This window comes from Mytilus edulis, chromosome 1, assembly GCF_963676685.1.
Source record: "Mytilus edulis chromosome 1, xbMytEdul2.2, whole genome shotgun sequence".
NCBI lineage: Eukaryota > Metazoa > Mollusca > Bivalvia > Mytilida > Mytilidae > Mytilus > Mytilus edulis.
The window spans coordinates 2383468-2527646 of record NC_092344.1 but is presented as its reverse complement, the minus strand read 5'-3'; the positions used below and the strand labels follow the sequence as shown (position 1 = coordinate 2527646).

Genomic DNA, 144179 nt, shown 5'->3' with positions numbered 1-144179 from the left:
AAGGTGTTTCTCAGATACTATCAGCAATAGGTTAACTACTCTTACTGTATGGTCTGATTGTAAGGTGTACAGATACTATCAGCAACAGGCTAACTACTCTTACTGAATGGTCTGATTGTAAGGTGTACAGATACTATCAGCAATAGGCTAACTACTCTTACTGAATGGTCTGATTGTAAGGTGTTTCTCAGATACTATCAGCAATAGGTTAACTACTCTTACTGAATGGTCTGATTGTAAGGTGTTTCTCAGATACTATCAGCAATAGGTTAACTACTCTTACTGTATGGTCTGATTGTAAGGTGTACAGATACTATCAGCAACAGGCTAACTACTCTTACTGAATGGTCTGATTGTAAGGTGTACAGATACTATCAGCAATAGGCTAACTACTCTTACTGAATGGTCTGATTGTAAGGTGTTTCTCAGATACTATCAGCAATAGGCTAACTACTCTTACTGAATGGTCTGATTGTATGGTGTTTCTCAGATACTATCAGCAATAGGCTAACTACTCTTACTGAATGGTCTGATTGTAAGGTGTTTCTCAGATACTATCAGCAATAGGCTAACTACTCTTACTGAATGGTCTGATTGTAAGGTGTTTCTCAGATACTATCAGCAATAGGCTAACTACTCTTACTGAATGGTCTGATTGTAAGGTGTTTCTCAGATACTATCAGCAACAGGCTAACTACTCTTACTGTATGGTCTGATTGTAAGGTGTTTCTCAGATACTATCAGCAATAGGCTAACTACTCTTACTGAATGGTCTGATTGTAAGGTGTTTCTCAGATACTATCAGCAATAGGCTAACTACTCTTACTGAATGGTCTGATTGTATGGTGTTTCTCAGATACTATCAGCAATAGGCTAACTACTCTTACTGAATGGTCTGATTGTAAGGTGTTTCTCAGATACTATCAGCAACAGGCTAACTACTCTTACTGAATGGTCTGATTGTAAGGTGTTTCTCAGATACTATCAGCAATAGGCTAACTACTCTTACTGAATGGTCTGATTGTAAGGTGTACAGATACTATCAGCAATAGGCTAACTACTCTTACTGTATGGTCTGATTGTAAGGTGTTTCTCAGATACTATCAGCAATAGGCTAACTACTCTTGATGAATGGTCTGATTGTAAGGTGTACAGATACTATCAGCAATAGGCTAACTACTCTTACTGAATGGTCTGATTGTAAGGTGTTTCTCAGATACTATCAGCAATAGGCTAACTACTCTTACTGAATGGTCTGATTGTATGGTGTTTCTCAGATACTATCAGCAATAGGCTAACTACTCTTACTGAATGGTCTGATTGTAAGGTGTACAGATACTATCAGCAATAGGCTAACTACTCTTACTGAATGGTCTGATTGTAAGGTGTTTCTCAGATACTATCAGCAACAGGCTAACTACTCTTACTGAATGGTCTGATTGTAAGGTGTTTCTCAGATACTATCAGCAATAGGCTAACTACTCTTACTGAATGGTCTGATTGTATGGTGTTTCTCAGATACTATCAGCTATAGGCTAACTACTCTTACTGAATGGTCTGATTGTAAGGTGTACAGATACTATCAGCAATAGGCTAACTACTCTTACTGAATGGTCTGATTGTAAGGTCTACAGATACTATCAGCTATAGGCTAACTACTCTTACTGAATGGTCTGATTGTAAGGTGTTTCTCAGATACTATCAGCAATAGGCTAACTACTCTTACTGAATGGTCTGATTGTAAGGTGTTTCTCAGATACTATCAGCTATAGGCTAACTACTCTTACTGAATGGTCTGATTGTATGGTGTTTCTCAGATACTATCAGCAATAGGCTAACTACTCTTACTGAATGGTCTGATTGTAAGGTGTTTATCAGATACTATCAGCAATAGGCTAACTACTCTTACTGAATGGTCTGATTGTAAGGTGTTTCTCAGATACTATCAGCAATAGGCTAACTACTCTTACTGAATGGTCTGATTGTATGGTGTTTCTCAGATACTATCAGCTATAGGCTAACTACTCTTACTGAATGGTCTGATTGTAAGGTGTACAGATACTATCAGCAATAGGCTAACTACTCTTACTGAATGGTCTGATTGTAAGGTCTACAGATACTATCAGCTATAGGCTAACTACTCTTACTGAATGGTCTGATTGTAAGGTGTTTCTCAGATACTATCAGCAATAGGCTAACTACTCTTACTGAATGGTCTGATTGTAAGGTGTTTCTCAGATACTATCAGCTATAGGCTAACTACTCTTACTGAATGGTCTGATTGTAAGGTGTTTGTCAGATACTATCAGCAATAGGCTAACTACTCTTACTGAATGGTCTGATTGTAAGGTGTTTCTCAGATACTATCAGCAATAGGCTAACTACTCTTACTGAATGGTCTGATTGTAAGGTGTTTCTCAGATACTATCAGCAATAGACTAACTACTCTTACTGAATGGTCTGATTGTAAGGTGTACAGATACTATCAGCAATAGGCTAACTACTCTTACTGAATGGTCTGATTGTAAGGTGTTTCTCAGATACTATCAGCAATAGGCTAACTACTCTTACTGAATGGTCTGATTGTAAGGTGTTTCTCAGATACTATCAGCTACAGGCTAACTACTCTTACTGAATGGTCTGATTGTATGGTGTTTCTCAGATACTATCAGCAATAGGCTAACTACTCTTACTGAATGGTCTGATTGTAAGGTGTACAGATACTATCAGCAATAGGCTAACTACTCTTACTAAATGGTCTGATTGTAAGGTGTTTCTCAGATACTATCAGCAATAGGCTAACTACTCTTACTGAATGGTCTGATTGTAAGGCGTTTCTCAGATACTATCAGCAATAGGCTAACTACTCTTACTGAATGGTCTGATTGTAAGGTGTTTCTCAGATACTATCAGCAATAGGCTAACTACTCTTACTGAATGGTCTGATTGTAAGGTGTTTCTCAGATACTATCAGCAATAGGCTAACTACTCTTGATGAATGGTCTGATTGTAAGGTGTTTCTCAGATACTATCAGCAATAGGCTAACTACTCTTACTGAATGGTCTGATTGTCAGGTGTACAGATACTATCAGCAATAGGCTAACTACTCTTACTGAATGGTCTGATTGTAAGGTGTACAGATACTATCAGCAACAGGCTAACTACTCTTACTGAATGGTCTGATTGTAAGGTGTTTCTCAGATACTATCAGCAACAGGCTAACTACTCTTACTGAATGGTCTGATTGTAAGGTGTTTCTCAGATACTATCAGCAATAGGCTAACTACTCTTACTGAATGGTCTGATTGTAAGGTGTTTCTCAGATACTATCAGCAATAGGCTAACTACTCTTGATGAATGGTCTGATTGTAAGGTGTACAGATACTATCAGCAATAGGCTAACTACTCTTACTGAATGGTCTGATTGTAATGTGTTTCTCAGATACTATCAGCTATAGGCTAACTACTCTTACTGTATGGTCTGATTGTAAGGTGTTTCTCAGATACTATCAGCAACAGGCTAACTACTCTTACTGAATGGTCTGATTGTAAGGTGTACAGATACTATCAGCAATAGGCTAACTACTCTTACTGAATGGTCTGATTGTAAGGTGTTTCTCAGATACTATCAGCAATAGGCTAACTACTCTTGATGAATGGTCTGATTGTAAGGTGTACAGATACTATCAGCAATAGGCTAACTACTCTTACTGAATGGTCTGATTGTAAGGTGTTTCTCAAATACTATCAGCAATAGGCTAACTACTCTTACTGAATGGTCTGATTGTAAGGTGTTTCTCAGATACTATCAGCAACAGGCTAACTACTCTTACTGAATGGTCTGATTGTAAGGTGTTTCTCAGATACTATCAGCAACAGGCTAACTACTCTTACTGAATGGTCTGATTGTAAGGTGTTTCTCAGATACTATCAGCTATAGGCTAACTACTCTTACTGAATGGTCTGATTGTAAGGTGTACAGATACTATCAGCAATAGGCTAACTACTCTTACTGAATGGTCTGATTGTAAGGTGTTTCTCAAATACTATCAGCAATAGGCTAACTACTCTTACTGAATGGTCTGATTGTAAGGTGTTTCTCAGATACTATCAGCAACAGGCTAACTACTCTTACTGAATGGTCTGATTGTAAGGTGTTTCTCAGATACTATCAGCAACAGGCTAACTACTCTTACTGAATGGTCTGATTGTAAGGTGTTTCTCAGATACTATCAGCAACAGGCTAACTACTCTTACTGAATGGTCTGATTGTAATGTGTTTCTCAGATACTATCAGCTATAGGTTAACTACTCTTACTGAATGGTCTGATTGTAAGGTGTTTCTCAGATACTATCAGCTATAGGCTAACTACTCTTACTGAATGGTCTGATTGTAAGGTGTACAGATACTATCAGCAATAGGCTTAACTACTCTTACTGAATGGTCTGATTGTAAGGTCTACAGATACTATCAGCTATAGGCTAACTACTCTTACTGAATGGTCTGATTGTAAGGTGTTTCTCAGATACTATCAGCAATAGGCTAACTACTCTTACTGAATGGTCTGATTGTAAGGTGTACAGATACTATCAGCAATAGGCTAACTACTCTTACTGAATGGTCTGATTGTAAGGTGTTTCTCAGATACTATCAGCTATAGGCTAACTACTCTTACTGAATGGTCTGATTGTAAGGTGTACAGATACTATCAGCAATAGGCTAACTACTCTTACTGAATGGTCTGATTGTAAGGTGTACAGATACTATCAGCAACAGGCTAACTACTCTTACTGAATGGTCTGATTGTAAGGTGTTTCTCAGATACTATCAGCAATAGGCTAACTACTCTTACTGTATGGTCTGATTGTAAGGTGTTTCTCAGATACTATCAGCAATAGGCTAACTACTCTTGATGAATGGTCTGATTGTAAGGTGTACAGATACTATCAGCAATAGGCTAACTACTCTTACTGAATGGTCTGATTGTAAGGTGTTTCTCAGATACTATCAGCAATAGGCTAACTACTCTTACTGAATGGTCTGATTGTAAGGTGTACAGATACTATCAGCAATAGGCTAACTACTCTTACTGAATGGTCTGATTGTAAGGTGTTTCTCAGATACTATCAGCAATAGGCTAACTACTCTTGATGAATGGTCTGATTGTAAGGTGTACAGATACTATCAGCAATAGGCTAACTACTCTTACTGAATGGTCTGATTGTAAGGTGTTTCTCAGATACTATCAGCAATAGGCTAACTACTCTTACTGAATGGTCTGATTGTAAGGTGTTTCTCAAATACTATCAGCAATAGGCTAACTACTCTTACTGAATGGTCTGATTGTAAGGTGTACAGATACTATCAGCAATAGGCTAACTACTCTTACTGAATGGTCTGATTGTAAGGTGTACAGATACTATCAGCAATAGGCTAACTACTCTTACTGAATGGTCTGATTGTAAGGTGTACAGATACTATCAGCAATAGGCTAACTACTCTTAATGAATGGTCTGATTGTAAGGTGTTTCTCAGATACTATCAGCTATAGGCTAACTACTCTTACTGAATGGTCTGATTGTAAGGTGTAGTTTCTCAGATACTATCAGCAACAGGCTAACTACTCTTACTGAATGGTCTGATTGTAAGGTGTTTCTCAGATACTATCAGCAATAGGCTAACTACTCTTACTGAATGGTCTGATTGTAAGGTGTTTCTCAGATACTATCAGCAATAGGTTAACTACTCTTACTGAATGGTCTGATTGTAAGGTGTACAGATACTATCAGCAATAGGCTAACTACTCTTACTGAATGGTCTGATTGTAAGGTGTTTCTCAGATACTATCAGCAATAGGCTAACTACTCTTACTGAATGGTCTGATTGTAAGGTGTACAGATACTATCAGCAATAGGCTAACTACTCTTACTGAATGGTCTGATTGTAAGGTGTTTATCAGATACTATCAGCAATAGGCTAACTACTCTTACTGAATGGTCTGATTGTAAGGTGTACAGATACTATCAGCAATAGGCTAACTACTCTTACTGAATGGTCTGATTGTAAGGTGTTTCTCAGATACTATCAGCAACAGGCTAACTACTCTTGATGAATGGTCTGATTGTAAGGTGTACAGATACTATCAGCAATAGGCTAACTACTCTTACTGAATGGTCTGATTGTAAGGTGTTTCTCAGATACTATCAGCAATAGGCTAACTACTCTTACTGAATGGTCTGATTGTAAGGTCTACAGATACTATCAGCAATAGGCTAACTACTCTTACTGAATGGTCTGATTGTAAGGTGTTTCTCAAATACTATCAGCAATAGGCTAACTACTCTTACTGAATGGTCTGATTGTAAGGTGTACAGATACTATCAGCAATAGGCTAACTACTCTTACTGAATGGTCTGATTGTAAGGTGTTTCTCAGATACTATCAGCTATAGGCTAACTACTCTTACTGAATGGTCTGATTGTAAGGTGTAGTTTCTCAGATACTATCAGCAACAGGCTAACTACTCTTACTGAATGGTCTGATTGTAAGGTGTTTCTCAGATACTATCAGCAATAGGCTAACTACTCTTGCTGAATGGTCTAAAGAAGATAACTATATATTGAATCAAGTATGTAATTTGATTAATAATTTAAATACTGTAAGAAAACAAATTCTAGAAACTTAATTAGAATTGCTAATATTGTTAATATTTTATTTTACTTTTATATATCCATGTTTACTATGTGTACACTACTGCCAAAGGTTTGTCTGTTATTTGCAGCTAGATTGGATCTTATTTAATATGAACTTCAGGGCTAACTGTATTTGTCAATCTCATTGATAATAATAATAATTATTAACATACTATATAGTAAAAAATCATTTCTGTAGATCACCGAAAGGGGAAGTGGTCTAGAACACAGTATTATTTTATTTAGGGGGTTCACTATACACGAAAATTTTTATTAGTCTTCACTTCAAGGTAAATCGAGCAAATTTTATTAAATAAGGCTTTTTACAGTTTTTTTACTTTACTACGGGCTCATAAGGATCTTAAATCTGATTTTATTGCTGTGTCCACAATAGACACAGCAATATTATTCTACGTATTTCACCTGTATCGGTTTGGACAATTCCATGGACTATTCCATACACACACCATTATGCTTAAGGGGTTTTCATATGTCATGTCAAGATGATATAGGCTATTTACCGTTGTTTGCCACAAAAAAAAAATCTGGTAAAGTCACTTTTCTGAAAAACCAATATAAATATAGTTAACATATTTATATATTTAATCTAACTGCGTTCATTGACCCGAATGTTTTAATGACAACACACACCGAAAATTCGTTTTGGTCTATTCCATGACATTTGCGCGGGAAATATTCATCAGAGACTTAATTTTAATGGACGTTCATTTGGAAAATTTTACTATCTATTTTATGTGAACAATTGTCATATGTGTTTGTGTTTCGTACATTTAAAGGATCAACGTTATTTAAATTCCGTATATCTTCATTTGACATCAGGTTGGTACGTATTTAGTCTCTTCTCTAGTCTACAATCTAAACTGAAGGCCGCGAAGAAACACATGTCATGATGACACGTGCTGCACAATCCCACACATTTCAACGAACAAAAAATTACTATTGAATAGACTTTATCAGCTGTTTATAGTCATCTATATGCATTTCATCCCCTACTGTCAGTCATGATAACACTGGCATTAACAGCGGAAACCGTGTATTCGCGAATTCTGTCTTTTGCCTGGACGATTCCATACAACATGTATATTAGGGGTTTACATTATGGACGATTCCATATAACATTGTAGTTCAGGGGTTGTTTCCATGTTTAGTTGTATCTGGTATCTTATGAAAACGATGTACATTATTTCTACATATTTGTATATGTTTAAGGAAACAGCTCAATTTCATGATAATTTGGTATACAGAAACATGACATAAGTTTTTTGTACAATTTTGGTTTGTATAAATGTCCTACATTACAGCCCTGAAATTATTGGTGCATTTAATGAGGGGGGATAGGAGGGGTTTACTCTTTAACGGATTTACTGTACGCATGTAAATACTGGTGGAGGATATTCAGTGTATTTTTATACACCGTACTCAGTTGGGTTTGCCTTGATTGGAAGAATATATTTACAGACAGCTACAAATGTATTGTATAGATGAAGCAGCTGTATTTAGACTTGGCATTTTAATACCTGGGAATTCCCAAAATACAATGCTGACATGGAATTTACCATCAATTTGGAATAAGCATGATATAGTCATACTGTCATACACATCAATATTTCTTTATTTTAACCAATATTTATTTATAAATGCAGTAGCGGATCCAGGAATTTCCATAAGTGGGGGCCCACTGACTGACATAAGAGGGGGCCCGCTCCAGTCACGCTTCAGTGATTCCCAATATAAGCAACCAAATTTTTTCCCAAAAAGGGGGGGCCCCCTGGCCCCCCCTTAATCCGCCTCTGAAATGCAAAGAGTATGAAATGTATAGTTTAGCAATGATTGTGTATATCCCTCCTGTAAATGTGCTTTAAATTTTGATGTATCTATTTGGTATTATTCATTTATTTAAAAACATGATTTTATCATATTTTACAGAAACGTATCCTACAATTGTCATTTTTGTTTTGTTTATCTGTCTGTTTTGGTGTGATAAAATGGCAGCTCATAAATTGCCATGTTCAGTCATGCAGTGGACTAACTGAAATTTTTAGTAAAAAAATCAATTTGCAAGGTTTAGTCACAAATTGGGATTTTGTAGTTTTTCAAAACTTAAAACAAATAGATTTAAATGATATTTTTTATTTAGTACATGTACATTTAAAAAAAAACAACACTTTTTGCTACTTACATATAAGTAGCGGGGTGTATGCCTTTGATGCTATCATTTAGCTAAAAATTCTATTTTAGTTGAAAAAATGCTATAATAATGGCTTTACATATTGAACTGATACTTTTTTAAATGATTTTTCCCAGCAATGGGAGTATTTTTCCTGTGAAGTTCAAGGCTTCATCTTTCAGATTTTGTAATAAAATTTTACTGTTTGCGATAAAAATATTCACTGTTTAGGGTTGTTGAAATTAGGTCTGACATAGTTGATGCGTATCCGATCTGTGATTTGTATATATTTCAATGGTGCTCTCGGTAAGGCCAAAAAAATATATGTTTGTTTACGGGTACCTGACCGATCCTATTTTGAGAACCCACCCTAAGCCATTTTATTGCCGTCGTAAGAAATAATCCAATCATTATAAATAGGGGAGCTCTCGCCCCATGGACAACTCGGACCATGCAAGACGGACCACACAATTCAAAATTATGGCGCAAAAAATAATAAAAAGAAAATACTGACCTACATGTACCTACCTACCCTACATATTTTGATGATGTAACGTTAAACAGACATGTTAGTTTTCTCGTTTGAATTGTTTTACAATTTGTCTTATCAGGGCCTATTATAGCTGACTGGGGTATGGGCTTTGCTCATTGTAACATGTACAACAATCAAACATCAACCCACACTAAACTGAATGTAATTGAAAGACATCTAGAGGTTGATATCAGAGACGGATTTAGGGGGGGCGGGCCCCTGCTATTTGAGAAAAAATTTGGTTGCTTATATAGGGAATCACTGAATCGTGACTGGAGCGAACCCCCTCTTAGGTCAGTCAGTGGGCCCCCACTTTAGAAAATTTCTGGATCCGCTACTGGATATACAGTATCGAACAGAAGATAAAAAAGGGAACAATATGGTGAATTTTAAAGATTAATATTATTTCATGTACATGCATTTGAAATATTTAAGATATATTGTTTCTATTTTTTTAGTTCTAGGTTCCACGTTGACCTAGCTTCCATTTTAGAAAACTGTGATTTAAATGCTAGTCTATTAGAGGGATATTTCCTTTTCATTGGTTGTAGATATGGAATCTTATTTTACCATGAAGTCAGATTTGAAAATGACTTTGGGAATGAAGATATCGTAAAGACTGAATGTCAGTTTTAGTCATATATGTACTTTATAATTTTAGTCTTGCATGTACATAATTATGTGTACATATATCACTGATTCAGTGGCAATGGTAAATAGACACTGACAAGTCTTAGATAATATTTTATAGTTTTGAATGTTTTGTCTGTTGACTAAAATTAGGTGGAGGTTTGTGTGTTCTTATTTCCAACAGAGGTAAACTCAACACATATCAATATGTGCATGAAGCAAATTGATAGTTGCTAGATACAAAATGATTTTACCACAAGAAAGTTTTAACCTGTGTATATATACTTAAAATATGATAAAAAAAATCATGTCTTTTTCAGGACTTCTGAATCCAACCATGTAGTTAAAATATGATAAAAAAAAATCATGTCTTTTTCAGGACTTCTGAATCCAACCATGTAGTATGGAATGTATTTGAGATGTGGTTTTGGTCGATGGATGTTAATGAAGGACCTGTAGTACAAAGTATATCACTGAATTTAGCTCTTTGTCTAAGTGTATTATTGAATACTTTGCTTTGAGCTCAGTTCATTGTTATGCAAATCATTCTTTGTGAAATAAAGATTTGACAGAAAACTCTCATGTACAAGGATTTTTCAAAGTAGTATCACCTCTATTTACAATGTAAGTATTAGGGAGATAAAAGCATTCTATTTTGATTTGAACCAAACATATTATAAAAAAAAGAACAAATTTACCCGAGAATGCTACTACCACTACTAGCAATATGATGCTAGGTTGTTTTAATACATCTGTACTAGCTGCCTACTGATGACTCGGTTCTGAGTGTAAATGGTCCTTCAACTATGCGGGGAAAAATTATAAGGCATATCTAGGCTTATCAATTTCTAAAACAATATTTCATTGTACATGTTTGAAATTTTTAAACAACCACAGAAATTTTTGCAGTTGAAATATATGTAGGTATCCTGTCTTTGTCGTCCCAAGACGGATGGTTTCCAGATAATAATTTCAGTATAAGTAAAAAGGAAGCCTTAAAATTATAACATACTGTGGATTCATTTATTTTCGTGGGTACCAATTTTCGTGGATTAAAGAAAATTTGCATTTTCGTGGATATTTAATTTCGTGGTTTGCCGAAGTCTGCATACTAGCCTATAGAAAATTTGTTAATCGTTGAACATTTAATTTCGTGGTAAGACTCTACCCACGAAAGCCACGAAAATTGGTATCCAAAGAATAATTATGAATCCACAGTAATATTTATAATCATAAAAGGAAGCTTGGGATTGTTTTGGGGGGGGGGGGTTATATATATAGTCCCTAAGGTTTAGGAATAAGGGTTTCAAAGGTGACCAAAACAAGCATTAATCTAGTGTCTGTACAAAAAGTCGTGTATAAGTATTTCAATTGTTCTGAAATTGTACCATAATATTGAATACCATAAGTAGAAGGTTGAGGTCTATTTTGTGGGTTATGGGGCAAACAGTCTAGGATTTAAGGGCTAAAAACAAACATTTTTGTAGATTCCAGACAATAAATTGGAGTTATTTCTTTGTCCAGAATGGTTGTTGAATTACCTAAGACCAATGCTTTATGAAATCTTCTTTAAAAATTGGAGTTTAGATTTCTCTGTCCAGAATAGTAGTTGAATCAACTTAAAAAAATGCTATACATGTATATACAATATACAATGCAAAATTCACTTTACTACCAACTGATAAATTTAAGCAGTCTTTAATAGCCATTTAGTGATTACAAGCACTATGATTAGCATTCTAGGGTTATGCCCTTTCACAAATGGAAAAATTTCTCAAGTTTGTCTCAACTAAATTTAGTGAAATATCTATAATACTAAAATTACGAGGTCCAATTTGTCAGCCGTCATCACGTAAAAACGATGAAACACAGAATTCAACTTTATATATAACTAATATAGTACAAAGGTATAGATTAAAAATTACACCACTCCATGCCCTTTTGTTTTCCACGTAATTAATATTGCCAATAATTAAGAAGTTCCGGGTCGAGTCCGCTACCGATACCAATAGTATATTCACCTGTTACCTATTACCTTATCTGTACGTTCCGCATCTGACAGGCGCACCACCAAACGTTGTATTCAGGATTAATATGCTATTTACACGGGTCATAACCACATGGTTGACACTACTAAATTGTCAAATTGTTACCTATTGTAGTATTTTAATCAGTAAGACTTTCTAAGATAACAATACGAATACTAAAAATCTGGACTAAAAATAAGGCGTATAGGTACAGTTTTCAATTTGTTAGTAGGCATGACGTAAAACAGCAAAGCAAAGAATTCAACTTTATTTATAACTTATATAGGACAATGCTGTTGATTAAAAAATACTCCATTCCAGGACCTTTTGTTTTCCAAATAATTAATATTATCAATAACTGATAAGTTCCAGTTCAACGGGTTCAAACAGAAAGATTTTGAAAGCAGAGAAAACTGTGTATCTTATAATCGACATGACTTTATCAGATGACAATACTAATACTAAAATAAGGCTTGCGCATAGTTATATACTTTAATTCAGTCACGGACCCGTGATATCACGGGTGTGTTCTAGTGTATATAATGCTTATTACCTCTAAACTCAGTTTAAGTTCAATTTTTGGCAGCTTCACTTTATGTACCTTTTTAACGTTATTATGCTAGCGGGGGCATCATCACCATGACTGTATGACATTTATATTTTAATACTTTATGTTTTATTAAAATGAGTAGTTGAATAATTATTGTTGCAAACTCCATTAGAAATTTGATTTGAGATCATTTTTATACGACCGCAAAAATTGAAAACTTTTTGGTTGTACATTGGTATCACGTTGGCGTCATCGTCTTCATCCAAAGACATTTGGTTTTCGCACTCTAACTTAAGTAAAAGTCAATAGAAATATATGAAATTTAGACACAAGGTTTATGACCATGAAAGGAAGGCTGGGATTGATTTTGGGTATTTTGGTCTCAACAGTTTAGGAATAAGGGCCCAAATTAGCATTGTTCATGGTTTTTGCTCTATAACTCAAGTATTAGTAAACAGAAATCTTTGATATTTTAACATACCCGTAAGGTCTATGGCCACACAAGGAGGGTTGGAATAGATTTTGGTTGTTTAAGTCCCAACAGTATAGGATTTAGGAACCAAAAACAGGTCCCAAATAAGCATTTTTCTTGGGTTTTTTAACAATACCTTTAGCATAAGTTAATAGAAATCTTTAAAGGTTTATGACCACAAAAGGAAGGTTTGGATTATTTTTGGGAGTTTTGGTCCCAAGGAATAAGGGGCCAAAATTAAACTTTGTTTGCTTTCATCAAAAAAATGAATTATTGTGCTTCTTTGATATGCCAAATCTAACCGTGTAAAGATTCTTAATTTTTGGTCCTGTTTTTAAATTGATCTACATTAAGGTCCAGAGGGTCCAAAATTAAACTTAGTTTGATTTTAACAAAATTGAATTTTTGGGGTTCTTTGATATGGTGAGTCTTAACATGTACTTAGATTTTTGATTATGGGCCCAGTTTTCAAGTTGGTCCCAATCGGGGTCAAAAATTATTATACCAAGTATTGTGCAATAGCAAGAAATTTTCAATTGCACAGTATTCTGCAATAGCAAGAAATCTTTAATTGCACAGAATTGTTCAATAGCAAGAAATTTCAATTGCACAGTATTGCACAATAGCATGAAATCTTCAATTGCACAGTATTGTGCAATAGCAAGAAATTTTTAATTGCATTGTATTGCACAATAGCAAGAAATATCTAATTGCACAATAGCAAGAAATATCTAATTGCACAATAGCAAGAAATATCTAATTGCACAATAGCAAGAAATTTTCAATTGCACAGTATTGCCAATAACCAGGAATATTCAATTGCACAGTATTGTCCCGTTTTCAAATTGGTCTACATTAAGATCCAAAGGGACAAAAATTGAACTTTGTTTCATTTCAACAAAAATTGAATATATGGGGTTCTTCAATATGCCGAATCTAACCGTGTATTTAGATTTTTAATATTTGGGCCCGGTTATCAAATTGGTCCACATGGAGGTCTAAAGGGTCTAAAATTAAACATTATTTGATTTCATCAAAAATTGAATTCTTCTGGTTCTATGATATTCTGAATTTAACCATGTATTTAGATTTTGGATATTGGACCAAAATAGGTAAATGTCCAATTTAAAATTTTTAAGTTGAAGTTTTTTAATAGACCACATTCAATCTGTGTCAGAAACCTATGTTGTGTCAACTATTTAACCACAATCTAAATTCAGAGCTGTATCCAGCTTGAATGTTGTGTCCATACTAGCCCCAACCGTTCAGGTTTCCACTTCTGCAGTCGTATAAAGCTGTGGAGTATCTGTCCCATTCATTTGTTATTTCTTAATTTGTGTGAATTAACATTGTTACAGTAAATGTTAATTACTACACTTGCATACCACAACAAATACTGTATTGGTACATGTATCACTTATATTTGTATCCATATAACAAAACAAAAAATGAAAAGGAATAATTTTGCAATACCTTTTGAGTACTAAATAGATTTTTAGGTATTTAGACATATTAAGACTTATTAAGTAGATGTTGATGGTATCTGCTTGACATGCTTCAAATTCGATCAGATTACTTTTGGAGCAGTTATGAGTCTTTGAAGCATGCTCACAAAGGTTCTTTTGGTGAAATCATTTTTATATTGGTCAAAATTTGTCTTTGCTTCGACCAGCTTTGGAGGAGATATAAAGAATTGATATAAATCAGCACAGAGGTTTACTTCCTATCTTATTTAGCCCCAATAATCATGTCAGACACAAGCCATTGTCATTACTTAAAACCAATAAATGTATTCTAATCTGAGGAAGAAATTCGACATTTTAACAAAAAAAAATTACTTATGATACTGACGATCCACCACAAAGTAATGTAAATAGAACCATACCAATAGTAAGCAAATACATATAAAAAAAGATGAGGTATGATTGCCAATGAGACAATTCTCCACAAGAGACCAAATCGACACAGAAATTAACAATTGCTCTCCCAGCTACAAAACGTATCCAAAACCAAAGATGTAGAACATGTTCTATCATAATCATTTGGTAACTAATGTAATTACTGTCTCCCCATGTCTGTATTGAACATTGAACATTGATCCTAATGCTCAGATCGGTTGTCACCGTGCAACACAGTTATTAACACCATATAGGAAAAACGTCATTAGACACTGTCAAACATCCAAACATACTATCCACACTCATCTGTGTCCACACTTGTAAATATATAAAAATAAAAAAATAAATGTATAGATATATATAACTATATATATATCACATATTGATGTTTTTGGTTTTTTTTTTTTTTTATGATTTTCTTTTGTTTAACATAATCATTGTAATCATTGTAATCAAATGTACATTTAAATTTATCTCGATTATTCTGCTTGTAATGGGCGTCTTTAATTGACAATAAAAATATTGAATTGAATTGAATTGAATTGAATGGTCTGATTGTAAGGTGTTTCTCAGATACTATCAGCAATAGGCTAACTACTCTTACTGAATGGTCTGATTGTAAGGTGTTTCTCAGATACTATCAGCAATAGGCTAACTACTCTTACTGAATGGTCTGATTGTAAGGTGTTTCTCAGATACTATCAGCAATAGGCTAACTACTCTTACTGAATGGTCTGATTGTAAGGTGTTTCTCAGATACTATCAGCAACAGGCTAACTACTCTTACTGAATGGTCTGATTGTATGGTGTTTCTCAGATACTATCAGCAACAGGTTAACTACTCTTACTGAATGGTCTGATTGTAAGGTGTTTCTCAGATACTATCAGCTACAGGCTAACTACTCTTACTGAATGGTCTGATTGTAAGGTGTTTCTCAGATACTATCAGCAATAGGCTAACTACTCTTACTGAATGGTCTGATTGTAAGGTGTACAGATACTATCAGCAATAGGCTAACTACTCTTACTGAATGGTCTGATTGTAAGGTGTTTCTCAGATACTATCAGCAATAGGCTAACTACTCTTACTGAATGGTCTGATTGTAAGGTGTTTCTCAGATACTATCAGCAATAGGTTAACTACTCTTACTGAATGGTCTGATTGTAAGGTGTACAGATACTATCAGCAATAGGCTAACTACTCTTACTGAATGGTCTGATTGTAAGGTGTTTCTCAGATACTATCAGCAACAGGCTAACTACTCTTACTGAATGGTCTGATTGTAAGGTGTACAGATACTATCAGCAATAGGCTAACTACTCTTACTGAATGGTCTGATTGTATGGTGTACAGATACTATCAGCAACAGGCTAACTACTCTTACTGAATGGTCTGATTGTAAGGTGTACAGATACTATCAGCAATAGGCTAACTACTCTTACTGAATGGTCTGATTGTAAGGTGTACAGATACTATCAGCAATAGGCTAACTACTCTTACTGAATGGTCTGATTGTAAGGTCTACAGATACTATCAGCAATAGGCTAACTACTCTTACTGAATGGTCTGATTGTAAGGTGTTTCTCAGATACTATCAGCAATAGGCTAACTACTCTTACTGAATGGTCTGATTGTAAGGTGTTTCTCAGATACTATCAGCAATAGGCTAACTACTCTTACTGAATGGTCTGATTGTAAGGTGTACAGATACTATCAGCAATAGGCTAACTACTCTTACTGAATGGTCTGATTGTAAGGTGTTTCTCAGATACTATCAGCAATAGGCTAACTACTCTTACTGAATGGTCTGATTGTAAGGTGTTTCTCAGATACTATCAGCTATAGGCTAACTACTCTTACTGAATGGTCTGATTGTAAGGTGTACAGATACTATCAGCAATAGGCTAACTACTCTTACTGAATGGTCTGATTGTAAGGTGTACAGATACTATCAGCAATAGGCTAACTACTCTTACTGAATGGTCTGATTGTAAGGTGTTTCTCAGATACTATCAGCTATAGGCTAACTACTCTTACTGAATGGTCTGATTGTAAGGTGTACAGATACTATCAGCAATAGGCTAACTACTCTTACTGAATGGTCTGATTGTAAGGTGTACAGATACTATCAGCAATAGGCTAACTACTCTTACTGAATGGTCTGATTGTAAGGTGTTTCTCAGATACTATCAGCAACAGGCTAACTACTCTTACTGAATGGTCTGATTGTAAGGTGTACAGATACTATCAGCAATAGGTTAACTACTCTTACTGAATGGTCTGATTGTAAGGTGTTTCTCAGATACTATCAGCAATAGGCTAACTACTCTTACTGAATGGTCTGATTGTAAGGTGTACAGATACTATCAGCTATAGGCTAACTACTCTTACTGAATGGTCTGATTGTAAGGTGTTTCTCAGATACTATCAGCAATAGGCTAACTACTCTTACTGAATGGTCTGATTGTAAGGTGTTTCTCAGATACTATCAGCAATAGGCTAACTACTCTTACTGAATGGTCTGATTGTAAGGTGTTTCTCAGATACTATCAGCAATAGGCTAACTACTCTTACTGAATGGTCTGATTGTAAGGTGTTTCTCAGATACTATCAGCAACAGGCTAACTACTCTTACTGAATGGTCTGATTGTAAGGTGTTTCTCAGATACTATCAGCTATAGGCTAACTACTCTTACTGAATGGTCTGATTGTATGGTGTTTCTCAGATACTATCAGCAATAGGCTAACTACTCTTACTGAATGGTCTGATTGTAAGGTGTACAGATACTATCAGCAATAGGCTAACTACTCTTACTGAATGGTCTGATTGTAAGGTGTACAGATACTATCAGCAATAGGCTAACTACTCTTACTGAATGGTCTGATTGTAAGGTGTTTCTCAGATACTATCAGCAATAGGCTAACTACTCTTACTGAATGGTCTGATTGTAAGGTGTACAGATACTATCAGCAATAGGTTAACTACTCTTACTGAATGGTCTGATTGTAAGGTGTTTCTCAGATACTATCAGCTACAGGCTAACTACTCTTACTGAATGGTCTGATTGTAAGGTGTTTCTCAGATACTATCAGCAATAGGCTAACTACTCTTACTGAATGGTCTGATTGTAAGGTGTACAGATACTATCAGCAATAGGCTAACTACTCTTACTGAATGGTCTGATTGTAAGGTGTTTCTCAGATACTATCAGCAATAGGCTAACTACTCTTACTGAATGGTCTGATTGTAAGGTGTTTCTCAGATACTATCAGCAATAGGCTAACTACTCTTACTGAATGGTCTGATTGTAAGGTGTTTCTCAGATACTATCAGCAATAGGCTAACTACTCTTACTGAATGGTCTGATTGTAAGGTGTTTCTCAGATACTATCAGCAATAGGCTAACTACTCTTACTGAATGGTCTGATTGTAAGGTGTTTCTCAGATACTATCAGCAATAGGTTAACTACTCTTACTGAATGGTCTGATTGTAAGGTGTACAGATACTATCAGCAATAGGCTAACTACTCTTACTGAATGGTCTGATTGTAAGGTGTTTCTCAGATACTATCAGCAACAGGCTAACTACTCTTACTGAATGGTCTGATTGTAAGGTGTACAGATACTATCAGCAATAGGCTAACTACTCTTACTGAATGGTCTGATTGTATGGTGTACAGATACTATCAGCAACAGGCTAACTACTCTTACTGAATGGTCTGATTGTAAGGTGTTTCTCAGATACTATCAGCAATAGGCTAACTACTCTTACTGAATGGTCTGATTGTAAGGTGTACAGATACTATCAGCAATAGGCTAACTACTCTTACTGAATGGTCTGATTGTAAGGTGTTTCTCAGATACTATCAGCAATAGGCTAACTACTCTTACTGAATGGTCTGATTGTAAGGTGTTTCTCAGATACTATCAGCTATAGGCTAACTACTCTTACTGAATGGTCTGATTGTAAGGTGTACAGATACTATCAGCAATAGGCTAACTACTCTTACTGAATGGTCTGATTGTAAGGTGTACAGATACTATCAGCAATAGGCTAACTACTCTTACTGAATGGTCTGATTGTAAGGTGTTTCTCAGATACTATCAGCTATAGGCTAACTACTCTTACTGAATGGTCTGATTGTAAGGTGTACAGATACTATCAGCAATAGGCTAACTACTCTTACTGAATGGTCTGATTGTAAGGTGTACAGATACTATCAGCAATAGGCTAACTACTCTTACTGAATGGTCTGATTGTAAGGTGTTTCTCAGATACTATCAGCAACAGGCTAACTACTCTTACTGAATGGTCTGATTGTAAGGTGTACAGATACTATCAGCAATAGGTTAACTACTCTTACTGAATGGTCTGATTGTAAGGTGTTTCTCAGATACTATCAGCAATAGGCTAACTACTCTTACTGAATGGTCTGATTGTAAGGTGTACAGATACTATCAGCTATAGGCTAACTACTCTTACTGAATGGTCTGATTGTAAGGTGTTTCTCAGATACTATCAGCAATAGGCTAACTACTCTTACTGAATGGTCTGATTGTAAGGTGTTTCTCAGATACTATCAGCAATAGGCTAACTACTCTTACTGAATGGTCTGATTGTAAGGTGTACAGATACTATCAGCAATAGGCTAACTACTCTTACTGAATGGTCTGATTGTAAGGTCTACAGATACTATCAGCTATAGGCTAACTACTCTTACTGAATGGTCTGATTGTAAGGTGTTTCTCAGATACTATCAGCAATAGGTTAACTACTCTTACTGAATGGTCTGATTGTAAGGTGTTTCTCAGATACTATCAGCAATAGGCTAACTACTCTTACTGAATGGTCTGATTGTAAGGTGTACAGATACTATCAGCAATAGGCTAACTACTCTTACTGAATGGTCTGATTGTAAGGTCTACAGATACTATCAGCTATAGGCTAACTACTCTTACTGAATGGTCTGATTGTAAGGTGTTTCTCAGATACTATCAGCAATAGGTTAACTACTCTTACTGAATGGTCTGATTGTAAGGTGTTTCTCAGATACTATCAGCTATAGGCTAACTACTCTTACTGAATGGTCTGATTGTAAGGTGTACAGATACTATCAGCAATAGGCTAACTACTCTTACTGAATGGTCTGATTGTAAGGTGTTTCTCAGATACTATCAGCAATAGGCTAACTACTCTTACTGAATGGTCTGATTGTAAGGTGTTTCTCAGATACTATCAGCAATAGGCTAACTACTCTTACTGAATGGTCTGATTGTAAGGTGTACAGATACTATCAGCAATAGGCTAACTACTCTTACTGAATGGTCTGATTGTAAGGTGTTTCTCAGATACTATCAGCAATAGGCTAACTACTCTTACTGAATGGTCTGATTGTAAGGTGTACAGATACTATCAGCAATAGGCTAACTACTCTTACTGGTCTTATTGTAAGGTGTTTCTCAGATACTATCAGCAATAGGCTAACTACTCTTACTGAATGGTCTGATTGTAAGGTGTACAGATACTATCAGCAATAGGCTAACTACTCTTACTGAATGGTCTGATTGTAAGGTGTACAGATACTATCAGCAATAGGCTAACTACTCTTACTGAATGGTCTGATTGTAAGGTGTACAGATACTATCAGCAATAGGCTAACTACTCTTACTGAATGGTCTGATTGTAAGGTGTTTCTCAGATACTATCAGCAATAGGCTAACTACTCTTACTGAATGGTCTGATTGTAAGGTGTACAGATACTATCAGCAATAGGCTAACTACTCTTACTGAATGGTCTGATTGTAAGGTGTACAGATACTATCAGCAATAGGCTAACTACTCTTACTGAATGGTCTGATTGTAAGGTGTTTCTCAGATACTATCAGCAATAGGCTAACTACTCTTACTGAATGGTCTGATTGTAAGGTGTACAGATACTATCAGCAATAGGCTAACTACTCTTACTGAATGGTCTGATTGTAAGGTGTTTCTCAGATACTATCAGCAATAGGCTAACTACTCTTACTGAATGGTCTGATTGTAAGGTGTTTCTCAGATACTATCAGCAATAGGCTAACTACTCTTACTGAATGGTCTGATTGTAAGGTGTACAGATACTATCAGCAATAGGCTAACTACTCTTACTGAATGGTCTGATTGTAAGGTGTTTCTCAGATACTATCAGCAATAGGCTAACTACTCTTACTGAATGGTCTGATTGTAAGGTGTACAGATACTATCAGCAATAGGCTAACTACTCTTACTGAATGGTCTGATTGTAAGGTGTTTCTCAGATACTATCAGCAATAGGCTAACTACTCTTACTGAATGGTCTGATTGTAAGGTGTACAGATACTATCAGCAATAGGCTAACTACTCTTACTGAATGGTCTGATTGTAAGGTGTACAGATACTATCAGCAATAGGCTAACTACTCTTACTGAATGGTCTGATTGTAAGGTGTTTCGCAGATACTATCAGCAACAGGCTAACTACTCTTACTGAATGGTCTGATTGTAAGGTGTACAGATACTATCAGCAATAGGCTAACTACTCTTACTGAATGGTCTGATTGTAAGGTGTTTCTCAGATACTATCAGCAATAGGCTAACTACTCTTACTGAATGGTCTGATTGTTAGGTGTTTCTCAGATACTATCAGCAACAGGCTAACTACTCTTACTGAATGGTCTGATTGTAAGGTGTACAGATACTATCAGCAATAGGCTAACTACTCTTACTGAATGGTCTGATTGTAAGGTGTTTCTCAGATACTATCAGCAATAGGCTAACTACTCTTACTGAATGGTCTGATTGTAAGGTGTACAGATACTATCAGCAATAGGCTAACTACTCTTACTGAATGGTCTGATTGTAAGGTGTACAGATACTATCAGCAATAGGCTAACTACTCTTACTGAATGGTCTGATTGTAAGGTGTTTCTCAGATACTATCAGCAATAGGCTAACTACTCTTACTGAATGGTCTGATTGTAAGGTGTACAGATACTATCAGCAATAGGCTAACTACTCTTACTGAATGGTCTGATTGTAAGGTGTACAGATACTATCAGCAATAGGCTAACTACTCTTACTGAATGGTCTGATTGTAAGGTGTTTCTCAGATACTATCAGCAATAGGCTAACTACTCTTACTGAATGGTCTGATTGTAAGGTGTTTCTCAGATACTATCAGCAATAGGCTAACTACTCTTACTGAATGGTCTGATTGTAAGGTGTACAGATACTATCAGCAATAGGCTAACTACTCTTACTGAATGGTCTGATTGTAAGGTGTTTCTCAGATACTATCAGCAATAGGCTAACTACTCTTACTGAATGGTCTGATTGTAAGGTGTTACTCAGATACTATCAGCAATAGGCTAACTACTCTTACTGAATGGTCTGATTGTAAGGTGTACAGATACTATCAGCAATAGGCTAACTACTCTTACTGAATGGTCTGATTGTAAGGTGTTTCTCAGATACTATCAGCAATAGGCTAACTACTCTTACTGAATGGTCTGATTGTAAGGTGTTTCTCAGATACTATCAGCAATAGGCTAACTACTCTTACTGAATGGTCTGATTGTAAGGTGTACAGATACTATCAGCAATAGGCTAACTACTCTTACTGAATGGTCTGATTGTAAGGTGTTTCTCAGATACTATCAGCAATAGGCTAACTACTCTTACTGAATGGTCTGATTGTAAGGTGTACAGATACTATCAGCAATAGGCTAACTACTCTTACTGAATGGTCTGATTGTAAGGTGTACAGATACTATCAGCAATAGGCTAACTACTCTTACTGAATGGTCTGATTGTAAGGTGTTTCTCAGATACTATCAGCTATAGGCTAACTACTCTTACTGAATGGTCTGATTGTAAGGTGTTTGTCAGATACTATCAGCAATAGGTTAACTACTCTTACTGAATGGTCTGATTGTAAGGTGTTTCTCAGATACTATCAGCAATAGGCTAACTACTCTTACTGAATGGTCTGATTGTAAGGTGTTTCTCAGATACTATCAGCAATAGGCTAACTACTCTTACTGAATGGTCTGATTGTATGGTGTTTCTCAAATACTATCAGCTATAGGCTAACTACTCTTACTGAATGGTCTGATTGTAAGGTGTTTCTCAGATACTATCAGCAATAGGCTAACTACTCTTACTGAATGGTCTGATTGTAAGGTGTTTCTCAGATACTATCAGCAATAGGCTAACTACTCTTACTGAATGGTCTGATTGTAAGGTGTTTCTCAGATACTATCAGCAATAGGCTAACTACTCTTACTGAATGGTCTGATTGTAAGGTGTTTCTCAGATACTATCAGCAATAGGCTAACTACTCTTACTGAATGGTCTGATTGTAAGGTGTACAGATACTATCAGCAACAGGCTAACTACTCTTACTGAATGGTCTGATTGTATGGTGTTTCTCAGATACTATCAGCTATAGGCTAACTACTCTTACTGAATGGTCTGATTGTAAGGTGTTTCTCAGATACTATCAGCAATAGGCTAACTACTCTTACTGAATGGTCTGATTGTAAGGTGTTTGTCAGATACTATCAGCAATAGGTTAACTACTCTTACTGAATGGTCTGATTGTAAGGTGTTTCTCAGATACTATCAGCAATAGGCTAACTACTCTTACTGAATGGTCTGATTGTAAGGTGTTTCTCAGATACTATCAGCAATAGGCTAACTACTCTTACTGAATGGTCTGATTGTAAGGTGTTTCTCAGATACTATCAGCTATAGGCTAACTACTCTTACTGAATGGTCTGATTGTAAGGTGTTTGTCAGATACTATCAGCAATAGGTTAACTACTCTTACTGAATGGTCTGATTGTAAGGTGTTTCTCAGATACTATCAGCAATAGGCTAACTACTCTTACTGAATGGTCTGATTGTAAGGTGTTTCTCAGATACTATCAGCAATAGGCTAACTACTCTTACTGAATGGTCTGATTGTAAGGTGTTTCTCAGATACTATCAGCTATAGGCTAACTACTCTTACTGAATGGTCTGATTGTAAGGTGTTTGTCAGATACTATCAGCAATAGGTTAACTACTCTTACTGAATGGTCTGATTGTAAGGTGTTTCTCAGATACTATCAGCAATAGGCTAACTACTCTTACTGAATGGTCTGATTGTAAGGTGTACAGATACTATCAGCAATAGGCTAACTACTCTTACTGAATGGTCTGATTGTAAGGTGTTTCTCAGATACTATCAGCTATAGGCTAACTACTCTTACTGAATGGTCTGATTGTATGGTGTTTCTCAGATACTATCAGCAATAGGCTAACTACTCTTACTGAATGGTCTGATTGTAAGGTGTTTCTCAGATACTATCAGCAATAGGCTAACTACTCTTACTGAATGGTCTGATTGTAAGGTGTTTCTCAGATACTATCAGCAATAGGCTAACTACTCTTACTGAATGGTCTGATTGTAAGGTGTTTCTCAGATACTATCAGCAATAGGCTAACTACTCTTACTAAATGGTCTGATTGTAAGGTGTTTCTCAGATACTATCAGCAATAGGCTAACTACTCTTACTGAATGGTCTGATTGTAAGGTGTACAGATACTATCAGCAATAGGCTAACTACTCTTACTGAATGGTCTGATTGTAAGGTGTACAGATACTATCAGCAATAGGCTAACTACTCTTACTGAATGGTCTGATTGTAAGGTGTACAGATACTATCAGCAATAGGCTAACTACTCTTACTGAATGGTCTGATTGTAAGGTGTACAGATACTATCAGCAATAGGCTAACTACTCTTACTGAATGGTCTGATTGTAAGGTGTACAGATACTATCAGCAATAGGCTAACTACTCTTACTGAATGGTCTGATTGTAAGGTGTACAGATACTATCAGCAATAGGCTAACTACTCTTACTGAATGGTCTGATTGTAAGGTGTACAGATACTATCAGCAATAGGCTAACTACTCTTACTGAATGGTCTGATTGTAAGGTGTTTCTCAGATACTATCAGCAATAGGCTAACTACTCTTACTGAATGGTCTGATTGTAAGGTGTACAGATACTATCAGCAATAGGCTAACTACTCTTACTGAATGGTCTGATTGTAAGGTGTACAGATACTATCAGCAATAGGCTAACTACTCTTACTGAATGGTCTGATTGTAAGGTGTTTCTCAGATACTATCAGCAATAGGCTAACTACTCTTACTGAATGGTCTGATTGTAAGGTGTACAGATACTATCAGCTATAGGCTAACTACTCTTACTGAATGGTCTGATTGTAAGGTGTTTCTCAGATACTATCAGCAATAGGCTAACTACTCTTACTGAATGGTCTGATTGTAAGGTGTTTCTCAGATACTATCAGCTATAGGCTAACTACTCTTACTGAATGGTCTGATTGTAAGGTGTACAGATACTATCAGCTATAGGCTAACTACTCTTACTGAATGGTCTGATTGTAAGGTGTACAGATACTATCAGCAATAGGTTAACTACTCTTACTGAATGGTCTGATTGTAAGGTGTTTCTCAGATACTATCAGCAATAGGCTAACTACTCTTACTGAATGGTCTGATTGTAAGGTGTACAGATACTATCAGCAATAGGCTAACTACTCTTACTGAATGGTCTGATTGTAAGGTGTTTCTCAGATACTATCAGCAATAGGCTAACTACTCTTACTGAATGGTCTGATTGTAAGGTGTACAGATACTATCAGCAATAGGCTAACTACTCTTACTGAATGGTCTGATTGTAAGGTGTTTCTCAGATACTATCAGCAATAGGCTAACTACTCTTACTGAATGGTCTGATTGTAAGGTGTACAGATACTATCAGCAATAGGTTAACTACTCTTACTGAATGGTCTGATTGTAAGGTGTACAGATACTATCAGCAATAGGCTAACTACTCTTACTGAATGGTCTGATTGTAAGGTGTACAGATACTATCAGCAATAGGCTAACTACTCTTACTGAATGGTCTGATTGTAAGGTGTTTCTCAGATACTATCAGCAATAGACTAACTACTCTTACTGAATGGTCTGATTGTAAGGTGTTTCTCAGATACTATCAGCAATAGGCTAACTACTCTTACTGAATGGTCTGATTGTAAGGTGTTTCTCAGATACTATCAGCAATAGACTAACTACTCTTACTGAATGGTCTGATTGTATGGTGTTTCTCAGATACTATCAGCAATAGGTTAACTACTCTTACTGAATGGTCTGATTGTAAGGTGTACAGATACTATCAGCAATAGGCTAACTACTCTTACTGAATGGTCTGATTGTAAGGTGTACAGATACTATCAGCAATAGGCTAACTACTCTTACTGAATGGTCTGATTGTAAGGTGTACAGATACTATCAGCAATAGGCTAACTACTCTTACTGAATGGTCTGATTGTAAGGTGTTTCTCAGATACTATCAGCAATAGGCTAACTACTCTTACTGAATGGTCTGATTGTAAGGTGTACAGATACTATCAGCAATAGGCTAACTACTCTTACTGAATGGTCTGATTGTAAGGTGTACAGATACTATCAGCAATAGGCTAACTACTCTTACTGAATGGTCTGATTGTAAGGTGTTTCTCAGATACTATCAGCAATAGGTTAACTACTCTTACTGAATGGTCTGATTGTAAGGTGTTTCTCAGATACTATCAGCTACAGGCTAACTACTCTTACTGAATGGTCTGATTGTAAGGTGTTTCTCAGATACTATCAGCAATAGGCTAACTACTCTTACTGAATGGTCTGATTGTAAGGTGTACAGATACTATCAGCAATAGGCTAACTACTCTTACTGAATGGTCTGATTGTAAGGTGTACAGATACTATCAGCAATAGGCTAACTACTCTTACTGAATGGTCTGATTGTAAGGTGTACAGATACTATCAGCAATAGGCTAACTACTCTTACTGAATGGTCTGATTGTAAGGTGTACAGATACTATCAGCAATAGGCTAACTACTCTTACTGAATGGTCTGATTGTAAGGTGTACAGATACTATCAGCAATAGGCTAACTACTCTTACTGAATGGTCTGATTGTAAGGTGTACAGATACTATCAGCTATAGGCTAACTACTCTTACTGAATGGTCTGATTGTAAGGTGTACAGATACTATCAGCAATAGGCTAACTACTCTTACTGAATGGTCTGATTGTAAGGTGTTTCTCAGATACTATCAGCAACAGGCTAACTACTCTTACTGAATGGTCTGATTGTAAGGTGTTTCTCAGATACTATCAGCAATAGGCTAACTACTCTTACTGAATGGTCTGATTGTAAGGTGTACAGATACTATCAGCAATAGGCTAACTACTCTTACTGAATGGTCTGATTGTAAGGTGTTTCTCAGATACTATCAGCAATAGGCTAACTACTCTTACTGAATGGTCTGATTGTAAGGTGTTTCTCAGATACTATCAGCAATAGGTTAACTACTCTTGATGAATGGTCTGATTGTAAGGTGTTTCTCAGATACTATCAGCAATAGGCTAACTACTCTTGATGAATGGTCTGATTGTAAGGTGTTTCTCAGATACTATCAGCAATAGGCTAACTACTCTTACTGAATGGTCTGATTGTAAGGTGTACAGATACTATCAGCAATAGGCTAACTACTCTTACTGAATGGTCTGATTGTAAGGTGTTTCTCAGATACTATCAGCAATAGGCTAACTACTCTTACTGAATGGTCTGATTGTAAGGTGTACAGATACTATCAGCAATAGGCTAACTACTCTTACTGAATGGTCTGATTGTAAGGTGTTTCTCAGATACTATCAGCTATAGGCTAACTACTCTTACTGAATGGTCTGATTGTAAGGTGTACAGATACTATCAGCAATAGGCTAACTACTCTTACTGAATGGTCTGATTGTAAGGTGTTTCTCAGATACTATCAGCTATAGGCTAACTACTCTTACTGAATGGTCTGATTGTAAGGTGTTTCTCAGATACTATCAGCAATAGGCTAACTACTCTTACTGAATGGTCTGATTGTAAGGTGTTTCTCAGATACTATCAGCAATAGGCTAACTACTCTTACTGAATGGTCTGATTGTAAGGTGTACAGATACTATCAGCAATAGGCTAACTACTCTTACTGAATGGTCTGATTGTAAGGTGTTTCTCAGATACTATCAGCAATAGGCTAACTACTAAATGGTCTGATTGTAAGGTGTACAAGTCTAGGCCAGACTTCATTTACATCTATAGTAGAACATTAATAAATTTATGTGATACTTGTAGCAAACCTTCATATTACAGGCATATTCCATTGTATGCACTCTTGTTTGTCCATAACTCTGCACCTAATCATCACACCAAAACAAATTCAAACATGGTCTGTAACTTGCCATGAAGAAACAACATAACAAATATTAAATCAATATCTCCAAGCAGGAAGAAACAGTGTGGAAAACTGATTTGCCTGACTGACTGATGGACAGATAGATAGACAGAGTGCAAACCTAAATTCCCATTCAACTTGGTTGGCAGGGGACTAATTAGGAGATGTAGTATGATTGCTAATGACACAATTATCCACCAAAGTTCAAATGAAGTGGATGTAAGCAATGATAGGCACTGTTTGGCCTTCAACAATGAGAAAAACCCATGCTGTTATAATTATAATAATAAATTCTTTATTTAAAGAGGGTAACTCAATTAGAACTAGTGTATAGTTGGCTATTGAAGGCCCCAGCATGACTAGTTAGCTAAGAGTGAGAATAATATGCTTTATTAAGGCAACTGGCATTTTTCCAGTGTACTGTTATCAGCTCAATAAGCACTTTCAAAATTCTAAGCAAATCAAGTGTAGTACATTCACATTTACATCATGAATATGCATATGGTACTCGTTGCTTGACATTAAACTGTTATCAATCCCTCATGCAATTTGATGGATTTTCAGTTCAAACAAGGAATTATTTGAATCTGGAATAATTTTGAATTCTGGAAAATTGATAAGAAATATATGATGAAAACATGGTTAGCCATGCATCTTTACCATGGCATAGGACATAGGGTTGTCAACTGAAACCAAAGTTTTTGACCTTGACCTTTGACCTAGTAAGTTATATATACCTTATAACACACCCTCTGGTGATGGTTAATATACATGTCAAAAAAATAAACTTTGAAACCTTTCTCTAGATATAGTGGACACAATTGTTACGGAAGGACAGACTGATCACTATAGGCGAAGCTGCCATTCAGCAGATTCCTAACTATTCACCGGAATATTTGTCTCATTGGCAATCAAACCACATCTTACTTTTATATATCAAATACATAAGACTCAGAAGATATCAAAGGAGTATTCAAACCGATGACAAACTAACATAGCCATGGCAAAAAACAAAACTTAAAGGCTAGTGAGAGCTACTGCCATCAATGGTATCTTTCCAAAGTCCACTTGGCTGCTTTTATAAATAATGAATAATGTGGTGGAAGTAGAGACAATATTGTCACAGGTCCAGGCAATATACACAATATCTTTATAACATTTATTGTAAAGTAAAGTCTTAAACAATATACAATGTTCTAAATTCTAAGAAATTCAACCTATTTTGTCTACACATTTTATTTTATTAAATGCACTATTTAACATTCACTGTAAATACAATCAACAGAATGTTTAAGTGGAGCTTGAATATTGACTTTTTTTTCATTTTACAGTAAAATGTTTGCAGTTGAATGCGTTTTTTTAGTGATGAAAATTCTATCTATGAATATATCAGCACTATAATATTTTTGTGACTTGTTCTGATAAAAAATACTTAGCGATAAGAAATCAAAGTTTAAAATAACGATATCTTCATTTTAATGTAATAGTTTAAGCCTTACAACAAGAAATATTTAATGTTTACATTCACATGTCCCTGAAGTTCATTTTTTCATTCAGATTTCCCACCCATGAAAAAGGGGGTACACAATTGATGTTTACATTCATTACAGTTATATAAATTTCAAGGAATGCTGAAATGATAGCTAGGAAACAACATAAATATTTATCAATGTTTGACACTAAAATCCTCAGCAAGTCTTTACATAGTTATAAAATCAAGTAAATGTGGTATAGTTGCCAATGAAACAACTATCCAACAGAGACCTAATTATGTAGATTAAAGGGATCTATAAGTCACTGTGCATTCTTCAACAATGAGTAAAACCCATCTAATTTAATCAACTATAAATGGCTGTAACATGAGGAAATATGAAAGGATTCAAAGAAAAAATAATAAAGGACTGATTTATGATTAAACAAATTAACAGATGTGGCATACAGTAACCAATGACAACCACTGAATTACAGCCTCATCCCTTGTTTGTTTATAAAGGATAAAACCGTAAATGTACCCTCATTAAAATTGACTTTCTCTATCTGTTTCTAAATGAAAATAATTTTCCTAGTACAATTTTTCTTACTTTAATTTGTCCAATAATCTGGAGATCTGGAGAATACTTTGAATATAACATTATCATACCAATATATCATTAATTCTTGTACCGTAGTTTTATGTTTATTTATATTACCCCTATTATATAAGTAGTTTCCTGGCAAGTGATATTTTTTGGATTGATGCTGCTGCTGACCGCTAATTAAATCAAAATTGGTCAGGTGGAATTTGGAAAATTAATGCTTTAATCATGAAAATAGGTGTTTCGTCGTGACAGTTTAAATGTTTAACTGCTTTTTTTTTCAAAAGCTCCTATCATCTTATCAAAAACCATAATATGCAAAAAAAGTGCATCATTCTAAATTCAATTTGCTAAAAAAATGAATTTGACCATCATACATGTTATGAGAATATATTCCTCAATCAAGTATAAAATTCATTTCATAATATTCTAAGACATGCAATACAACATTCATATCAAGACAAAAATATTAACAACATGTAAAACTATGTAAAAAAGGGTAATCACATGACATAAAGTAGATCAAGGTTCAATGACAAAATATTGTTTCTGGAAATACAGACTGTTTATATGATGAGATCTTCATCTCCTGTATGTTGGCAAAATATGAAGACGTTATTCCAGTGATTCAAAAATGTTGATGACATACAATAAAGTTGTTGGCTTTTGATAAACAAATAACATGTTTTATGCAGATTAACATTCTTACACAATGTACATGTATTTTATTATTACTACTACATCTAATTGGATACAATATTTCTCCTTCGAGGAATATAAATCTGGGTAATTATTCTATTTGTTACATTACTTTCCAGGGGAAAAAATCTGTGAAAAATTAAGACTACAGGAAATTTACATATCAATTACATATGGTACATAGTAATATATGAAGATGACTGTCTTGCGAAACAATTTTTGTCTTCATATTATTCAATACTAGGGCATACAAGATAGTGGCAATAGAAAGTACCCTGTTTATAATACATTACGTTTTTATATTTAATTACTATCTTTGGTAAAGTACTAGAAATATATTGTAAGTGTTAGAAAACATGACTGACAGTTTCAACATTTCTGTCTGTTTGTACTGATCTGCTATTAATCACCTCACAAATAACATGAACATAAGGAGCCTGATACAATATTTCAGGAAGCTCTCGTATAAGTTCCTGAGAAAAATATGACCGAAATTTCATGGGACAAATGGACCGACACTGGTAAAACAAATTACCCCTCCTTTGGAGCTGGGTAAAATTACAGCTGCATTTGATTATATATTCATAATATTACACAAACTTACACAACATTTTTAGACAAAATCTGTTTATCATTAATCATAGTTTAATGACCTTCAGCAAAGTAATATTAAAAGAGGGAGGTTGCACACATGTAAAGCTGTCTTAATGAGCCCACTAAGTTTTGTGTCTGCATCAAGGATAATGAACTATGGGCTTTTCTCATTGTTAAAGGCTGTACAGTGACATATAGCTGTTTATTTTTGTGTCATTTGGTCTCTAGTTAAGAGTTGTCTCATTTGCAATCATAGCACATCTTCTCTTTTCAATAAACTGATCAATAAAACTCCACTTTAAGTCTATAAGTGAAGGTAACTTCGGTCAATCCTTATAAGATAACTATGGAAAGATATGAGATTTGAATGATTTCCTTTCATACAAAAGATTTGTTAGTGCTTTGATTCAATGATACTGCTAACATATGCATAGCTTATCCTTTATACAGTATTGAGTAAATTGCTTATCTATATCTTTTCTTCATTCACTATAAAAAAAAACCAATAATACAGTGAAAAACTGAAAAATTAAGCCATACTAAAATAATTTGTTGTTTTAAAATCTATTTGCATTAAAAAATATTAAGTATTTTCTTAGAAAACAAATTCTGTAGCAAAAAAACAAAATGTATTATAAAAATAGATTTCATTTTTCTATCTTTCTAAAAAAAATAATCAATTACATTAAAAAAATATTGCTGAGGTTCCAAAAAATTGATGTATAACAAAAAGAGATTTTTATTATTTAAAAGACTTTTTTTTCAAATTTTTCAGAAAATCTGAAGAACAAAAAAATTTAATTTGGTACGGTATAAACCCATATTATGCATGTTTAACAAGCATTAAAATATTTAACAGTTGAGTCATTTTAATGTGTATGTTGTGTATACAAATTGATCGTATTTATATACATCAAAAACAAGCATCATGCTCATACAATAAAACTTACAGTAGTTGTATAAAACATTGCAGTAAAAATATATTTTCACTTCATTCCCAATCAAATACTTTAGGAAGGAATATCTTGTTTCCATTTTCTTGAACAAGTTTTTATATAATTTCACAAGTTCCTTTGCCCTTGTCATTGTTAACTATAACTTCAGTTTATTGTTATATGAAACTTACAAAAATCGACAATTAACATAAAATTTCTATCCTAGAATTGCTATCGAACAATTTTATTCAAAATAAAATAGCAGAAGAATTAAAACATTATCTTTGGTAGGTACTGTATTAGTCTACAGTTCTTCTTGCAAGAAATGAGTTGTCCACCTTTTTTACATTTTTTCTTCATATTTTGATTGCAGAGTTCCAAGAATATGATAGAAAACCCCATTGGCTGTGTAATGGTAAATAGACAATGATTAATGATCTGACACTGTGCAAATTGAGATCTAAAAAACATTTACATAAAATATCAAAAATGTCTAAAACATAAAGATCAACACATAAAATAGTATTCAAGTAGTTTTGTCCTGGGTTTGTTGTTGTTGCTGTTGTTGTTGTTGACCCACATTAGCACTATTAGGTGGTGGCATCATGCCACCTTGATGTCCATACGGGGATGGCATACCCATTGCCATGTAGGGATTAGGCATCCCTCCCATCATATAAGGTGCTGGCATTGGGAAGGAATAGGGGCTGAAGGGAAATCCCATCATCCCACTGGATCCCATCTGGGACATACTTTGTATAGGAGACATGTAATCACTCTGTGTTGTGTTGGTAACAGCTCCATTGTTAGTTGAGGTCGGCTGTGATTGATGGGAATTCTGAGGGAATAATACTGGATATGGCGTGTACATAGGATTGTATCCCATCTGCGGTGAACCTTGGTTAAATCCAGGCATTGGATTAAACATATGAGGCATAGGATTATTGTGTTGTGGATAATTGTTTCTTGTGTTAGGAGCGATCCGTGGGTAGCGTGACATGAACGAGTTGTCACTACCCTCCTCCTGATATTTGTCAGTGTCTTCTCGTAGGTCTATATGACCCATGTTTGATGATATAGATGCTGATGAGTCGACTCTACTCATGGATTGATTAGTGTCCTGTCGTGATGGCTGATAGGGAGTAATCTCTGACATGTCAAACAATGATTCCAGGAAACCTTGTTGACGATCACTTGGTCGGTTATCAAACTCAAAGATTTGACTGTTACTATTGCTATTGTCTGACTGATCAAATGTCCCCATGTCTGAGCCAAACTGACTGTCATTATTGTCAAAGTGAACCTGTCCTTCATCAGCAGAACTCATCTGACTACTGGAACTATTCTGTCTCTCTATACCTACCACACTATTCAAAATGTTTTCAGTAGTTGATTCTGTTTGGCTTTCCAGTCCTGGTTGACTGTTTGATTGAGGCAGGCTCTTAACAACCAAGTGTTTAGACCCTGGTAAACTGTCCATACTCATTTGACTATTTGACCTGGCTAGCATTTCAATACCGTCTTTGGGATCTAATCCAGCAATATTTGGCTCACTGCCAGATTTAGACAAAGTGTCTTTTTCATTGTCTAATGACAGCAAACTGCCAATAGCACTTACACTAGCAGATCTAGGATCCATATCCATTTCTGTAGGAATATTTACAGACGGGTCAATTTCTGGCCCAGAGCTTTTCATTATGTTCAGATTCATCATACTACTTGGTCCACTTTTGTTCAATTCAGATTTTATTTCAGAATTCAAATTCATTTTTATTTTCACTTCAGCTTTATTTTTTGATTGATTTGGTTTTATAGCTCTAGGTTGTCGTGAAGTTGGTTTCCTGTTGATAACAGCCGAACCAGTCTTGGGGTATACTATAATTGGCTGTGCTGTTCCAACCTTTGGTGCCACTGTAAAAGTATAAATATAATCCAATTAATACAATGTATTAATGTTTTGTCTATAAATCTTATTTAGTAAGTGCTGTATCAAATGGGTTTGACTGTTGAATTGCATGTATCATTCTCACATAATATCAGGAATAGCATTTAAATGTGTCATTGGTATGTTTTGTAATGTATGAAATAAAAGTATTTTTGTTGATGTTGAAGTTGTGACTATTCTTTTTAATTTGTGTAGTGATACTGAGCAGTTAAATGGTAGAAGTTTACAACTATAAATGACTGTACTGACTTTTTTGTTGGTAAGACATTAAATCAAAGCACAAAAGGGCTAGAAAAAAGTATTTGCCATATATTTAAAGAACATTTTAAAATCTTGATGGTTTTGTTAAACTGTTACCATATGTAATACCGGGCATCGTAATACTTATATCCTAATACAACAAAGAACCACATGAAAATATACACAACTTGCTTCAGATCTGTTAACACAGTATACAACACTCCTATTAAATTAACAAAGTATTTTGATATTTTGATATTAAAACAGGCCCCTATTATTCTTTTAAAACAGCAATTTATAATGAGTTAAAAAATAACTGTATTTGTACGCTTTAAACTGGTTATAAGACAGATCGAGATTAGCTGACAGAGTGGGCTGAATTTCATTTTATTAAATGATATGAGCAAATAAGCCCTAATACGGATAAATCAGCATGTGCAATACTAAAAACGTTCCACTGTCGATATAAATCAAGATTTAATATTGCTCTTCGAACAGGGCCAATACGGAAAAAAACAGGGCCAATACAGAAAAAAGCGGGAAAAAAGCCGTATTAGCCCTAGGGCTAATACAGGACGTTCACTTCCGGTTTTCAATTTTCTTACGCCATTACTTAACTCTGGAAGTATCGTTATGCATAAAAACATTGGTATAATATTTTTTAAATTAAAGTCATAAAATAAACAGGTTAAATGATGTGCAATGTTTTGTAATGTCTTAAAGTTTTGAAACGGAAAAAACAGGGCCAATACAGAAAAAAGCGGGAAAAAAGCTGTATTGGCCCATGGGCTAATACGGGACGTTCACTTCCGGTTTTTAATTCTCTTATAATCATTTAATAAAAGTGTTATGAACTGGCTGTTTCTGTATTGGCACTGGTATAGATTCTCGGTCAGCTGTATTGGCCCTCGACCCTACGGGTCTCGAGGCCAATACAGCAAACCTTGAATCTATACCAGTGCCAATACAGAAACAGCCAGTTAATAACACTATAGTATTACTGTGTTTTCGAAAATGAACTTTTTCCCGGATCAAAATTTCTAAGTAAGATGGTTAGCTATTAAACTTCGATTTAAATACTGCATTTCCATTTAAATTTTGCATTTGAGCAATGCTTAGTCAATTAACTAAATGTTCAATACAAAAATCAGGCAAATACATTTATAATTTTACTTGATCTTGCAAGAACTGTAGAATGAAAAACATGTGCACTCTTAATATTTTAAAGATAAACAAAATGGCCATACATGATGATAGTAAAAACAAATGCTTTTTAAAAACAAACTATACCTGTGGCTGTTGAGTTTTTGATAGTAACCGTAGTAACAGATGATGTTGATTCAGTAGATATACCACTAAGTAGTGGAGTCTTAGCTCTGACAGCAAATATCTTTCCTTCCTTTGTCCTTATATAAACTCCTTTTGGTGTCTTGATAACAAACACTTGCTGTCCTGCTGGTATCTTGTTTACCAGAGTACCACCACTGGCTGATACACCTGATTGGGTGTTGGTGGTCGTCCCTGGCAACGTAATGTCTGTTGTAGTTACTATTTTGTGGACAGTAACACCCGGTTTTGTTTGAGGTATAATAGAGACTCCATCTTTAGGTTTCATAGGAACAGGTGTCGTCATCATTGGTTTTACACTAGCTACTGGACGATTGAAAGGTGTTGGCTGATTCCTGGCAAATAGTGACAAAAACAGGTCAAAATCTAAGAAACTAAAATAAACTCACTCTCATACCCAATGTCCACAATATATAATGAAAGGCTGACCGTGTGTTCTTTTATTTATCTTGTATAAAAAAATATCCCCAATTTGGCTTTGCTGTAAGTTAATGTGTGCATGTTTTAAGTCAGAATCTTGTCAGTGGTTGTAACAAAAAACTGAAAATTTTTATATTTTTTTTAAGGTTGTGGCAATTGTCCATTTTCAATTAAGAATAGGAATACAAATAAATTTTACTCTATTGTTTCAAGGTTTGTGTTCACAATAGAGTTTTATGTAATAATTGTATCAGTGTACCAATCCTTTGCTTGAAATCAGGTGCATTTTCTAATTCAGAGTTTTCTTTCATTGATGTTCAAGGTAAAAACCAGAAAGAAAGGACAAACTGTATACAATACAATGATAATTGACGAATTAAAATATTTTACCAAGGTGGGTGATGTGTGGGTCTAGGAACTCCTCCTGCCTTAGGATAGAATGCAGCATAGGACGGTCTGGAGTAAGTCAAATTCAGCTTCTTCTCCATTACATAACTCTGTTTAGCCAGCCTCTTCTCCTTCTTACTTAATCTCAGCTCTTTCTTGTCTATCAGCAGTGATTCATGGGTGAATGGTTTCTGAAAGAGAAAAACTTGTCTATCAGCAGTGATTCATGGGTGAATGGTTTCTTAAAGAGAAAAACTTGTCTATCAGCAGTGATTCATGGGTGAATGGTTTCTGAAAGAGAAAAACCTGTCTATCGGCAGTGATTCATGGGTGAATGGTTTCTGAAAGAGAAAAACTTGTCTATCAGCAGTGACTCATGGGTGAATGGTTTCTGAAAGAGAAAAACTTGTCTATCAGCAGTGACTCATGGGTGAATGGTTTCTGAAAGAGAAAAACTTGTCTTTCAGCAGTGATTCATGGGTGAATGGTTTCTGAAAGAGAAAAACTTGTCTATCAGCAGTGACTCATGGGTGAATGGTTTCTGAAAGAAAACCCACAAAATTAATATTCTGTAGCCAAATGTCTCCCTCAGCTATATTCTGTGGAATAGCCACAATGTGTGAGTATGCTTCAATAATGAAAAGGATAGTCAATGTTAAATAACTTCAGTGAAATGCAAAAAAGAGAATATAGCAAGACTACTGTACATATATTTGACATACAATCCTACTGAGCCTGAAACAGTTGATAGGAATTTCATTCAAAGGTGGCATTGTGTTTCAAGAGTATAAGTCATGGTCAAAGTTACATGACTACCACAAAAACTGTCTAATCAAATCTTAACTGTAAGAATGCTACTATAGGTGTAATACCACCAAATCATTGTACATCAGATCCGGTTGTATACGAAAATAGGTTGAAAAAAATATTTCCTTGAATTTGACAGTTGTAGGTAATTAATCCTACATTTAATTGCAGTAAAACATTTCTGTTTCATAAGCATATGTCTTCGGTATTTCAAATCACTATTATTTTTTTATTTGGGGTTTCTATAGAATATTTTGTAAACTTGAGGTTACATGGTTCCTAAACCTTGTACACAGGTTAGATAAGGGGAGAAATTTGATTGGTTAACTTCCAGTGGTGGTTATTTTCTTGTATGCAATTAAATGTAATGTGAAATTTTTTCTATAGTACTGGACAGGACAAAACTTTACTCGTACCAAGTATTTCTTTATTTGAAACAAAGATAGCGTCTGCATATTTTTTTAAAAAGTGCAAATTTAACAAAATCAAATAGGGTTAAATCAATGGTGATATTACACCTATAGCCTGATGCATTGAAATTTTTACACTTTTTTTTAATCTACCCCATCTCACACTTTTCTTCAAAAAAACTATCAGTTAATGATATACAGATTTTGAAGCTTACCATTATCTATTTCCTTTTCATCAAACTAACTAAAATTCAGGAATTGATTTCTAACTTTCAAAATTTGAATTATAGGATTTACATGTATTATAATTCACATCGTAATCACCAAGAAAGCATCATTAGATATTTAATTCTCATTGTTGTTTCCCCAAATAATTTTACCTTAGTTAACCAATGACCTTGTCTTCTGAGGACATTATTTAATGCTTCGTCTCCATAGTTACAGTCAGAAAAATCCAAAGGATCTGTCTCTACATCCTGAAATAATAAATAGTCAGCATTCTAGAAGTCACATAGATTTAATAATAATCTTTAACTATTCCGGGTTTATAATGTACATGTATCCTGTTTTGAATAAATCTATATGTATGAGAAAAAAGAGCTAATAGTTTCCATTTCATCTTCAACTAGATTTGTATTTTTGCTGATTAAGGGGAAGTAATCCAAGAATATTTCTAGTTGACTAGATGTAAATAAGGTATGCATTTCTTGCTCTTCTTTATTGGCAGATATTTCTTTCATCATTGATTCATTAATTTTCTGTGATGTAATGTTAAAGATCAGCTATTTTTACATTGAAAAAAAGCACAGAAATCAAAATCTTCAACTGACTAGAAATCTCGCTATTTTGAAACTAACAAGCAAACTTCCAATATATCAGAGTCAAATTTTAACACCATACCTCATAATGGAGTAAATTATCAACATGTCTCTTGGAGAAATTATTCTGTGGCTGTAACTCATCAACTACTCGATCTGAAATACACAATTATATAATTCTTAGTTTTATATCATATTCTTAAAAAGGATAGTTATCAGTTAAACAACTTCTGATGATTTATCTTGCTATGTTTAAGATAGGTAATCTAAAATTTAAGAGTACATGTAATATTTTTTAACATCAAAGAAATTGTCTTAAATTTATCCTTAATTCATATTTTAAAACCATGGATCCTTTATGCTCAAATCATTTACACATACATATATATATATATAGACAGAGTAAACATGTATAAGATTATTTTACTTCTATGTCAGATATTGATGTAACTGATTGATTGAATTTTGATGGGAGGAGTTGAATGCATCTTTCCATAAATGGCTTCAAATTCACAACATATAATAATGTAAGAGAAGTCAAATATTACTTTTAAGAGATGTTTATTACATGTTTTCTTTCCTACCTGACATTCCCTGTTTATTGACTTGTCTGTCGTAGATCTTCTTTTCCATAGTATTATCTGTGACAAATCTGTATATGTAACTTGGCTTGACCTGTCCAAATCTATACACACGACACACAGCTTGACAATCGTGACAAGGATTCCAGGAGGCGTCCATCACAACAACTCTGTTGGCTCCTATCAAGTTTATACCAAGAGAACCAGCTCTGTGAAATAGAATTTTATATTAAAATACTACATACTAACTTTTACAAATATGTATTGCAAAAGCAAAACCTACTATTACAGTATAATGTGACTATTGTTTAGTATTCGGCAAATACCTAATAATAGGGAGCATCTTTGTAACTTGGACATAGATATCACTGAAATTTATTTTTGATTTGTTATGCATTAATCAGGCTTTTCTCATTTGAATTGTTTCACATTTTGTAATGTTAGGGCCTTTTATAGCTCACCATATGGTATGGGTTTTACTCATGGTTAAAGGTCACATGGTGACTATAGCTGCTTGCATCAACATCTCTGGTTAATAGTTAGCTGTCTCACTCACTGACAATCATTTTACATCTTCACATTTTTTTAAACTCGTACTAATTAAGTGGTTTAATATATATATATATATTATATCAAACCTACAATGATATTTTACTACTGAATTATCTTTACCTTGTTGAAAGTAGGAACAACCAGACTCTGTTATTATCAGGGGCATTAAACTGACCAATCAGCTTCTCTCTTTCTTGTGCCAAGGTACTACCATCAAGTCCTGTAAAAATAGTTAATTGGTTTAGAAGTTGATATTTGTTTTATGATTTCAGCACTATGAAAGAACTTCCATCTACAATTGTGAACTGTGAGAATTTTTATTATAAATTGATTCCTACACAAAACGACTATCATTTCAAATAAAGTGGATTATTTGATTAGTTCTTATCTTTTATATCATGAGGGCATGTCATTTTGATATTGAAAATTGACAAAAAAAATGATCACAATTTATGGTTAAATTATCACAACTAAATTGAGGTAGAATAATTATTAAATATCCTTTGATAGACATATTTTTCAGCATTGTTTTTATGCAAATTTACTTTGGGCATTGCACAAGAACTTGTTTTCCTGCACAGTTCATGTCATTGGTCCATGAAATCTATTTCAAAATACAGTCCTCATAATAAGTGTGTGAGACAGCATAATTTCATATTAACTGGTAAGTACTTTTTGCTTTACAGACACCATCATGAATTGGTTGGCTGTTATGGAATATCTGTGTAACCCTAACTCATCATCTTAGACACAACTCCACCCTTTTTTCTTTGATTGTGACATGAATGAATGATATTTCTTCTCACCAAATGTGCAGTTGCCATGAGTATCATGATAGGTTTCAAATGTAAAGAAGGATCTGCCTACCTTTCTGACACAGACATGTTTCAGTAAATTGTATGCAACATGCAAGCACAAAAGATCTATCCAGTTGATCTTTAAACAATATTCATCTTTTCATTAAGTGTTTGCTAAATCATAGCTTATAGACTGTCATATAAAAAACACAGAATTTTAGTAAAAATGGAATTTATTATTGTACACATTTATATATAATTTGATTATAAATACTCACTGAAATAACTCTTGTTTTTAGACCAATATTCGTCCATTTCTGGTCTGGGTACCTTCATTTTACACAACAGCTCTTCAAGTAAACTTAATGTGTACAAACTTTGACTGTAGGAAATAAAAATAAACAATTCACTTAATGTCTATTTCCATCTACTATCAATACTAGCTATTAGAAAATTGTATGAAATTATGGAAAAATTCAAGTAGGAGTGACTAACATGAATTTGGCAAAAAGTAAAAAAGTCTGCAGCTCATAGTTTGTCATCATTTAGTTTCTATATTGTACAATGTATATCAATATCGTACATATTCTTTAAGCCAGTTTAATATTTGAATAATTTTTGACTGAATAGTGATTTACTGTCTGTATTAAACATCTGAGTATTTGCATTATTATTTAATTTACTATTGGTCTCAAAGCAACCATTTTTGACAACATGCAGCAATTATGTAATTCTTTCCTTTAAATCAATATCATGATATAATATTGCTTATGATAAATTCAATAGTTAATACAAACATGAAACAAAAGGAAACATCCCAAAAATTAAAACTCTCATTTTTAATATTTTAATACATTTTTAATATTCTACTAAGAACTTATCTTTACCAGCTGGATACTAACCTAAATATCAACAATTTGTCTCCGACAGCCAGTGTTTCATTGATCAGCTCAAACAGTAGCATCATTTTCCCTCCCATCTCTAACAGACCTGGTGTGTAATTCTTCAGTAATTTCTCTGCCTGTGGAAATAATAATGCAAATAAATATTTTATATTTCTTAATGAAAGTTTTTTATCTTGTTTAATTGAAAGAATATATGAATGCCATATATTTTAAGTTTTAGTTTATGCATTTATGTATAAAGGTAACTTCTCACTTTGTTCTAAATATTCATTTGGTTGCTTTCTCAATGGAGCAGACCCCAAAATTACTTTTGAATTCTGACATATATAAGTACATGTATTATGATAGAATTATTATTTATTTTGTTAACAAATTTTGGTAGATTCCATAACCATATGTAAAATATTAGAAATGACAAATCCAAGAGTTTACATTACCATCAACAATTTTTTTCTCTAAAATCCCTGAGTTTTTTAAATTAAATATATTTACCCATTCATAAGTAATTGCTTGGTCATTTTTCTTGTCCATGAACGGTGAGATACCAGCTGGACTACCCGTTGCACCTTGTTTCTTCTTTTTCTTGACCCCAGATGAATCCGTTTCAATGTCAAGGTCATTATCCTCTAAATCAATCTTTTTCTGTCTTACTATTTTGTACAAGATATCTGGATGGTTCCAAATCTAGAATAAAGATTATCATTAATCTTTGGTTTATAAAGTATCGTAGGGTATGATATCACATAAAAATATATCAGCACAACCATTCCATTCAACTTTTTTCATTAGTCTTCCCCAATATTTTTAACCAAGTTTAATTTCTGTATGAGACATATTGTTTTAACAGAGCATTGATTACACAAATACACAATAGCCTCTATTTGCTAAAGCTGTATAAAGCCAACATCGAATCAATATGATTACAATTGTAGGAGGAGTTGATTACATAATATTTGTCTCTTTTATAAATAAATGAAGACGATATTCTCATCTAGAGAAATGGCAAAATATTCCTCAAACAATTCCATGAGCTGAGTGCACAACTTCAACATATGTGCAATTTTCATGTTAAGTTTCATGGAGGTGGGTTGAATAGTGTAGGAGTAGATTACACAAGTAAGGTTCCCATACATCTTATACTCCCCCTTTTCCTTACCTTACAACAGACAGAGAATGCTTTGATAGGATTGGTTGTTGCCCAAGTATTTAGACTTGTCTCTGCTAAGTTGTCCATGAATTTTCCCCCTTTTTTCTTACCTTACAACAGACAGAGAATGCGTTGATGGGATTGGTTGTTGCCCACGTATTTAGACTTGTCTCTGCTAAGTTGTCCATGAATTTTCCCCCTTTTTTCTTACCTTACAACAGACAGAGAATGCTTTGATAGGATTGGTTGTTGCCCAAGTATTTAGACTTGTCTCTGCTAAGTTGTCCATGAATTCTTTGTAAAGCATCTTTTGTATCTGAGACATAGTTATCAAGATGATGAATTCTTTTTTTGGAGGTAGAGCTGCTTGTAAAACTGTATGTCCTCTCCTGTAATTAAACATAAGATTTATTATTTTAGAATTGATCAACCCCTATTTTGTCTTGAAAATCCTTAAGAATCTACCATTAGAAAAGGTCTTGAAAACAGAATGTGGTAAAATTAATTTGTAATTCAAATGCAGATCTGTTAATCATTAAATGGTTGACTGTCTTTCTCAACGCCATTATGTTCACAATTTACTGTTTCATTTTCTTCTCAAAAATTATAAAGAAGGCAATTTTTCACCTTTGTACAAAACCCTCTAAAGGGTCATCCATAATTGTCAACCATTTTCCAAAGTGTACAAAACGTACACTTTTTCAGACCCCCCACCCTCCCTCAAAAAGTGTACATCAACCATTTTCAGATTTCAAGAGATGAATCAATCATTCTTAATAAAAAGAAGATCCTGTTTATTCATGTTATTATATTTTAGTTTAATATAGAAATTTGCATTGAAAATAAACTAAAACATATCTGACTGTTTTATTTGATGACATCTATCTGTGATGCTTGTGTTTTGTTAGAATAAAGAGTTCAAAGATTAGTGTTTCCCCTATCACACAGTGGGAACTCCAATGAAAACGGGAACCCAGAGCATGCAAAAGATTAACAAAAGGGCACATAAACTATGCTAAGAATCAAAGAAAGGGAAATGCATGGTTATATTGCATTGGTAAAGTGTGGACTGACAGTTGTTGATGGAATCAGAGCTAAAGACAGCAATCAATGAAAGTGTAATGTTTTAAAACATTTTAAGTTTTTAAATTTTCCGTCTGTATTTCTATTTAAAAGGTCCCTGTAAATATGCCATTCATGGCACTATTATCGTTTATGTATATATACTATAACATATACATATTTTGCATAATTTTTAAGGTTAAGGTTAAAATATGAAACAACACGTTTAATAATTTATTGCGTCCGAAGCGCTTTTCTGGATTTACCTTCATCAGGAACGCTCAAAGCCAAACATTTGAAATCCGAAGATGTATAAGTACCGAAAATCGTTGAAGAGCTATATGTTAAAACTACCTAAAATAAATAGCCAAATTCATCTAAAGCCAACTTTGCCTGAGGGAGTTGAAACCTTAGTTTCTTAATAATTTCAAAATTTATAAAACGGACAATTTTAGTAAAGTTTGTTTATTCATGTCAGTACCGAAGCACTGACTACTGAGCTGATGATACTCTCGGGGACTGATAGTCCAAAAGCAGAGGTATCGACCCAGTGATGTAAAAATATAAAACAACACGTTTAATAATTTATTGCGTCCGAAGCGCTTTTTCTGGATTTACCTTCATCAGGAACGCTCATAGCCAAACATTTGAAATCTGAAGATGTATAAGTACCAAAAATCGTTGGAGAGCTATATGTTAAAAATACCTAAAATAAATAGCCAAATTCATCTAAAGCCAACTTTGCCTGAGGGAGTTGAAACCTTAGTTTCATAATAATTTCAAAATTTATAAACGGACAATTTTAATAAAGTTTGGTTAAACTTCATATGGAGGTGCTCCTAATTAAAGGAGGCTTAGTTCCGGTTAACTGGTTTACTGTTTTGGAATACATTACAAGGAAAGTAATCGAAGGACCAGTTTAAAATCTTTTCACAAAATGGGGTCTTGTCAAAATCAAAACATTCAAAGAATTTAGTGTTTCCGTCAGTTATGTTTATTAAACAGAGTGAAACAATAACGATCTATAATAAAGCAGGTGAAATTGACAATCGGGGGTACTGAGAAATGCTTGCAAACTTTTTGTTTAAAACATTTTACAAGTTTACATTTTTGAAAGATTTAGTTTTCATATGATTTGATCTTTTAATCGTTCAATCCGGATTGAGGAGAATTATGATATCAAAATAAATATAATTAAGTGAAAATAATAAAGAAGAAATAAGAAGAGAAACACATCCAAGCTAATTCTCGATTTTATACATCGACCTTCCATACGGAAACGAAATAAATTCTGGAATTAAAAAAAAAAAGCGTACGGTAAAAATGTTGATTTTTTAACCCCCTCCCCCCAAGTGTACGTTTTGTACACTTTGGAAAATGGTTGACAATTATGGATGACCCCTAACAGACTATGTAACACATGGGCCCTGTATCTCACCTTTGTACAAAACCCTCTAACAGACTATGTAACACATTGGCCCTGTATCTCACCTTTGTACAAAACCCTCTAACAGACTATGTAACACATGGGCCCTGTATCTCACCTTTGTACAAAACCCTCTAACAGACTATGTAACACATGGGCCCTGTATCTCATCAGCTTGGTATCTGATTCAGTACTATCTGCACACTGTCCATTCATAATAGGTCTTTCAAACATATTACAGAATTCGGTTTTGTTGCCGAGGTAATTAGGTCGTACAAAGTCCACCATACACCAGTATTCTATCAGATTGTTTTGTAATGGATATCCAGTTAGAACAACTCTTCTCCTGAAATTGCATTCATATAACTGAGTAACATTTTATACATGTAGATATATCAGTAGTCATGGACAAATTATTGGAACACTTCATGGAAATTAATATCACTATAAACTTTTGAAGCAAACCAAATATTCTTGCATGATTTTTTGCATATGGTAATATTTTTAAAGGCATCCTTTTTATTTTTTAACATGTTCTCATTGTTGAAAGCAATTGAGATATTGAAGCATGATTTTTGTATGTGATGATATTTTAAACATGAACTTTTTTTTAAAGTTATGTTTATTTGTTTTAAGAAACTTAAATATTCAAGCATGGTCTTTTAAGATATATACAGTAATATTCTATAGCAGGCTTTTTCTAACCTTGTTCTAATAGTTTTAAGAAACTGTGATATTCAAGTACATGTATAATCTTCGTATATACGATGAAGTTTTAAGGCATAATGTTTTTTTTTTACCTTGTTCTAATTGTTTTAAGAGACTGTGATATTCCAGCGTGACTATTTTTGATCCTATGTCCTTCATCACATACAACCATGTCCGGTCCTGGATTCTGTAAAGCTTCATGGACATCTATCAACAGAAATTCAGTTAACAAGTACTCAAGACACAAAAACAATATCAATAAAACAAAATTAATACTGACACAACAAAAGAGTGGAGCTCACAAATGCAGTAACAAAATAAAATATAGTTATGTACTTATTACAGCTTCTGTTATACTGAAATCCAGTTTGTCATCTCATAACAATAACAGACATAAAATGCCTACATCTTTTTGCAGATAAGGCAAATGCTCATGTTTTACAATTGGTGAAAACCCCAAAATTATCAAGATAAGAAAATTGAAACATGTGATAAAAATTTCATTATTTTAGATTCTGTGAAATAATTTCCCCCTTGCCATTTGTTCACTATGCCTGTTTTGTAACACAAGATCTTTTGCAAATTTGGTCATCCTTAGAAAGTCAATAATTAAGACTTACCAACAAACAAATCTTTTGTTTTATCTTCTTCATCAACATCAATAATTGTCTCCCTTCCCGCTGCCTTCCTGCCAGGTTTCTTTGGCTGTGCTATATGACCTTTACGGGAGGTCATCAGTCGATACATCTCATAACCCATCAATAACACACCTCCTGTTTTGTGCCATTCAACTAGAAAAATAAAACTTAAGAAATTACCCTTACATTCCAGATTATACGATCATAACAATGTTCTTATCTATTTCACTGAATATCTTTCACGTACAGCATCTACCTTTATTGTCACAATTATATTACAATTACTCTCAATATTTTCAGTGGCGGATCCAGGTGGGGGGTTCCGGGGGTGCGCATCCCCCATTTATTTTTGCCGATCAATGCATTTGTATCGGGACATATGTTTTGCACCCCCCCTTTGCCCTGGGTGCCCTGGGTTAGCACCCCCCCTTTCGAAAATTCCTGCATCCGCCCCTGATTTTCATGACATTAGCTATACTGAACAACTATTAACAGGACCAAACTGATGCACTTCCACCCCTCTTCTCTTCTGTGTGTGCTTTCATTAGATCAGCTCTATTTTAGAACTCTTACATGGTCAAACTAAATGAATTTTCATGTCTGGGTATTTATTTGTTTTTTTATCTTTTAAACTTTGATAGCTATCCAGCATTGCCCAGTGTTTAAAATCACTATCCAGCATTGTCCAGTGTTTAAAATCACTAAGTTCACAATATTTGCCCATCACTTTTACATATTTTGTTTCATATAAGGATTGTGATGAATGCACAAAAATCTGAATATTAAGAAACACATAACAAAACTTGATGAAATTATGAACTTTAAAATTACCTATGACCTTGGCCCTGGAATATGGTGTCTTGAAGTTATCATTGAGAATATAAGTTTTGAAGTTTCGTAACTGTACATCTGGATAGCCCTCCGGTACAGATTCCGGACACCACATGTTGATTTCAGACATCCAGTTTTGTAAAGTGTTTATTGGAACAATAAGTAATACAGACTTGGCGGATGTATGTCTCAGTAAGACGTCAATGAGAGCTATCATCTGAATTGTTTTACCAAGACCCATACTGTGGGCCAGGATACAGCCAAAACCAGGACTACTTTTAAACCTGGACACAGATTCAATCAGATTGTCATAAAGAAATCTAACACCGCCAATCTGAAATAAAGGTCTCAGGATTATAAAAAAAATATAATCAAACAAAACAAAACAAATAAATGTGTTTCCTGTAAAATCATTCATTTAAACTGCATATGGAAGAAACAGCACAGCTTAGCCTCACTTTTAAAACATTGAAAGAAAAAGCTAGCAATGTGTTAACAATAAATATAAAACTTACTTTATGCACATATTGAAATATTAAGGATGTACACCTCTGAGAAGCCAAAATTTTCTAGAATTAAACTTTTTTTCTTAACCTGATTTTTGGGTTATTAAGACTGTAACAAAATAATTAGTGAAGAAAAAATCATATAGTGGTGCACTTCTTTTTTTGCGACAGACCTTTGAAAATGCCCAATTTTGATGATTTTTCCATTTTTCATAGATTTTTACTTATTTTTGGGTTTTTATCGTGAAAAAAATCACAGTTCCACAATTAAACTTTTTTTCTTACTTTCTATAAAGATGAAGTGGACCAATCTGAAAAAATTTTACTTACAAAAGCTATAGGTAGGTGTTAATATAAGAAAGTTTTATCATATTTTGACACTTTTTTGTGTAAAATTTACCATGCTGTCAATTTTGTATTTTTGTGATTTTTCTCAGTTTTAAGAACAAAATGCAAATTATTTCAACTTTTTTGTTATAAATAATTGAAAAAATACATATCTAAGAAATTTGAAAAGACCAAAATGATATGGGATGTACATGATTCTTGTAAAATCATTTTTGGTATCCCTCACCCATTTTCTCAAAATTTTGGCTAAAAGTACTGACTTGATTGGTTGTAAAATTTGAAAACTGGATTACTCAAAAACCATTCATTGTAAATGCACAATTTTTTCACAGATTTATGTTTGATTATAATATTTTTAAAATTCATTTGATATTTTCCACTTCTATCACATGTTTTGGAAATAATTCAAGAACGAGATTTCAACGAGACTGAACGAGACTGAAAAGTCAGAATACATCCTTAATATCCTATGAAATCTAGTTAAAGGTGAGGGGGAATTATGAGAAATATTGCAGCTGCCTTGACAGTTGGAAATGCAAGAGTATTAAGTTTGTATACAAAATTCTTTCTGACATTGTTTGAACAAGAAAACATGATTTTCAAATAGATTCTGTATAAATTGATTTCCCTCTTTTTTCATCTGGGTACAATTCATCAGTTCTGTTACCTGATGCCTTTTAATGTACTTTGCAATTTGTGGAACAAGAAAAATATCTTGTTCCTCTGGTGGGTGACCAATATTGACCAAAACTCTGCCTTGTTCATCTGGATGGTTCATTGAATCGTCAATATGACTACCGCTATTGTTTGGATCTTCTGACTCAAGGGAGTCGTCTTCCATGTCATTGGTGATCATTATATCATCTTCGTCACTACTTATGTCTATCACATCACCTAAACATTAACATAAATAATATCACTATCACATCACCTAAACATTAACATAAATAACATCACTATCACATCACCAAACAAACATATTAACATCACTATCACATCTCCATATATAAATATAAATAACATCACTATCACATCACCTAAACATTATTGGATTAATTATTGGGAATAGTTAATTGTACTGGTTTCAGTTCTAAGTTCAGGTATTTAACTTTGATGGATTAAATCAATGTTAGAAAGCATGAAAAAGTAGACGTACTACAAGTCCTAAAGAAAAGCACAGTCTTCTGTGTAGTGTGTCGTCAACTACTGTTTGATTATCTTATTTTTTTATGTATTCTTGCGGCAATCTTGCTTTTTTTTTTTAACTAAGTTAATCATTGCTTCTCATTATCTTCTCTTTTCATAGCATACAAGTTTACTATGGGGTTTGTTCATTGCTTAAGGTCGTACAGTGACCTGAAATTGTTCACATCCTTGTTCTTTGGTCTTAAGTGGACAGTTGTTTCATTGTCAGTCATACCATGTCTCATTACTTTTATGTTTGAGGATAGAGAAAAAGGACAAGGAAATACAAATGTATATATTCTTACCGTCTTTTTTCTTATTTTTTCCTTCATCACTGCTGTCTAGGAGTATCACGTCATTACTCTTTTCTTCTTCATTGTCTGAAATTATAACTCTTATATATAAGTATTTCAGTTTTAAATATTGGATTGTCTTTATTTTGATGAAATGTGAATACCAAATTGGATGAAGACAAGTCCAAATTCAAGTTTATATAAAACACATATGTATGGTCCAGCAAAAAAGTGAAATTAATGTAACTACAGTCCTTAAGAGTCTATTAAGGGTTCCCTGAAGTTTTTGGGTAGTTATTGACCGTTTGACAAAATGTTAGGTTAAATATTATAATTATTGTGAAGAAGTTGTTTAAGATTTGTATAAAAGATAAAATCCATGTTCCTGATTCAAACTAGTCATTTTTGAGACCCTTATAGCTTGCTGTTTGTTGTTTTGAGCCAAGGCTCCATTTTGAAGGCCGTACTTTGACCCATAATGGTTTACATTTACAAATTGTGACTTGGATGGAGAGTAGTCTCATTGGCACTCATTCCACAAATTCTTTTATCTATCTAATTTCTGCAATATGACCACCCCAATCCCATAAACAATTATTTGGATACAGCGCTTAAACCCAATTAGAAAATTTCAAAAGTTTTTTTTTATATATATATAACATTTCTCAGTTGGTATAAATTTAATCCCACATTTTTACAACAGAAAACTTCCCCAAAAAAACCAACCCTGATGCCAAAATCTAAATGTTTTACTAACTTTCTATTGGATTTGCATTAGGCAACTGAACTCTGGAAAAAAGCCCTGCAACTGAAGGTCTCTGTTTAAAAGAAACCCCTACAAATGTATGTCACAAGAAAAAACATTTTATTTTGATTCATATCCTGCACAAGTGATTCAAAGTTGTTTGGTTAATATGAAATTTATTTGGGCTATTTAAGTTCCTATATTGTTAACAGAAAGTTAGCTGTCTTTACTGCCAGTTTGCATCATTTAATAATAACAAAAAAAAAAACACACTACAGCTAATAATATGTAATAAAATTTAAAATATCTGAAAATACCCAGAAATCAGATTGATGATTGATTGATGGTGTTTAGCACCACTTTCAGCACTATTGGGTACTGTAAACCAATAAATTTTCGCGGATACTTTATTTCGTGTTTTACCCTTTTTAGACCACTTCGCGGCTACTTAATTTCGCGATTTTCTGATTAACTTGATGTAGTTTAATAAGGAAAGATTCAAGTTTTACATATTCGCGTTGTTTTTCTACTCGCGAAAGTCGCGAAACTAAATCGCTCGCGAAAATAAGTTGGTTTACAGTATATAGAGGCGATCGGTGGTGGAGGAAGTCAGAGTGTCTAGAAAGAACCACTGAACTATAGCAGGAAAGCTGACAATGCTAGTTAAGGTGGTACCTAACACTACAGGGAGTTAACTCTGTAAAGTCTGCTAAACGTTGTGTTGTAAAAGGAATATTAAGCTTCTCAATGATCAAAATTGGTGTTTGTCAAATTGCTATATAACCAGTGTAATTTTTCTGACAAAACGGTTGGTTCCAAATTTTTTTAATTTTTATATTTTTGTTAAAGTAAATACTTTGACAAAATTTTATGAAAATTAAACGAGCCAAATTAATTTTAGTGAAAGTGTTGGGTACCACCTTAATTGGATGGAAATACATCTGTTGGTTTAGAACTCACAACCTAAGCGTTAACAGGCTAGTAATACATAGATGCCAACCCCTCGGGGGGCCACTTGCTATATAATTAGTGGTAGGGATGAGCCGCTGGAATAGGTCACTTCTTGATCCTCTATGATATATGAAAAGGGTGAGAAATTCAGATTGAATATATCAATAGGTTCATATTATCACTTGCTTGATTATATCATAAGCAGGGTTTCCGCTGGCGGTCGCCATTTTCGCAATTTGCAAAAAAATCATAATTGTGGCAATTAAAATTCGTCATTGGCGAAAGAATTTGGCGAAAGAAATATATATAACGATTTATTTTCAGCCATCTTGTTTATTTACTTATTTCGGGTTTCTCGGACTTTACCAGATCAGACAATACTCGGAATTCACCTTGAACTCGTTAAGGGATTTGACAGAAAATCAATAATCAGCTGATTGCATATATAGCTATTGACATCAAAGGACTAATTAAGGTGTTAATTGTATTATATGACAAAATGATATCGTTAAATGGCGTCCATCACATGTCACAAAAGGGATTTATTATTACAACTTTGCAACGCATGTGTTTGAAGCAAAATTTTGACGCTTCCTCTTGATCCGTCTTTTAATTATAGTCCAGAAAAAAAACTGTTATTATGCCGAAAAAGGTTCAAAAGCAAGAAAGGTCTCTGATTTTGAACATTATTATTTAACTTTGATATAGATAATTGATTTGAGTGGGTACTTTAAAGTCGTTTCAGTGACACACGTGTTTCATGCATAGTTTTACTTGTTTATGATGGTTTAGAAAAGAAAAATGTGGTTATGAAGAAATCTATTCAAACGGTTGGCATGAGAGTAACCCTTCAATGTAATGACTACACCTTACACAAGGAATCAATTCCAAGTGATAAAATGTTTTTGTTTTGTTGTAAAAATCTCTTCTTATTGAGGGGGGGAGGGGGGGGGCTGGAAAAAAAGGAATATTTTAAAAGAAAAATATATTTGTGTTACTTGGCGAAAAAAATAATAAAGTGGCGAAAAATATACTGTTTTGGCGAAAGAGGTGGCGAAAAAAATAATTGACCCAGGGGAAACTCTGATCATAAGTATCTGAAACTAATCAGATGTCCGTATTTATTCTTGATGCGGTTAAACCACAGTCGAAAATGCATCAGTTATTTGTCAAACCAATTAAACTCTATTTAATCTGATGTGGTATTTCCACTGATGCCAGTGATAGATGCAATAAATCCAACTATTTTGACATTTGCACCTAATTAACAGTCAAGGGTTTGTACTATACATAATACATGATAACAACTATTTATAGAAGTTCCATTGTGACAGCGTACTTTACGAGGGAACGGCAATGAAACTTTTTATCGGTTTTTAATTAATATTTAAACATGTTAAAATCAGTGAAGGTGTTACACTCTGGGGTGATATTACATTTATCTGACCATACGTCTTTTATATGTATTGTATTTTGGAATTGAAATATCTTCATAATGAAAGATGTAAAATGGGCAATAAGAAAAAAGTGTTTAAGATGTGACGAATTTATTGGAAAAGAAGGTGATATTATTGCGACTATTTTGCTTCTTAACAAGAACGTGATGATGAGCGGGAAAAATATTAAAATATTTCTATAGGTCTGTTTTTTGTTAATTAATATGTGGCAAAGTATATATTTTTGATTAACAAAATATATGAAAAGGGTGGGGTACTTGATGTCTTAGCTGCTCACCCCTACCAAGTTTGAAGTGCCCCCCCCCCCCTCCCCCCCAGGCCAACCCCCTTTTGACACAATCAGTAACCATCTATCAAATTTTCTGTAATTTTGAAAGGCTTTCAGTGATCATTCAAAAACATGCATTTACCAAAAAAATTACTGACGAGTGATTGCAAAGTGATGTGCATTAACATGTTTCGTTAAACATGTTATCTGTAGTATGTATTCCATTCATTAATTGTTCAGATGTTCTCAACTCGTACATTTTCGTTTTGTCAAGGAGAAGTAGAGAAAGTGGCTACTTCATAAAATGCAAGTTTGCCTCTTCGGAAGTCAGTTAGTTACCTAACGATAGGTTGATAACTCCCGAGAAACCGGAAGCATTACATTGGCGTTTTCTAAATACCGGACCAGGCCGGAAAAGTAATGAAAAACACGTTTTAAAAAATTGAACGATGATGACTGAGAATCCATAATTATTTGACTTTGACTGTAATAGTGTAGTTTTGATAGCAAAATCAGAAAAATAACGGAAAATTGTAATGGTTGGCATCTATGGTAATACAGTAAATAAACTACTTTTTAACTTAATTAGACCACTAGGCCATCAAGGCAGCATTGCTCGTTTTTGTTACAACACTTTAACTTTTATTCAAAACTTACATATATATATATATAATGAATAAAGGTGTAAAACAAATAATGCAACAGTTAATTGGACAAGGATTTAATATGAGACAGGTGTTTAGTTTTTGACCTTTTATCTTAAAATTGAAAATTTTGTTTTTAAATCAAATGTCAAAAACTTTCATTCTCTGAAAATAATGGGTCAACAGATCTTTCATTAATGATATGAACCTTTTTTAAGCTGTTTGAAATCGTTCACATTAGAAATTAACTTTAAAACACCTGTTGTACTGTTAAATTTATACAAAGTTGACAATGAGAATGTAATAAATGTCAAATTCATTTTTATTTCAAAAAGATAGTTTTCATCTAGATGTCTTGTTATAGTGAACAGAAGAGCAATAAATAATTCTGTTCTGACTTAAAAAAAAATAAAATGAATCTGCATTTGTTGGACTGTACAATGTATAAAAGCTTTGAATAATATGTGGACACTTGGGTATGAACTCTAAAGAATTATAATTAATATATTATTTTATTAATCAGTGTGATTAATCATTTTCTCAGTTTAAAGTCCAATAGACGTTTTTTTTTTAAATTAATAGTCTTCATAGCAAAAACCAACCTTCTAAAAGTGATTTTAGTTGGGAATCCTTTTCTTTTTCTTTTTCCATCAGTTGTTTCTTTAGCTCCTGAAGTCTTTTCTTTCTTTCTAATTCTTCGGTCTGTGCTTCAATGGTGGTTGACTCCAGAGCTGTATTATCTATTAATTCTCTAAAATTACAAAAAGTGAAATCATTGGTTTTAGTCATGAGACATGTACTGTTTTGTTTCACTTTTCCTTTTAAATATTACTACCAGTAGAATGAAGGAGCAAAAGTGGCTAATTTTATTGAAAATGGAATCATGAGCTTATGGTGTTTCTACACCGGTATAACATATTGATTCTATAAGCATGATAAGATGTTGCGTGTGTACATGTTACAATTTCAATAAATTGTTTTTCTATGAACTACAAAATGTACTTATATCTTTTTATGGCCAGCAACGAAGTTGTCGGTGCCATATAGTTTTACCCTTGTCTGTCATTTCGTAATTCCATCATTCTGTCTTTCCGCAACAAACCATTATATGGAGGTTTTTTCTAAACGCCTTCAGATATTGAACTGATTTTTGGTATGTGAGTTAACCATGATAAGTTACAGATCAAGTTTAAGTTTCATTCCGCTCCGCTAATTTTTGCCGAAATTACGGACTTTGTGGACTTTGACAAATTGTTGAACATCACAGTTATACACATTTTTCCAAATGCTTTCAGATATTGGGATGATTTTTAACATGTGATTTAACAAAGATGAGTTACAGGTCAAATTTAAGTTTTGTTCCGCTCCTTTAATTTTTGCCAAAATTACAGGCTTTGGACTTGGATAAATTGTTGAAAATCACAGTTATACAGACTTTTTTTCTAAACAGTTTTAGATATTGGGATGATTTTTGGCATGTGACCAAGATGAGTTACAGATCAAGTCTAAGTTTCGTTCCGTTCGGCTATTTTTTGCTGTAATTTCGGGCTTTGGACTTTGATCAATTTTTGAAAATCACAGTTATACGGACATTTTTTCTAAATGCTTTCAGATATTGGGTTGTTTTTTGGTATGTGAGCTAACCATGATGAGTTACAGATCAAGTTTAAGTTTTGTTCTGCTCCACTAATTTTTGCCAAAAGTAAGGGTTTACAACTTTGAAAATTGTTGAAAATCTAGACCCCTCCAGATTTTGAGCTGATTTTTGATATGTGAAACTACCATCATGTTTGTGTCCACATGTGTTATTGAAATTGCAAATTTTTAAAACTTTTAGAGACAGGGCCATTCATGTCACTTTGACACATCTAGTTTATTATTGCCTTAAAATGTTACAACTTGTAGACATGATAGAATGAAGGACTAGGTGTAGTTTACTATATGATTTGGGTATTACCTACATGTACCTTTTATTAAGGTTTTACCATGGTGACCAGTATAATTTTATACTATATTTTTGAATTTCACAAACATGTTTAAATATTGATGTTACACTTAGTGTAAATGAAGCATTTTGTTGTACTAATTGGTTTTTACATATTTATACATACTCATCATTTGGTCGTTGGTGGATACCTATAGTTGTCCCATTGGCAGTCATACCACATATCTTTATTTTCATATTTTGAATTCTATCACTACTGATCATGACTGTGTTATTAATCATGTTAATAATAGAATATATAAGGACATAGAAATAAGGAATATGGAAGGAAAAAAAAACCCTAACATCTGTATCGATATCAGAACACTGCAAATAATTATATTACAATACCTGATATTTTTTCTCATATTAGTTGGTTTAACTTTTCTCTTTTTCTTTTCTTTTTTCTTATCATCAGAATTCTTTTTCCTTTTCCGAGTCTTCTTTGGTTTAGTTTCTCCTTCCTGCTGTAGAGGAGCACCTCCAAAGTCAACACTGCTTGTTACATTTTTTGCTACCTCATCTATAACACGGTTAACATTGTCCATAATTTTTTCTTTTTCTGTTTTTTCCGGTTCAATAACTTTTTCAATGATATTCTCCATTATATTTTCATCACTCTTCTCATCTGATTCATCTTCACTTCCTTCCTCATCATTGTCATCATCTACTTCATCTTCATCCTCATCATCTATTGCTTCATCATTTGAATCTACTTCTTCATTGCCATCTTCGTCATCATCAAAGTCTAGATCATCATCATTCTCTCCATCCAACACCATATTAATGGCGGCATTGTTTGGAATGTTTTGAAAACTACTTCCAGTGAAATTCATAGAATTATTTCCAGTAAATTGACTACTGTTCATTTGATTTACAAAATTGTTTGAATCTCCTTCCAGGAACTGACTTAAACTATTGTCCTGATAAATAGGATTATTGTCTTGATAAATGGGATTATTGTCCTGATAAATGGGATTAGGTTGAAAAGACTCCATGTTTTGACCATTCTGTACATCACTTGATATACTCCCTGATAAATATGCTTCTAGAGACATTTTTGATGCAAAGAAAACGGGTTTAATTTCCTGGTTTCAGCCCTGAAAAGGACAGAAAGAAAAATTTCAATTGAAATTAAATATAAACATTTTTTTTTTATATACATGCAGATTAGACCGTTGGTTTTCCAGTTTGAATGGTTTTATACTAGTAATTTTGAGGCCCTTTATTATTTATAGCTTGTTGTTCTGTGTGAGCCAAGGCTCCGTGTTGAAGGCCGTACATTGACCTATAATGGTTTATTTTTATAAATTGTTATTTGGATGGAGAGTTGTCTCATTGGTACTCATAACACATCTTCCTATATCTATGATAAACAACATTTAAACCTCTAAAAAGAATTTATACATTTAACACTAGGCATGCTAAGAGAAACATGAAACTTCACCATGTAAGCAGAGCAATAGAGCAAAACCTTTAATCTCAATATTGCTAAAAAGGTCTGTTATGTCTGTAAGGAAACTATAACATGTACATGACATTTGTAATAATAATCAGTTGTTTGGGCAAAATTATACATGTACATAAGCATGCCACAATCCTGTTTTAAAAATACTTTAAGCTAAAAAAATTATTTGCCTTGGAGACAAGACTATTAAATTATTTCATGCTGAAATTTGAGTTTAAATGTAAGAATTTAGCACTTAACCAGTATTTTTTTTCTTTTAGTAATATCATTTCCCAAAACTGATTTGGGTGACCAGTCCACTCTTTTGTTTTGTTTGTGTAGTGGCACAATGTAAAAGTAATTTAAGTCTTAAATCAAGATGTATGTTTTTCTCAATGATTAAAATGTCATCTCATCTTGGTCAATGTATTTAAACTTATCAGTTCTGTTGCCTAAACCTCATTCATCAATTATTTGTCAATAATCAATTTTATTAAGTGTAAAAAACAGTGATCAATTGGAACAATCTAGAAAACATGGTAGTGCATGAACCAAGCGATGAGAGCTTAAACACTGCTCTCACAAAAGACTAACAAGTCTAAAATTCTCTTTCGACCATTGTTATAAAGCCAATATTGGTACCAACAACCTACTCATAGAGATATTTAAGAGACCAACCCAAATCATTGCAGAACTAAGCTACAAATATAGTCAATATGTATTTCTATTGAGATTATTGATATTTACCTTTATTCATCAAAACATTGTCAGTATTGATAACCTATTGTTTAAGTATGTTGATATCAATAGGTTTTCTATTACAATGCATCATTATATAAACTGATAAATTATTCATTTTCAGACTGTCCGAGTAAAATAATGTCACAAAATTCATCATAATTTATGACCCATGAATGGAAAGATGGGAACTCTACTTACCATGACGTAAAGTGATTATGACGGTTCCATTATTTCCTAAGTTAAAGACTGTTTTAACATGATTCAGTAGTCTTAAAATTGTATGGATGCAATTTGTTCTTTTCGGGGTATGGGATTCCCCTTGTTGTAGGCCTTATTTGGGGTCATTTCCGGTCATTGTGTCTAAACAATAAAACAGGAAAAATCAATACTCATAGAAGATTTCATAACTTAACAAAATATCACATCACTATTAATTATTGTATTTTATTTGATCGAAAGCCATAATTTACGAAAAGAAATAAATTCCACTAAATTTATAAAATTGAAATTTCCTGCAAGTGCCCTTTACAAATTGATACGAAAACAACAGTTTATTTTTTATATTTTGGAACAAATAGAGTTTTAAAACAATTAGAAAAATTATTAATCAATTTTGATGTGTAAAAATTGGGAAATTTCAATTAATATATATTTTTCTAATTTACGAAAATACGATACTACCGGAAGTGTTTGTACGCATGCACCGCTTCATTGCCCACCGACAAATTCCAAAACATAAGCGATCCGCACAATAAGAAATCAAAGATTTTGCACTTAAAGAAAGATGAGAGCTATTCCAACTTGGGTAGATAAAGTGCACGACAGGGATAAAGTAGAACAATGGTGAATTCCTACACTTATCTACCCTAACAATTTTAATGATAAATGATTATTTTTTTTAGGAAAACTCAGTTTTAAAATAAATTTCCCACATAAACTAGCAATAGCATGGTAGTTCAGTAAATCTTTTTTCACTGATAGTCATAAGTGTGAAAAAAAGATCCCATTCAACTGAGACAGTGGTGAAGCAAATAAAAGTTGAGGTAGATTAATGAAGTTTTAAAGTCTTCTGTGCAATAACAAGCCAATAATATGAGCACAGGCACTTGTCTCAGAATTTTTTTCCCTATATACCTTAATATAACACAAGGTACTTAACTTGCATTTTAGAAAAATATCAGGTGGTGACGAAATTTGGTTACAACTATGCTGTTTTCTAGGCTGTCAACCCCACTAAAACTTGTTATATCGTAAATCTAAATTGATTTATCTTTACAATGGTGTATAACACGCCTACATTTGATGTCGAAATCATCTCTTGACTTTGCGTATAAAAATGAAACAAGGTCAGATAACTCTGAGAATCATTTAGACTTTCCCATAAAAATGACCAATCGGAAACTGAGATATATAAGGAGACGTGACACGTTTATTTTCAATTCATCGGTGGTTGGCAAGGTATATATTAAGGTATATAAGAAAAAAAAATCTGAGACAAGTGCCTGTGAATATGAGGCAGGCATTACCTGTACTGGGGACGAAGTCTGTGATCGTATACATTATTTTTTTTATAGTCAACTATTTGAAATCTTAAAAAAGAGGCGGATAGATAGAAACTTTTCTGACGTTGGTCCTGTTGTTAGGGATTTTAGTTGTAACGTCATTTTCAAATGAATGTAAACAAAGAAACGCTATGCTGAACATATAATGTTTTTCTGTATTCTCAGGGCTCACGTTACCAGGCGACTTGGGCGAAGAAGTCGCCTTCCCGACCGTCACTTCGCTTTCCCCAACCCCAAAAAGCGAAAAACAAGTCGCCCTGTTCTTGACGATAGTTGCTTTCAGTCGCTTACGTCATCGGACATTTTCAATTTTTACCAAGTTGATGAAACATCAATTTTTTACTGATAATTAAAGAAATTCAGACATAAACGATTCATTATCTATAGAAAAGAGGCTGAAGCATTGTCTTCGCAGTGTGTATCAGGTTATTTGATAAAAATACAACTATTTATCACTTCGTGCATTTCCGCAAGGACGTATAACTATAGCTAACATACGTCCTTGGTTTCCGCAAGTTCCGGTGCTTGGTACTCGAAAACGTACATCAACCTAAATTTCGGCGGCAAAATAATAAAATTGAGAAAGGAAATGGTGAATATGTCAAAGCGACAACCACCCGACCATAGAAGTTTGTTACTTCATTTAAACGTGATAAAAGTTGCCTGCAGTAAATGTTTAATCCATTTATTGCATTAAAACCGTCATGTTCCTTTCCAAATAACTTGTCAAACATCGTTTATTTTTGTAAATTTTCTTGCATTCGTCCGCCATTGACCGATTTCTAAACTACAGGTCTGAACCGGACCAGCTATGACCGAAATCCGTACTTTTACAATAATTACTACGGACACACGGATGGAACAGCTGACAGAAGAATGTTGATCCCAAAGGGAAAAATTACGCATCCCACACGCATTAAGAGACTTTTGGTTACATCTAATTGATTGGTGTATATAATTCCCTATATTTTTTATGGATTGTTTCAAACTATTGATTAAAGTTGCTTAACTCTGAGACTATTATACTAATATCAATATTTTATGGCCCAACTTAATAACTTTTATATTTTTTTATGAGAAACACTGAATTTCATACACAATATAATTTTTTAATTAAATTGTAATTGATATAATTTCTTTACATTTTTTAAAATAAATTTTTTTTTTTAGTGCTAGATATTTAGTTGGTAGTTTCTCACAAGAACCTTAGTAAAACTTAAACAACTTTTAATTTCAAATGTTACTTTAATTGTAATTTTTTACTCATATGAATTGAACAACATAAAAAGAACATTAAAATTGAGAATTGAAATGGGGAATGTGCCAAAGAGACAACAACCCGACCATAGAAAAAAACACAACAGCAGAAGGTCACCAACAGGTCTTCAATGTAGCGAGAAATTCCTGCACCCAGTTTTTACATTTACATATGGCCCTTTATACTGTTGTAAAATCCAAACATTGTAGCGCACCGCGCGAATGAGCACTTCTCTTTCAAATCTCACCACTTCTCCCTATCAGTTTCAAAAAGAGAAGTCACTTCTCCCTATAATTCTGAAGTAGTGTGAGCCCTGATTCTGTAGGTGTCGCTGTTTCCCTTGTAAATATTAAAGTCTCTCGTGTACAATTTCCACTCTGGTAAACAACTCTCTAGTACTTTAAATATTTACTTATAGGTGGCAACTGAACTTTTTTAGACAAAAAGTGAAAAATAAACATTTAGCAATTAACAAGAAAAATGGAAAAATAATAATAATGTTTCTTAATCAGAATGCGCGACTCACAAATAAAGTCCCCCACAATAACGTTTTTTCATATTAAAACTTCGTCCAAAACAACAAATTTATGGGAAACATTATGATGTTCCTTTTTTAGCTCACCTGGCCCGAAGGGCCAAGTGAGCTTTTCTCATCACTTGGCGTCCGGCGTCCGTCGTCCGTCGTCCGTCGTCCGTCGTCCGTCGTCCGTCGTCGTCGTCGTCGTTAACTTTTACAAAAATCTTCTCCTCTGAAACTACTGGGCCAAATTAAACCAAACTTGGCCACAATCATTATTGGGGTATCTAGTTTAAAAAATGTGTGGCGTGACCCGCCAAACCAACCAAGATGGCCGCCATGGCTAAAAATAGAACATAGGGGTAAAATGCAGTTTTTGGCTTATAACTCGAAAACCAAAGCATTTAGAGCAAATCTGACATGGGGTAAAATTGTTTATCAGGTCAAAATCTATCTGCCCTGATATTTTCAGATGAATCGGACAACCGGTTGTTGGGTTGCTGCCCCTGAATTGGTAATTTTAGGGAAATTTTGCTGTTTTTGGTAATTATCTTGAATATTATTATAGATAGAGATAAACTGTAAACAGCAATAATGTTCAGCAAAGTAAGATTTACAAATAAGTCAACATGACCAAAATGGTCAGATGACCCCTTTAGGAGTTATTGCCCTTTAAAGTCAATTTTTAACCATTTTTCGTAAATCTTAGTAATCTTTTACAAAAATCTTCTCCTCTGAAACTACTGGACCGAATTAAACAAAACTTGGCCACAATCATCTTTGGGGTATCTAGTTCACAAAATGTGTGGCGTGACCTGGCCAACCAACCAAGATGGCCGCCATGGCTAAAAATAGAACATAGGAGTAAAATGCAGTTTTTGGCTTATAACTCAAAATCCAAAGCATTTAGAGCAAATCTGACATGGAGTAAAATTGATTATCAGGTCAAGATCTATCTGCCCTCAAATTTTCAGATGAATCTGACAACCCGTTATTGGGTTACTGCCCCTGAACTGGTAATTTTAGGGAATTTTTGCTGTTTTTGGCTATTATCTTGAATATTATTATAGATAGAGATAAACTGTAAACAGCAATAATGTTCAGCAAAGTAAGAATTACAAATAAGTCAACATGACCAAAATGGTCAGTTGACCCCTTTAGGAGTTATTGACCTTTATAGTCAATTTTTAACCATTTTTCGTAAATCTTAGTAATCTTTTACAAAAATCTTCTCCTCTGAAACTACTAGGCCAAATTAATCCAAACTTGGCCACAATCATCTTTGGGGTATCTTGTTCAAAAAATGTGTGGCGTGACCCGGCCAACCAATCAAGATGGCCGCCATGGCTAAAAATAGAACATAGGGGTAAAATGCAGTTTTTGGCTTATAACTCAAAAACCAAAGCATTTAGAGCAAATCTGACATGCAGTAAAAGTGTTTATCAGGTCAAGATCTACCTGTCCTAAAATTTTCAGATGAATCGGACAACCTGTTGTTGGGTTGCTGCCCCTAAATTGGTAATTTTAAGGAAATTTTGCTGTTTTTGGTTATTATCTTGAATATTATTATAGATAGAGATAAACGTTAAACAGCAATAATGTTCAGCAAAGTAAGATTTACGAATAAGTCAGCATGATAAAAATGGTCAGTTGACCCCTGAAGGAGTTAATGCCCTTCATAGTCAATTTTGACCATTTTTTCGTAAATCTTAGTAATCTTTTACAAAAATCTTCTCTGAAACTACTGGGCCAAATTAAACTAAGCTTTGCCACAATCATCATTGGGGTAATTTGTTTTAAAAATGTGTGGCGTGACCTGGCCAATCAACCAAAATGGCTGCCACGGCTAATAATAGAACATAGGGGTAAAATGCAGTTTTTGGCTTATAACTCAAAAACCGAAGCATTAAGAGAAAATCTGACAGGGTTTAATTGTTTATCAGGTCAAGATCTATCTGCCCTGATGTTTTCACATGGATCGGACAACCCGTTGTTAGGTTACTGTCCTGAATTGGTAATTTTAAGGAAATTTTGCCGTTTTTTGTTATTATCTTGAATATTATTATAGATAGAGATAAACTGTAACAGCAATAACGTTCAGCAAAATAAGATCTACAAATAAGTTTACATGACCAAAATAGTCAATTGACCCCTTAAGGAGTTATTGCCCTTTATAGTTAATTTTTAACATTTTTCATAAATTTTTGTAAATTTGTAGAAAATATTTTCCACTGTAATTACTGGGCCAAGTTCATTATAGACAGAGATATTTGTAGCAACAAGAATGTTCAGTAAAGTAAGATCTACAAACACATCACTATCAACAAAACACAATTATGTCATGAATTTATCCGTGTCCATTATTTAATATGCACAAGACCAAGGTGAGCGACACAGGCTCTTTAGAGCCTCTAGTTTAGATGTCTTGTGACAAACGAGACTTGAAGCAAGAAAGAAATGTCTGCTCAAATGAAGGAAAATAAAGAAGTCTGAAAATAAAAAGTTTATGATTTTTAGTTCATTTGTAGAATGAAAATCTTGATATTTTTATTTTTAAATTTATTTTTTTTAATGATTTTTCTACTGTAATAGGGGACTTCTAATGTGAGATGGGTGTAAGTTACCTGCGAAAGGGGACAAAGTCTATGAATTATGTTTTTTAATATTCAAACATATTTTAACTTCAAACATATTTTAACTTCAAACATATTTTAACTTCAAACATATTTTAACTTCAAAATCTTTTAAAAAAGAAATGGAAATACCATAACGATTCTGATTTTGGTTCTGTTGTTAACGTTATTTAGTTATATAAGTTATGAGGTCATATTCAATGTAAACAATAATTGTACGGTGAATATGCTTTTTTTTCCAAAAATGTACGTTTGACCTTGACCTCATTTTCATGGTTCAAATATTAATGTTAAGTTTTTGTGGTTTGATCTGTTTTCTTGTAATATAATCAATAGGACCACTATATTTTGTGTAAAGAAACACCATCATCAGGAAAAGTTTTTTCATATTAATGAATTATTAAAAATGAAATTGGTAGTGTTCCTTCCTATATTTTACTAGACTGATAAATATATATTTTACTCAGTCTCATGTCAAACAAGATCGGAAGAAGGTTGGTAGATTTCTGCGCAAATGCGGGAAAACAAAAAAATATAAAAAACAAGGTTAAAGATTTTAAGTCTTTTAGTAGAATGATTTTTTGCAAAGAATTTTTTTTTTTATTTTTTAATTAATTTTTCTACTGTAATAGGAAACTTAATCTATAACTTAGAGTTAGTACTTAGAATTATATGCAGCATTTATTGCATAAACTTTTTCTTCTTTTTACTGATAAAAACGTGCTAAGCACTAATTTTACTAATACTACATTCATGTACATGTACTATGCAGACAGCACATGCGTAAATCTTATTTCTTTAGTGCAGCAAGTTATAAACAAAATATTAATAAAATAATTAATTTAATGTAATTTCTTTTTAGCTCACCTGGCCCGAAGGGCCAAGTGAGCTTTTCCCATCACTTTGCGTCCGTCGTCCGTCGTCCTGCGTCCGTCGTCCGTCGTCGTCCTGCGTCCGTCGTCGTTAACTTTTACAAAAATCTTCTCCTCTGAAACTACTAGGCCAAATTTAATCAAACTTGGCCACAATCATCATTGGGGTATCTAGTTTAAAAAATGTGTCCGGTGACCCCGCCAACCAACCAAGATGGCCGCCATAGCTAAAAATAGAACATAGGGGTAAAATGCAGTTTTTGGCCTATAACTCAAAAACCAAAGCATTTAGAGCAAATCTGCCATGGGGTAAAATTGTTTATCAGGTCAAGATCTATCTGCCCTGAAATTTTCAGATGAATCGGACAACCCGTTGATGGGTTGCTGCCCCTGAATTGGTAATTTTATGGAAATTTTGCTGTTTTTGGTTATTATCTTGAATATTATTATAGATAGAGATAAACTGTAAACAGCAATAATGTTCAGCAAAGTAAGATTTACAAATAAGTCAACATGACCAAAATGGTCAGTTGACCCCTTAAGGAGTTATTGCCCTTTATAGTCAATTTTTAACCATTTTTCGTAAATCTTAGTAATCTTTTACAAAAATCTTCTCCTCTGAAACTACTGGGCTAAATTAATCCAAACTTTGCCATAATCATCTTTGGGGTATGTAGTTTAAAAAATGTGTCCGGTTACCCGGCCATCCAACCAAGATGGCCGCCACGGATAAATATAGAACATAGGGGTAAAATGCAGTTTTTGGCTTATAACTTAAAAATCAAAGCATTTAGAGCAAATTTGATGGAGTGAAATTGTTAATCATGTCAAGATCTATCTGCCCTGAAATTTTCAGATGGATCCGACAACCGGTTGTTGGGTTGCTGCCCCATAATTGGTAATTTTAAGGAAATTTTGACGTTTTTTGTTATTATCTTGAATATTATTATAGATAGAGATAAACTGTAAACTGCAATAATGTACAGCAAAGTAAGACCTAAAAATAAGTCACCATGACCAAAATGGTCAGTTGACCCCCTAAGGAGTTATTGTCCTTTATAGTCAATTTTTAACAATTTCATTGTAAATTTTTACTAACATTTTCCACTGAAACTACTGGGCCAAGATCATTATAGATAGAGATAATTGTAAGCAGCAAGAATGTTCAGTAAAGTAAGATGTACAAACACATCACCATCACCAAAACACAATTTTGTCATGAATCCATCTGCTTCCTTTGTTTAATATTCACATATACCAAGGTGAGCGACACAGGCTCTTTAGAGCCTCTAGTTTTTTTGTGTTATTGTACTCTACATTTTGGTTGAAACTATATACAGTGTGAAATATATTTAGATGTTTGGATGTTTGTTGAGAACATATATATTAGAATCTGTTCTAGGAAACAGTCAAGAGTAGTGCAAACCCTTCCAGAGCACCTGAGATCACCCAAAACTTTTGGTGGGGTTCATGTTGCTTAGTCTTTAGTTTTCTATGTTGTGTTTTGTGTAATTTTGTGATTATTTGTTTGTTTGTCTGTCTGTTTGTTGTTTACTTTTTTAACCATGACGTTGTCAGTTTATTTCTGAATAATGAGTTTGAATGTGCCTCTGGTAACTTTTGCCCCTCTTTTACTGCAGCTAAAGGTAGAAGGTTCCCTTGTACATGTTGTAATATTGTTCTCGGGAAAAGTGAGATATTGTATGAATCTTGTGTGGTCTGTATGGGTCTGAAAGAATAAATGTGTGAATGTTGCCTTGTTCTTATATCTCACTTGTAACAAAGCATCCAGTTAGTGTAGTTAAATCCTGTCTTGAGATTTTTGTCCATTACTAGTTTTGGTTACAGAGGATAAAACTGATCAATACCACTTATCGTTTTTATAAGAGTTATGCCACTGTATTACCTTATTTATTGATATTTTTTTATAATAGTTATGCCTCTGTATAACCTTATTTATTGATATGTATTTAGTTTCCAGATTATTATCATTACTGTATACATTTTTTGTATCACCTGGATCATAAATTACAGGTCAAGATTGATTTTGATGATGTTGATTATTACTGGTATTCCCCTAACCTGAGTCACATTAAATTTCTTTTATTTTTTTTATGTTATTAAGTTTTATTGAAGTCCTTTTTGACAAAATCTTTCTATATGTTGTGAAAGATAAAATACATAAACAGTTTACATTAAATTTGAATTAGTTTTTGGCATTTGTTTTTTGATAAAATGTTTTTTGCAAGCAGGTGTATCCATGATCTAGTATCTGTAACCATTAACCCACCTAATTTTAGTTTTGGAAAACATTGTTTCCTTTCTTTTTATGTTTATCCTGTTTCTTTATAAACTTACCAATTTATTTTTTATATCTTTGTTAAGTTGTTAAATTTCATATCAACTGATGCCAACATTTTACTCAGCAACCAACTTTCTGTTTGAAATATGCATTTCTTAAAATTTAAGTATTAACACATATTTAGGCAACACAATTATGTTACATGTACTTATAAGAAACCTTATTGTCTATTACACACTTTCAATATTTTTCAGCATTTGGGATTTATGCTTTAGACCAGATGGCAGTCAGTTGATTGTTGCTGCTGGTAACCGTGTCCTAGTTTATGACACCAGTGATGGTACCCTGATACAGCCACTTAAGGGTCACAAGGACACTGTGTATTGTGTGGCGTATGCCAGAGATGGGAAGAGATTTGCTTCAGGATCTTCAGATAAAAGTGTCATTATATGGACCAGTAAATTAGAAGGAATTTTAAAGTACACGTAAGTTATCCTAGCTGAGTAAAATTTCAGCATTTACAATAGATTTCAAGGTCATGGGGCAAATACGTCAATTTTCTAAAGTTCAGCAGTTTCTTTTTTTGATGAGTATAACTTTTTAAATAATGGCATTAAGAGCTTAAACAAAAGTTGTACACATTTCAAGTAAATTCACTTCATCAGTTGACAATTTATAATAAAATATTACATAATTGGCAAAATGAAAAAATCTGACTTAGAAATATCCATTTGAATTTATTTCAACTTATGTAAACTTCTTATACAATTTGACATTCTTACACATATTTGTAATAACAATTAACACTTTGATTATTTTAACAAATTAGCATGTTTAAGACATTTGATAATGAATTGAAATGATATGAATTATCACTTTAAGATCAGTTTTAATATATATATATAATACCATTATCTCTTCATATTGTAATTTTTCCAAACGGTTCTTTCAAAAAAAGTTATCAGTCATAAATGGTTTGACAAACTTTGACCTTTACCATTTTGAGTCTAAAAAAGGATAGATGAAATAAAAGACCACCTGTCAGAAAGGCCATACTTTTTATGTAGTAGGAATTGTTTCTTAAGACATTTCCAACTGTATATATTTCTTGAAGTCTTTGGTTAATATTTTTATTTACTATAGGTGCTTAACTTATTACAATGTTTTATACTATTGTTACCACACATTCAAGTTTCAGTAGTTTCAATGCATTTACCTCAGTGTTTCTAATGTAGTGTTAAAAATCTTTAACTATGTGAAATCATCTATGTCCTTGGTTTGAGGAAATTGAACTAATACACTAATTGTTTTATAATCATTTAATTAATTGTCATAATTACTTTTCACAGGCAAATCAACCATTGTTTGAATACTAGGATATTTAATGTAAAAAGATAACATAACTTTTAATTTTTTGTTTTTTTCAGTCATAACGATGCTATACAGTGTTTATCATATAATCCTGTAACACATCAGTTAGCTAGTTGTGCAGTCAGTGACTTTGGTAAGTAAGTCTCTACTAGAATAAGATAAAGATATCTAATTGCCAAACCTGAGTTTGAGCATCCACCTGTCAAAATATACAGTTAGAGTGGGGTGCTTATTTTTGCCATAATTTTCCATGTTTTTCTACAGTTTATGTTCAGGTCTTTATGTTTTTGAAGTATACTGATAGTTTTATATGAAGATAACATCAATTGCAAAATTTTCTGAGCTTGAAAACGTGTTTCTTTGAAAAAAATCATCTGAAAAGATAGGTTTAAGGCTATTTGAAATTTCCTGTTGTTTTGTCAAGGGGGGGGGGGGTAAATATTCGCTGTTTTTATACATCTATTTAAAACCAAATAACAGCTGCTTTAAACAATATTTATCAAAGCATTTTCCTAATAAATGACTAGCAGACATTTCAAAGGTGTAAAGATCTGAAATTTAGAGTAATCAGTCAAAGAATTACTAAGAAATACTTCTTTGAAATCATGTTTTTCACTCAGGTAATTGGCTGAAAATTGTTGCCCAATTTTCAGTCCTTTGCGGTAAGTGGCGAAACTTTGTCTAAGTTAAAATAATCATACTTGTAATAATTATATAATTTACCAACATATTTCTTCCATTTCAGCCATCCCCTTTGAAGTTTTTACACCTCAAAATCATAAAACGGTGAATTTGTGTCCTCTGGGAAATATGTGCACCCCACTCTACTAGCATAAAAAAACTCGGTCTGTTTAATTCTTTTGCTGTAATAGAAATTGAATGGTGCTATCAAATATTTACAAAACATGCCATTTGACAGTTACTAGTCACATGTTACTAATTCCTAACTGAAACAAAAATACCAGGAAGATGTATTTACAAGCATTGTATTGCAGGTTTGTGGTCACCTGAACAAAAGAATGTGTCAAAGCACAAAGTAAACAGTCGTATAACTTGTGCTAGCTGGACAAATGACGGACAGTACCTAGCACTGGGATTGTATAATGGTCTGATTAGTATCAGAAATAAGGTATGGTGTATATTGGTATATGGGTTTAATATTTATTGCAATTAACTAAATAATTCAAATGTACAAATATGGGTTTAAGAATTTTATTTTTGAATAGGTGTGTAAAAGTTGAAAAGTGCAGAAAAATTATAGAAATGCATGGTTTTATTTTGAACATTAATAAAAAAATATTTTCTTTCTGAAGAATTTCCAGTAGTATGATATATTTTTTTTAAGAATACTGTTGAAGTTTCTAGGAACATTTCTATAAATGTCAGACACGGGAATCAATGAATGTGTTTGTAGATAGATGTTTTTGTGTTCTGTTAAATTGACCTTTTTAAAATTTACACTATGATGACTGCTGTACCCATATTTTTGACTATTTTATTTATTATGTCTGTTTAGTTCACGCATCATTGTAAATATAACAGAATTTGATGAGACTGTCATCAAAGTGAGAGGGTTAGCGCTATAAAACCAGGTTTAATCCACAATTTCCTCATTTGAAAAAGCCTGTACCAAGTCAGGAATATGACAGTTCTTGTCCATTTGTTTTTGATGTGTTTTGTCATTTGATTTTGCTATTTGATTATGGACTTTCCGATTGGATTTCTCTGAGTTCAGTATTTTTGTGATTTTACTTTTTTCTATAACTATTTGCAATTTGGAACTTTTTGTCCTAACATATGATTATTTTGTTCATATAATTTATAAAATATTGCGAATTGAACTGTTTTGTCCAGCATTTATTGTGTTTTGACATGGTGATGATGTTATATTGTACAGGGTGGTGAAGAAAAGGTAAAGATTGAAAGACCATATGCAGCAGGAAGCCCTGTGTGGTCTTTGGAATGGAATCCTAGCAGGTGACAAATATAAAAATACTTCAAATACATTTGTACATACAGATTTTATTTTATTTTAAACTTTTGTTCAATTATCATGCTGTTATATAATACTGTTCAGTAAATCAGCCCCCCTAAGACTTTTTTTATTAATGATCCACAGTGCTATTGTAAAAGTTTTGAAAATATCTGATTTTGAGCAGAAAGATGAGTGCTCTCTTCACACCCAATAAGAAAAAAATGTTTGAAGATACACAAATTTAACAATTGAAGATTACAAATTATGACAATTGAAGATTACAAATTATTACAATTGAAGATTGTTTATGATTACCAATGGTATTGTAATTAGAATTATGTTACAGAAATGGGGCAGTAACTCCCCATTCACATTTCTCAAAGTAAGTGGTGTGTAACGGGACAGGGTCATAGGCTAGATGTACACATGTGTTTTGCTAGATGTGTCACACACAACATGATTGTTTCACTATGCAAGGCTTTCATTCTGGGAGTTTATCTGTTTTACTTTTATTGGATCAAAACTGAATAAATTTGATGCAATTTGTAACTAAAAATACAGTGCTATTTTGTATCTTTTAAAAGGCTAAATTAAAAAAAATGTACATTATTACAGATCACTAAATACTGTAAATGCACTTCATTATGAGCACATAATTGTTTGTATTGTAATAACACAATGGATACATATAAATGGTAGAATTGTATTTCAGTGGTTCAAGATTGTCTTACCACATATACCATGAAACTTTGATGCATTATGGATAACAATAGTCTTAATTACTATTACATTATCAGTCCTAAAAGTCAATCAGAATATCGTGATCAGTTAATATTAGTTTATCTGTTTAATCTTAGTTTTGTGTAGGAGAAGACAAGCAATCCGATTCCTCTTCAATTATAAGAATGACATCAAACATGAAAGGAGTAGGTTCAGTAAGACCCCTTTTTGGCCCCAAAATATAGCAGTTTTAGAAAATTGTGAAAATGTAATCGTTTAGATATTTATTGAAAAGTAGAATGATTCTACTACATAAATATGGACTGTTTTTTGACAATACAATGCACATATATCGGGTACTAGCATCATTAAGTCATGCTAAATTACTGAAATCTTCACAATTGTAGCATTTTAGTTAAATTTTAGACGGTTTCCGTCTTAAATGAAAGTGGCCGCATTCGTGTTCATTCATAATATTGAATTGTAAGTTGTATTTGATGATAATACATAATATATATAAAGGTTGAGGATGAACACGGATGCGGCCACTTTAATTTTTGACAAAAACCATCTGAAAAGTGACGATTTTGGCATATTTGATAGATTTTTCATATTTAAGCTTGAATCGGAGCGTTTTTAATGACTTATTAAGTTAAAATCTTTCACATAAACTAATTGAATCAATTGAAATAGACACTTTTAAAAGTGTTTAGAAAGTGTCTAAAATCTTTCGTTAGATGAACTTGAAAATTGAGGCCGAAATCGGTCCTTACTGGACCTACTCCTTTGTACTTTTATTAGATTTCAAATTGTAATTTCTGCTATGTTTTGGAACCTATGCATAAAATGTACAACTGTTGAAGGAATGCAATTTTGAGATTAATCTAAACTGGCTTTCATTTAGTTAAAGTTAAATTTATTTTCCATTATTATTTTGTCATGTTAAATTTCCAGAGCAGAAGTAGGTATGGACAATTTTCAGCTCTTTAAGTTTAAGTTTAAAGTTAATTTTACATTGCAGGAAGTATGCTGCTTTACTTGCTTTACCCTCTCAATGTTATTTTTTGATCCTGGTTTTTGACTATTGTACATAGTCTGATTTGAACCATGTATTTGATTTATCAGTCTTTCCTTTGTCTTGTATCAATCTATGTTGACATCTCATAGCTAATTAGAGCTTTGCAACATCAAATATGCTTGACCAAGCCTTAACAACTATGACCCTGGCTTATCAGCAATGTTATAATTTTGACATTAATTGAAATGTTCTTCTTACAGTTTGCTGTTTTAGCAATAAAAAAACTATTGCTTATATTATGAATTTATCTTGAAAATATACACAATTTTATAAATCGATTATCAGATTTTTATCATTTTGAAATATCAGCTATACCAAATATAAATCCTTTTTCAGCTTGTATGCTATTCTCACTAAACAGAAAGTTTCATATTGTGACACTCCCATATGCAGGAAATAAGATTAACATATTATGTTTAAAAGAAAAAAAATCATGAAAAGTTTCAATCTTATAAAATGATTGAGATTTATATTAGTGAGTGGTTAAGTATGTCAAACTTACTTACAGTTGATAAAATCTATTTATGACCACTGGGACCTATTTTTGATTCAATCTTATTTTTACTGAAAATTGGAAGTTTTTGGTACATAATGAATAACTGATGACAGGTTTTAATACAGTACAAATTGATTTTGTAGAGATGAACCATATGATATATTGTCTGTTGCTGACTGGGGACAAAGATTGTCCTTCTACCAACTCTCTGGAAAACAGGTGAGATTCTTCTAGGTTTAAGAGCACTCCTGACTTCCTCTACCAAGAAAATCTGATTGCCACAAATAGCACAATAGTGTTGAAAGTGGCCTTAAACACAAATCAATCAATCAATACTTGACAATAAAATGTTGTTGTAAAATGAATGCATACCTGCCAACTTTTTAAAATGCCCATGGGGGTTTTACGTGCAAGATGACTGTCATAGTCCTTAAAAACCTTTAAAAGGCCTTCAAATACATTTAAATGTTGTTTTTTGGCTTCTACATACTTTTACATGCCTAAAGTCATTGTAAAATTAATTGTTTTGTTTAAAATTGTGGACAAAATTGCTCTTTCAAAATTTCAATTTGGGAGCCTCCATGGGGGAAATCCCCCGCAAATAGTGACAGTTGGCAGGTATGTGAATGTGCTAGTTTTCTATAAAATCTGCTTTTCCTGTGTTGAAACAAGGTCATTAACTAAGTAAGCCCCCTTTATACCATTTAGATCACAAAGAAGGAAATTGAGGTGGTCAATTATTTACCTAATGTTCTTTTCAATTCTTTGCATTAGGAATTATATGTACGGTATGTTTATTGTATTTTCAAATGAGTTATTTGGCTTTTTCAGAATACATTTTTTTTTAAGCCTTCGACTTTAGTCGAAAAAGCAAGACTTAGCGATCCTACATTCCAACAGCGTCAGCATTGTTGTTGGCGGAGGCGGCCACAAATATTCACTCTGTGGTTAAAGTTTTTGAAATTTTAATAACATTCTTAAACTATACTTGATTTCTACCAAACTTGGACAGAAGCTTGTTTATGATCATAAGATAGTATCCAGAAGTAAATTTTGTAACCGTATTTTACTTATAAATGGACTTAGTTTTTCTAACGGGGAAACATTACATTCACTCTGTGGTTAATGTTTTTTTTAAATTTTAACAACTTTCTTAAACTATCCTGGGTTTGAACCAAACTTACACAGAAGCTTGTTTATGAACATAAGATAGTATACAGAAGTAAATTTTGTAAAAATAAAATTCCTTTTTTTTCTGTATTTCACTTATAAATGGACTTAGTGTTTCCACTAGGAAACATTACATTCACTCTGTGGTTATGGCTTTTGTCGAGCCTACAACTTTTGTTGCAGAAAGCTCGACATAGGGATAGTGATCCGGCAGCGGCTACGGCGGCGGCGTTAGCTAACTTCTTAAAAGCTTTATATTTTAGAAGGTGGAAGACCTAGGTGCTTCATACTTTGTATATGGATGCTTCATGTTACGAAGTTTACGCCAGTCACATGTCTAATGTCCTTGACATTATTTTCATGGTTCAGTGACTGCTTGAAAAAAAATGCAGTTTTTTTGTAATGTTAAATTCTCCCTTATTATAAGTAATAGGATAACTATATTTGGTATATGCATGCCTTGCAAAGTCCTGATGCCCGTCAGACAGTTCTAACTTGACCTCTACCCCATTTCATGGATCAGTAAGCAAGGTTAAGTTTTGGTGGTCAAGTCCATATCTCAGATACTATAAGCAATAAGTCTAGTATATTCGGTGTATGGAAGGACTGTAAGGTGTACATGTCCAACTGGTAGGTGTCATCTGACCTTGACCTCATTTTCATGGTTCAGTGGTCAAAGTTAAGTTTTTGAGATTTGTTTTTTTTTTTATATAGTACTATATGCAATAGATAACTATATTTGGTGTATGGAATATTTTATGATCTATATGTCAGTCATGCAGGTTTTATTTGACCTTGACCTAATTTTCAAGGTTCAATGCTCAATGCTCAGTGTTAAGTTTTTGTGTTTTGGTCTGTTTTTCTTAAACTATAAGCAATAGGTTAACTATATTTGTCGTATGGAAGAATTGTTAGCTATACATACCTGCCTGGCATGGTTCATCTGACCTTGACCTTATTTTCATGGTTCATTGTTCAATTTTTCTTGGTTAATGTTAAGTTTATGTGACAGTTGTAATAAAGCTTTATATTTAGGACTATCAGCATAATATCAATGATAAGTAAAGAAGGCGAGACATTTCCATGTGTGCACTCTTGTTAAAATTTTAATAACTTTCTTAAACTATCCTGGGTTTATACCAAACTTGGACAGAATCTTGTTTATGATCATAAGATAGTATACAGAAGTAAATTTTGTAAAAAAAATAATCCATTTTTTTTCGTATTTTACTTTTAAATGGACTTCAATTTTCTGCCAGGAAACAACACTTTCACTCTGTGGTTAAAGTTTTTAAAATTTTAATAACTTTCTTATACTACAAATGTATTGTGGTTTTGTACCAAACTTGGACAGAAGCTTGTTTATGATCAAAAGCATCTAGATGAATAGTTTTATGGGTTTTTTTCCTCATTTTTGTTGAGCCTGTGATTAACAGCAAAAGTAGGCAAGACACTGGGTTCCGTGGAACCCTTACAAACTTTATTACATATAGATTAATGCAAAATTTTACTGACCAAAAACATAAACTAGTAAATATTTAACATTAAAATGATGATTGAACACATCTTGATCTTTCTAATTTGAAAGAGCTTTTACACATATTACTGTTTTTCTGTTTCAGATAGGAAAAGATCGTGCCCTTGGTTACGACCCTTGTACACTAGGTTGGTTTTCTAAAGGAGAATATGTTGTAGTTGGAGGTTCTAACAAGCAGTGCTGTCTACATACAAGAGAGGGAGTTAAGCTAGGTGTTATTGGAGAACAAGAGTCATGGGTGTGGTGCGCTGCAGTCAAACCAGATTCCAATTATGTGGTAAATAATATCACCCATAATGTAATTTTTCAAATGACAACATCAGATTTTATTTTGTTTTTTGAAGATTAAATAAAAATGTAGTATCATGGAAACTTTTTGTAAACAAAATATCTAAACCCACTTGTATTAAATCTTTTAAAATATGTTTTATTATATAGGTCTTAATAAATTTGTTATAGGCTGTTGGTTGTCAAGACGGTACTATAGCGTACTACCAGTTAATATTTAGTACAGTACATGGTTTATACAAAGACAGATATGCTTACAGAGATAATATGACTGATGTCATCATACAACATCTAATTACAGACCAGAAAGGTTAGACTAAATTAAAAACAAAATAGACAGTACATTGTCTAACCTATTTTCCACCATGATAATTGGTTTCTCCTAAGATCCAAATGAAATACCTGATGTGTGGTATGATTTTGAATAAATAAGACTGCTTTTCTATTACTTCATCTCTTTAAAATGCTGCTAAATATCACAAATTGTACACAGTTAAAATTAAAGTAAGGGTTGTTGAATTATATTTATCTGGAAAGGAGAAAAATATATGGTTTCCACCCCCACCCTATATTTTGCATCCAAGAAAAAATATGTAAAGTTCTGATGTATCTTCTGTCTCTCTAACATTGAAACAAGTTGTTGACTCAAAATGTTAAAACGCCATTGTGACTCCAGTTTATAATATTTCACCAGTGAAAGGAGTTACTCAGATGCACTTGATGAGATCAATGACCCAGATTTTGGACAGTATTTATTATGACGATTCTGACGTTGAGGAAGATGATGACAGGGCTGCCTATGAGATCAAACGTGCTCTAGGAACATTAAGTCCTAGGTTCAAAACTGCTAGAGGTTCATTGTTCATCTAATTGTTCAATATTTTCTTATTTCTATTGTTTGTGTTACATTTTTATGATTTGTGTTAAACAAGGATTTTTCATGTTAATTTATATTTTTCTTTGATAAAGAATTATTTCTTTATTATTGTTGATAAAACACAGCTGTTATATTGTTGAAGAAAATGTTTATACTGGTTAATGTGTTAGTAATTTACGTCTATTTGTGTTTCCATCAGTCCATCCTGTGTCATTCCCAGGAAACTTTGTCACTCACAAGCTACTTATCAAGATGTTCTGAAATGTGGATTTAAGTTTCACAAGCATGTTATTATGTGTGAGGAGTTTCCACATTCATTGCTCATAATCATTAACTTCCTGTTAATCAGAAATTTATTGTTATAAAGAGTATTAATAGTTTGCAAGTTAATTTTACTATTCAGAAAGAAACATATCTCTGTGTCAACAAGTTGATAATTAAAATTTTACAGATTATAATTGAAATATATAGGATAAATTAACCATATTTTGTGCGGCACTAACTGCATAAGACATTTTTTTTATTTCATCAGGAAGATATTATGATATACTTTGTAATTATATATGACTTAGTTGTTAGTGAAACTTTCTTATCTTGTGATACAACACACAGAGGAAACACAAATTTTGGAGAATTAATGAAAATTTATTTTTACTAAAGAAGAATGTTTTTATTTTATTTCACAATTTTGTCAATTTAAAGTTTATTTATAAAAAAATTGTCATTATATTTGATTTAGGATAACAACTCTGAATAAGTGTGAAAGTGAATAGCAGATATAATTGTCTTCAAGAGATTGTTAGATATTTGTTTTCTCAAATGGAGATTATATGCATTTATTTATGGCTTTATGGTATTTTTTCAATCTTGTTTAATTCTATTTTTTCTTTATATTTTCACAGTAAGAATTAAGTGTCGTGATCTAGTGAAGAAAATAGCTATATACAGACACAGACTAGCAGTAAGTATCACTTAAGTCATGTCATTGTTTAACCATTGGAAATATCTTATTGTGCATTAACATTTGAAGTTAAATGTCATTGTACATTACACATATAAAGTTAATGAAGTTAAATGTCATTATACATATGAAGTTAAATGTCAAAGTTAATGAAGTTAAATGTCATTGTACATTACACATATAAAGTTAATGAAGTTAAATGTCATTATACATATGAACAGATGAAGTTAAATGTCAAAGTTAATGAAGTTAAATGTCATTATACATATAAAGTTAAATGTTAAATGTCATTGTAAATTACACATATGAAGTTAAATGTCATTGTAAATTACACATATGAAGTTAAATGTCATTATACATATAAAGTTAAATGTTAAATGTCATTGTAAATTACACATATGAAGTTAAATGTCATTGTAAATTACACATATAAAGTTAAATGTCATTGTAAATTACACATATAAAGTTAAATGTCATTGTAAATTACATAGGAAGTTTAATGTCTTTATAAATTACACATATGAAGTTAAATGTCATTATACATTACACATATGAAGTTAAATGTCATTGTAAATTACACATATAAAGTTAAATGTCATTGTAAATTACACATATAAAGTTAAATGTCATTGTAAATTACACATATAAAGTTAAATGTCATTGTAAATTACATAGGAAGTTTAATGTCTTTATAAATTACACATATGAAGTTAAATGTCATTATACATTACACATATGAAGTTAAATGTCATTGTAAATTACACATATAAAGTTAACTGTCATTGTAAATTACACATATAAAGTTAAATGTCATTGTAAATTACACATATAAAGTTAAATGTCATTGTAAATTACATAGGAAGTTTAATGTCTTTATAAATTACACATATGAAGTTAAATGTCATTATACATTACACATATGAAGTTAAATGTCATTGTAAATTACACATATAAAGTTAAATGTCATTGTAAATTACACATATAAAGTTAAATGTCATTGTAAATTACATAGGAAGTTTAATGTCTTTATAAATTACACATATGAAGTTAAATGTCATTATACATTACACATATGAAGTTAAATGTCATTGTAAATTACACATATAAAGTTAAATGTCATTGTAAATTACACATATAAAGTTAAATGTCATTGTAAATTACACATATAAAGTTAAATGTCATTGTAAATTACATAGGAAGTTTAATGTCTTTATAAATTACACATATGAAGTTAAATGTCATTATACATTACACATATGAAGTTAAATGTCATTGTAAATTACACATATAAAGTTAAATGTCATTGTAAATTACACATATAAAGTTAAATGTCATTGTAAATTACATAGGAAGTTAAATGTCTTTATGAATTACATATATGAAGTTAAATGTCATTATACATTACACATATGAAGTTAAATGTCATTGAAAATTACACAGAATTTCCGCTGGCGGTCGCCATTTTCGCAATTTGCGAAAAAATAATAATTGTGGCGATAAAAATTCGTCATTTGCGAAAGAATTTTGCGAAAGAAATATGTATAACAATTTATTTTCCTCCATCTTGTTTATTTACTTTTTTTTCTCGAGTTTCTTGAATTTACCCGATCAGACAATACTTGGAATTCACCTTGACCTCATTAGATTTGGACAGAAAATCAATAATCAGCTGATTGCATTTTATAGCTGTCGACAACAAAGGACTGATTATTAAAGGTGTTGATTGAATTGTTTGACAAAATGATATGGTTAAATGGCTTCGGCTAAATGTCACATACAGAATTTATTTACCACTTTGTGACCCACGTGTTTGATGCAAAATTTTGACGTCTCCTCTCCTTTTAAATATAGTTTAGAAAAGAAAGCTGTTGTTGTGATGAAAAATTTTCAAAAGCAAAAACAAATTCCGATTTAAAACTTTAATTATCCTTTGACTTTAATAAAGGTAATTGAGTAGGGAGACTACTTTAAAGTCGTTTGAGTGACACACATGTTTCAAGCATAGTTTTATGTCTCAACCTTTTCATTGAAGATGGTCAAGAAAAGAAAACTGTCGTTATGAAGAAATCTATCCAAAAGGTTGGGAACAACCCCTCGAATGAGAGTAACCCTTCAATGTAATGACTACACATGAAATGAGGGGTCAATTTCATGTGATTAAAGCTTTTGTCTTGTTGTACAAACCACTTCTTAGTACAAAAGGCCTTAGGGCACATCAGTATTTTTCTTTTAAAGAAACTTTCCCTACAAACTTTACTGGTATTATATAATCAAAACATATCCATTAATTTTGTTATATTCCAGGACTTATATCTTCTTCATTATTAAAAGTATAGTGGCCCCCTCATTTAGAAAAATTGTTTAAAATACAATGAATATTTTTAAGTTAAAAAAAATTCTGTTGTTTTAAAGTAAAGTTAAGTGTTTATTCATTAAAATGTAGACTCTAAAATAAGTTTAAGAGAATAATCATAGACACAATGGGGCAAAATCATCTTATTTAAGGGAGGGGGGGTAGAAAAAAAGGTAAATTTTAAACGAAAAACAGTTTTGTTACTTGGCGAAAAAAATAATAAAGTGGCGAAAAATATATTGTTTTGGCGAAAGAAGTGGCGAAAAAACTAATTGACCCAGGGGAAACCCTGAAATTACACATATAAAGTTAAATGTCATTGTAAATTACACATATAAAGTTAAATGTCATTGTAAATTACACATATAAAGTTAAATGTCATTGTAAATTACACATATAAAGTTAAATGTCATTGTAAATTACACATATAAAGTTAAATGTCATTGTAAATTACATAGGAAGTTAAATGTCTTTATAAATTACACATATGAAGTTAAATGTCATTATACATTACACATATGAAGTTTAATGTCATTATACATTACACATATGAAGTTAAATGTCATTGTAAATTACACATATGAAGTTAAATGTTATTGTTAACTACCAAAAATGAAGTTATATGCTATTATTACTTAAACATTTGCAGTTAAATGTTATTGTCAACTGCAAAAACTATATGTAAACTTGAGAAAGAAAATGTTTTGATACTGAATCATAATGATAGATTTGATTGTTTTAGGTTCAGTTACCAGACAAGATAGTTATATATGAACTGTATTCTGATGACTCAGCAGATATGCATTACAAAGTGAAAGAGAAAATAAACAGGAAGTTTGAATGTAACCTGCTGGTTGTGTGTTCACAAAATATCATATTATGTCAGGTAATATAACATGGGAAATAATTATGGACAACTAGGTAAACTGGTACTTGTCTGTTATACCACCAAATCAATAGTACTTCACATTCAATTTTTCATTTTCATATGAAAAAGGATAAACAAATTCTCCCTTGAATATGACAGTTGTTCAAACTCAACCCTAAAAATGTAGCTTGAGTGTTACAAAGCACAATCCTGTTTTTATTTGATGTTTCTAAATATTTTGGGAAATTGAGATGACATGGCTACTTAAGCTTGTTAGCAGAAATAAAGGAGTTGAAATTTGATAGGTTTACCTCCAAGATGGTTATATTCTTATATCAATATATGCAATGAAATTTTCAGTGTATTACTGGATAGGATAAATAAAAAAAAAATTGAATTGCCAATTTAATAAAATTTAATAGGGGAAAAACACTGTTGGAACTACACCTTCAGAGTAAATAACTTTTGCTAATTATTATAAAAAATATTTCAAGTACTACCAATGCATAAATTTGACCTTTGACCTCAGGTATGTATGTTTTGGTCTTTGGTATGAACTTTAGTGACATAGACTTTTGTTATGAAGCATATAGTTGTATTATCATAAGGCTGTGCTTTAATTACCAACTGTATTATCAAGGAAATGTTTGCATTTGACATGATGGGGATTTACTATTGCTTTGTATTATGTCTTTCAGGACAAGAGATTACAGTGTTACTCATTCCAAGGTGTAAAGGAACGCGAATGGATGATGGAGTCCTTGATACGATATATCAAAGTCATTGGCGGTCCATCTGGTCGCGAAGGCCTATTGGTTGGGCTGAAAAATGGACAGGTAAATTGTACTGACATGACACCACATGGCAGTGAGGGGCTAATTGTGGGACTTAAGGATGGACAGGTAGGGTGGTCTTTCTATGTGTTTAGATGTGGCACCAACCTGTGTGATCTTTGTAATAAGAAAATAACAGTAAGTATATGGACATGAAAACAGAGATCAGAATAAGTTTGTCAGGAGTTAACAGGAATTTTAGATCTATTCTTCTTTCAATTAAGTGGAAAATATTAGATATATGGTAGATATTGCTTTTCTGTTAATAATAATTATGGTTCAAGTTTGTAACCAAAACAAAATACAAATTGACAAGGGATTCTATGTTTTTACAGTTTATTGTCTTGCTTCAACAAAGTGATGAAGTCAAGTCTTAGGTGTGTCAGCCTCGTCATTGCTGTCCACTTCATTTACAATTGTTTAAGTTTGGTTTAGGTTGTTTAAGGAGAACTTTTAATGGTAAGTAAATGATATATTACAGACAGTTTTAATTTCTATTGGTACATTAATGATTAGTAACCAACCCTCATTGTCCATAGACTTCGAAACTATGCAAAAGTTTCAAAATTTTCATTGGTGAAAACCCATAATGAAATTTAATGACTATCTTATGATTCCTACTATAGTTTTGTTTGCTTAGATTTTCAGCAAGGTCATGATGAGGAACTTAATTATTGTGAAAGTGGAAAAATAATAATTAACTATATATCACATGAAAACCAGTACACTTTACATGTAATAGCTTAGTGATACCTCATATATTTCATTTTCATGTTCATGTTTTATAAAAAAAAAGAGGAGAAAAATAAATTAAAAAAATTATGTAAAAAATCAAAGTGAGCAATGAATATAAAGCAATTTTAGAATCAACTTTAAAATTAATGGTTTCTTGCAAAGACTGTGCTTTTGTAGACACAAACATTAAAAGCATGTTTTTATAATATGCAGTAAGTTATTTTCTTATTATAAAGCTTTCTCTTTTCAGTTTTATAACTGTCAGTCGTGATATATAAACAGATATACCTACATAATATTTTATCAATATTTACATACACAACTAACATGTTAAAATACATTCAAATCATCAATACTCATTTGTTATACAAACTCTACTGAAATGTCTACCTGTTGTCTAAGGACCAATCTACCTGATATTTAAATACGAGTCTACCTGTTGTCTAAATACGATGTAATGTTTATTATAGGATGGCGGTAGTGAGGTATATCTGTTTGGGCAATGTGTGGGGGAGTGATTAAGAATATCTGTTATAGTTCTGTATCCATAGCAACCTAGTAGACATTTCATCAACAAATTCATCATTAACTTTAAATCTAACCTCATTTCTTGTTTCTTTGATCTTTTAATTTCAAGAAATTTTTATCAAATTATACATTTATATCAAATCTTATTTTCATTTTGTGTGTTTCTTCAATAGATGTTTTAAAAAGGAAATGTTGGACAATTTTTCTTTATTAAATTGGAAGTCATAACTATAACAGAATAAGATTTAATGGTGGTCAGTTTAATGGTGGTCAGTATTTGGTGAAAAATGGGACTATAGTCGCCGTCAGCTGAAATTCGTAGCGGTTATCGGTAAAAATAATCTAAACTATCAATCGCGTTCACTCGAGATATAGTTTTTCACATTCCATTCATAAATCGCAAAAAGAAAAACCACTACTGACCTACCTTTTAAGTGATCACACTGTAATAATCCTGACCTTCACATTTTCCAGAATATTTTCCATTGTAATTCCGCCATCTTCGTTTCTATGAGGATCATTTGTTTACATATGACATTTGTCACTGTACGCAGTTTCCTAAAATGTTCCTTTCATTGATGTGATAAGGTTTCCCGCGCTTTATGCAAATTTTATGAAATTGAACTCCACGGAAACACTTCCGGTAAAAACAATGGCTGATTCCACCATTCAAAATCGTCTATGAAAAAGTGAAGGTCAGGATTATTACAGTGCGATCACTTAAAAGGTAGGTCAGTAGTGGTTTTTCTTTTTGCGATTTATGAATGGAATGTGAAAAACTATATCTCGAGTGAACGTGATTGATAGTTTAGATTATTTTTACCGATAACCGCTACGAATTTCAGCTGACGGCGACTATAGTTGATTTTAATGTATTAGAAGAGTGAAAGAAATCAAACACATCAGTTTACAATTAGTAAGCACAATATATCTCTTTCTACAACAGATAACTTCAATTCCATATCTTATAAATTGAAAAGTGTTAAAAATAAAAAGAAGAAGGTTCAATTTTCATTGTACAACGTATATGCTCAGGCTATTTATAGACTATAAGTCTTATTTACAGTAGACCTTAGATATGAAGTATATTATGTATCTTCAGTTTAGTACATAATTAAATGACATATATAATAAATGTACGCAAAGCATCCACAATTTTAGTTTTATACTCTAGCATATTTACAAGCGTGGACACACTTCCTTTTATTTTAAATATTTTTAATATCAAAAGCAAGTACATGTTGTGCAATGAATTAACACAAAAATGACATCCCAATAACCAATTGTTGGGCATAGGGATAAAATGAAATGCAATCAAACCTCTCATGTCCCAAGCTTGGCAGCTATATTTTCAGGACATCATCTAAACTTTAGCCTTTATCTTGTAATGAAACATATTGTTTGCTGTGATTTCTTTATATTTTATTTCTTTTCTGTAAACTTTTGCAGTATTTAGTCAACTCTGATCAATGTTTTATTAAAATTAAGTTAAACTGTGCATTGTAGGTTTTGAATAACTCTAAACAAGAACTTTGTGATACAGTTATCTCCCATATTCAAATTGTACCTATTTTTATCTGGTTTGCACAGTGAATGCTGGAGGGTTCTTATTTTTTACAGGTGGTGGGAGTTGGGAAACTAATTGTGTATTTAACTCCTCTTATGGTTCCGATCCTGATTAATTAAGAATTTTAAAAAGTTTTTGGTTTTTCATTTGTATTTTTATGCCCCACCTACGATAGTAGAGGGGCATTATGTTTTCTGGTCTGTGCGTCCGTCCGTCTGTCCCGCTTCAGGTTAAAGTTTTTGGTCAAGGTAGTTTTTGATGAAGTTTAAGTCCAATCGACTTCAAACTTAGTACACATGTCCCCTATGATATGATCTTTCTAATTTTAATGCCAAATTATAGTTTTTACCCCAATTTCACGGTCCACTGAACATGGAAAATGATAGTGCGAGTGGGGCATTCGTGTACTGAGGACACATTCTTGTTTGAACATGTCATCAGCAATTAGATCTAACATTATATGATTTCTAACTAATATTTATATGCTGAAATGAATTTTAACCCTTTGAATGACTGTTTTAAGGTATTTTGTTTATCAAATGGAGCACATCCAAAGTGGGAATCTCCTATAAATCAGAAAGTTTTTAGGTGTGGATGGCATCATCAGTTGTTTCTGCACTAAGGTAACCTGATGTATATTTATTTTGCAGATAATGAAGATATTTGTTGACAATGCGTTCCCGATCATGTTACTTAAACAGAGTACATCAGTTAGATGTTTGGATATGAGTGCCACCAGGACCAAGTTAGCTGTTGTGGATGAACATAATACTTGTCTGGTATATGATCTCAACACTAAAGATCTACTCTTCCAGGTAAACTGTCGTTTAGATATGATAAAATTTATTGACAATATTTATGTATGTATTGAAATTATGTTTTAAACATTACTATTGCTAAGGCAATTTAATTTTGAATACACACTTCCAAAAAATTGAGTACTTGAACTACTGATGCATATAATTATTTATGTATTCTTTTAGAATTTTGAGCTCCAGAAGTTTGATTGTATGTCAATGAGATACCGAACCTATTTTCTTATGGTAAAAAAATCCCCCAAATATATATAACTAAAGTAAGCTGCTGATTAGAAGACTTGACTTAAAACATTGTTTACTCCATTCAAACATTTGAATCTCTGACAGTTGGAAATTATTCAATGCTATGTTATCATTTTCATATTGTCATCAAACTTGTAATTCTATAATCTATATTGACAGGAGCCTAATGCTAACAGTGTTGCATGGAATACTCATTACGAAGACATGTTGTGTTTCTCTGGGAATGGTTTACTAAACATCAAAGCTAGTAACTTTCCTGTGCACCAACAGAAATTACAGGTAATAAATTAAGTTTAAAAATTGTGAGATACCAATCAAAGTTACTGAAAATTATGAATTTCCTCTGTGTGGATTACCCTTTTAAACTTTTTTAGTTGTTTGAATCTTTGTAAGAGTAAACAGATTTCATAATAAATATAATGCACAATAATGATATTCAATAACTTTCAATCTAAAATGATTTGCTTTTCATGATGTTTTCCATAAGTAAAAATGAATAGATAACTGATATGTATTTAAACAATATTGGAAATTAATGTTTCTTACACAGATGTGTCATTGCTTTAACTATTTTTATTTTCTTATTTCAGGGTTTTGTTGTAGGGTTTAGTGGATCTAAGATTTTCTGTCTCCATGTGTATTCTATGTCATCAGTAGACGTGCCTCAGTCAGCACCTATGTATCAGTACCTTGAAAAGAAACATTTCAAGTAAGGCATAACAACCTCTCTCAAACCTCATAACTTTACCTGTTATTGTTGTTGATGTTGTTTTCTTCTTAAAAGCTTTATATTTTAGAAGGTGGAAGACCTGGATGCTTCATACTTGGTATATAGATGCCTCATGTTACAAAGTTTCCATCAGTCACATGTCCAATGTCCTTGGCCTCATTTTCATGGTTCAGTGAACACTTGAAAAAAAAGTTCAGATTTTTTGTAATCTTGAATTCTCTCTTATTATAAGTACTAGGATAACTATATTTGATATGTGCGTACCTTGCAAGGTCCTCATGTCTGTCAGACAGTTTTCACTTGACCTCGACCTCATTTCATGGATCAGTGAACAAGGTTAAGTTTTGGTGGTCAATCCATATCTCAGATACTATAAGCAATAGGGCTAGTATATTCAGTGTATGGAAGGACTGTAAGGTGTACATGTCCAACTGGCAGGTGTCATCTGACCTTGACCTCATTTTCATGGTTCAGTGGTTATAGTTAAATTTTTATGTTTTGGTCTGTTTTTTTCATACTGTATGCAATAGGTCTACTATATTTGTTGTATGGAATGATTGTAAGGTGTACATGTCTAGCGGCAGATGTCATGTGACTTTGACCTCATTTTCATGGTTCAGTGGTCAAAGTTAAGTTTTTGAGTTTTGGTCTTTTTATCTAATACTATATGCCATAGGTCAACTATATTTGGTGTATGGACATATTTTATGATCTTTATGTCAGTAGCGCAGGTTTCTTTTGACTGTGACCTCATTTTCACGGTTCATTGTACAGTGTTAAGTTTTTGTGTTTTGGTCTATTTTTCTTAAACTATAAGTAATAGATCACTATATATGTTGTATAGAAGCATTGTTAGCTGTACATGTCTGCCTGACATGGTTCATCTGACCTTGACCTCATTTTCATGGTTCATTGGTATTTGTTTAGTTATCTTGGTTAATGTTAAGTTTATGAGACAGTTGTAATAAAGCTTAGCTTTATACTTAGGACTATCAACATAATATCAATGATAAGTATAGAAGGCGAGACATTTCAGCGTGTGCACTCTTGTTATGATGTTTTGTCAAAAATACTACATCCCAGGTACATAAGCTTTTTCCACCTGTCTGAATTGGTATGGAGCACAGAATGGCCAAAACTTCTATCTTGTCTTATCCCTTCCTTCATGGGGGTTGACATACTGTTTCTTTTGACTTGTTGTGATTTTTATTGTACAATCCATAGCCAAAAGAAGATAAGCATATGTATATTGTATGTTTACAAAATAAGAAACAAGATAAAGAATTGAGGGGACAAGGGCAGTAGATTGCTGTCTAGAGTGATAGATTTTTTAATTGATTTTATCTTGCATCATTTCATTTTCTTCACTTTACAGGGATGCATATAAAGTTGCCTGTTTAGGGGTAACCGAAGGAGATTGGGAAGCATTAGCTCATGAGGCCCTTGAAGGATTAGATTTTGATACAGCAAAGAAAGCGTTCATCAGGATCAGAGACTTGAGATATTTAGAACTTATTCACAGTATAGAGGTAATATATCAATTAAAAAAAAAATCAGGTTTCAAATCTTATTGCTTTTAACTATAAAATGTTTATAGATTATTAGACAAAAATTATCAAACACAAAGAAAACTAAATTTTGAAGTAAAAACGAAAAAGAATAGGTTTGTTCCGCGAAATAAATTGCTTCATTAACTTTAAATTCAGACATTTTTTGTGATTATATTTTATTTTTACGAAAATTGTGGAAAAATAAAAACTGTATTAAGTATCAATAGCAATTTTTGAAATCCTAATAATTCGTCTCACATATTTTTCCATCTTTTAATAATCAAAACAATACATGTGTGCAAAATTCCTGATTTTCAGTTCTTATTAAAGTGTTTGCTAACATTTTAAGAGTTTATTATTAGATTCATCTTTCTTTGTATCCAGGAAAGGAAGAAGAGAGGAGAGAATGATAACATGATATTCCTTGCTGATGTATACAGTTACCAGACTAAGTTCCATGAAGGAGCCAAGCTATACAAGAAAGCTGGACAGGAACAGAGGGCTATGAATATGTATACAGATCTCAGAATGTTTGATTATGCTAAGGTAACTAATCTAATATCATAAGTCAGGAGCTGTTTGTTTTGTTCAGTGATTTTACATGTCAACAATATCTATTCAGAAAACATCTGTATATTGGTAAGCCATTGTAAACTGACAATCTAAATTACAATAAAAGTGACTTTTTATAAAATGCGGGGCTATCTTTCTCCTCTACTTTGACAATGTGGTCTCATCTCAAATGTTAATTAAGTAGGGTTGCCAGTTTTCTTTCAGATGATGGATGATTCTCTATATTGGAACTCCAGCTTCTTAACCAACTAAATTTGGCCACCAGGATAACGTCATTGGTGCTGAAAGTGGCATTAAGTACCATAAGTCAATCAAACTATCTTTCTTATATATATATATGTTAGCGGCAATAAGTGAAATTAGGCAATAAGCTTAAATCCTAGGCAATAAGCTAACGTCTAGGCAGTATGTCTAATGCCTAAATGATGCTAGGCATTAGTCTTAAATCGCTTAAATCCTGAAAAATGTGTGCAGGCATTAAGCTTAATGCCTAAAATATAAATGCGAGTAAATAAAAGACATTTATTCATTTAAATAAAAATATTTTGTTAAATAATAACATTATGAGAACTAGGTTTATCGAAATTGTTCAAAGAATGGTCCTATAAGATTACATTCTTAGGACATAAATTATGATAATGTAAGGACCGACTTACGACATGTCTCAGCAGGCACATCGAAGCTATCTGAGCTTTATCTTTGAGGATTATCTTAGCTAGGATGTTTTAACCGCTGTCCGGATTATTGGTGTAAAAACATATCAAATGAAAAAATTTAAATATTGTGTCAAATTTAACCAACAACTTTAATTAAAAAAACGATTAGATATTGAAAAATACTTTTTTTTTTAAATTTAAAGGTAATAAATAATTTTGATATTATAATTGTACATTTAAACTCTTTGAAACAAAAAAATGTAAGGAAAAAAATATAAATACGTTTTATATTAGAATTGTATTGTAAAAAGTTAGAATTAAATATATAACGTACATCTTTCATATGAATCCTGAGTTCTTCAAACATTTTATTCTATTACTTCAAAAGTATGATTTTTCTGATGCAAAACTTCAGGGCCCAGTTTCATCCTAAATATAAAAAAAGAAGATGTGGAATGATTGCCAATGAGACAACTGTTCACAAGAGACCGGAAATAAAATCACTAATAAAATATGTTATTTATATTAAAACGCATCAAATAACAGTTTAAAAATATGAAAACTTGATAGGAATTTATGTTGAAATCATTGTGTTATCACAAGTTGTGGAACTGTTTAATAACAAAGAAAATTTACTTATCCAATAAAAAAAATGGAAAATGGTGTGAGCAAAAAATCATATCTTAATTTTGTCTACTTTTGAGCAGTTCAAACCAGCTCGACTAGTGTAACAATGTTCAAATACATTTTATAATTATTCTATAGAATTGCCCCCTTTTTTATTGGATGCAATCTCTTTTTTTTTAATCTTAAATCTTTTTAATATTTTGTAATACCACAAAAACATGAAAAAAGTATGAGTTAATTCTGTTTTTTAACTGTTAAAATTACTAATTAAACTTACTTTTGAAGATCTGTCAAATGAATGTATATTTATACATGTAATATTAAAAATATAATTAAAAAACGACTTTACATCAAGAATAAATCACCAAATATGTATAAATTCCAGAGTTTACTTATTGCCTAAAATTATGTTCGGCAATAGGATGAATAATCATCATTAAATTTCAGGAAATAAGCTTAATGCCTGAAAATTTCAGGCAATAACTTAATGCCTAGGCATTAGCTTATTGCCTAGGATTTAAGCTTAATGCCTAATTTCACTTATTGCCGCTAACATATATATCACATTCATAGATATGTAAGTGTATAGTCAAATTATCCAGTGAATGAAATGTTTCCAATATTTTTTGAACATGTAAGGGAATAATTTTTTCATTTGATAAGCTTTAATGTATTAATTGTTTGAAAATAATTGTAAGATCTTTAGATTTATCTAAATTGTTTTTAGATAGAAAACCTGGTTGCTGTATAAAATATAAAACAGTGTCAACCCTGTGTCATGTAATTCAATATTATTTTAGGAATACATAGGTTCTGGAGATCCGTTGGACAAGAAGATGTTGATTACAAAACAGGCAGACTGGGCTAAGAGTAGTAATGAACCTAAAGCTGCAGCTGAAATGTACATCTCAGCTGGCGAATTCTGTAAAGCTATTGATATTATAGGGGACCATGGATGGGGAGATATGTAAGTGTAATAATTATCAAAATGGCAAAATAATGGTACTATATAGTTAGGTTTTAAGGTTCCATTTACAAAAATATATTGATATTATAGTATAGGGACCATGGCTGGGAAGACATGTTAGTGTAATAATAAATAGAATGGCAAAAAATGTATCAATTATGGGGTACAAATGTATGTTTTGGATTCTATTTTCTAATTTCCATTTAAAAAAAATATAATCAAGTGAGTCACTTATACTTAAAATTATCAATTAGATAAGTGTCCAATTTCTTCAGAAGAACCTTGCTCAGTTTCATAGCAGATGGAGATATGAATTGTTTTTGTTATGTTGCAAAGTACAATAATATTACTTTCCATGCCTTCACATTATGGTACATGTATATGTAATTATTGTATTTTGATAACAGGTTGATAGACTTAGCCAGGAAGTTAGACAAGGCAGATAGAGAGGCATTATCTAGAGCAGCCATGTACCTAGCTAAGTTAGAACAATATCCATACGCTGCTGAAGTCTACAGTAAGATGGGAGACATTAAATCTCTGATATCACTCCATGTAGAGGCTAAACACTGGGAAGATGTGAGTTCATAGAGATGTGTAATACTATACTCCCAATCATGAGCAGGGGGCTATATTGTATTCATCTTATCTATCCCTTCTGTTTTATCACACATTTCTTAGGTACATCTGAACAGGAGGACTTCATATTTGGTCATCTACTTCTTGTTTTTATACGACCGCAAACATTTTTGTGGTCGTATATTAGAATCACGTCGTCGTCGTCAGCGTCATCCGAAGACAGATGGTTTCGGGATAATTACTCTAGTATAAGTAAACAGAAATCAATAAAATTTTAACACAATGTTTATAACCACAAAAGGAAGCTTGGGATTGATTTTGGGGGTTATGGTCCCGAAGGTTTTAGGAATTAGGGGTCCAAAGGGGCCCAAAACAAGCATTTATCTAGTGTCAAGACAATAAGTTGTGTATAAGTATTTGAAATTGTACCACAATGTTTAATACCATAAGTAGAAGGTTGGGATATATTTTAAGGGCTATGGGGAAAACAGTCTAGGAATAAAGAGCCAAAAAGGGGCCAAAAACAAGCATTTTTATCGTATATTGGTATGACGTCGTCGTCGTTGTCCAAAGACACATTGGTTTTCGCACTATAACTTTAGTTTAAGTAAATAGAAATCTATGAAATTTAAACACAAGGTTTATGACCATAAAAGGAAGGTTGGGATTGATTTTGGGAGTTTTGGTCATAACAGTTTAGGAATTAGGGGTCCAAAGGGTCCAAAATTAAACTTTGTTTGATTTCATCAAAAATTGAAAAATTGGGGTTTTTTGATATGCCAAATCTAACTGTGTATGTAGATTCTGAATTTTTGGTCCCGTTTTCAATTGGTCTACATTAAGGTCCAAACGGTCCAAATTAAACTTAGTTTGATTTTAACAAAAATTGAATTCTTGGGGTTCTTTGATATGCTGAATCTAAATATGTACTTAGATTTTTGATTATGGGCCCAGTTTTCAAGTTGATCCAAATCGGGGTCCAAAATTAAACTTTGTTTGATTTCAACAAAAATTGAATCCTTGGGGTTCTTTGATATGCTGAATCTTAACATGTATTTAAGATATTTGCTTATGGGGCCAGTTTTCAAGTTGGTCCAAATCAGGGTCCAAAATTAAACTTTGTTTGATATCAACAAAAATTGAATCCTTGGGGTTCTTTGATATGCTGAATCTAAACATGTATTAAGATTTTTGCTTATGGGGCCAGTTTTCAAGTTGGTCCAAATCGAGGTCCAAAATTAAACTTTGTTTGATATCAACAAAAACTGTATCCTTGGGGTTCTTTGATATGCTGAATCTTAACATGTATTTAGATTTTTTATTATAGGCGCCGTTTTCAAGTTGGTCCAGATCGGGGTCCAAAATTAAATTTTGTTTGAAGATATGGGGTTCTTTGATATATGCTGAATCTAACCATGTATTTAGATTTTTATGCCCCACCTACGATAGTAGAGGGGCATTATGTTTTCTGGTCTGTGCCTCCGTTCGTCTGTGCGTCCGTTGTGCGTCTGTTGTCCGTCCATTCAGGTTAAAGTTTTTGGTCAAGGTAGTTTTTGATGAAGCTGAAGTCCAATCAACTTGAAACTTAGTACACTTGTTGCTTATGATATGATCTTTTTAATTTTAAAGCCAAATTAGTCTTTTGACCCCAATTTCACGGTCCACTGAACATAATAAATGAAAGTGGGAGTTTCAGGTTAAAGTTTTTGGTCAAAGTAGTTTTTGATGAAGTTGAAGTCCAATCAACTTGAAACTTAGTACACATGTTCCATATGATATGATCTTTATAATTTTAATGCCAAATTAGATTTTTTACCCAATTTCACGGTCTATTGAACATGAAAAATGATAGTGCGAGTGGGGCATCAGTGTACTTTGGACACATTCTTGTTGATATTTGGGCCTGGTTATCAAATTGGTCCACATTGAGGTCTAAAGGGTCAAAAATTGAACTTTATTTGATTTCATCAAAAATTGAATTCTTGGGGTTCTTTGATATGCTGAATCTAACCATGTATTTAGATTTTGGATATTGGACCATAATAGGTAAATGTCCAATTTAAAATTTTTAAGTTTTTAAGTTTAAGTTCTTAGACCACATTCATTCTGTGTCAGAAACCTATGTTGTGTCAATTTTTTAATAACAATCCAAATTCAGAGCTGTATCAAGCTTGAATGTTGTGTCCATACTTGCCCCAACTGTTCAGGGTTCCACCTCTGCAGTCATATAAAGCTGCTCCCTGCGGAGCATCTGGTTATTTTTTAATTTGATGTATAATTATCTTTCTATGAAGAGGCATTCTAGACAATACAACTTTAATTTTATTCATTACTTTTAACATCTTATTCGAATTCTTTATTCTTTTTAAAAATGTATAACAATTGCTGTTTCAGATAATAATCTTTTGTACTGTTGAATTTCAGGCATTCACATTGGTAGAGAAACACCCAGAATATAAAGAGGAAGTATATGTTCCTTATGCGCAATGGTTAGCAGAAAATGACAAATTTGAAGAGGCCCAGCAAGGTTTGTATACAAATTACTCTTTTAATTTAATAAATAAGAATTTACTACTGACATTTTTTGGTAAAAAGTTGAAAATTTCCTGATACCTATCAAGTTTATTTTTATCTTATTTTATTCATCTATGAACAAGATGTATTGATAAATAAAAAAGTAGATGATTGCATGTAGTGATTTATTTCTGTATGTTTCAGCCTTCCACAAAGCTGGACTCCAGACTGAGGCTGTGAAGGTGTTAGAAGAACTTACCCACAATGCAGTGCTGGAGAGTCGATTCAATGATGCAGGGTATTACTTTTGGAAACTGTCAATACAGTGTATAGATATTGCTCGAGGTAATCATAGTTTATCTTTATTATTGATATAACAAAAAGGTTCAAATGGCATTTACATTTTGTTATTTTAACAGTGTGAACAGGATTTATTGTGTGTTTTAAAGGATAATATGTTTGATAGTGAAAATGCTTCACTTTTTCCTGATAGTTTGTGGGACTTCGCATGCTTCAGCTGAAACACTAAGGCTTTTTTATATGTTATAGATGAACCAGATAAAAGAGAAGAGATGTTAGAGAAATTCCATGACTATCAGAGAAGAGCAGACATGTATTTTGCTTACCATTCTATACAGAGATATACTGTAAGTTTGAGTTTCATTGAATGAGATATTTTGATATTAGACATTAAAAAAATACTTTTAGTATCTTCTGGTGTGGAGTAATTCGTTATTAGTAATATGTACTCAAGTACTAATCCCTTGTAGCACAAACAAAAGCATTATTGACCCCAATCCATCATTTTCAGCAAGATTCCTAGTAGTTTCAATCTTAAATTATTCCTCACATCATTTGTAATCATGGAAGCTAAATTATGCAAATTGGTTGACATGTGCTGCTTTTTGCATACAATAGATTGGTTTAAAAGGCAAAACCTGTCAAAAAATGCCGGTCACTGGGAGGTAAATAAAATCCATATAGCCAGAGTATGAACTTTTATAGAACAAATCAATGCTTGTTATGGACACAGTAAATTATCTTAGACATATTTTTCAGAACAAACAATGTATCTAGGGCACCTGTAGTAAAGAAAATTGATTAATGCTCTCCCTTGTTAACACAGGTACCTGCCTCTAGGTGTAGGAATTTTTGTCTGCTTTGAAGACCCATTGGTGGCTTTGGGCTGTTTTCAGCTCTTTGTTCGGGTTGTTTTCTCTTTGACACATACCCTACTTCACTTTAGATTACTATTCTATGACTGTACTCGTACCTTATTTCAAATGATTGTTATTTTTACACCTTTTATACTGATCTATAAAATTATGAATCTTTTTGATTGTAATATATGATGGTATTTTTTTTGTATATTTCAGGATGAGCCTTTTACATCACATTTACCAGAAGCGTTGTTTAATATATCTAGATACCTGTTACATATGATGCAGGGAGTCATTCCTTATGGTATATCTAAAGTGTATCCTTACAAATTTAATTCATTTTTAGTGTCAGACTTGACTTCACCAAATGTTAATCTGGGACCTCACTAGTTGTTTATAAGTTGTTACCAAAAAATGGGATGCATCAAATTATTGTGACTGGTTATAAAATATTTGTGGTAATTCATATGTATCCCCATCACAATCCATTAAAGGCAGTTATGCTTAAAGATGATCTTTGGTTGCCTATGATATATTTATGTGTGTCGACTCTGTCAATTTATTTAGAGTTTGCCATATTTGGTATATAGAATCAATGATAATGATAGGTTTATTTAATACCTTTAGTACAATCTTGATCCTAAAGAATTTCAACATAAATATTACCAGTAGAGACATTTCAGTGTGTGCACTTATAGCTTTAGAATAAGGGACAACAGACATTAAAAAGAAAATCATTTTCCAGCTTAATTTACATAAGTATTCTATTCCTCCAATTAAACTTATCCCCAATAAAGTAATAAATCACAACTATGATGTTGAAATATAAATTCTTTGACATTGGGAGCTTTTGATAAAACATAATTTATATCACCTTAACACTGAATCAGTGGCACATTGTATGCTCTAGCCAAACAGAGTAAAAACTTAAATGGATTTAAACTGGCAAGATATGCTTATGAGAAGTTACATACACTGAGGATTCCTAGCAGATTCCAGGAGGCTGTGGACTTGGGCAGTGTTATAATCAGATCAAAACCATTCCAGGATGCTGAGGTATGATTTACTAATAGATTATCGTTGATCATCTCAATGAGATTGATTTTCTCGCTTAAGCCGATATGGAAGGAAAATTTCGTAAAATAGTGATAAACATATACAGTGTTATAAATCATTATCCATTTTAAGTTTTTTTATGATTTGTTATAGACACATTGTACATAAACTAATGTTAGCTATAATTACATTTTATTTTTGATTTAGAACACTTCAATGTAGCATTGTTTTATTTTTACACAAAACCAGGTCTCTGCTTTCATAACTTTAGCCACTGGAAGGTTATAAATAATATCATTGCATCATAAGTTCACAGATAATGTTCATTCCAATAATTTGTATTTTTCCAGGAACTATTACCAATGTGTTATAGATGTTCTACTACCAATCCTTTACTGAACAATGGAGGAAATTTCTGTATCAACTGTAGACAACCTTTTGTCCATTCCTTTGTTTCATTTGGTAATTTATAGTTTATGCTATTTGAAAAGAAGCGTGAGACATAGTATACATGTATATTGGAAAGCAAAAGACCATTAATAGTTTCTTTATTTATACACCAAATATTATCTTTAATAATAATCATTATCAACATGGATTAAAATCTGCTAATCATTAACTTTCCATAAAACTTTGTTGTTGTGAAGCAGTTCTACTTCCAAATAAGCATAATAACCTAATTCAAATTATATTTTTAAAGTTAAACTCATGATTGTTAGTAAAGAGTTTTGAGAAAATGCTATATCAATCCAAAAATTAAGCATCTATTTTCATGAAAAAATACCACACAAATTTGAAGATAGTTTATACTTTTAACTATTCATATCTTATATTATAATCAAATCATCACACCAGAAATTGATTTTATGATTTTTGCTCTTCTTAACTGAATTCACAATGTTCAAATTGTGTGGTAAACTTTTATGTTATTTGAATAATTTTGACCATGTCATTATTTTATACAACAGAGGTTTTACCATTGGTTGAGTTTGTGATAGAAGAAGGAATAACTGACGAAGAAGCTGTACAAATTTTAGATTTATCAATACCTAAACAGAAGAAAGAAGATAAGAAATGGCATGAAAGTCGTATGGGGCGTATCCTTTCAAAATAGTATTAATACATGTTTCCCAGTTTTAAGATGACTTCTTTGAAAGAAAAAAAAAGATTATCACAAATTAAATAATTTATGAAAATTTCTTATTATAATTAAATAGAAATAGGGAGTTTTATCATCATGAACATTCTTTGATGTTTTGTATGTAATCGATTCAGTTTATTGCTCCTTAACCTGATATAGAGGCCCAAACATTGCGACTTGGTGATGAAACAGATGAACCCGAGGAAGATGATCCATTCACAGCTAAACTACATTCTTTTGAGGTAAGAATTATAAGTGATCTAATTCTAGTGGAAATTTGAGAGGCAATTATAAAGACTTAAACAACTTAGCAGTACAGTAGACTCTGGCAAATTGGATACCCAAAATGCCAGCAAAAAATATTCCAATAGCCGATATATTCAATTAGACAATAAATGTATATTCAGTGAATCTTCTGCAATAATGAGTAGACCTTATCCTTAGATGTTACTAGCCCTGGCCACTGCTACATTCATCTTTGATGAATTTATTTGATAGTAAAAGAAATTAATATCAAATAGTCAACCACTACAAATTTGATTTTATTCTCATTTATGCTCCATTGATTTCTATCCACCTGTCTACATATCATGTAAGGCGGGAGTAAGTTAATCTCTGAATTTATCATCAACAATAGTTCTCTTTTGTAAGACTTTTAAGTAATGTGTGTATTATAAAATGATTTTGTTATATTTTCAGCAAGGAGGAACAGAATTTAAGCCTGTTAGAGTGACCAGATCTGTACTACAGTCTTTATCAAGATCTGAAGTTTATGTTCTAAAATGGCCCAAACCATTAAGATACCAATTCTTCAAGTCTTTATTGCCTGATGTTACAATAACACAGTGTCCATTCTGTCATAAGGTAAATATATCTACAATAAAATGGCCCAAAGCTTTAAGATACCAATTCGTCAAGTCTCTACTACCTGATGTAACAATAACAGTGTCCATTCTGTCATAAGGTAAATAGTAATGTATCTTCAAAATGGACAGGTAGTCTTAAATGCAAAAGAAATGGAATTTATACTTTATGTGTACTACAGGTTATAATACTCGGCTATCAGAACCAGTTCTTTATTTTCTCAACATTTTCATTTAAACAAATTCAAAAATATAAAAAATCAAGCATGATTACATAAAATCAGGAATCCTAATACCCTGTTCACACTATACCTTTTTTAAACCGGGTTCAAGCCAAATAAATTAATCCGGGTTAAATTTATATAGTTTGAACGCATCAACCGGGGCGAACCTGGATTTAAAAAAACCTCATTTGAGTTAATGTGGGGCGAACCCGGTTTAAATACCTCACTTCTAAATGTGAACGCAAAGTAAAGTTTATGTGAGGTTGTTGCTATAGTGACATATGACATTTGCCTATTATGTGTCGTCATATTTTGAATGACGTCATATTTTGATAGACGTCCAGATACTGTATTTACCGGGTCAAGAATTATATAACCCATATTATATTAGCGGCAGCAGGAGGGATATCAGTGTATCAGTGTCGAAAAACCTGCGTAATGACAATTGCAAACAATGAAACCTAAATCATTTCCATCGCTTTTTTTGGCAAGAAAGGGGTTTACTTTGGCCATTATAAAGTGGCGTTATTTGAAAACACTGAAAGTGGTTGATGGTGATCGAACTCCTCCAAGCAGCCAGGAGTGCAGTAAAATATTTCAGACTTTAAACTAATGCATCTGTGATAGAAAAAAAGATGTAAATATGTACAGTTGACAGAGGCTGGTTACAATTTTGGCGCGGCATTCATTTCTATTTTTGTTGAGATGAAAATCCCAAACCGGGTTAATTTTTTAATCAAGTGTCAACTGGGGTAATTAATTTCGTGTTTATTAACCTGGGTTTGACCCGGTACATATTTTATAGTGTGAACAAGGTATAAGTGAACTTATTTGATAGATTTAACTTTTGGTCACAAAATCTAATGTGACTGATATAAAACTCTTGACCCAGTAATCATGTTTGAAAAGAAATCCATTTAAGGGCATAACCTTAAACCACTTTAAGTTAAACTTTCACATATGAAATTAGTAAAAGAAACAAATATGTTATAAATAAACTCTTGTTGAATGAATAAAATATTTAATGTTATTTTGTTTCAGTTGTTTCACACGGATGATTTTGAACTTCAGTATTTACAGAAAGGCCATTGTCCATTCTGCAGAAATTCTCAAGAGGAATAACTTTAGAATATGAGCTATGTTGTGTTTAATTTACTGTTATAAACATCTGCTTATGTATGTTTTAATGTTTTCACATTCTTGCAAAAAAGTGAAATAAAAGAAGGAATGACTCTTGAAAATATAGAAGTTTTCAAAACAGATAAGAAATGAGAGGTTTTATTTTCATGTTTTTACAAACACATTTTTACTGTAACCTTATCTCGATTATCACAAAGTTTGCTTCAATATAGGAAGCATGCATAGAAATCATTTTTATGATCATGAAAGTATTAATTACACTATGTTCCATGTTTATTCCGTCCATTTTATAGATTTTTTGTTGTTGTATGTCTGCCAATCAACACCACACTTTGTTCTTTCTATTGCCATCAATATTTGTACTGCAGAGAACATTAAACATTGAATATTGTTTTTATAAAGACTTCAAATTAAGTTTATATTTAGTTCTTGACAAAATTGTATAAAATAAGGAAACAAGTTGTTATGATAGTTTTTAAGAGTAATATGAGGTATTTTGTTACTTGTATCTGTACATTTGTGATTTTCTATCTAAATTATTTATTTTAAAAAAAGATCTGAAATGAATGAGAATATGTGAAATAAAAAATATATTCTTAGACTTTTTACTGTTATTTAGTTACATGTTATAGTGATTTTTTGACTACACTGAATTTGAAGGTTGTGGTGTCATTGCTTTTGTACCAAAGGTCATTTTAGAGAGGCTTTAAAAATTAGATATGGTATGATTGTCACTGAAGAAACTATCCACAAAAATATCAGTCAAGGATTTGAACAACTTTAAGTCACCCAAGGTTTCAAGAATCAGCAAAACTCAGTGTTACACCTAGCTTTACTCCTCTCAAGTTCTCAAAATCTTCAAAAACAATGTTTTATAAATCCAAATTGCATAGAATATCATTTTCTTGTTGCTTTTAAGAATTCTGACATTAATGGCAGAACTAATTATCGATAGTCAAAATTCACAGGTCAAATCAGACTTGAAATTCTTGGTTCTTTCTTGAGTAAGATACAAGGAGTCAGAATAATGTGCCAAGGAAGGGTGACATATGTTCCAGTAGACTTGTAAATAAGCATATCAAAAATTTGACTCAGAGTTTGTCTAGTTCAAAGCATGTTCATATCACATTTTAAACATGTCCTTGTCATGATATGCATGTATCAATTGCCACATGAAACATTTAAATAGGACACACAGCAACCAGCAACAGCTAGGCTCCTGGCTTGAGACAGAAACTTGAAGAATGTTGTGGGACTGAACATGTTTTTTGAGCTTTCAACCCTGCTCCTAACCTTAACATTGGTTTAACAGCTCATCATTGGAACAATTTGTAACTATAAGGTGAAAAGGACTCAACTCATCATTGGTAATATAGAAAATATACACAAATATTTTTATGGAACCTGTCTTTTGTTGCAGAAAGCTTGACATGGATAGTGATCCGGCGGTGGCGTTGTTAACTTACTTCTTTTAAAGTATTTTATTTTAGAAGGTGGAAGACCTGGATGCTGCATACTTTGTATATAGATGCCTCATGTTTCTGTCTGTCATATGTTCATTGTCCTTGACCTCATTTTCATGGTTCAGTGACTATTTGAAAAAAAAAAAATTTAAGATTTTTTGTAGTGTTAATTTCTCTCTTATTATGAATAATAGGATACTGTGGATTCATTTTTATTCGTGGTATACCAATTTTCGTGGATTTCGTGGGTAACAGCGAATTCAACAAAGAATAATCCCGAGAAATGTGTATTGAGTCGAATGTTTATTTCCGGTTATGTTATGCAGTTCTAGTATAGTGTTGACTAGCGATAAACATTGTAACATAACACATGTTTTTTATTGAAAGAAGATACAAGTATTTTGATTAAATCTATAATAAATATATCTAATATCAGTGATAATTTACTTTTTAAAATTGATTAAAACTGTTCATGGAAAATAACTGCAAGTTGTTAATTACCGTGTCATAGTTTGGTTTACCAGTGATTAAACATAAATAGGATTACGTACGGGGATATTGCCCGTAGGTAATATTGTTTATGACAGGAACATTGAATGTCTTATAGAATTCAAACAAGAATTTATAAATTGTAAAACAAACAAATAATTAGTTGTCTCTGTCCATTATTGTACTCAAAGTTATCAATAAACACTTTAACCTAGAATGACCAAGAGAGCTTTTTCAATGAATTCCTTCTTTTTTGTTTTGTTTTATTATTAATCAAACCAAGGAGGTTGGTTATATGATCTCCTAAATCAAAAAGAAATCCACGAATTACATACATCTAATTTTTTGTTGTTGTAATCAGCGATCCACGAATTTACGTATACCACGAAACGTCTTTTTTTCTCTATCCACGAAAATTGATACCCATGAAAATAAATGAATCCACAGTAACTCTATTTGGTATGTGCATACCTTGCAAGGTCCCCATGCCTGTCAGACAGTTTTCACTTGACCTTGACATTGATCAGTGAACAAAGTTTAGTTTTGGTGGTCAAGTCCATATCTTAGATAGTATAAGCAATAGATCTAGTATATTCGGTGTATAGAAGGACTGAAAGATGTACATGTCCAACTGGCAGGTGTCATCTGACTTTGACCTCATTTTCATGGTTCAGTGGTTATAGTTTTAAGTGTTTGTGTTTTGGTCTGTTTTTCTTATACTGTATGTAATAGGTCTACTATATTTGGTGTATGGAATGATTGGAAGATGTGCATGTGTAGCTGGCAGATGTCATCTGACCTTGACCTCATTTTCATGGTTTGGTGGTCAAAGTTGAGTTTATGAGGTTTTTTTTTCTTATTTTCTAATACTATATGCAATAGGTCAACTATATTTGGTGTATGTAAATATTTTTTGATGTACATGTCAGTCTTGCAGGATTTATTTGACCTCAACCTCTATTTCATGGTTCATTGCTCAGTGTAAAGTTTTTGTGTTTTGGTCTTTTTTTAAACTATAAGCAACTAAATGTGTTGTATGGAACAATATGTCTGTGTGGCATGGTTCATCTGACCTTGACTTCATTTTCATGGTTCATTGGTCAAGGTTTAGTTTTGCTTAGTTAAGTCTGTTTCTTAGAAACTATAATCAATAGGTCAACTATATTCAGTGTATTGAATGATTGTTAAGGTGTACATATATTTCTTGTTTGGTTTATATGACCTTGACCTTATTTTCTTAGATCATGTTAAGTTCATGTGATAGTTGTAGTAAAGATTCATATTTAAGACTATCAACATTATAGGATTAAACACATTTTTTCTAGAGGTTATTGATGTGTAAACCGGGGCGATTAACTCACAAACTGAATAAAAGTCAGAAGGACTTTTATGTTGAGTTTGTGAGTAAGAGCCCCGGTTTACACATCAATAACCTCTAGAAAAAATGTGTTTAATCCTTATAATTCTTCAGCCAAACATTTGTGATATTTAATCCAAAAAAATTTTGTTGATGGCTACTATATGTATTTACCATCAAAAGCACAATGAAGTCGTAACTAAGGTGTACGCCGCCATCTTGACTTTCTAAAAACCATAAATGTCCGATGAATACAACGAAATCTTAAATGAAATAGCACCTACCTCAAAAACTTCATTTTAATTAAATGTTATCCGAATTTGAAGCATACACGTAACGAAATAATCTTTCCCTTGAAAATTTCCATTCGTATGACGTCGTGTTTTGCCATTACGTAAATTTGCCAAATCCTTCATGAAATTTCGCGGAATTTTATTAAATTTTATCTTTATCCATTTTCGAAGCTTTAATGCGTTAAATTTATTTCTTTTTTTGTTACATATGCACTAGAATAGTCACAACTGTTATACAATTGTTTTTAAATCTCAGTTTACTGAAAATCCCGGGATCACTGCAAGCTTGTGTATCGCGCATGAATAGATTACAAAAGTAGTTTCGGAAACATGGTTTATCAAAGTGTAAACTTAGAGAAAAATTCTAATTGACCAATCCAATTCAAGTATTTATAGATATGCAAATCATATAAGAATTATAATATCAATGATTAGTAAAGAAGGCGAGTCATTTCAGCGTGTGCATTCTTGTGATCAATTAATTTTAATCCATCAATAGTGTTCATTGTTTTTTCACTAATATTAGAATCTTAAATTTTATCAAACAATCTCTACCATGGTAACTTTTATTGTGACTGCACCATGTAATCCTGGTGCCAACTTTACATTATCTCAACTTTAAGCCCCAAAAACACTTGGCAAATGACAAAGGTCATTTTCTAGGCAATCAAAGAAAGGGTGACATGAAGAGTACAATCAATGAATCATTGAAACAAACAAAATAATTCAGAATATCTTATGTTTTAATTTTTTCTAAAATCCATATTTCTTGATGTAGCTTTATCTGTATTGGGTGTTTAAAGTTTTTAAGTTGAGGCTGTATTTTATGGAATGCCTCTACTGTATGAATTATTTTGTGTGATTGTTTATAGTATGGTAAAACTGACTGATTTCCTATCAATAAGTGAGTGAAGGACTTCATTTTCTCTCCATTAGGTGGCAAATCTTCTTCCTTACTGTATCTGAAAAATAGAACAGACTTTTAAAAATATGACAATATGAGATTAATAGCTTTGTACAATTGATAAATGTGATTAAAATGTTGGATGGATTTACAACTTGGAATTAAAAAATGTCATAACATCAAAGCTGTTGTGCATTGTGGCGTACAGAAAGCTGCATTTCAAAGTAATATTTCTATGAAGATAATAGTGTAAAATGGTTTAGAAATTATCTTAGTTCAGTCGCAAATTTCTACAGCAAATAAACTTAAGTTAATATCCACTACCTCCGATTGAGAAACATGTACTTACTTCCAATGGGGGAGAATCTGTGTAAATCTACCAATGAGAAACATGTACTTACTTCCAACGGGGGAGAAACTGTGTAAATCTACTGATGAGAAACATGTACTTACTTCCAATGGGGGAGAAACTGTGTAAATCTACTGATGAGAAACATGGACTTACTTCCAATGGGGGAGAATCTGTGTAAATCTACCGATGAGAAACATGTACTTACTTCCAATGGGGAAGAATCTGTAAATCTACTGATGAGAAACATGTACTTACTTCCAATGGGGGAGAATCTGTGTAAATCTACTGATGAGAAACATGTACTTACTTCCAATGGGGAAGAATCTGTGTAAATCTACCAATGAGAAACATGTACTTACTTCCAACGGGGGAGAAACTGTGTAAATCTACTGATGAGAAACATGTACTTACTTCCAATGGGGGAGAAACTGTGTAAATCTACTGATGAGAAACATGGACTTACTTCCAATGGGGGAGAATCTGTGTAAATCTACCGATGAGAAACATGTACTTACTTCCAATGGGGAAGAATCTGTAAATCTACTGATGAGAAACATGTACTTACTTCCAATGGGGGAGAATCTGTGTAAATCTACTGATGAGAAACATGGACTTACTTCCAATGGGGGAGAATCTGTGTAAATATACTGATGAGAAACATGTACTTACTTCCAATGGGGGAGAATCTGTGTAAATCTACCAATGAGAAACATGTACTTACTTCCAATGGGGGAGAAACTGTGTAAATCTACTGATGAGAAACATGTACTTACTTCCAATGGGGGAGAAACTGTGTAAATCTACTGATGAGAAACATGGACTTACTTCCAATGGGGGAGAATCTGTGTAAATCTACCGATGAGAAACATGTACTTACTTCCAATGGGGAAGAATCTGTAAATCTACTGATGAGAAACATGTACTTACTTCCAATGGGGGAGAATCTGTGTAAATCTACTGATGAGAAACATGTACTTACTTCCAATGGGGAAGAATCTGTGTAAATCTACCAATGAGAAACATGTACTTACTTCCAATGGGGAAGAATCTGTGTAAATCTACTGATGAGAAACATGTACTTACTTCCAATGGGGAAGAATCTGTGTAAATCTACCGATGAGAAACATGTACTTACTTCCAATGGGGAAGAATCTGTGTAAATCTACTGATGAGAAACATGTACTTACTTCCAATGGGGAAGAATCTGTGTAAATCTACCGATGAGAAACATGAACTTACTTCCAATGGGGGAGAATCTGTGTAAATCTACCGATGAGAAACATGTACTTACTTCCAATGGGGGAGAACCTGTGTAAATCTACTGATGAGATACATGTACTTACTTCCAATGGGGGAGAATCTGTGTAAATCTACTGATGAGATACATATTCTTACTTCCAATGGGGGAGAATCTGTGTAAATCTACTGATGAGAAACATATTCTTACTTCCAATGGGGGAGAATCTGTGTAAATCTACTGATGAGATACATATTCTTACTTCCAATGGGGGAGAATCTGTGTAAATCTACCGATGAGAAACATGTACTTACTTCCAATGGGGGAGAATCTGTGTAAATATACTGATGAGAAACATGTACTTACTTCCAATGGGGGAGAATCTGTGTAAATCTACTGATGAGAAACATGTACTTACTTCCAATGGGGAAGAATCTGTGTAAATCTACCAATGAGAAACATGTACTTACTTCCAATGGGGAAGAATCTGTGTAAATCTACTGATGAGAAACATGTACTTACTTCCAATGGGGAAGAATCTGTGTAAATCTACCGATGAGAAACATGTACTTACTTCCAATGGGGAAGAATCTGTGTAAATCTACTGATGAGAAACATGTACTTACTTCCAATGGGGAAGAATCTGTGTAAATCTACCGATGAGAAACATGTACTTACTTCCAATGGGGGAGAATCTGTGTAAATCTACCGATGAGAAACATGTACTTACTTCCAATGGGGGAGAATCTGTGTAAATCTACTGATGAGATACATGTACTTACTTCCAATGGGGGAGAATCTGTGTAAATCTACTGATGAGATACATATTCTTACTTCCAATGGGGGAGAATCTGTGTAAATCTACTGATGAGAAACATATTCTTACTTCCAATGGGGGAGAATCTGTGTAAATCTACTGATGAGAAACATGTACTTACTTCCAATGGGGGAGAATCTGTGTAAATCTACTGATGAGAAACATGTACTTACTTCCAATGGGGGAGAATCTGTGTAAATCTACTGATGAGAAACATGTACTTACTTCCAATGGGGGAGAATCTGTGTAAATCTACTGATGAGAAACATGTACTTACTTCCAATGGGGGAGAATCTGTGTAAATCTACTGATGAGAAACATGTACTTACTTCCAATGGGGGAGAATCTGTGTAAATCTACCGATGAGAAACATGTACTTACTTCCAATGGGGGAGAATCTGTGTAAATCTACTGATGAGAAACATGTACTTACTTCCAATGGGGGGAGGATCTGTGTAAATATACCGATGAGAAACATGTACTTACTTCCAATGGGGGAGAATCTGTGTAAATCTACTGATGCCTGTCTGGGCATTTTTTACATCTATATGTAAATTTACATCTGAAATGGAAGAAATTTATATCACTACTGAGGCAAAACATAAAATTATATTCAATAATACTAAAAAGGATATGGGTATACAGTATCATCCATTACACAAAAACAGTACATGCACATCAAAGGAATTACACTTATATTGCTGTTCTTCATCTTAAAAGCACAGTGAGGTCTTCATCAGAGCAAAACATATCATCTGGCTGAATGTTTAAGACAGGTACTGGATTTGGTTTGCACAGAATTGTTTAACAACTTTTTGTTTGAACACCTGGCTACAAAAAGGCAACCAGTTGATATTGGTGGAGGAAGCCAGAGAGACCCACTACCTTCAATAGGAAATCTGGCAATCATGATTGGTTGGAGAAAGTAAAGAACAGTGTCTTTTCTATGTTACTCACTTGATGTAGATAATTGTGATTTTTGGATAAGCATGATGGCTTCACCTCCAGGATAATTATAATGTGATACAGTCAGAAACACACCAGTTCCTACGAGATTTCCCAGTAAATGTAGAACTGCACCAATTGCTAGTAACATTCGTAATGCTGACTTATTTCTATTATTCCATCTGTAAAATCAAGAGAGGTAATGAAAGAACAGCTTTGGACTTGATTTCAGTAACTGTCAGTACTCTTATATTGGTGCTTTGTGTCTATTTTTTTTTTCATGTTTATCATACTTTGAGCCTTGTACCAATCTTTGAGTTAAGCCAATTGCAACTGACTTTTACAGTTTGTTCTTATATTGTACTGTTACCCAACTGTCACTTAATCCAGCTCCATGCTTTATGTGCCTATCCCAAGTCAAGATCCTTTAATACAGTTGTTGTCGTTAGTACATGTATAACATTTTTTTTGGGGTAAATTGTATTGCCATAAATCAGGCAGTTATTTTTTCTCACTTGAATTATTACACATTTTTAATGTATAGACTATACAGTTGGAGTTTTTCTCATTATTGACGGTCATACAGAGGTCTTTGATTGCTAATATGCACCTCATTTGAACTTTTTCTCATTGGCAATCATACCACATCTCATTATTTTATATAGCACAGGCCGCAGCCAGTAATACTTATATAAAGAACCTGTGTATACTCACAATCTAGACATTGCACAGGCTGCAGCCACATTCAAAACTGGCACAACATAGATGATAAACCTCAGCTCTTTATGAGGCAGGATAGAGAACAGAAGTACAAATATCAATGCTGGGTATATCATTATCCTAGTCGATGGTGTCAAAATCAACCCTAAAGGCACCAGGAACAGACTAAGGAGAAGACATCTAGGAATGGCTGAGTAAAAATACCAGAAAAATGGTAATGTCTGATCATATTAAGGAAAATTATCTGTAATGCTATGTACACATAAGAGAGACATTATCAAAACAACATACATGTCAATAGGGGCAACACTGAACAATATAGATGTAAAAAGGAAATATTAAAGCTAATTTGAATTGGAGACAGGCTCTGTTGACTGCCCATCCCACACCTACAACACATAACAATCAAAGAGCTTGTAAGCATTGAAGGGTAAAAATTGCATTAATTTTTCAGCGGGAAGTAAATTAAACATTGCATTGTAAATACATTGGATGTAATTGATTCAAATACAATTGAATATATGGACAAAGAAAGATAACTCTAATGTCAAAGATTTCTTGAACAATGACACCATTGATATTTAAGACCAGAATTTTGATGTTATGTAAATCTCTTGACAAGTATAAAATTGTTTAGTAACTTGAATATCTGGGCATATGTTTCATTGATAAATTTCTGAAAAAGTTCATGGATAGGATGTTTAGAATATTATGATCAATGCACTATAGTTTGTGTAGCTGAAAAGTAGATAAACCTTGGAAGATTTAGATATTAAGTCTGTACCTAAGGGTTTTGATGGCATTTACAAAATAATGGTTAATAATATTTTAAAGAACAAATTTCTCCTGTAGCTCTTTTGATTTTTTTTCTCATTTTTTTCATGCTATGGTCTTTACAAGCTAACAATATGATACTATAGCTCATTATTGAAGACCATACAGTGACCTAAAACATCAATAGAATTCATTTTTGTTCAATTGTTGGTAGTTGTCTCATTGGTAATCATACTGATCAGTGTTAAAAAGCCAGTGATACAGTAGTTTGACTGCAACTGAGTTCCCTAGGCAATCATACCACATCTCTTTTATATGTATGTGGTGAACATGATATCATTCAAAAAGATAAGTGTCAGATCTGAAAATGTGTCACATAGTATAGCCTACTATTATAAACTTGGTATCAAATATTACTGAGAAAATTACAACATAATGAGTGCAAATTATTGCATTTAAAGTTGTAATAAGTGACATCTCAGGTGCCATAAGTGGGACAGGAATCCCTTATCTTTCCCAAACACTTAAGTTTGCCCCTGTTTTGGTGGGGATGCTGCTGGTACATTTTACTGAGTAGTGCTTTAATGACTGTTGTTTGTCTATTTACACATAAGTTTGCCCCTGTTTTGGCGGGGATGCTGCAGGTACATTTTACTGAGTAGTGCTTTAATGACTGTTGTTTGTCTATTTACACATAAGTTTGCCCCTGTTTTGGCGGGGATGCTGCTGGTACATTTTACTGAGTAGAGCTTTAAGGACTGTTGTTTGCCCCTGTTTTGGTGGGGATGCTGCTGGTACATTTTACTGAGTAGTGCTTTAACGACTGTTGTTTTTCTAGTTGTCCTCCTTTTATACCTTTTTATTATTGTATTGTTTTTTCTGTTTTCATCTCAAAAAACAAGAAACTCCTCCATTGCAACTTTAAAGGATACTCCCCACTGTGAACTTTTATTTAAAACTGTGTTGTACCAGAAAACTTCAGCTTCTGGCCATATCAACCTCTGCCACAAATAACTGTCAATGCATAAAGTTAACCCTATAAAGAAACAAAACATTAAACTTTTAACATAATTCTGCCGTATTTCATAGAAAATCCTTCAAGACAAAGAAAGGCATTAAAAAAGAAATGTAATTTTGAAAAAAAATTTCATCTATAATAAAAATATATCATTATATAGATTATCAAATGTTCTAAACAAACTCCTTAGATGAGATTTTGTAAAAACAATATCCTCTGGTTAATTCACAAAGATAACTTCTATGCTGATGTTTATTTAACAAGTAAAGATCCCTTTAAATATTACTTCTCTGTATCAATAATACCGACTGTCATTGACTAAGACTACATGTAAATCGTAACTATTTCATAACATGTTGCTATGAGTAATTTGTAATTGCATGTTTTTACCTATTAAAGTGACCGCAGCAGGTACTCCATAGGTCAACAGTTTCTTGAATGATAACCGTTTACTAAATAGTTCAATCAGAAGAATCTGTCCTAGGTACAAAGTAAGTTCTGTTCTAAAAATCAAAATGGCTGCCCCTGAACACCAAAGGAATCGTATATGTTGACCTCTTAACCAGCCTCCCAAAGCCAACAAAACTGAAAATATATTTCAAAATTAAAGCAAACATAATTTGTGAATTTACAATATTCAATAACCAGTACCTGTATTTATTAACACATTAACAATATAATCTTATTGTTTATTATGCAAAACTCTGTTATCTGGATGGTTTTTGCACTTAACAGATATGGAATTAATTTAAATACCAAATATGGAATCAATTTAAATACCAAATATGATTGATTGATTGTTGGTTGCTTAACGTTCAGTGGCAAGTATTTCATGCATATTCAGGACGAGAACAAGTTCACAATAAATACAATAGGTAGGTTGTTGTAATAGAGGCCATCTAGGATGATGGTCAGGGAAATTTGGACTGCCACTGGAAAATGAGGTTATATTGGATAGGGACAGAAATTTTGCCTTGCAACAGGCCACCTACGGACCCCTCAAAGAGTCGTGGCACTCTCTTTACACGAGGCATCGGAATTTAACGTCCCCTTTCTGACCGGACGTGACTGCGAACTTGATACATCCCGCACAGCCAAACGGACGCCCCACTTCAGCAAGCGGTTTACTGCAGGTCGGGAGAAGACCAAGTGACCATATTTCTATACCCCAGTCACCCTTGGGGTGAATATCAAATATGGAATTCATGTAAATACCAAATATGTAATCAATATAAATACCAAATATGTAATCAATGTAAATACCAAATATGTAATCAATCTAAATACCAAATATGTAATCAATGTAAATACCAAATATGTAATCAATATAAATACCAAATATGTAATCAAAGTTAATACCAAATATGTAATCAATGTAAATACCAAATATGTAATCAATATAAATACCAAATATGTAATCAATATAAATACCAAATATGTAATCAAAGTTAATACCAAATATGTAATCAATCTAAATACCAAATATGTAATCAAAGTTAAAACCAAATATGTAATCAATATAAATACCAAATATTGAATTTGTGTACTGTCAATTCAGAAAATTCATTCATGCGATTTTGTCATTTTAAACTAATATGTGATTTTAAATTATGATGTTGACAAAAATCCTGTTTAAATCATAAACAATTTCAAAATGAAAGTTTGAATTTACGATTTTAACTGACGCATTTTTCGCAATAAAAAAATATCGCAAAAATTTCTGAGTTTACAGTAAATACCAATATATGGAATTCATATAAAAATACTGTATATAGATATTATGTACATACCAATTATTGAATTCATATACATATACCAAGTGTTGAATTCAAAATACATATGTTGGTGACCCTCTGCTGTTGTTTTTTTATTTGGTCGGGTTGTTGTCTCTTTGACACATTCCCCATTTCCATTCTCAATTTTATGTACATGCAATATTAGATTATCTATGACAGTAGTTTGCTGAACGTTGAGTTCAATTCCTTTTTGTATATTTTTTAAAACAATGACATCCACATTATAAGAACTCTGGTGAATAGTTTCATTGACAATCATACCACATCTCCATATTTTTATAACATAATCTAATTGGTTGTAAGTGACCATAACAATGGACAGCATCACATATTCTATACGAATATTGGCTGTTTTGCATATATGTCATATATTTGCTAAGTATTTTTTTACATTATTTATCAAACAGTTAAATAGCTTTTTCTTTGACCATTTCTATACTCACCAAGAACTAAAGCAAAAATATTTGGTAATGGCCGAGTGATATAAAACATGAAGTGGAACTGTGATATCATTATAATAAACAACCATTTCCTTACACCAGTACCAAGCTTTTCTCCCACAGCATTTCCAAATGTTATCAATCCAATCAGAACAAATATTCCCAAGGTCATTCGTACTGAAATGTTATCGAAGTACAATTTAAATTTAATCAATTTATACAAATGATTTTAAAACTAAATTTATCAAACAAAAAAAAAAATTATCAATGTTCAAAACATGAAAGTGACTTTTGGTGATGTTTTATATGTGCTGAACTGTTCATAAAATCATCAAGTAACTGTCGAGCAGTGAATCTTTGAGAGGATTTTTTTGCTGTTTGAACAGGGGATTATTTTAAGCTATAATTGTAAAATTGTCCCTTTGAATAAATTCAATCTTTAAAGAAGATCAGATTTAAAGAAAAGAATTGGAGCTCAAATTGCCAAAATTTAAACTGTGATTAAATAAGCCGCCTTACAGTATACCATATGCACACAAAAACATGACTACTGGGTATACTAATGAAAGACAGGTGAAAAGGTGGTAATAACCCAAGATAAGGCTGTTATTGTAAAACATACCTATGATCTGTGAGGTAAACTTGGAAAACTGCATGTAGTCCAATAAATAGATGAAGGGTGAAGATGCAACAGCTATAGTGATTGGTCCAATAAATGTTCTAGGTACCACTCCTGGAAACTCCAAATGATCGTACTAAGCAAAATATATAAACAATAGCTATAGTGATTTGACCAATAAATGTTCTAGGTACAACTCCTGGAAACTCCAAAATTTGAAATGATCGTACAAAACAAAAAATATAAACAACAGCTATAGTGATTGGTCCAGTAAATGTTCTAGGTACAACTCCTGGAAACTCCAAATGATCGTACTAAACAAAAAATATACATGTAACCAACAGGTTTAACAGATTTGTTTTATCAAATCTCTATTAACAATGTCTTCTCCTTGCTATATGTATTTTAGTTTGTAACCTGTAATTTTCAGCCTAATGGTGAGGATGAAAAGATGTTGAAAATGGATACAACTAGTTTATAATGTATCACAATGTTATGATCTTTTACACACAGGCTTAGTTTTCTTGTTTGAATGTTTAACATTGTCATATCGGGGCCCTTTAATAGCTGACTATGCGGTATGGGCTTTGCTCTTTGTTGAAGGCCATACGGTGACCTATAGTTGTTAATGTCTGTGTCATTTTAGTCTCTTGTGGACAGTTGTCTCATTGGCAATCATACCACATCTTCTTTTTTATGTTGATCATGCTTAGGTGTATGGAATTAAAGATTGTACTAAAATGTAAACTGAAAACATTACAAATATGTTAATTAATTTAAGGACGAAAAAAACAACTGATGCGTCAAATGTTGGTGATAAAATTGTTTGCCTTGTCTATACTTTAATAATTACATTAGATGTATGTTTCATTATGATACTTTATTCTGATTGGCTAACTGCACATCATGTGTTATTCCGTAAGCAATTGCATTGCTCAATAAAACTTTTCATTCACGATAACATGTGGTCCCACAATAAAGTGCACAGGTGAATTAAATAAAACAATAATAAAATTTGTGTTTTCATGATCATTGCTAAAAAAATGTAATTATAAGTATTGAATGCTTCTTTTTGTAACTTCATAGGGTTGTAAAAGCGTTGACCGTGCACACATTTTTAGTATGAAGCGCTTCCACGCTTCATACAAAATGTACTTCGGTCAATGCTTTTACACCCCAATGAAGTTACAAAAAGAAGCATTCAATTCTTAAATAACATTTAGATTCTAGTAGAGGTAATTACCATGTTAATTATTATTAGTAATATATTTACCTGGCTGATGTTTACACCGTGGTACAAAACATCATGCATTGCCTGAACATTAAAACTCTCTTCCACTTTGGTATATGGACAGATCATTAAATGTATTACCATGGCAGCAAATAAAAGGGTCTCCATCTTTTCTGGAAAAATTGGTTTATTACAAAATTACACATGTGTCATAAATATCCTGTAAAATTTTACATTTTAAACAATTAGTAAAAAAACTTCTGCACGCCAGGTAAGCACTTTAAATTAAGAAAAATGTAGTTCTTAAATGTAAAACCCCGTAAACTTTTACAAAATGTAGCTATTTTTAGCTCTAAGATGTTCTGATTATTTTGTTTCTTCCGCCAAATTTGTTTCATTTTTTTCATATGATATCCAACTTTTATTGCACTTTCGAGACTGACTCTCATAAGTCGAAGACATTACCTTAAGTGTATTTGGCAAAACTTTTAGGAATTTTGGTCCTCAATGCTCCAACTTCATACTTTATTTGGTCTTTTAAACTTTTTTGAATTCGAGCGTCACTAATGAGTCTTTTGTAGACAAAACGCGCGTCTGGCGTAAATACAAAATTTAATCCAGGTATTTATGATGAGTTTATTTGTAAGAATTATCTCTATAAACACTGTTTACTTTGTCAGGAATCTCCTCCATAACAGTAAAAGAAAGCGACAAATTTATTTTACCAAATTGCTCTCTATATCCTCAGGATCTTTTGTCCAATTTTGACATAAGCTATATGAAGACTCCATTATAGGAGATTTATTTCTCCTAATGCATTTGAAACAAGTGATATGCATTTGTAAATGGTAAACCATAAGTGATAGAGACCTAGTGTCTGTTGATTTGAGGTCCTTGGTCCATAGAATAGAAAACTAGGTCAAGGTCAAAGGTCAAGGTCAAATTCAAAATTTTGACTTTTTGTTGTTCCATGATCTCCTTTGTTGTCAGTCACTTTAATAGATAATGAGATATGATAAATTTGGTCTGAAAAAAATCAAATGACATTGTAAAAGTGTTATTGGGCCTGAAATGGTTTAATTTAAAGGTTAATTGATTATTACTCCAACTTGGTACATGATAAAGCCATAGGGTCTTTTGCATATTGTTGGTTGACATGTGACCTTGAAAAATATCAACTGGAAGTAGCTATGTTTGCACTTATATTATGGAAAAGTACCTGGAAACTATATATCATTTGAGACTGGAAGTGAATTTCACTAATCCAAAAGTACCTAATATACCCTTATTACAGGTAAAACCATATATTTTTTGAATCAGTGTAAATAAAGCTATTATGTGAAACCAGAAGTAACATTTTTAAATCAGAAGTTGAAAATTATCTCTCTTATTCCAGACAAAAATATATAGAAACATTTATTTAGGGTGCTAAAGGGTTATTTTCGTGCAACGTGATCACCGTTTTTTACGTAATGTTCAACATGATTTTCCTTTTTCATCAGACGTTCAGTCATGCAAGTTAGATGCCTCATTCAAAGTGTTCTGCTGTTTAATTTTTACTTGTAAAGTGATTTTCAAATACAATTCAAACACTTGGCAGGGATTGTCAAGAATAAACGATTCAACTCTGTTTTGTTGATACAGCCAAAAGGCCTTTGATGTTGTTTCTTATTGATTTTGTCAGTTCAAACTTCCTATTTCTGATACCGTTTTAACTCATCTACCAAACCATGAGTTGTGGTAGCTGGTGGCATGGATAACATGACAACTTTTGTATTGTTCTTTATAAAGACAATGAAATAGATCAAGAATTCACTTTCGTGACTGCGGGATATTTGCATTTTAAAAGTTAAGAAGATCATCATATACTTTAAAATCCGTTTAAACCATTTATTTAATAAATTTGTATACTAAATTAGGAATATCAGGTACAACAGAGACTTTATATATATGTTCCGGACCATATGAATATTTTGACCATACGCGTATGGTCATGACCATATGGGCATATACTCATATGGTTCGACCATACGTGTATGGTCGGGGTAATTAACACGTTAACTATAAATACTTTTAAACTCTTCATAAGGTATGACCTCTCTAGTTGTTACGTCATTGAAAAGGTCATTTGAGCATATTTCATTAATAAAATAGATTAACTACATAAAAATAAGCAGTTTCACACAAATAAATTTTACTCACTATTTGTAAGTACAATAAGAAGATATTAAAATCAAATGCACATAATGTAAAGGATGTGTTGTTACTTTACACATACAGGTGGTTGACACTGCATCTGGTGATTTACCACTTTTATTGTGTAAAGTTGATGACATCACCGGCAAGGACCATATTTAATTTAATTCTTTCTGTGAATATTGTGTATTGCAGTCATGTTACAATATTAGATATCTAGAGCTTCTCAAAAGCTCTGTATAGACACATCGGAATGGCCCAATACCTTGATATCACTGCACGCAGCTGCAAAGAAGACTAGCATGTCACTCGCAAGCAAATTTTATAACTGAAAAGGTTCGTTCATAACCAAGAATTGCAAATGCAGAAAAGCTATGACACCGTGTGGAAGTAAATGTCATTCTAAGCATACATACTAGAATACAATTTGCGATGAAAATTAAGATCAACCGTTGACTGTGGCATCTATATTAAATGTTAATGTAGCCTTTGAATTATGAAATTAATACATTTTTATGTAACCATCATTCGTTTTTTTAAGATAAAGTTTATTGTATTATTGAAACGTTTCTAATGCATATTTGAAACAAGAATGTGTCCTCAGTACACGAATGCCCCACTCGCACTATCATTTTCCATGTTCAGTGGACCGTGAAATTGGGGTAAAAACTCTAATTTGGCATTAAAATTAGAAAGATCATATCATAGGGGACATGTGTACTAAGTTTGAAGTCGATTGGACTTAAACTTCATCAAAAACTACCTTGACCAAAAACTTTAACCTGAAGCGGGACAGACGGACGGACGAACGAACGGACAGACGGACGGACGAACGGACAGATGGACGGACGGACGCACAGACCAGAAAACATAATGCCCCTCTACTATCGTAGGTGGGGCATAAAAAATACCTATATGGTCCAAATACTCATTTGGACGGCCCTTTAATAACCAAACGAGTATATACTCATATGGTCCAACAAAACGCATATGGTCGGACCATATGAGTATTCCCATATGGTCATTACCATGCACGTATGGTCCAAATACTCATACATGTCATATGGTCCGGAACATATACAAGAAGACAGCAACTCAGACACAAAACGTTCAAAGTATTTATTTTTTCAAGTAATGTTCATGACAGAAACCATTTCTTGTTCATCATGAAAACTATGTCGTATTTGATGTTTTTTCTGTGCAAGCATCCCACTGTACCACCCTCTTTATTTATTGAATCAGTTAGACCAAACCAATTTATTGGACACCAATCATTGCCAATAGTAACTTTGAGTTTTTAATGTTATACATGTAGTGGGCCTAGAATCCCCATCCAAGAGCTGAGATTAGGACCTAAATCAAAACTTTATGTAAGGTGATTAAAGAAATATTTGAGGTCCATTGTAAGACTTCAAATGATAATCATAATGTAGATATGTACCAGTACATGCATAGGCTGATCCAGGGGGGGCCCGGGCCCCCCCTTTCGTGGGAAAAATTTGGTTGATTATATAGGGAATCATTGACACAATATTTCAGCTTAATACTATCTGATTTTGGATTGTGATCAAATTTTTTACATAATATAGGTTTCTGACATAAATTAAAAGTGATCAAAGATCTTACAAATTTATTGCGCAATACTGTGAAATTGAAAAATTCTTCTTGGAACTTTTCAAAAATTTGAAATTTAAAAAATTTTGAAAAAAAAAATATGAATCCCTTAAGAAAATTGGAAAAAATACACACCCCAAACATTTTGACACCCTCTTTGTAACAATAACCCGAAAACTCAATCCCAACCTTTTCTTTCATGTCTTTGTAGTATGGAACCTGTAGTACAATTTCAGGGAGATCCATACACTTATTGTCTGTAAACTAGAAACATGTGTGTTTTTGGCCCGTTTATGGCCCCTAATTTCTACATGTTTTAGGCAATTAACCCCCAAATCAATCCAAGCCTTCCCTTTGCTATATGGAAACTTGTGGTACAATGGCAGAGAAATCCATACACTTTCACACAAAAAATTGTCAAGAAATTAATGAATCCCAACCTTTTACTTATTGTATTAAACATTGTGGTACAATTTCAGAGCAAAAGAAAATTACTTATACAGAAGTTCTTATCCTGAAACTAGAAAACATGGAAAAATGCTTGTTTTGTGTAGTTCCTAGACGGTAAGGACCATCATCCCCAAAATCAATCCCAACCTTCCTTTTAAGGTATTGAACCTTCTTAATAAATTTCTCAGAGATCCATGCATTCACATAAACCTAAGTTATTGTCCAGAAACCAATGTGTCTTCAAACAACAAAGACGAGACAGACATGACAGACAACATCATACCATTATACCACCTCAAAATGTTTTTTGCGGTCGTATAAAAATGTGTAGTAAGTTAATAAGTAAGTAAACACGGTAAAGCAGTAAGGACTAAGGTTTTCACTAGCTTGATTCAAAAGGTGGCTTATTTTTTAAATATATATATATATATAGGAGTTTTCCTTTTGCTCTTCACTGGTTAGGGAACTAATACCCTTCCATACAAGTCAGACTGAATGCTTACATGTGCACACAACACTTGCAGCAAGTACAACAATAATTTTTTATCAGACTAGTACTGCGACGTTATGAACCGGGGGAGTGACACGTGTTTCATGTATTTCCAAATCAGATCTTTTTCCTGTATTAATTGTCCTCCTCTTGTTTGGCGCACCTCTCCTCTAGTAGGCTACAACTGAACTTACAACAACATTTTTTATCAGACTAATACTGCGACGTTATCAACCAGGGGAGTGACACGTCTTTAATAAATTTCCAAATCAAATCTTTTTCCTGTATTAATTGTCCTCCTCATGTTAGACGCACCTTTTAAGGAAAGGAAAATTTTTCCTAATCAAGTACCATATATGAATGCAGAGCTTAAAAGTGCCATTTATAAGAAAAAAATGTTGTATAATAAATTTCAAAAATTCAGTGGTAGTAAGAACTGGGAGACATATAGGCGGCAACGCAACTATGTTACAAAACTAAAAAATAAATCCATTAACCAATATTTTGTAGAGAGGTGTGCTGGAGGCCCGAAGTCGAAAGATTTCTGGCCAACAGTGAAACCTTTTCTTACAAATAAGGGAAATGTACACCAAAAGGAAACTGTCCTCTCTGAAAATAATGTTTTAATTACAAAACAGGAGGAGGTGTGTGAGATATTTAATGATTATTTTGTAAATGTTGCAAAGAATATAGGAAGCAGTCAAATAAAGGTTAATGATGATCACCCGAGTATTTTGGCCATTAAAGATAATATTCCTGATCTTGATCAAAACAATTTTACCTTTTCCCCTATTGATCAAGACTTTGTTGAGAAACGTATACGTAAAATTAATGTTAAAAAAGCCACTGGTATAGATGGCATCTCACCTAAATTACTGCATTTTGCTAAACCTGCTATTGTAAAACCCCTTACTGATATTGTTAATTTGTCATTATCATCATCGACCTTCCCTGACCGTCTTAAGGAAGCTCAAGTTGCACCTATTCACAAAAAGAATAGTGTTTTAGAAAAAGGAAATTATAGACCGGTAAGTGTATTACCGGCTATTTCTAAAATTTTTGAAAATGCCATAGAAGTACAATTAGTACAGTACTTTGATAAAATCTTCAGTCCATTTTTGGCAGCTTTTAGATCTGGTTTTGGATGTCAGTCAACTTTATTAAGAGTGATTGAAGATTGGAAATTAGCCTTAGATCAAAATAAATACCTTGCAGCTATCCTTATGGACTTGTCCAAAGCATTTGACTGTCTACCCCATGACTTACTGCTACTGAAACTAAAAGCTTATGGTCTATCCAAATCCTCACTTGATATGTTATATAGTTATTTAACAAAAAGAAAACAATGTGTGAAAGTAAACCAAAATTTAAGTGGTATGCTTGACATATTTAAAGGGGTACCACAAGGCTCTATCCTTGGACCCATCCTATTTAATATTTTTATTAACGATTTGTTCTTTTTTGTAAAAAATTGTTCTTTATATAACTATGCTGATGACAATACTTTGTCAAAGTCTGGAAATTCCTTACAAGATGTAATTTCTGCTCTTGAGGAAGACAGCAATCATTTAATACAGTGGTTTTCTTCCAATAAAATGCAGGCCAACCCAGAGAAATTTCAAGCTATCTCTCTTGGCAAAAAAACACATGATAAAAAGATTGTGTTTGACTTGAATGGTATTTCTATATCATGTGAGGATGAGGTGAAACTTCTTGGAGTTACAATTGATTTTAAATTAAACTTTAATTTACACATTTCAAATATTTGTAAAAAGGCTGCAAGGCAATTAAATGTTTTGAAAAGAATTGGGAAACATCTAAACAAACTGAGTAAGCTTACAATTTACTACTCATTTATTATGTCTAATTTCAGTTACTGTCCTTTGACTTGGCATTTCTGTGGGGAACAAAACACCAGAAAAATAGAAAAAATACAAGAACGAGCGCTTCGATTTATTTATGAAGACCAACTGAGCTCATACGAAACACTCCTACAGATTTCGAACCTTCCATCATTAAAAACTCGTAGAATGCGCTCAATTGCCTTGGAGACCTTTAAAATAATTAATAAAAAATGTCCTTTATTTATTCAAGATTTAGTTGTAATAAAAAACAATTCATATAATTTCAGGTATGTAAACACTGCTGAGGTACCTAGACCTAGAACCTCCAGTTATGGTAAAAGATCTTTTAGATTTGAGGCAGCACAAGTATGGAACTCACTTCCTAATGAGGCTAGACTCATGACTTCTTTTGACCAGTTTAGGAATTACATAAATTCCTGGTGTGGGGGTCAAAAATGCTTCTGCAGTTCATGTCGTTTCCATCCAGTGCTGTCTCAAAGCTGAAATTTCTTTCTTTCTTTTTATAATGGCCTTTTGCTCTGCTTTTTATGCATTTTTTAAATATATATCTGCCATTAAATGCTAGTGCTTATTTTTATTTATTTATTGTTTGTATGCTTTTAGTTTGTTATATTTTATGATCGTCAAGTGATTTGTTGATTCCCCCGCTTCAATGCACATAGAGGCGCTTGCCGCATGAGCTTTGACTCTGGAGGCTCACAAATCAAATAGAAGTTTGCTTTATTATATTGCATGTTTTATTTGGTAGTATTTGCATGATGCTGCATGATTTTTATTGTGATAGTCGGTTAAAGAGCTCACCAGAGCTCATGTTTTCTCTGTTATAATGTATATATATGCCGACTCTAAATAAAATTTACTTACTTACTTACTTACTTACCTCTCCTCTTCTTCTGTCGGAAATTATAGACATACATATGTGTACATATGTCTCTGAGGGAATTGATCACATAATTGAATTATTTGATAAATCAGCTCAGTAAATATATAAATAAATAAAGTAATCAATATGAATAAAATACACTGTACAGTATTTGTAAGGCAGCAACCATTTGATTTTCTGGGGGGGGCTATGGTTTTTTTTTCTGTGCAAACTTTTTTTTTCGCCTGCGGCGAAAAACAATCTATTTTTTTCGCAACAAGTCGAAAACAATTTTTTTCTTTCAATTTTAGCATTACATATAGTGGCAGCTGAGGGTGAAACAAACAATTTTTTTTTCTCAGAATCAAAAACAAATTATTTTTTTCTCCAAAAACTGGAAAAAAACTTTTTTTTCCAAAAAAAACCATAGCCCCCCCCAGAAAATCAAATGGTTGCTGCCTAAGCCTCTCTTTATCGACTAGTTACCTGTTACCTTCTGTGATTCCCTCCTCTGACAGGAGAACCTGGAGTTCATCCAGTAAAATGTTTGTTTCGCTATATTTACAGTCTGATTCCAGTCACTATACATTTGTTTTCAACAATTTTATCTATTTACAACCTATGAGTTTGGTAAACCTTACAACTTATAAATATTTTATTTACTTTCAAGGAGAGCACTTCGTTTTTCATGGAGAGAGTAACACAGACTTCTTGTAATCGAAGCCACCAATGTAATGTCACTTTTCTCACACATAGTATAATTCGAAAAGACTACAGTCCAAGCTTAATTTTATCATTTTCGAGTTGCTAATGCATATATAAGACCATGCAGTAGTTCCAATCTTTGGTACAACGACTGTATAAAGTTTTGAGATAAAAATGTCCCTAATACTTGTTAAGGTAGAGCACACAACAAAAAAATGTTGTAAGTTTTCAGTTCCTTCCTCACACAGGAGACACATTGAAGTTTTTTTTTTTACTATTTGAAAATTTTGAGCGATGATACTGTAGAATTTATGTATCCAAAAGCATGTTGGTCTTACAACAGGCTTTACGTATACACATATGTTCCGAACCTGCACTCTTCCATATAGAATTAACAGCATCAATTTTACAGTTTTTGATATTCAAGTACCGCAATGACGGTTTTTGATTTGGCATCAGTAAACAGTTTTTCAAACCAAACGCCTTTACTTTCATTTTCCACTTGTATTTTGTCTCTCACGGTTTAAGTAAAGACAGTGGGCTACTTAAACCGGCTCCGGCAAAATAGCGATCCATATAGAGTTTGGCTATTTTGCCGGTCCTATTTTAGATTTTTAATCAGAAAAAAAAATCTATGAAATTATTTATATACAAATCAGATGTAGGACTAAATGTCCATAAACTTCTAGTCTTTATTTTGTCTTCAGGGTCTGCATGGTTTATTAACTTTTGGTGAACTGCACCGCTCATTAAATCTAATTAGTTATTTCATCATTCCATCTGTATCTGCATATATACGTGGAAGATACCAATTCTGATTTTTTTTTATACATGTTCATTTATCTCCGTTTTTAGTCTGTATCTAAATAAATTTCAAAAGACAACGATAGAACGAAGGGACCATTTATTTAAAAGTACTGATCAATTTCCCTTCCATACTATTCTTTCATGAAGTTGCCATTGTAGAGATCATTGTAATGGTGATATTTAAATCGATTCGAAGTCTTGTTTGGAACAAATATCGTAGATAGGTAGACAATGTTTACTCTATACATAAACTAAACACTTCTACTTTAATTTAAGTAAACTAGTGGTCATCGGTTTGTCCATTCTAAAACATGTCTCTGTTTCTATAGTCTAATTGGTCCCCATAACTACTGTCAATAAATACACATATAAATACAAATTCATCAGGTTTCTGGTCATTCAGCTTCTCTTGACCATTAGGATTAAGTTCAGACCACCATTGTTCTAAGCATGCCTGGAAGTGACATCGATCTGGTCAACAGAGATCCAAATGGATTAAACGCACATTTAGGGGTATGTTGCTTCTGTAGTTTGCTCGTTTGCAAAACATTCTGAAAGAAATTTATCAACTCCGTAATATTCACTTTTCAATCTTATCAGAGTCATTTAAAAATAATGGGTTGTAATTTCACCTTTAACTTACATTTTATTTACACAAAAATCGGATCACCCCGTTTGGTAGAGAGTGGAGCGCAAATTAATACGTACTCATAGTTTTAATTTCCTATAACAAAAGTCGTAAATAGGAATTTTATTCAAAAATGTATTACAGCAAATTGACAAAAATATACATCAAACAAAATAAATCATAAATCAACTAAGAGCAAAAATTAGAATTCAAAGGAAAATGCGCGATATTTTTCTGATCATCTTATTATGTTCATAATAACATATTTCACCATCTTTTATCTAAAAAATTGTTGTCTCAAATGCGTCCTATTAACGACGGAAAATCTCAAAATATTTTAGATAGAAAAGGTACAAAAACGAAACACCGAATAAACGAAAAACCGTAAAAATTGTACAGGGTAATTCTCCAAAAGAGACTATGATAACACTTGTACAATAGTGAATATTTACCAATTTTTAATCGTCTTTAATTCTAATCAGCGAGTAAGCTCATAGTAAATCTACTTAACCGAGAATATTACAGAATATTCACATAATGATGTACAACGTATTTTGTTAATAGATAAATAGCCGATGTTATGAGCCAGGATAGTGTTAAAATATAAATTAAAAGGTGGACCAAATTGATAGATTTAAGACCTAAAAATACAAACTAAAAACAAAGTTAATCCCTCTGTATTTTCATCGTTTGTCAACAACAACTTTTTGCTTTATATTTCATATAAAATAAAGTGTTTTTTTTAATATTGGGGGGGGGGGGGGGGGAGGTCACAAGTTATCAATTGATGGAAGCAGAACTATCATAAGTTGGGGGTAAGGGGGGGATGCAGAGGTCACAAGTTATCAATTGATGGAAGCCAAAATCATAGGCTATGGGTAAGTTAGGGGTGCAGAGGTCACAAGTTATCAATTGATGGAAGCCGAACTATCATAGGTTGGGGGTAAGGTGGTGGTGGGGGAGGGGGTGCAGAGGTCACAAGTTATCAATTGATGTAAGCCGAACTATCATAGGTTTGATATATTTTCTAGTGTGAAGCTTGGAGTATTTTGTGTTTGAAATTTTATTATGAGTTACAATACAATTCAAATACAAACTAATGATCAAAGAAACAAAAATATTTCAGACAATTCTGCATCTTCAAACATGTGGTTTGTTAAAATCGAACCATAAATGCCTATGGGGTCTATGTCGTTTACGTTGTATCCCTTTTGATTAATCCAAACAGTGTCTTCACTTTGTATTTTACTTTTAATTTCATCATTATCATTATCATTTTTATTTTTCAGACACTACATTTCAACGATGTTTTCGGAGAACCTGATGGTATACACAGTATTGACTGTGTCTGGAAGTTATCAGCCAAGTGTTTCGACTGCTGGAAGCTGTTATGTTACAACATCTTGACCATCATCTATGGGATCTTTATTGCTGCTGAATGGGGATGTGAATTCGCCATCATTGCTTTCTACCACATCTGGATTATCTCACCATGCATGAAGATCATCGAGATCAACTGTGGAGTTTGTCAGCGAATCTATGCATCATGTGTTAATTGCTGTGTTATACCATGTTGTGAGGCTTTGGGTTCAGTGTTCCATCATTTTAAGAAATGAGGAGATATTGGGAGTGTTTTGTAATAAAACTAGAATAAAGGACAAGTTTTGAAACAATTCTGCAAATACAAATAGTACCGTTCGATCCATCTGAAGTACTTTCATCGATTTGTCTATACCTACTGTGATACTTAAGAACCAACTTTAAATAAATACTCTATAACTATACGTATCAGTCTTTTTGTATTTTATGCACCTTAAAAATGAAAACAGCATTTACATGCACATAAAGTTATATATAGATTAATAGGATTGATTGATGTGTTGTTAGTGTTTAATGCCACTTTCTGCGCACTCAGCTGTATCATGGCTGACAGTTTACTGGTCGAGGAAACCGTGTACCCAGAGAGAACATATGACTTTGGAAGTAAAATATTAGCACACACAATTGTGTGTAGGTTTATTGAATAATTCCCGAATAACACGTTTTATTTTTAATTCTCATGCAACTAAATCAAGGATTTGTATAGTACTATACAAATCCTTGACTAAATGTAGCATAAACTAAATGTGTAATGTTGAAAAAAATTAATTGCGTAAAATTTCATGATGAAATTTTGGTTTCTAGTAAACAAGAAAAACAAATATCTTAACAAAAAAAAAAAAAACTGTTTATCAAATATGATATGGATCTATCACCTTACTCCTTCATTATTAAAATAGAAATGTTGTGGTATGATTGCCAATGAGATAACCATCAGCCTAGCTGAGATTCAATGTAAGCAAGCAACTATATATAGTTCACTGTGCGACCCTCAACAATGACAAAAACCCATATCGTATGGTAAGATATAAAGGGCTCCGCATGAGAAAATATAAAACAATTATAACTAGACACCCAACTCTAACTTCTGTATTTACAAAACAATTGCAAAAATATACCATGAAACAAAAGACATCCACTGAATAAAATGCTTCTGGCATGGAACAGACACATACAGAATGTTGCAGGATTAAACATGTTTGTGAACGCTCAATTCTCGGCTTAACTAATTGCAAGCTTGTATATGTATTATTATAAGTTTCTTTGTATCTTTGTTTAGTTGTTTGTTTCGAAATAGATTATCGATCTGTTTATCAAACAATTTCCCCTTCTGATCTGTAATTCCACAATCATAGTTTTGAAGATACAAAAACCAGCAGAGTTAAAACAAATGTTGAAATTACAAATGTATTTATTTGCTTCTTTAAATTCTACAAAAATGTTGGTTTTCTTCGAAAGTACGCTGTTGATAAAGCACATTAAAAACGGTTATTTAGATAGATATCAAACTGATTTACATGGCAAAACAAAGCAATACATATACTTTATCTTAATACAACAGCAAAACTCACTGTTTAAAAAGAGTTACGAGAGACCATGAAAATTAAGGACATATACAATACACACATATCTAAAACAAGTCGGAGTTTGGCTATAAGATAGCAATATATCTCATCCGTGAATCTAAATCTAAATTTATCAGTATTGAAAAATAAATCAAATTAATATGAGTCAAAAGTGTAAAATGATACAGCACACTAATTGCATTTCGGACAGTTAAGTGATACGTGTTTTTCGTCTTCATTGTTTTTTATATGATTTATCATATTTGCAGTGAATTGGTGTAAATTCCAATATAGCAATGATACCAGCTAACATTTACAAAATACAAAAATAGACAAAATACAAAAAAATTACAAAGACAAATTTTTCTCAGATTCAAAACAATGTTATATCACGTATCATGTGTACAAAAACAAGCAGACAGATTTCCGTTTGAACACTAATTGACGATAACCTTGAAGAAAAGGAGGGGGGGGGGGGGGGGGTAAAAGGAAATTCTTGTCAAAATTTACAAATGTCAGTCAGACCCTATTTCTTGAATATTCTCTACCGGCATAATCATTTAATTCTTTATGTACCCGCAAAGAAAAGTTTTTCAAAAAATAAGCGCTTCGTAAGTCTACGGTTATACTAAAAGTTGTGTCGACAAAAATAAAACATGCCAATATTTCTTCTTTTGAATGATATTCTGGTAATGGCCTTATAATTGAGTACTTTTAAAAACATCCTGATGGGTTGTTTGAGATTAGAGGGAATGAAAAAAAGTTTAAATAACAAAATTTGTTGTCGGTATCAACAAAAGGTGCCAATATCTTCCCTTCTCTCTGATTTTGCTGGTCCGACATCATACAATAACTGTCAATCATGCCTAAGTCCTTTAAACCTGACAAAGTCAACGATGAAGCTAGATATACATCATTGGTCCCTTGCTGTAACACAAAAAAAGTTGATTTTAATAGCGCGCAAAAGTGATTAAAGCCCTCAAAATCCTAGCTTATAAACCCTGGTAAGACGAACGAAAGGGAGTTACAATTTTATAATATGGGTAAATGAACATCTTTTGAGATGATTGATTGTTTCATCATGGTTGCCCCCAAAGAGAGGAATATAATGGCTAAGTATATTGGCTACAAGTTTACATTTATCTACAAACTGGTGGTCACTATATATATTGTATCGAAGAATTTTGTATAAAAATATACGAAAAAAAGATAAAAACAATAAATGATAATAAAATAAAATGTGTCATATGCTTTTGATTTCATTATTTATATCTTGACTTAATAATATTATAGACATTCTTAATTTTTGTGGTAAACAATGCTCATCAATAATTTGTTTGACTTGAAATATAAATTAGTTAATCTTGGACATATTAAAGCATTTTCTAATGAAATCAATAGATTTAATTGATCGCTTGCTTGTCCACCGTTATAGTAAACGTCCCTATTGTTAAAATATGAATGGAAAATCACTCATGCCTAAACGGTCACTCAGTGTCCATTTCTATAACTTGTTACGTCATGAAGTCCTGTCACCATGTCCACTATAAACAAAACATAAATCCATATAAAACAGAGTTTCATTCCGGTTTCTATACAAACACTGATTTGGTAGCAGTAAGCAGAACTTTACTTCTGTACAAACTGAATATAACAAAATGTCAGGAGGCGAAATTGATTTGGTTAACAGAGATCCCAATGGTCTTAACGCACATTTAGGGGTAAGTTTACATATTTGTATCTATTTTATATAATTTTTTAAGAAAAGACATTATTTTTTTATATTATTATAATTCGATTGCGCTAAGGAACCTTTGTTATGCAGATTTTTTATAATTATAAAAGCTTATAAAGATGATAAAAAAAGTATGTTGAATTTTCGAATCAAAGTTTAAAATTCAACTCTTTATGTTTCATCATCTTCTAAGTTATCATCAAAAGAAACGGTACTCATAACTATAGTTTCAATTAAACAGAGAAGTATTGAAATTTTCGCAAATATATTCATTTCGCAATAAATTCCTATTATATAAACCCAAAATAAAAAGAAGGGAGCATCTAGCTATTTTTGTTTTTCGTTGCTAAGACCCTTCAATTCAAAGTCCCCTTTGTTTTCATTAGAGTATTACAAAACTTAAAAAAATAATAACTCAAGAAGCTGGTTTTATTTAAACTTTATTTATTATTAACAGAGATAGTATAGTTATATGTCACTGTTATTATGAATGCTGAATTCTAGTAAAATCTTAAACATTTTTTCATTTTAATTTACACTTAGAATTAATCCTCAACCTTTTCAACATTATTTTATTTTAGCGTAAAAGACCTTTAATTTATTAATGAACAATGCATGTTTGAACTTGTTTCATAGATTTAAATTTTTCATGCTTCAAGTTATTAAATTTGTTTGTGGAATAATTAATAGAGCTTAAAGTTGGATACCTGTTTGGACAAGTTAAATGTTATAACGCAAATTATGTTTTTATTTTGGAGTCACTCCTTAGGTATATATTTTTTATAGACTTAGGAATATGACATTGTATGAATATAGCCTAATCGAAACAAGATACCATACTTATCCATCCTGATTTTTTTTTTATTAAACATTAATTTGTTAAGTTTTTTTTAATGCGTGTGTGCGACAGTCAAGGAAAATACATGTATGCGGACTATGAACGAAAAACACGATAAATTATGAAAACTTCATATTTGTACCAAATAACCAGAACTTGTGAGGTTTTTTTATGATTTTACACTGTACATGAATAGAACAAAACCATTAAAAAACTGATAAACAAAACATGCAAACAAAAACTTTAAGATGACTTGATTTTAATTTTTATCTTCTTTTTTCCAGACTCTTCATTTCAATGATGTATTCGGAGAACCTGACGGTGTACACAGTATTGACTGTGTCTGGAAGTTATCAGCCAAGTGTTTCGACTGTTGGAAGTTGTTATGTTACAACATCTTGACCATCATCTATGGGATCTTTATTGCTGCTGAATGGGGATGTGAATTCGCCATCATTGCTTTCTACCACATCTGGATTATCTCACCATGCATGAAGATCTTTGAGATCAACTGCGGACTTTGCCAGAGAATCTATGCATCATGTGTTAACTGTTGTATCGTACCGTGTTGTGAAGCAATGGGTTCCTTGTTCGTTGCATTCAAGAAATGATAAACTATCTACAAACAATGTAGTTTGTAAGAAGATTGGACTTTCGTTAGTAGAACTACGAGCTCAACAAAACTTTTCGAACAATCTTCGATTTCGTGTTTGTGATAAATTTTATTTTGTATAGTTATCAACTTGATATTCGAAAAAAGCCTGAATGTGATAATTTATTATTTATTATGACGTATGAAGTACAATTGTTAACAATTATACAATCTTTATTTTGAATAAAATGACGTTGTTATACAGCTTAAGTGTTTTAAAGTTTTAAATTTATTGAATGGTATTAGGTATTATAGTTTCGTCCATCTTCATCCTTTATTTATCTATTTATAGATCGTTCTGCATGCATGAAATATTTGCCACCAACAATCATATACTATTGATATCAAGTTATACTGTGGGGTCGCTGTTTATAGGGTTTGTCTTTCTGTCAGTTTGTTGTGTTTTGTGTACTGTTGTTTGTATGTTTGTATGTTTGTATGTTCGTCGTTTTTTGTTATTTGCCATGGCATTATGAAAATATGACTGAGATGTGCTATGATTCCCAACATGAAGGATAATAGGCTTATAATTGTATAAAATCATAAAAAATACAAGGCTGTAATTTCGTCTATAAAAAAAAGTCTGGTGATGTTCAATCTTAAAAAGTTATCAATGGTCAAATACAGCACAAGTACGACGTTGTAAACCGCACTGAGAGAACAGGTATTATGTCCTGTATACTATAGTTCATGCTGCTTAATGTTTTGTGTCAGAGCTAATTTGAATTAAGGATTATTTATCTCCCTCGTGCTAGGCTCTGATTCTTTGTCCAGATTGGCTATGCTATATTTCAGAAAACGACATCTGTACCAAACATAAAAACTTTTGCTACCGCTTTACAAGCAGAACCAGATACAATGAAAGTCCCAACTATGTATTGACTTCCGAAGCTACACAAAACACCTTACAAATATAGATTTATTTCGTTTTCAAGCCATTGTTCCACTACTAAATTGTCTATTCTTCTTACCAGTACACTTGGTATAATGAAACAACTGCTAATAAATTGTTTAAATAAGGCCTTCGAAAATAGTGGAATTAGTTACTTTTGGAGTGTCAAGAACTCGTTGGAAGTACTTGATAAATTGCATGCTTATATTGGTGATTTTGAATCTGTTCAAAGTTTTGATTTTTCTATCCTATATACCACATTGCCTCACATTCTCATTAAGAAAAAAATCACACATCTAATTAAATGGGCATTTAAAAAGTCAGAATGTGAATATAAATGTTCAAACTCTTTTAGGTCATTTTTAGTAGCAATAAACAAAAAAACAATATCAATTGGACATGCTTTGATACTTTATCTGCCCTTGAATTTTTACTAGATAACATTTTTGTTCGCTTTAGAGATTCCGTATATCGTCAGGTTATCGGAATTCCAATGGGGACTAACTGTGCACCACTTGTGGACCTGTTTTTGTATTGCTATGAGTTACAATTTATGACAAAAATCAGCAAAGACCCATCGAAACAACATATGATAAACAAATTTAATAATACTTTTAGATATTTGGATGATATTTTGGCTCTCAATAATGACGACTTCAATATGTATACTAAAGAAATTTATCCTGTTGAACTTACTTTAAACAAAACTAATACTAACAATGACCACTGCCCGTTCCTCGATCTTGATATCTAAATCACTAACGGAAAGCTTAACACTAAAATTTATGATAAAAGAGATGATTTTTCATTTCCTATCGTTAATTATTCATTTTGGATGGTAACGTTCCCTTGTCACCATCTTACGGTGTTTATATATCTCAACTTGTACGATTCGCTCGTGTATGTAACAATGTTTAAGATTTTAACGAGAGAAATTTATGCATTACTGAAAAATTATTACACCAGAGCTTTCGATATCACAAACTAGTCAACACATTTACTTAATTTTATCATCGGTATAAGGGCATCATTCGTAAATAGAGCTCAGCAAGCAGACTTCTTATACGTTCAGGTATTTCACATCCAATTTTTTATGGAAATATTCTTTATAAAGCTTAAAAAAGTCAGTAATCACCTCAGACACTAACAATACGGTTGTCAGGTCATTAAAGACTGCATATTTTGGCGTTAATATTGATTCACTTATAGGGTCTTTGTATCGGAACTAAACACATTTATTCAAAAACCAGTTGTTGGCATGACACGGGTTATGTTCTTCTCATACATGTTAAGATGATATGATACTAAACCCCTAAAGGGAAGGATTGTGTCTGATTCATATGATGAAATCATAATCTTTCAATCAGTTTAATTGCAGTCTGGAGCTGGCATGTCAGTTAACTGCTAGTAGTCTGTTGTTATCTATGTATTATTGTCATTTTGTTTATTTTCTTTGGTTACATCTTCTGACATCAGACTCGGATCTCTCTTGAACTGAATTTTAATGTGCTTATTGTTATGCGTATACTTTTCTACATTGGCTTGAGGTATAGGGGGAGGGTTGAGATATCATAAACATGTTTAACCCCGCCGCATTTTTGCGCCTGTCCCAAGTCAGGAGCCTCTGGCCTTTGTTAGTCTTGTATTATTTTTAATTTAGTTTCATGTGTATAATTTGGAGTTTAGTATGGCGTTCATTATCACTGAACTAGTATATATTTGTTTAGGGACCAGCTGAAGGACGCCTCCGGGTGCCGGAATTTCTCGCTACATTGAAGACCTGTTGGTGACCTTCAGCTGTTGTCTTTTCTATGGTCAGGTTGTTGAGTCTTTGACACATTCTCCATTTTCATTCTCAATTTTAATATAGGCCCTCTGTGGTTTGAGCAGCTCTTCAACGTTATCAGTTGATTCGTGCAATTGGAACACTGTATTAAAGGCGGTATACCAGCCGAAACAACATTATTTATCCTGCAAAACATCCGTCTGTTATCCACGAGTCACGTTAAATGTTTGAAACTCTGGTTCTAATAGAACTTCTTTTTTTACTCCTATATGATAGATCCTCACTGAATACGAATAAAATACCAGGATTTTCCTTACATTGAAGCTCGAATCCCGTTGTCTTATATAGGGCTTTATTTCCTAGTTGGTGCGGTTTTACGTGTGTATTGATATTACTTTTATGTACAGAAGAATCATTTTGCCAGGTTGATATATCACATTGTCTGCTGATGAGTTATTCATTACAGCAGTGGTTTTTTTTTACTAATGGTTTAAAACTAGATTAGACATTAGAATGAAATTGGATGCAAGAATGTATTGAATAAAGTCATCATAGATACCAAGATTGAAATTTCATATTTACGCCAGACGGGCGTTTCATCTACAAAAGACTCGTCAGTGACGCTCGAGTCAAAATATGTTAAAAAGGCCAAATAAAGTACGAAGAAATAAAAGATTGTTCGGGAACAGAGACTAATTTGTTTATAATAGTTGAAAGATTCGGATACGTTTTTTTTACGAAACGATTATTTCTGAAATCTGCAATTATAGTATCGTTCTTCTCGAGATGAATTGTCTCTTCTTTGCTTTTATTCTCATTTGTTGTAGCGTTTTTGTTTTGTTGTATTTTTTGAAGGTCGTGGTTTCGGATGTATTTTGATAGAAATATTGTGACATGTTTATTAAAATCAATTTTAAAACTGAAAAGAGTAAAAAAAATAGTAAATTATTATTGTACTTAAGATGTAAATTAAACTATAATTTGATATTCCCTGAATGAGAGGCAATTTACAACTGATTAAATTAAAAATAATAAAAAAATCCTAGTTTCAACTCTGAATGTGTAATCTTAATAAATAACTAGAACACACCCGTGATATCGCGGGTCCGTGACTGAATTTAAGTATATAACTATGCGCAAGCATTATTTTAGTATTAGTATTGTCATCTGATAAAGTCATGCCGATTATAAGATACACAGTTTTCTCTGCTTTCAAATCTTTCTGTTTGAACCCGTCGAACTGGAACTTATCAATTATTGGTAATATTAATTATTTGGAAAACAAAAGGTCCTGGAATGGAGTATTTTTTAATCAACAGCATTGTCCTATATTAGTTATAAATAAAGTTGAATTCTTTGATTCGCTGTCTTACAAAATCCGCTGACAAATTGAAAACTGTACCTATACGCCTTATTTTTAGTCCAGATTTTTAGTATTCGTATTGTTATCTTAGAAAGTCTTACTGATTAAAATACTACAATAGGTAACAATTCGACAATTTAGTAGTGTCAACCCTGTGATTATGACTCGTGTATATAGCATATTAATCCTGAATACACCGTTTGTTGGTGCGCCTGTCAGATGCGGAACGTACAGATAAGGTAATAGGTAACAGGTGAATATACTATTGGTATCGGTATCGGACTCGACCCGGAACTTCTTAATTATTGGCAATATTAATTACGTGGAAAACAAAAGGGCCTGGAGTGGTGTAATTTTTAATCTACACCTTAGTTCTATATTAGTTATATATAAAGTTGAATTCTTTGATTCGTCGTTTTTACGTGATGACGGCTGACAAATTGGACCTCGTAATTTTAGTATTATAGATAATACGATAAAACATAATGCAATATACTAGTTGGTCAATCTATTAAAAAAGTTATTTTAAAGTTAAACACTGATATTTTAAAATGTTTGACATTCTTACAATAGACATTCAGAGTATATTTGTATAGTAAAGAATTTTAAATGGTGTTAAACCTTCCCCTGCCAATTGTCAATAGTTTTATTTAGCAACTATATACTGACCCCTTAGCTACGTATACACAGTACTGACCACTGAAGGGGTAAGCGCTATAGCTACATTCAAAACAGATTCAAACAGAAAATCAATTAATAGTCAAGTTAATATTTTCGATAAGAATTAATTTCACACAGTGATCTGAGATTGATCTAAGAATTATGACAAACAATACCATTTAAATATACACATGTATAGGGATTTTTAAATCTGACATCGGACGTATACGGGTATATAGAATGTAAGGGACATATTGAGTACACATTCAAAGATCTTCAACCAGATCATTTGTTTATTAAATCTTGAATTTTTCAAAATAGTAAGGATGTTTTAACCAAGGAATAGAACACCTTAGCTAAATTTGGCAATGATAATATACATCATAGGGGCTCATCATAAAATTGAGAAAGGAAATGGGGAATATGTCAAAGAGACAACAACCCGACCAATGGGCAGATAACAGCCGAAGTCCACCAATTGTTCTTCAACGCAGCGAGAAAATTCCGCACCCGGAGGTGGGCCTTAGCTGGCCCCTAAAAATATGTTCTATAGTTAAGTGAAATAGACGTCATACTAAACCCCAAAACATATAAAAGAACTAAAATAAAAAAAAAAATCATACAAAACTAACTGACTCTGACTTGGGACAGCACAAAAATGCGGCGGGGTTAAATATGACGATTTTTGATTTTATAAAAGAAGATTTTGATTCATAAAAGAACATTTTTCTCTCTCTTTCTCCCCCAAAGTATGCACACATATTACGTGAAAAAAACCCACATACAGTATCTCACTTCAGTACTCTGAATCTAAAGAATTAAAAATACTTTGTAACTCAACATGTTGAATCATAAATTTATATGTTTCGGAGTTTAGTGTGAAGTCCTTTTTCGATAAACAAGTATATTTTATTGTTTAGGGGACAGCCGAAGCCCGCCGTCGGTGTGGGATTTTCATTGCTGTCTTCATTACCTATTTGTGGCCTTGGACTGTTTTCTGCTCTTTGGTCGGATTGTTGTTTCTTTGAAACGTTTCCCGTTTCCATTATCAATTCTATTATCAGTACATGATGCTTGTTTATGGTGTTTGACTCGAATTGTCCGTCTATATTTATACAAAAGTAAAAACATCTATCCAATAATGAGAAAACCCATACCGTATAAACCTTTCTGTGAATGACTTCTAGTCCCAAACCCGGATAACAGGGAGGAGGGGAGGCAATGATTATTGTTTTTTTTTTCAAAATAAATCGGCACAATCGTATACTTTATTTTTGGTGCAAACGAGTACAACAGTACATGACTAAAAGTATTCGTCGCTTATAATTTTGTATATTTATTGACTGGATATGAGTGGAATAGTAAGAATATTGTCCCGAGGAGCAACTATTGTCCTGAGGCGTAGCCGAGGGCAATAGTTGTATCCGAGGGACAATCAACTTACTATTCCATTCATATCCAGTCAGTAAGTGTTTTATTATATCGAAAAAGACAACATACAATAAATGGGGTTGATAAATCAACTATCGTAATATTAAAAAGAAGAATCCAAACCATAACGTCGTTTACTTCATAGGTGTTTAAGGTGGTATGGGAGTCTAAAATAAAAATGATAGAATTTGTTCATACTTTGCCAAAACGTAGTATCTATTGATATATGTTGAAAAAGATAATAAAACTGATAGGTCACCGCGCATTTTCTCAAGCTACAGGACGTGACAAAATGACACATTTTGTATGGATTATACAGGAAAAAACACCATTTTGTGATTAGAAACAAAACAAAATGATAGAATTGTTTAATACTTAAGGAAAAGTTAGCTTTCAGACAATGCTTTGAGAATATCAAAAGTAAAGGTAAGGTCACCGTACGTTTTTTCCGGCTAAAATACAAAATAGGAAAATTCCATGTAGAATCCTTCAGAAAATGCACTGTTTTAGAGTTACCTCCCCTTAAAATGTCAATTTGAATTTTTTTTTTTTTAAACAACCAAAAATAATCAACATTTGCAAAAATATTAATATTTATAAGTTATATTCTTATAAATTGGTTTTTTTAAATGAAAATATACATTAAATATCTGCATTCGTGCATCAAATTTTGCTAACTTGATAGAAAATCTGGACCTTTGGTTCTCTGTTTTTTACAATCCAAGATGGAGGAAGACACCCATACCCCCTTAAATGCTTAGGCTACGTCTTGCACTGCGGTCAACCCTTTACTAGATACAATAGGTATATCCTGGTTCCCGGGACTACGTTCCAGGTATTAGCTATTAGCATACTCTCTCACGTTATATTGGTATATGTGTAACATACTGAATATTGCGATCGGGAACCAGTCTACAATAGGTAAAACACGACGTCGTTACTCCCGCGTTATCATAGTTTCAATATCCCCCAATCGCGTAGCTGCATTTAAAATTCCGCGAAATAAAATGACGCTTGCGGTCAAATAGTTTCACCCAGGTCCAATAGTTGGAAATTTTTTACCGGTTCAATTGTTCAAAGGTTGTGATTTGCAAAATATTGAACATATGGTGTACTTAATTTATATAGAAAATGATAACTTAGGTTACTACTGGTATAATAATCCCCTATATATTTCAGATAAAACTCAGTTTATTTAAGAATAAATAAATTTTGTGTTTTTACTGTCTTCTGATTGATTAAAATTATTAGTTTTATTTTCAATGTTGTCAATTTTGATGGCGACACGCCCACTTTGACCGTTGTGTATTCATACGCCAACATGTGTGTACGTTGTTATTGCTAATATAAATAATATAAAAAGTTCTTTGAGCCTTAGTTTTGATAGAAATTTATTTATAATGAATGGCAATAATTTATTTTGATTTTATTGAACCATAAAATAAATTCAAAATAGATAATAGCCATTCATTAAAAAATATTGTAGGGTCGTTTATGGTTGGATTTAAATCAACCTGGTACCACAACCTCCTTGTTTCATTAGATTACATGTTTCTGATGATGTAAATTCAAGTTTTTTTTAATCCTGAAACAGAATTATAGTTAGCAATATAATACAACCAAATGAAATTACGAAGAAAGATTGTACTAATTTTGAACTCGACATGTCTGTTTAAGGACCAAGTACATAGCCTTATAATGACTAGGGCGAAGATATTTTATGTTATTGGTTTAAGGACTCAATCATACACTGAACGTATTCAGGGTGCAAAATGTATCTCAAAGATATAAAAATACGGGGGGGGGGGGGGGGGGGGGGTATCGCATGAACGGTAGAAGTGACGCCACCAAAATTCGAACTTGATCTGTGTTTTGTGGTAACGTATAAGTTTTATAACATTTGGTTGAGGCAAACTAAAGTTAGAAAAAGAAAATTAATTTAGAGGACGTACATGGGGAACGAACAAGGGTAACACTTACTGACCACTCCGTTACGACCGAGGAATAAAATGAGTGTGACTTTTAACAATCCAAAACTAGAGGCTCAGAGGAGCCTGTGTCACTCACAAGATATTTTTATTTTCAATTGATGCATGAAATAATGCATCCGTTATACGTTTACTCTAGTTTCAAAGATATGAGCCAAAACTGCATTTTCCATGTTCTATTTTTAGTCATGTCTACCTTGTTGGTTGGCAGGCAAGGTCATCAGGTAAAAAACTAAATACCCTAATGCTTATGTGTGGCCAAGTTTGGTTAAATTTGTCTCAGTTGTTTCAGGAGAAGGCTTTGAAAAAGAAGACATAAAATTACGAAAAAATTGTTAAATTTGACTTTAAAGGACAATTAATCCTTATGGGATCAATTGATAACTTTTCACTGTTGACTTAATTGTAGATCTTACTTTGCTGAACATTATTGCTGGCTACAAATTATCTCTATCTATAATAGTATTCAAAATTATAACCAAAAACAACAAAATTTCCTTAAAATTACTAATTCAGGGGCAGCAAAATAACAACAGTTTGTCTGATTTATCTGAAAATTTCAGGACAAATATATCTTAACTTGATGATCCTTTTTGGACCCGTCAAATTTGCTGTACATGCTTTAGTTTCAGCGATATAAGCCAAAAACTACATTTTACCCGTATGTTCTATTTTAAGCTACGTCGGCCATGTTGGTTGACAGGTTGATTAATCGAACCCATTTTTAAACTAGATATCCTTATCATAATTGTGACAAAGTTTGGTTTAATTTGTCTCAGTAATTTCAGAGGAGAAGACTTTTGTAAGAATACAAAAATTTACAAAAAAATGTTAAAAATTTACTATTTAGGACATTACTCCTTAAGGGCTCAATTGACCATTTTGGTCATGTTTGACTTATTTGTAAATCTTACTTTGCTGAACATTATTGCTGTTTACAGTTTACCTCTATCTATATTGATATTCAAGATAATAACCAAAAACTGCAACATTTCCTTAAAATTACCAATTCCGGGGCAGCAACCCAACAACCAGTTGTCCGATTCGTCTAAAAATTTCAGGACAGATGGATCTTGACCTTATAAACAATTTTACCCTGTCAGGTTTGCTATAATTGCTTTGGTTTCAGAGATATAAGCCAAACTCTACATTTTACCCCCTATGTTCTATTTTTAGCCATGGTGGCCATCTTGGTTAGTTGACCAGGTCATTTGACACATTTTTAAACTAGATATCCCAATGATGAGTGTGGCCAAGTTTAGTTAAATTTGGCCCAGTAGTTTTAGAGGAGAAGATTTTTGTAAAATTTCACGACGACGGACGCCAAGTGATGAGAAAAGCTCACTTGGCCCAAAGGGCCATGTGAGCTTAAAATCACACTCACACACAAATGTAGACAACTGAAATATTGTAGAAGACAACTTCAATGGAACTGAGGTGAACAAAATGATTGTCACATCTCGACCTTTTTCAAAACACCATACATGGCTTTTGTTGCCTTCTTCACACATTATGTTTTGTGCGTGTGTGAGTATGTGATGAAATGACTTTGGTCGATTATTAAAGGGATATTTATAGTCAAATTTCTTGACTGCTTCTATTTCTTCGTTGTCTATGTTAGATATAAAGCTATTTGGTTGTCTTCTTTTTGCATAGACCACAACTTTTGCCTTAAAACAACTTTCAATGTCTCCATACTTTACGTCAATATAACTGTTTTGCTCTTTGAAACGATTATTTCGACATTACATATTTAGTTAAAGCTTCATTTGGTTACTGTGGTGTTCAAAATAAACGTGTAATTCAGCTACTATTCAAATACACATACACACATTTGTATGTGGTAATATTTTACTGACAACTAACAACTAACAACGTATCAATCCTTTAAATCTAGATGTGACTTTGTATGCAATTCAGTGGTTGTATTTTGTTTCATGTAGTATTTTCGCAATTGTTTTGTAAAAGTATAAGTTAGGCCTTTGTTTTTTTTTTCTAGTTTTTATTGTTGATATTTGGTCATGAGAAGCCCTTTATAACTAACCATTCGGTATGCGTTTTTCTGATTGTTGCAGTTCACCAGGTGACCTATATATAGTAAGGCGATAGATCCATTGACAACCTATTTGATAAACAGTTTTTGTTAATAAAGATATTTCTATTTCATCATGAAAATTTACGGGTCATTTTTTTTCGACATTACATATTTAGTTTAAGCTTCATTTAGTTGCACATGATCGTTCCATATGAACCGTGTTATTCAGGAGTTATTCAAATACACCTAAACACATGTGTGTGTGCTTATATATAACTTCTAAAGTCATATGTTCTCTCTGGGAACTCCGGCTTCCTCGACCATGCAGCCATGATACAACTGGCTGTGCTGAAACTGGAGTTAAAAAGTAACATCGCATCAATCCTATAAATGTAGATGCTGTTTTCATTTTATGAGGGGGACAACATAGAAAAACTAAGACGTAAGTACAGAATATTTATTTAAACTGTTTCTTAAATATCACAGTAGGTGAAATGAAATAATATCGATGAAAGTATTTCACAAGTTTCAAAACTGTCCTATTAGTTTTTAGCAGGAAACGTGTTCAAAATATTGTTTGATATTTTAGTTTTATTATAAAACACTCTAAATATCTCCTCATTTCTTAAAATGATGGAACACTGAACCCAAAGCCTCGCAACATGGCACAACACAGCAATTAACACATGATGCATAGATTCGCTGACAAACTCCACAGTTGATCTCGATGATCTTCATGCATGGTGAGATAATCCAGATGTGGTAGAAAGCAATGATGGCGAATTCACATCCCCATTCAGCAGCAATAAAGATACCATAGATGATGGTCAAGATGTTGTAACATAACAACTTCCAACAGTCGAAACATTTGGCTGATAACTTCCAGACACAGTCAGTACTGTGTATACCATCAGGTTCTCCGAAAACATCATTGAAATGTAGTGACTGAAAAATAACAAGGATTTATTAAAACAAAGACGGTGTCTATAATTGATAGAATAAACGAAATACAAAGCAAAAACAAGCAAAGGTCAAAATCTATATCCTTTGACCTTGTCCTCAATATCAGTGCCAAAGGTCATGGATATCTAAATAAAAGAAGCCAAGTCTCGTATATATATATATATATGGTTAAAATGTTATGATACAAAACAGCTTGATTTAAATAATCAAAGGGAGGTCATCAATTAAAAAGTCACCAGGGCATTTCGATTAAAATGTATTGGCGTTGTGTCATTTCGCAACTTACAACAACTTCAAAACTTCACGGTTTCAGAGGAGTAGCGATAATAAGCAAAGGTAAAAAAAAAAATGAAATTGTCATTGACAATGTTCTGAGTATGGTTCACATTTAAAAATCCATCCTCAGAAAGAAGCGAAGGGTAATTTTTGTTGATTATATAGATTAAAAGCAATGTCTTATTTCGGTTTCTGATGATAAACCATAAGAAGAAATAACCTTTTTAGGGGTTGCCAATTTTGGAGATTGTGTATGGACCACAATTGTTACAGTAAAGAAAACTAACTCTGAAAGGGCCCATTTGAACCATTGAAACTGTTTCATGTAACAGGTTGTCAAAACATTTACGTTAGAGATTTCCACTAAAAATCAAATTGGTCACACAAACAACTTTACCGATTGAAAAACAGATGAACAGAGACTTAAAAGAAAAAAATCTATATGCGAGCTTTAGATTTAGTTTAACATTTCTGTAATCCTTCAATTTTGGTACAAAAATATTTTCACGTTTTAATAAAACTCGGATGTAGGCTACAAACAAACACACAGAAATAATAAGACAGTAAAACATACCCCTAAGTGAGCGTTCAAACCATTTGGATCTCTGTTAACTAAATCTATTTCACCGCCAGACATATTGTCAATATAGAAATAAGAAGCAGCACACTATTCTACAAGATTGGTATAATAAACGCTGGCTCAAGACTTGTCCAGTTTAAATACGTGTTTTTGTTTTGGTTACAGTAAGCATGGTGAATTAATGAAGATGGGACAGTACTATGGTCAAAAGTTTACTTTAGAGATTTCTTATCATGTTGTTGACACACAATTGGACAGTTTGTGTACCTAAGAAAATATTTAAGACACTTGACATTAACATACATACAGTTTATATTCGATGACCAGTATGTTTGCTCGCATAATCTTTTATATAGAAGAAACAAGAGATAATTGTTTTTTATTTTTATTTTAAATGGGTTCATTTATGGAACAAAAAGACAAAAAAAAAAAAATCGAAAAACATAACTTTATATCAAATATTTAACTTTAGCATACAGAATTTAAACAAAACGTCTTTTGAGCCTCGATTCCTTTTCAAAATTCACCCCCTTGGACCGAGCGATTCTTTTTCTTTTAGGGAAAATGCAAATAAACAACTTTCAACAGCTTTAAAGTACAATACATCATTTTTAGTTATGCCTATGTGAAGCTCTAAATTCAGAGTCAACATTCAATTGGTTCATATCTTTTGCATTATTTAAATTTACATATTGAACTTAATATTGCATTATTTAAAATCTTATATCAGCACAGTTATGAAAGGACTATTACCATGCACAATTCATTAAAGTTTTGATATATAGAGACAAAAACACGCGCCATTTTCATTTTTTACATAGTTATCGTGTATTGGTGATGGAACATGATTCTATTTGAATTGTCTACCTTTAACCAGAATACATAAAAAAAAGTTATCAATAATACGTCAAATTGAATTTAAATTATGTGGCTTGTGTGTTTTGCATAATACAGATTAATAAAAATGTTAGTTGAGAAAACTCTCCACAAGAGCTTGATCAAATTACGAAAAAGTTAAAAACAATAGAACATCATATGGCCTTCAACAATGAGCAAAACAAATACCGCATAGTAACAAGGAAAATCACAAAAATACTAAACTTCGAGGAAAACTCAAAACGGAAAGTCCCAAGTCAAAAGCTCAAATACATTAAGCGAATGGATAACAACTGTCATAATCCTGACTTGATGCAGGTATTTTCTTATGTAGAAAACGGTGGATTAAACCTGGTTTTAAAGCTAGCTAACCCTCTCATTTGTATGAAAGTCGTATGAAATTCCATTATTTTGACAACGAATGTAAACAAAACAAACAGATATAATAGGTAAAAACGTCAAATATTGGGGTCAATGTTCAGTTATTATCTTAATCACTATAAAAACAAACAGAAATATATATAAAAAAAAAACATTAACCATAACACAATACAGGGATGTATAAGTACAGAGCCACGTCACATGAAAGAAAGAAATACAAAAAAGCAAACAAAAAACACATTAGCAAACACGAAAGACAAGAATACAGAAATTATCATAGAACAATAACACAATGATGGGATGTATAAGTACAGAACCACGTTAACAGGAAACACTAAAAGGCATACGTAAAAATCATATGACAAAAATTAAAGATACAAAAATTAAAATAGAATAACACAATGACGGGATATATAAGTACAGAGCCACGTCAAATGAGTACCACTAAAAGAACAGATTAAACAGTACAAGTAATATTCATAGACAAATAAAAGAAAACTATAACACTTTGTTTAGATAATAAACAACGTCAGTACCAAAAATCTATACCTCAAGACCATCGTGTATTATTTGTGTTACGGAATATTTTGTATTCTGATGTTTATGTATTTTCCTGAGAAGGTTTTAAAAATGATAAATAAAATAAGATGTACAAAACAAAGGCTTTTGTTCCATGTAGGAAACTCTTGATCCTAAATAACAACCATTTTACAGTATGATTTATAAGAAGAAGGACAACTCTGATTTTTCCATACGTACAATGATTACAATGACTTATTAATAAAAAAAAAAACCACTTGTATAATACAATGGCCAATACAACAGACAACACCTATCACCGATTTTAAAGAACGAAAATTAAATAACAAAACATTAGAGAAAAAAAGATTAAATTTTGCATATAAACATTTGGAAAAACAACAATGAAATGATAAAATTTTGACTTACTTGTCACGTATGGATTTCAAGATTACCACTTCCTAATGTTTCAAAATAATTTCACATGTATATTATGTTTTTTATATTGTTTGTTCCGACATTCATTTATTTCTTATTCTAAAACTATACAGCTAATCTTTTCCCGGTACCTATACAAATGAG

General features: G+C 32.7%; 5 protein-coding genes across 13 annotated transcripts; 2 read left to right on the top strand and 3 right to left on the bottom strand.

Annotated features, from left to right (window-relative positions):
* Nucleotides 1-29514: 29514 nt before the first annotated feature.
* On the bottom strand, nt 29515-58622 carry LOC139521654 (helicase ARIP4-like). Its single transcript, XM_071315148.1, has 20 exons — nt 58462-58622; nt 56427-57175; nt 54694-54842; nt 50039-50113; nt 49216-49442; nt 47695-48028; nt 46846-47016; nt 46318-46432; nt 45636-45863; nt 43241-43418; nt 42375-42566; nt 41880-41998; nt 41256-41359; nt 40301-40400; nt 39632-39837; nt 39130-39203; nt 38610-38705; nt 37016-37203; nt 36149-36540; nt 29515-34584 (listed from the first exon to the last, which is right to left on the bottom strand). The coding sequence occupies exons 2-20, from the start codon at nt 57131-57133 to the stop codon at nt 33200-33202; spliced, it is 5040 nt and encodes a 1679-aa protein (XP_071171249.1). The 5' UTR covers nt 57134-57175; nt 58462-58622; the 3' UTR covers nt 29515-33199.
* Nucleotides 58623-58944: 322 nt separating this feature from the next.
* On the top strand, nt 58945-100204 carry LOC139521616 (intraflagellar transport protein 122 homolog). Of its 8 annotated transcripts, XM_071315095.1 has the most exons (31): nt 58948-59106; nt 67662-67892; nt 68835-68911; nt 69774-69907; nt 70676-70755; nt 71100-71135; nt 73191-73266; nt 75840-76031; nt 76214-76352; nt 76737-76895; nt 77822-77880; nt 80976-81119; nt 81800-81937; nt 83140-83154; nt 85415-85579; nt 85985-86104; nt 86416-86534; nt 87931-88084; nt 88490-88651; nt 90762-90928; nt 91336-91507; nt 93932-94034; nt 94226-94366; nt 94571-94668; nt 95398-95498; nt 96072-96237; nt 96588-96699; nt 97206-97334; nt 97538-97620; nt 98078-98242; nt 99507-100204. In XM_071315095.1, exons 1-31 carry the CDS (start codon nt 59048-59050, stop codon nt 99585-99587), a joined length of 3777 nt encoding a protein of 1258 aa, XP_071171196.1. In that variant the 5' UTR covers nt 58948-59047; the 3' UTR covers nt 99588-100204. The 8 variants fall into 8 exon arrangements, with proteins under 8 accessions (XP_071171236.1, XP_071171196.1, XP_071171210.1 ...); XM_071315109.1 differs by lacking the exon at nt 71100-71135; XM_071315120.1 differs by lacking the exon at nt 76737-76895.
* A 3728-nt stretch (nt 100205-103932) lies between these two features.
* On the bottom strand, nt 103933-119081 carry LOC139521604 (dol-P-Man:Man(7)GlcNAc(2)-PP-Dol alpha-1,6-mannosyltransferase-like). Of its 2 annotated transcripts, none has more exons than XM_071315085.1 (10): nt 118824-119081; nt 114103-114233; nt 112833-112965; nt 112214-112387; nt 110365-110559; nt 109889-109992; nt 108177-108403; nt 107475-107644; nt 107004-107079; nt 103933-104169 (listed from the first exon to the last, which is right to left on the bottom strand). In XM_071315085.1, the coding sequence occupies exons 2-10, from the start codon at nt 114226-114228 to the stop codon at nt 103944-103946; spliced, it is 1431 nt and encodes a 476-aa protein (XP_071171186.1). In that variant the 5' UTR covers nt 114229-114233; nt 118824-119081; the 3' UTR covers nt 103933-103943. The 2 variants fall into 2 exon arrangements, with proteins under 2 accessions (XP_071171186.1, XP_071171192.1); XM_071315091.1 differs by having other exon boundaries at nt 119005-119024.
* A 4344-nt stretch (nt 119082-123425) lies between these two features.
* On the top strand, nt 123426-125463 carry LOC139519056 (caveolin-1-like). Its single transcript, XM_071310821.1, has 2 exons — nt 123426-123562; nt 124967-125463. Exons 1-2 carry the CDS (start codon nt 123500-123502, stop codon nt 125291-125293), a joined length of 390 nt encoding a protein of 129 aa, XP_071166922.1. The 5' UTR covers nt 123426-123499; the 3' UTR covers nt 125294-125463.
* A 14982-nt stretch (nt 125464-140445) lies between these two features.
* Nucleotides 140446-141941, bottom strand: LOC139519047 (caveolin-1-like). The gene is made up of 2 exons (XM_071310808.1): nt 141816-141941; nt 140446-140947 (listed from the first exon to the last, which is right to left on the bottom strand). The coding sequence occupies exons 1-2, from the start codon at nt 141876-141878 to the stop codon at nt 140621-140623; spliced, it is 390 nt and encodes a 129-aa protein (XP_071166909.1). The 5' UTR covers nt 141879-141941; the 3' UTR covers nt 140446-140620.
* Between the last annotated feature and the right edge of the window lie 2238 nt (nt 141942-144179).

What these genes read in the sequence shown, in the direction of transcription:
- LOC139519056 (XM_071310821.1), top strand. Translation starts at nt 123,500, where the DNA reads ATGCCTGGAAGTGACATCGATCTGGTCAACAGAGATCCAAATGGATTA. An exon ending in GATTAAACGCACATTTAGGG is followed by an intron (nt 123,563 to 124,966) that starts GTATGTTGCTTC and finishes TTTATTTTTCAG; the next exon opens with ACACTACATTTCAACGATGT.
- LOC139519047 (XM_071310808.1), bottom strand. Translation starts at nt 141,878, where the DNA reads ATGTCTGGCGGTGAAATAGATTTAGTTAACAGAGATCCAAATGGTTTG. An exon ending in GTTTGAACGCTCACTTAGGG is followed by an intron (nt 140,948 to 141,815) that starts GTATGTTTTACT and finishes GTTATTTTTCAG; the next exon opens with TCACTACATTTCAATGATGT.
- LOC139521616 (XM_071315095.1), top strand. Translation starts at nt 59,048, where the DNA reads ATGAGAGCTATTCCAACTTGGGTAGATAAAGTGCACGACAGGGATAAA. An exon ending in CCCCATTCACATTTCTCAAA is followed by an intron (nt 71,136 to 73,190) that starts GTAAGTGGTGTG and finishes TTGATTTTGTAG; the next exon opens with AGATGAACCATATGATATAT. An exon ending in TGCACCAACAGAAATTACAG is followed by an intron (nt 86,105 to 86,415) that starts GTAATAAATTAA and finishes TTCTTATTTCAG; the next exon opens with GGTTTTGTTGTAGGGTTTAG.
- LOC139521654 (XM_071315148.1), bottom strand. Translation starts at nt 57,133, where the DNA reads ATGTCTCTAGAAGCATATTTATCAGGGAGTATATCAAGTGATGTACAG. An exon ending in AAGCAATTACTTATGAATGG is followed by an intron (nt 41,999 to 42,374) that starts GTAAATATATTT and finishes TTATTTCCACAG; the next exon opens with GCAGAGAAATTACTGAAGAA. An exon ending in AAGGTCATTGGTTAACTAAG is followed by an intron (nt 37,204 to 38,609) that starts GTAAAATTATTT and finishes TTTCTCTTTCAG; the next exon opens with AAACCATTCACCCATGAATC.
- LOC139521604 (XM_071315085.1), bottom strand. Translation starts at nt 114,228, where the DNA reads ATGGAGACCCTTTTATTTGCTGCCATGGTAATACATTTAATGATCTGT. An exon ending in ATAAAAGTTCACAGTGGGGA is followed by an intron (nt 108,404 to 109,888) that starts GTATCCTTTAAA and finishes TAATATGATCAG; the next exon opens with ACATTACCATTTTTCTGGTA. An exon ending in GCCTGTGCAATGTCTAGATT is followed by an intron (nt 107,645 to 108,176) that starts GTGAGTATACAC and finishes TTGATTTTACAG; the next exon opens with ATGGAATAATAGAAATAAGT.